Raw genomic sequence first — 113,759 nt, 5'->3', positions numbered from 1 at the left:
CCCGTACTATCCTTAACCCCGGACTATTTTTTGGCTTTTCACACTCGCTGTTTTTAGTCCCGTACTAGCGCCTATTCCGGAATAAGAAAATTCCCGCTGTTCTCACTGCATTTCGTTAACCCCGGATATCGTGTATGTTATGATTGGACATACCTCGCATCTGGCCAGCTGCGATACGCTCCATTGCGTAGTACCGGACTATTTTTCGTTTCTGTTCTCATTCATTTGCTTAGCACCGCAATTGCGGGGTTAGCAGGAGTTAGCACCACAATTGCGGAGTTAGCCCTGCTATTTTGCAGGGTTAGTTAACCCCGTACTATAGGTGGGGTTAGCCAACTTTAGCCCACTTTGGTAAAAACCAGTCTGAACAGAAAGTGGAATAGGCTTAACCCTACTATAGGTGGGGTTAAGACCCCCCCTTAACCCCACCTATAGTACGGGGTTAAGGAAAATATTGCCAGTGTGAAAAGCATATTAGAGGCTTATTTTTCTAGTGCTTATAATACATTCACAGGGGCATCCAAATATATCAAAATTGTAAAGAATCATTATCCACCCAATTTTCAAAATTTCCCAAAACTTTGTATTACCTAATCAATCAGAACTTTGTTATTCCTAGCTCATATTTTCTTCTGATTGAGGTGTCATAAGGGCGGCGGCAGAAACTCAACTTTCTAGAAATGTGATTTTCTCTTCGAAATTCAGATACCGTCCGCCAAATGACTTAAGAGTGACATTTATTCAAAATTGCTTTTGATGATTATCTACTCTGTTCACAATCACATTGATGTATATCTATTTCATGATGTATTGTAATTTGTAGGTTTATTTGCCTATAATTGCCTTTTTTCTTTTTTTTGTGGGGGGGGGGGGGGGTTAATATGTAATTGTTTATCATTGTATTTTGTTTGTTTCACAGGGGCGGCGATCCCGGGGGGGGGGGACACGTCCTCCCCCCGGAAAATTTGAAAAAGTGCAAACAAATAATTTACAGTAAATACTGACTAAAGACTGCTGCCCAAGAGTGCAGCGTTTAGACAAATAGAAATGCAAAAATCTTCTGGCTCGGGAGCTATGCTCCCTCGCATAATATCTTTCAAAATGTACGAGTGAAGTGTGAAAAAAGTACATTGTTTGGTTTTATACTATAGTTTTGCTAAGGAATATAATTTTGTAATACAACAAAACTTCAAAAACTGTGAGGGGGTAGTCACTTTCATCTCATTCACTATGCTCACTCACTCGGGCTTTGGGCAGTCCCCCCCCCCCCTCACGATAAAATTCAAACGGTTTATTTCGAATTCGATACCAGTGACTAATTTACAAATGCTGCTGAAATGGCATGATTTTCCCTGAGCTTCCGGTGGCTCTGCTCCAAGGTCCCTATAAGGCGGGCCCCTGGTTGCTCAGCTGACCATAATTAAATGCCTAAAACACCCGAGCTTCCGGGGGCTCCGCCCCCTGGACCCCCGGGGCCCTAAGCGGGCCACTCGGATGCTCATCTGACCATATTCAAAAGCCTGAAACAATGAGCTTCCGGGGGCTCTGCCCCTAGACCCACCAAGGACCCTAAGGTGGCCCCTGGATGCTCATCTGATCGTAATTTAATGCCTAAAACCGCTGAGCTTCTGGGGCTTCGCTCCCTGGTCCCACTCCGATTAGTGACCTGCATGCAAGTGTCACATCAAACATAATGCTCATCTGACCCTTATTAAATGCCTAAAAACTCTGAGCTTCACCTGACCCCCTGGACCCTGCGCCAATTTACGCCCCACTTGCTTTGCTCTATCTGATCGCAAATACTTTACCCCCCCCCGCCCCCCTCACTCCCACTTTGAAAAACGTTCCGCGGGGCCTGCATGTAACATGTAAAAGCGGTGATGATGCGGATTTTTTTTCTTCTCCCCCCCCCCCCCCAAAAAAAAAAAAACAGATTTTGCTCATTACGTCACTCAGCCTCCCTCGTTCCTCGCATTTCGTCCCCCCCCCCGGTCATGAAAAGAAATCGCCGCCGCTTAGAGACATCGGTGCTAACTGCTAAGCGCTTTATATCGTTTTTATTATTAGTATTATTATTACAGATATGACTGATGCTAGCTTAGTTTTGAGTTTTAAGTTTTGAGTTTTTGATCGATCGGGTGGGTGGTACATGCACAACATTACTTATTATAGGCTCTGTATAAGCTTGGCTTGTTAGAACTCTTGTGAGTAATGTGCCGCGGGATTCCATATCCTCAAACTGCTGGCGAACAGAGCAACAAGACCAAGCTCTGTAGGCCTAATTATTAGGATCTCTGCCCAGTAGTGCCGTGCATGGGTGTCGATCCTTACGTAATACCTATTGTTCAGGGGGGGGGGGATGAATGAATAGATCACCCCCCCCCTGATCACTTACAGATCGACACCCATGGTGCCGTGTTTGTGCCATCGAACTGGATCGACCAAATCAATTGATTCATAATATTTGTTCCCGTAATTACATGAGAGTAATTTTAATAGTTTCATACTATTAATTAATGCAATGTTAACTGTTATTGTATAATTGTTTTAAATGGGGGCACGCTACCCCGGGGCAACGTGTCTGACACGGCCGGTTGAAGCAACTACTCCGAAGATAAGGTAAAGACCAGCTATAGTATTGGAAACGCCCCAATTTCAAAAAATGAAATGGAAGCTCTCATTACCAATTATGTGAAAGAATATGTTTTGACTAATACATGATGATACAAAATTTGCCGGGAAACCGCCTACTAATTCATATATTTGGAAAATTTGTTTCTCTCATGGTCTGTGAGAGATATAGGGTAGTCCCATAGTGCTTGTAACTTAACGAAGAATGGGCCAATTTTCTTATCATTTTGATGATTCCAGAACCTTGAAATACACACAAATTCTTATACACTAGATGATCAACCTTTTCTGGTCGATTTCACACCGTTTCTTTCACAATGCAATCGCATGACCGTAACTGGTCTTTACCTTTAATCTTGATCTAAGGAGACACGAACGAACCAACGCTATAAACGGGCGAGTTATTATTGGCCGAACTAAAATATGCAGCTCCATCAGCCTCCAGGCCATGGCCTGGCGATTCGAGAAGTGCAACTTACGTTTTAATACATGAACTGAGATTTTGAAACCAAAAATGGCTTTTCCCGGGAAAGTGGGCAAACAGTAAGTTTTACATAGTTTATCATAAGGAATGAGATGGTTACTGATCAATTCAATCTGAATGGTGTTATTGTAATTTTGGAATTAATGCCTTCATGGTAGAAGTATAGCTTTTAATAGTTTTAGTGAGTATTAGCGTCTAAAATTAAAACTGGGCTTGGTCAGCGTGCTCTCTATAGCTCGCGCTCTGGTCGGCTAGCTCCCCGCTCACGGGGCGCAAGATACCGGCTCGATTAATTGCGTGCATACTGCATAGAGGTCTAGCCTAGCATTGTACATCATGTTGTATGGCACTGGCCTGGTTAACTGGCCATTAGATCATTAGTTGTTGAGAACACTCTAGTCTAGATCTAAAGAATTATACAGATATTTCTAACTGAAACTTGATGTTATTTTGTTTTTTACTAGTCTTATGTTTTTGTTTTTTGCAGTTATTGATTTTGTTTTCTTTTATTTATAAATTATTATTCAAGTTATTGCCTTGGGTCTATCTATGATGACATATGCACCACACCCATTTCCATCACACTCCACATATTTGCTTCAAACAATTATCCAGATATTACAGCAGTCTGTTGCATGGTTAAGACAACAGTAATGTAAAATCACTACCAAGGCTAATGAAATTGGAAAGGGTTGCTTGATGAAAAGTGTTCTAAAATGGTAGCTCCTGAAAAAAGTCAAGATGTTTATCTCGCATCTGTCATTTGAATTAACTAATATACTCAGTAAAGTATGGCAAGTTATTGTGACCATAATCAATCACATCATCTATATGGGTCTAGACTATAGCTCTATAATCTTGGAGATCTAGACTATATCAAAGTGTTAAATGTTACATTTCTTTCACTTTTAGGTATGGGCTTATCACCAAAGGCAAGAAATCATCTGCTCCTGTTCTTCAAAAACCTTCCATTTTCAATGAGTCAAGTGACGAGGAAGAGAATGTCACTACACTGGAGATGGCGAAGAAGAGACAAGCTGCCATGCAAACCAAAATAAAGAAACAAGTAAGTGACGACTAAAGACTTACATTATTTGATGTATTTATAGCTTGAATGAGGCCGACCCGGCCGAGTAATAACGTTGTCGTTGATTTTGCTATTATGACAGTCAGTCAATTTTAACATTTCCTTGATTATTAAAATCCTGGAGTAATTTTGATTAGGTAAAGTAGATGTATAATGTGAAATGTCAAATATGTTCCGTCGCCTATTTTAATATCATTGTGTTGTCTGACTTGACCTTTGACCTTTGACCTTTGTCTGTTGCAGACGCAGCTGGAGATCCAGAGGGCTCTCGAGGCTGACCCCACCGTGTATGAATATGACAGCATCTATGATGATATGGAGCGTAAGAAAGAAGAGAAGCTGATAGCGATCAAGAAACAAAAAGAAGGAAACAAGGTACATCTACGCTTCTTACAATCACATTAGTTGCATATTAAACTAGGACACTCCCTCAATCAAATAGCAAAAAGGGGGAAAAGGATTGAGAGAAAGAGAAAAAGAGAAAGAGAGTGATATTTCCCTCAGGAAATTGAAAAGAAAGAAAGAAAAAAACTAATTTGAATTAAAAAAATAGTTTCCACCCTGCTCTGTGATCAATTAAAAAGTGGTACCGGTAAGTTAATCTAAGGTAATAAGAACATTCATGTTTACTCACCCTACAGCCTAAATACATTGAAAATCTCTTGAAGTCTGCCGAGCTGAGGAAGAAAGAACAGGAAAAACGCAAGGAACGAAAGATACAGAAAGAGAGGGAGAAGGAAGGAGAGATGTACGGAGACAAGGAGGCCTTTGTAACGTCAGCTTACAAGAAAAAGATGCAGGAACTAGCTGAGGAGGAGGAAAGGGAGAAGAGGGAAGCAGAAGAAGAAGGTAAGATTTCCTGATTTTCATTATGACCCACTAGGAGTAGGAATAGGGATAATGACTTCTAAAGAGCTTTGGATGCAGGAGCTAGCAGAGTAGGAGCAAAAGAGGTAAGGATTCAACTTCATCATCCATCTCCCCTCCCCCCTGGAATTTTGAAATTATCACTGTTCAGGCAATTATCATTTGGACAAGCATCACTTTGAATTTTGGCAACAAGGTGATCTATTTGTAACGTATATATCTTTTCTGATATTTGACGGCAAAACATTTTCACTATGACAAAGCTGATTCTCTCCCCCTTCCCCCTCCCCCTATGGGCATATTTAGTTCACAAAGAGGTAGAATCCGAACCATCAACCACGTGACTATTATGTCATTATTAATTGTCTTTATTTCATGATTTGTTTCCATAGCTGCCAATGATGTGACGAAGCAGAGTGATCTATCTGTTTTCTATCGACACATCCTATCTCAGACCACGGGAGATGTGCAGGTCAAGCAGGAGAAGACATCCGATGATGAAGAGAGCAAGAAGAAAGTCAAAGAGGAGGTACTGGAGAAGAAGACTATCAAAACAGAGAGACATTCTGGTCTCAATTTCAATGAAAGGTTAGTAGCGACTTGAAGATTTAAGGATTAGAGTTGCTTTGTATTACTTGTGCCTTGTTCATGCTCGACATATTTGAGCAATCTGTTGGGTTGTGAAGGGCATTGTTCGTTTAAGAAGTGTGCATACATGAACATGGTTTGGAATATCTTTCAAACAAAAATGTGTGTGTGACAATTATAAATATTAATTCAATGAAGTTATGTATTCTTTATGCTTTACTACCTGAAAACTGTAACACATTGTAGGTTTACCTGGTATGTTGGATTGTATTATTCATTTTTTTGTTACTGTTTTGTTACCTTCACTTGATGATTTCATTCTTTTCAATAACAGAGACAAACCAGACTCATCAAGACACAGAAGTGACAGAGACCAAAATAAAAGGAGAGAATCAGGCAGCGAGGACGATGATAACAGACGGAGCAGGGATTACCATAGAAGAGACGGAAAGGAATCTGGACACAGGCACGACAAGAACGATAGAAGAAGCGAGAAATATAGAGAGAAAAAGGATGAGCCTCATAGCAGCAGTCGTCATCGGGATGATAGCAGAAGTCATCATCGGGATGATAGCAGAAGTCATCTTGACGATGGCAGAAGGCATGACAACCGCCACAGGAGCAGAGACGATGTAAGAGATAAGGATAGGCATAGAAATGAAGGCAGTGATTCACGTGATGACCGGCGTGAGAGGAGAGTTGACACAAGAAAGGACAGAGAAACCTCAAGTGGAAGAACTGAGAGCAAAGAAAAGGAAGACACAGTCAGAGATGGCAAGGGCAATGAGAAAGCAGAGTCCCTTCCGGAAAGTAGTCGACCGGAAGAGAGAGTGGAACCCGTTGCCAATCCAGACGCTGATAGCGATTTTGAGATAGACTCCGAGGATAGTGATGTTGAGGAGGAGAAAGTCAAACCAGCTTTGGATAAATCAGAAGTGATTTCCACATCAGACACGAAGAAGAGGAAAGAAAAAGAAGAGGTGGCAAAGTCTAAGTTTGTGAAGAGGACTGGTAGTGAGACAGTCATGTCAGCTAGAGATAGATATCTGGCTAGGAAAGCAGCTAGGGACACAACTAAAACCCATGTCAGTCGTGAGGATAATTGACATGAAGGAGATGTCAACAAACTGGGAGTCTACAGATTATTAAATCAGGATTATAAAAGTCAATCTATCAAGAACTTTTTTCAGTTTCATATGTAAGAGAAGGACTAATCATTTTCATACTTGGTGACATTGTAAAATTGACATATTGGCAATATATAAACTGATTCTGAAATTTACATCACAGCCAACTGTTATCAAAAGGCAATGTCAATTTGACAAACACTTCATGTCATTTCAATTTGTGGAGGAATAAAAATATAGGTAATTTGAGGTAAAAAAATATTATTTGTATTGGTCTTTTCTTTTGTCAATCACAATCGCAGTATTTCTCACAGTGCACTCTCTCAGCCATTTTATAGACCTGTGTAGACATGATAATCCAATCCAGAAGGACTAAGCCATTCTACCTAATATAATTATATCTTTTTTCTTTTCACCTAGTGCACGCTATTGAATTTCTTTTTTTAAAGATGAATATCCATACTTCTTTCTTTCAAAAAAATTTGGAAAATAAGTTTTTATGTTACATATGTAACGTATAGTATACTTCTTCCTTTTGAAAAATTTGTCTCGTGGGCTGAAGGGCCAAAATTTACCATTTTTTTTTTTTTTTTAGAGCTTTGGGGTTCTTAACTTAATGGATGTGGTTTGGCCTTTTTTTCAACGACCAGTCAAAAGTAACTTAGGGGTTGGAAGGGGCAACTGTTTTTGTGACGGGCTCCCAGATTCTGATCCACACCACATAAAACTTGTACAATCTGTGGTTTTTCCCATGCACTTTCTTCACCATCTACATCAATCTCTTTTCCTTTGCTCCCTCATTCACTTTCATCCTTCCTGAAGACAGGACTATGGTCATCGGGACCTAGTCATCACTATTTAGGGCTAGACTCTGTTTCTCTCCACATACGCTCTTTCACCCCATCATCTTCTAATCTTCTATACATATGAAGAGTTTAATTCCAAAAGGAGCTAAATCCATTTTGGAACTTCTGAGAAAAAGAAGGCGGAGTGAGGCGTTTTTCATGATTGCTCCCAAAATGTAGGTAAATCAATTTTGTTGAAAGACAGGTATATGTACAACTCAATTTTCATCAAAAGTGGATTTAGCTCCTTTTGGAATTAAGCTCTTCATATATATGGAAAACAGCTGAATTCAGTCACATAATCATACTAAGATCAGCACAAAATTTGACATTATTTTACTTCACATGTAGTCATTTTCATATTTTATTCTTTTTTTATACCTACTACATAAATACATGTATGTCTTACAACCACACAATTTGGAAGGGATTACATTGGCCACAGGTGCCAATGAACTTTTTATTCTGTTTCCTCTTTATGAACAGGGTAAATGTACATGTGGATATATTAAACTATATTTTGTCTATAAAGGATTTTTTTTTACAATAAACAATACAAAGAGGAAAAACAAACATTTCATGTTGTTAAAACAGTATTTTTTCTTTTTCAGTTGCTTCAAAAGCCTTAATCTAGGTGCACTGTGATCTGAAGCTATATGGTACAATTTAAAAGAGAATTAACCCTAAATAGAAAGCTAATGGGGCAAAGAAATTTAAAAGATAGGAAATTTTAAAATTGAGATACAGGAAATCACCCACATCATGATAACTTCCCGACCCATTAGAAACTCTCTTATTTGTTCCATGCATTTTTTTCTTTTCATTCCAAGTTGAGGACTGAACAGAAATTTTGTATGGAATAATTCCCCTTTTAATAACAATTATCGGATACTAAAGATCACAGATTTTTACTTTACTGAAACATTTTACTTATTAACAATATATGTTTTTTTAGGTCGGCTCAAACCAAAAAGTAAGAAATGATTTAATACTTTTATGATTTGCACTGTTCACAATGAAATTTACAGGCATTGTTAAAACATATCTTACAGTATTGGAACAATAATACAACTCGCACAAGATCAAACAAATACCGGTAATCAACTATTGCAACTTTCCAATAAATTAGTTCACTATCCATTCACCTACAATACTTAATGCCACAGTAAATGCGTTTATTGCAAACACATGTAGCTTTGCACATATATCTTTTCAAATAACAATATCATCACAATGATCGCACATGTACAGAAGTAATGTCATTAGCATTGCTTTTGCAGCAGCTTTGCACCATTACTCTACAAAATACACTAAAGAAAATAGATGTGTTAGCACGAAATCATACACTTTGCTTCATAATAATTTGTTTAGACCAAACTGCAAAACGTGTTATTTAAACTTCAAATAGTCCAATTTTGCATGACTTGAACTATTTTTTGTGGTCCACACAGATTCGACTCATGCAGAGCTGACTGTACTCTCATTCATAGCTGTCCACAACTATCGACTGAAATCTAATACTTTCTCAGTCATTACATTCAAGAGATACCTTTGCTACAAAGGGATACCATATGTCACATTTTCAGTTCGACATTATCTTTGGTATCAGTAAAGAAAGGGTGTTGATGCATTTACCCATTTGCCATACAAACCCCAAATTGGTAGAGCCAATAGATTATTTATACACCAAGAAATGCCATAAGATGGGACAAAGTTAAAATGTTCACATGCAATGTTACTGTCAACTCGTACTGTTTTCCATACAAGCATTGTAGAATATTAGATCTAGTCTTGCTTGGAACCTTACTGTTCAACTAGCCAGGTTTAATCAAGGACGTCAAGTCTAGTTATGGCCTATATGTGGCTTCTGCATTCATATCTTCATCATTTCAATACAAGAAGTCTAAGATTTCATGTGAAGTCTTGTTGAATACCTTACTTTTCAACTGGTCTAGTTATGTTTGGAACCTTACTCAGCTACAGGAACAGGACCAGGCTTCTGAATAAATCTAGTCCTCCTTTTAACACTGCTACATGTAGTCTATGAAATAAAGTCTAGTCTTGTTTAAAGTTTTAACATCTCTTCTCGACCAGTCTTGTTTGAAACTTTCTCTATTAATCTAGTCCTGCCTAACACATCAATGACTCTTGGGTCTTCAAGCCTGGTCTTGGTCTTGGTCAGGATGAGGCTTCTGCGATAAAGTGTTCATGCTTTCCATACAAGCGGTCCCAGGTATCACGTCAAGTCTTGTTGAAAACCTATCAACTAATCTAGTCTTCTGTAGAATCTGATTCCACTATGAACTTTGACCTAGACAAAGCTTCTGAATACGTCTATCTTTCCCTGGAACCTTCTGTATCGGTCTAGTCCTGCTTGCCATAAGAACAGTCAAGGACATCACTCTGCAGAGCAGCTAAGAATCCACTGGAAAAAAAAATATATAAAAAGAACAGCAAATTAATCAGTGCATCAAATGCTTTGTGAACACTTGATCATAATTCAGCACATCCATAATTCCATCAGTACAGTACGCAAAATGGATGCTAGGATACATACATGTACAGCATGTACAACATAGCTCGGAAGTCAACAAGCCCTTTCTATAAAAATGTGGGTATGTATCCTATCCCAAAATATCAAAGTACATGTATAATATTTTTGGACTTATGGTAATTTTTTGTTTGTAAAATAAAGTTGGCCCATACTGCCTACATTATACAGTCAAACCTGCTTTAGTGACCACCTGTCTACAACAAGCACATTTTTGTTTCCCTTGAAAATGGTTTCTCATTAAAACATGTACTAAAGGAACCTGTCTACAAAGACCACCTGTCTATAAAGACCACTTTTGGTGTTTCCCTTGGGCGTTCGCTGTAGACAGGTTTGACTGTATCACCATTCCCTTGATGTATATGGACACTAATAAAGCGAAAAGGAAAGAAAGATGAGGAATATTCTTACCCTAGCTGGGCTCTGTTTGGTCTATGTTCCGAGGCCGGTATGACATCGGGTGGAGGTCCCTTTGCTCCTGCTTCTCTTGACCCACCATCAAAGCCTGAAACACAATCAACACAAAATCAAAAGGAATCTTCATGATGATGATGATAATTGCATAAAAACTCTTGAAAATTAGGTTAGTGTTTTAACTATGTACATCCCATACTCATTCCTTCTCAATTAAAAGCAGCTTTTATTCTATGAACTCTCAATTCTAAGTACAATCGGCAAAAGCTAAGGGAAATATCTATGCTTACATGCCAATCCGCACATTTAGTGCAAAATAATGTCATGTCAATCCGATTGTACATGTATATCTCTTCCTCCCCCATCCTTTTTTCCTTTGTATATTTTTGAGTATATGTGTCTTTTGGATGACAAAAAGTGAAAAGAAAACTGTCAAAATACACACACATGGTTGAATATGTAATCATCCTACCAGTAATTTGTTCATAACATTAGTTGTGCATACTTTGCATTTTTACATGTATTTCGTACATTTTAGTTTCATTTATAGATCTGCAGGGTGTAACATGGCAAATACTGGTTAACGTCATCTACCACTTCTTTTGGACAACTGCACGTAAAGGAATGGATTTGATTAACGGTCAGTGTGCCCTAGCGTTCACGAAACAGACCGAAGTTCTCCTCACGCTTCGGTTTCGTGTATGTTGCACGTACGTGAATACTGCGGTCGTGTTGTCCGTAGTCGAATTATACCCTAGTCAGGCCACAGGAAAGACACAATCTTGTTATGCTACACCCCCTTCAATAAAAATGACTGAATACATCAATCCTACCTCCAAATATACTGGTTGGGCCTGATGAGATTGAAGAAGACTCCATCATCCTGCTGATGTTATCTAGCTGCATCTGAAGAGATTTCATCTGATATGTTGACTGCTGCTCCACAGATGAGGGCGCTACACTAGACGACTGATCAAAGATTCTCTGGGTAGGGGTGGAATCTCCGCTCGTGGTACTCACAGTGCCATAGGCAAATTTGGATGCTGCCATGAGCTCTTCAATGCTCATCTGAAACATTTCAAGAAAACATTGAAAAAAATGTTTTGCTCCTTTTTTAATAGTACCTTGCTTTATTGCCTCAACAGCTTGTTGCTATGAACATTTTCAGGGTACAAGAAATACACATAAGCGTTATGATTTTCTTTATATAACCTGTCAAAAGATGTTATAACAGCTTTATATACTGCAAATAACTTCTCTCACCCATCGAATCAAGTCTTTCCAAACATTCATCAGCACTACCCTAAAAGTCTTCTTAAAAAAAAGTAATCAACATCAAGATGGACATTGTGCACTATTTTCTTGATATCAAATCAAACATTCAGTAAAAGTGATTTTTGAAAGGCCTATCCTATATAAAATATTCCTTGATGCTGGAAAAAGCTGTCTTATTGATCCAATCAACAACAGAGTGGTCATTTAGTCATTTTTTTTGGCCAAAATATAACATTTTGTCCCTATGTCAATACAATATGCTACAAATTGTAATGGCAAGATAAAAAAATCAACAGCTCAAATTTTGGCGAGTTTCTCACCTCTTTCTTAATTTTGTTGTTGTTTGTCTTCATGTGTGAGAAGTCAGTGTTCTTGATATACTCCATTGCTGCGGTGAAAGTTACTAATGAATACCTGCAATATAATCAATGAGAGAAACAATAAGGTAAATAAATTAGCGAAAAAAAGAGCCCAATGCTGAACGTTATGCCCTTTTTAACACAGTTGTGGGTTCAAAATCTACCTTTGTGGTTATGTCCTAAGAAAAGGCATTCTATCATCAATAATGCCTCTAAATGATGTAAATACATGCTCTGGCAACAATTGCTGCGTGGTCAATTTCCTGCACTAGAAAAAAATTAAAAGATCATAAATTGAACCATGGATCCAACTTTATACCAAACCTTAACCCTAACCATAACCGTAAACTCAACGTAAACCCCAATCACAAACCTAACCCTAACCCTAAACATAACCGTAAACTCAACGTAAAACCCAATCACAACCCTAACCCTAATTCTATAACCTTGATATATAAAATCTGAAGCAATTGTAGCCACAGCAAACCGTTTATTAAGAAAGATAACCAACAGTCCTTTTCAGAACTACACACCCTCAAGAAAGATTACCGAGAGTCCTTTTCAGGACCCCTCAATTCTCCCTCTCTCTCTCACATGGTGCACCCGCAAGCCTACTGTATAAGAAGGGTACCGTATTAAAACTCATATAAATTATCATAGATTAAAGCTCTTCTGGTTCTGAACAGACAGAATTCCATAGTATTTTGTGTGTGGAGGCATGAGAAGTATCTCTATTGAAGCTTACCCTAAGTTGTCGTGCTTTGATGAAACCCAGTGGAAATTTTCCAGGTAGTACAGATTACTTGCTAGATGTCTGCACTTTGCTTGGCTGATTACAAGCACCTGACAGAAAGAAAAAACAACACAAACAAACGATGAATTCATACAAGTATGCTAACAATGATATAAACATGTTAAGGCATTAAAAAAATGTACATGTGTTCAAATCCTTGAGTATAAATAAACAATTGAATAGTAATGAACCAAGGAGCCCTGTGGAAGACCAGCTGTCTTAGAATTGCTTTGTACATTTACTTCATTAATCCTTGTATTAGGTATGCCTGTATTATAAGTATTTAGTATAAAGCTTTCTAGCTAAACAGGCCACTCTGAGTAAAAATACAAGATAACTCATTAACAGATTACAAACCCAACAACTAACTTCTGAGGTCCTTCTACCCCGCCAAACGTTACTTGGAGTAATTATCTACAAGGGTAGTTTGGGAGTTAGGGGCAGAGAGAATTTTGTAGGTATACCCAAGGGTTGTCATCTGAAAAAAAGCACTTCACATAGTTATATTGGCAGAATGATTGAGTTCACTTACCAGGAGCGGAAGGAGATCATCGGATGTGAGACATTGGGGACTGTGGCCTGGTGCTAGGTTTTCTCTTAAATGGATGTTCACCTCTTCTGTGATGTTATCCTGCAATGTAAACAAAAGAAAGGATTACCACTCTTCTTAAATTCTTCACATCTGTTGATGTTCCGTCCACAAACATAGATATAAAGATGGCGTAAAAGAAAAATAATTGATGCTTATTATCAATGAATGTATCTTTCAATTACACATGGGGACAAAATAAAACAGCAAACAAACCAATACAGTAAGCACATGGAATTAACAGAGTTCTGTGCAAATGGATTGTGATTTCAATTTTAAGCTTATACAAAGCATCCATATTCTCACCGAGTTGAACCTAAAACAAAATACAAATCAATTTAACATACACCTGAACTTAACAGAATATGTAAATATGCATGGAATATTTTTATATTGATTTTGATATCTCAAGGGTCCATGTTCTTACCAGAGTTGAATGAAGACAGGTGAGTTTCTCGTGAGGAGTGTTGATGCCGTCTAGCCTTGCCAACTCCACAACCTACAAATGAAATCAAACAAGAATTGCATGAGACAACTCTAAATTCAACAAACTAACTTAATCCTTCTCTTTCCCTCTGCAACTCATCAATTTTTTTCTTATCCCTCTTTCTTTTAATGAAAGGAGAAAAAATGTAAAAAGAGGACTACTTACAGAACTAAAAACTTCATAGAATTTTTGCAAGGATAAAAGATAGAGTAGAGCAAAGGGAAGCAAGAGAGAGAGAGAGAGAGAGAGAGAGAGAGAGAAAGAGAGAGAGAGGGAGAGGGAGAGGGAGAGAGAGAGAGAGAGAGAGTGAAAGAGAATGAAAGGAAAGAAAATGGGAAAGGACATGAGAGGAAAGTAAGCAATGTTTTTATTTTAGTCACACTGAAGAAAAGCAAAATCTTGAGAGAAACAATATACAGAACAGAATAGAAACGTTATAAGATAGCTTACCGCTGCTGGCAGAGGGCAGCAAAACTCCTCTGCAACTCCTAGCTGTTCCCCTGTGATGCCCTGGAGCTGCTGTAGCTTATCAGAGATGAGAGCGTCATCTGGATTCTTCTCAGCACTGATTGCTTTGAAGACTTTTGCATGGACACTGCCCATCACGTAGCTACAACAAAAAACATACACATAACATATTTCATGTGTGTGATATGGATGTCAAAGGCAAAGGCATCACTCAAAGAGAAAAAGAGAGAGAAAGGAAGTGAGAGATAGAGAGAGAGATACAACACACAAGGAAAAGAAGAGAGATGAAAGTGAGAGGAGAGAGATAGAAGAGATGGATAAGGAGAGAGATACATGATCATAACAAGAAAGATAAAGGACTCAATGGATACTGATGGAGAAAGAAGGAGTGAGGTTAAGAGAGAGAGAGAGAGAGAGAGAGAGAGAGAGAGAGAGAGAGAGCGAGAGAGAGAGAGAGAGAGAGAGAGAGAGAGAGACACACACACACAAACAGACAGAGGGGGTACCCACCTTTCTACTGCCACTGATAATACTTCTTCAAGCCTGCCATCTGATTGTAGCTTGATGTAGTGATTAGCTTCAGCAAACATCTGCATAGAAAACATTACATTGCTATCATAGTAAAACATGGCTAAGAATATGAAATTGACAAAACCTTTATACTGAAGACACAAACAAAAGAATATCACACAGTTATTAGTACATGGGCTCACACAAAACGTGACATCAGAAATTTTGTAAAAATTTGACTTTTCATAGCCATATCTGGAAAATGAGAACACTTCAGGAGCAAAAACTTCAATAATAATAATAATAATTCTGCTTTTATACAGCACTTTACATGATGTCTCTAAGCGCTTTACAGATCTATTACCCCTTTAATGCCACGTTGCTACAACGATAACCGTTGTCACAGGAATAAAATAAATGAAAACACACATGTTCTATATTATCAGTACTCAACATTTTCTTGAAACTTAAAACTGCACAAGAGATAGTACCTGTTTGTGCTCTTCACATATTCTTCTGAGTTTCTTGGCGATATCTTTCAGGTATCCTTGTACAATCATGTAATTCTGGTTGAACTGATGTATGCTTTCTTCAAGGCATTTTACAGTGTGACGATTCTCAGGGAACATACCCAAGAACTGTTTGTTCCTGGAAAAATGACATAAAAAGATGTTTATCCCATATGGATCAGGGCTGAAAGGAATTTCATAGACATTATTAGATAAATGCATTCTGGTTTTGATTTAAGAGTTATCATTTCTGTAGATTCTGAATGCACAGCTGCTTCCAATAACTAGCGCAAACACATTTGTACTGATATATTTAATGATCTTCAAGATAAAACTGAGTATTATTCGTGAAATTCATTGTGCAAGACACTGTCTAGATGTTTAATATGTTGATCACATGCTCGTAGTAAATAGGGACAACTGAGTATTTGGGAACAATAAAACTTTGATAAAAAAAATGTAAAAACTGGCTGAAAATCACAAATTATGAAACGCAGTGACATAGGATATGACTACATGGGACTACCGTACACAAATGTTGAACATCATGACTCCATATATTACAAGGGAAGAAAGAAGGTATGACTTTACAAAATATATAATCTCAAATACTTACTCTAGGAACCTTGTTCTTGGGGTAAGAAACTCGTCTGATAACCCTGCCGATCCTCTCCTTCCCTGGAATATGAAATACCAACACATTATGTATGGATTCCTGGCTTTCCATACTACCACTGGGACAAGCCTCAAACAAGAGTGAGTCCTGTACACATAAACCACCACCCCCCCCCCACCATTTCACCCTGGACCCTCCAATTCTCTAATTCTCAAAAAAGGTGCCTTGCCATCACCTGGGCCCTGTTACATAAAACATGTTACCAATAACAAGACATGATAACCGTTATAAGCTACTGAAATCCTTACATGTGGTTGGGTAAGAGTAGACTTGTCACATATCTGTGGCAGATGTTATCAATAACAAGTTTTATTTAAATAGGGCCCACGTAAACAGTGAAACTAGGCTTTCCAGGTACCCATACCACATCCCAAGAGATAGGCAAAGCGTGCTTAGTTCCCATCCATTGTTCCACCTTTATCCTCTCTCCATGAAATTGAGAATTTAGAGCACTTCAAATGATGCATCAAAACTGACCCAAATGTGAAAATACCGACTACATGCATTAGAGAAGCCTGCACCTTTTAATTTTTTTCCACAGAAAAATGGTGCCACATACATGTAGGTGATGTGAGTTATCATCAAAGAGGCAATGAATAGATCTCAAAATGATATCAATATCATATAACAATCTAATATCCTACGATAACTTGTAGGACTCTCAGAACTTACAAAATAAACTTACAACCTACAAAATACAGCATAACTGAAAAATACATCTTGAAAAATAAAAATATTTAAATTCACCTTGACTGCACCTTCCAAGGGTTTCTCAATAATCAACATCTTGAATGGCTTGTAATCCTGAAATAAAGATAAGTGAAGATAAACATGAGATTCAACTATATATAAACCAGAACTATCACTGCAAATCACACAGATAATCTGTGAAGATAGGTAGAATTAACCTAAGTGCTGTCACACAGAAAAATAAATCTACCGGTAAGCATCATTGGCTGACGACCCATTTTAAAAGAAAACAGCATCTAGAATTACAAGTTCACACAAAAGAAATAAATACTGGTACACAAACAAACAAACAAACAATAAAACCATTTTTTCACATAATCCTGTTAATTTCAGAGTCAATTCTTTTGAGAGTTAAAATCACTCCTCCACTATTTTTGTTTGTTTGTTCTTTTCTTCTATTTTTTTTAACGTACCTTGTTATAGCCTAACTCCTCTGACAGTATGCGTATACGACCTGGCTGGCTGAAGCCCTCTGTTGTCAAGATAAAGGCTTCGTCGACAATGATCGTCTTTGATCCATTCTTATCTGTGCTGATGTAGTGACTACAAAGAGAAAAGAAGAAAAGAATACTGTAAACACCCAGTTTTTGTGCTTCCAAATAGAATAAGTCTTAAAGGCTAAACCCACTCTAAAACAAGTTTGAGTAAAATCGGATAACTAATAAGGAAGTAATACATTTTTTTTAAAGTACGATAAGCTATATGGAACTAAGAAAAATCCCTACACAAATTGCCAATTTGGTTATCAGTTTGTGACTTCATTGCCTCGGATATGACTTGGATGCTGGTGTGAGGAAGATATTTATATAAAGAAAACAATTACCGGTAGTAGATAGTGAGGCAATTTGTCTTGTGATTTTCAACTTTTTTCATGTCATTAAACATTCATAACTTCCTTATTACCGGGGTAGTTATCCGATTTTGCTCAAACTTTTTTTGATTGGTTTGTCTGATTTTTCTGCTTCTAATGAAAGTAAGTTATTTTTGGAATGGACTTGCACTTTAAGGGTTAAGTGCATGGTATTCGGTCTCTCTGAGTCTCATATCTCACCAACAAGTATTATTTGTCAAAATCACTCTGAGCCCCATGTGCATTTTGGGCTTTTCACAAAACAGACAAACTTAAATTATCCTTGATCAATTGTCCTTTGAACTACACAACTGCATGCTTATCTACAAACATGCCACTAATTTTGTGCAGCAAATAAACACCAGCCCACCCCAATGAATACTGATAAAGTCTGTGTCAATAATACATGTTCACATATTTGTAATCCTTGCTAAACATTTTTGTTGAAAATCAACATTCACATTTTCATAATGATCAATGTTTACACCTTGTTTAATAATCAATGTTTACATTGTGACTCATAGCTATGGCTGACAAGACTGACAATCTGAAAACAATGAAGTAAAGAAAGAAAACAGAAATAGCATGAAGAGCCCCCCCCCCCCCCAACCCCCTTCCTTTCCACCCCTTCCCCTTCCTTTGAAAGAACATGCGATTGATTTCCTAATTAATATTACCACTGAGTATAATGATTATTTGTATTTTTTTAAAACATAGTACTATTCTATTTTCGTATGGAATTGTCTTTTGTGTTTGGTCAATCAAAGTAGAAAAAGAAAATCAAATCTCTTACTCTTGTAGCATAGGGGATGGCTTCAAAAGATGAGTGTCTATAAAAAGAGATACAAAGATAAGAGAACAAGACAAATAAACAAGTACAATAATAACACAGTTACTTGTATTTCAATGATTCAACCTTTGAACAAGGTTAGATTACAGATTACACTAGATTTGCGCAATACACAGGCTTAATATATACCAAAATATATTACAATCATGATTACTAGGTCATTCAAAAAGATATGGGATAGAAATTAGACACAGAGATACAAATAAAGAGACAGAGAGATAAAACAACAAAGGCAATGTCCTAATGAACTCTTTAAAAAATACGCTGCATAAATTAAGAGCTACCATAAAACAATTCTGTTAAATGGGTTTTCATGTATGACATTAGAAACCCTCAAAGGGACACAGTTTTGTAAGTAGCTCTAGTAAATTTGCTACTTTTTTAAAATAAAAACCTTACTATTGATATTAGGCCTGAGTCATGTCGGGATTTTCATAAACCGGGTCCCGACGGCCTTGTACCGATCGGGACCCGGTGTCCCGAAATCAGCTCGCAGGATTTGTCACTTGCCTCTATAAAAAGCGCATATCATCAGTATGTCCTTTAAAAGTGACCTTTTTTATCAATCAAATAAATCAACACATGCATACCTCGGCTCAGATCGGTATATTCTTCCATTTGACATTATTTTCATCCATGATTGGCGATGTTTAGTGCCATTTTCGTGCCTCTAAAAGTAAAAAAACTGGGGCAGAAATAGAAAGACAACATTCGAGCCGCCATTTTGATTTATGCAGGTTGAATAAATCTGGTCAAAAAATATGAATGTTAGAATAATAAAACGGCTTTCTAAAAATTTGTTCTGTGCAATATACCGATCATATAATATTTTAAAGACAAAATAAATATTTATCTCTTATTTTAAACATCGCATGCTTTTTTTTAAAAGCTGAAAATTACTTGTTAATCAAGAGTTTCGATACGGATAGCTGTTGCAAGGCAAGTTCAGACTAGTCTCGGAAAAATGCGCAGTGCTCCTCGTAATTAGCTGTAATGCGTGCTAGAACGAACCCAAACACAAACGTGATCGTAACGAGAAAAAAATCATTAAAAAAACTACGAGAGCACAATTGGAAAGACAACTACTGCTCAAAATTACCATAATCAGATAGATAACTTGGACAAAGAATTCAATAATCGCCCAAGAAATGCCACAGAAATTGTGATAATCGAGGAGTAACTGGGTACATTTTTAACGCAAGGGGCCTGCTGCAAATACTCGAATCCTTTGTTATACTGCTTTTTACCGTAGAGGGCGGTATTTGCCTCGTATAGCCTCGTGTTCAATTTAAACACGTGTAATTCGGATATTGCAGCAGGCCCTTCCGATAATGATTGTATCTATATAGTAACTCCTTAAATATCACTATTTATGTGGCTTTTCTTGGACAACTATTTTTTTTCTTCCTCCTAGTTATGTATCTGCTTACGATAATTTTGAGTAGTTGTCTTTCCAATTGTGCTCTCGTAGTTTTTAATGATTTTTTCTCGTTACGATCACGTCTTTGTTTGGGTTCGTTCTGGCACGCATTACAGCTAATTACGAGGAGCACTGCGCATTTTTCCGAGACTAGTCTGAACTTGCCTTGCAACAGCTATCCGTATCGAAACTCTTGATTACCTAGTAATGTTCAGCTTTTTAAAAAAAGCATGCGATGTTTAAAATAAGAGATAAATATTTATTTTGTCTTTAAAATATTATATGATCGGTATATTGTAAAGAAGTACTTTTTAGAAAGCCGTTTTATTATTCAAACATTAATGTTTCTTTCAACCTGATGTATTAATCCTGCCGAGAGACCCGGCCAGTACAGTAGCTAGCTAGCAGCTGGCAACAACAACCCCATGGGGCGAACTGCCTTGCAACCCATATTTATATCAGCAGTTCGGATTGATTCAGGATGAGCTAGAATATGATTGGTAACAATTAAATACTTAAGTTTTAAGGTGGATTGATTTTAGTGGTGTGCAAAACTGCAATTTCTTATATATTTCGTTATTTTTTTCGGAGCGTCGGTTCTCAAAAAACGAAACCGGGACCCGACGGCAACGGTCGGGTCCCGGTGTGATCGACTGTACCGACTCAAGCCTAATTGATATCAAGATTATAAATGCATCTTATCTATTCCAGAAGTCTTCTACATATCATGTCCTGACAAGAAACGGTTTTGAAACCCAACCTCAAATATTTCACAGCTTACCAAGAAAATTGTTGTCGATATTGACTCCTACTAACGAGGCTGTCTGTGGTATGCACACAAGGTATCTCTTAGCTTGAGCGTCTTCAAATCGGCTCCAGTATGTAGACTGTGAATTGTAAAATCAAAGCATTCATGAGTATATGAACTGTATTTCTACCGGAACTTGCTATAGGATCTGCTTATCAGATATTACTGAAGTAGGGCTATTAGGACAAATATAATCAAATTAAAAACTACATGGACCTTCGACTTCACGCAGTCGAAAATGATGCCATCGCAATGGAGCAATTTTACAAACCAAAACAGAAGCAATGTTTAAAGTTTGATTGTAATCCACTAAAAGATTCTCAGAATAATGTGATTACAAGCTATTTTTCATATTGTTTGACCCTTCGATCTTTGACCTCATGAACCTAAATTCTAATCACATCATTGGTTCTGCAAGATACATGTTTTGAGTTTGATAGTAATCCCTCCGTCGGTTCTATTGTTAATACGTTCACAAGCTATTTTTGCATACATAATGTCATAATGAGCCCCATATCCTTTGACATTTGACCTCCTGACCCCAAATTCTAATCAGTTCATTGGCTCTGCAAGATACATACATGACCCCAGTTTGGCGGGAATTAAAGCCTTCACTGAATAGGCACTCTGGCTATTTATTTGCACCAATCTTCGCTCCAATGATCTCGAGGCAGTAAACAGAAAGAAATTGTGTGGATAGTCAAAAGTCTACGAGAGTGGACGAAAGCTTGTAAACTAAATTGTTAAGGTTGGTAGAAGCTTAAACAACATGAAACACATGCTCTCTCCTAAGGGCAATTTTTTACACCAAAAAGTTGTCTTGGGAATCACTTATTCACTTCTATCTTTCGGGATGGGGTCCAGGGGCGGAGCCTTTGTCAGGAGTCTAGGGGGCGGAGCCCAAGGAAGTTCTTTAATTTTTAACAATTTATAAATAGCCATCATGAGCGATAGAAATTGTAATTTTTTTGAAATTTGTCACATTTATAGCCCCTTACAGGGTGTGTACATTTCATTTTAGTTATAATCTCGAATTAAAGCTTATCTGTACAGTAACTAGTTTATAGTAGGGATTAGACTAGTACCCTGCAAGGTCACTGGACAGGTAGTTATCTCATCAAATCAGCTCTCAATTAACAGAAGAAAAAGAGGATCATGGGGGATCAATGGTCACCGATTAGGCATTGTTTTCTATATAGAGGGAGCAAGTAGCTACAAGTAGGACAGTGTGGCTTTAATAGAACTTTTTTTCTTCTTTGTATTGTACTTTCCGTAATAAAGTCTCTATGAGTAAAAATAAAGTTTCATGTTCTTCCCTTTTTTTCCTTTTTCTAGCTCTTTCTTTTATTCTTCTCTTTTTCCTTTACCCTCACCATTATTTTTTGCTCCCCCCCCCCCAATTTTTCTTCTGTCTTTCTCTCTTTTCCCCATTTCTAATACACATACACAAAACTTGCAGTTGCCGACCCGATACTGGAGATTTTAAAGTTATTAGTATTCTTATTTTTTCCTTTCTCTTCTTCTCTGGCCTTCTATTTCATTTCTCCTTTTTCTTCCGTCCCTCTCTCTACCCCCTTTATTTATTTTGGCCACCAGAAAGGCCATTTAAACAAAAATTAATGTCTAGTGTCCTTATAGCTAGCATCCCTCTTTTTTTTAATGAAAAAAAACAATTAACATGAAAAACATAGAGTAAAGGAGGGGAAAAGAAAAGAATATACAACTGTATCAATTAATATCACACTATGAATGAATATGAATTATAAATATAGACTATCTGTATCTGTATCTGTCTGTGACGTACAATCACCAGCATCTGGTTGTCGCCTACGTACGGTTAGGGTCTGGTAAATGCTAACCGCCTAAATTGTTAAGTGTGCTTCGGCTACACGACTACGCGATGGTGAATCAGAAACTGAGAATATCTTTAATATAAACATAGATCTACATTAACAAAATATATCTAAATAAATGCATAGTCATAGATCTACACAATTATTGAGACACACACACACATAGGTCTACAATACAAAAACAGAAAAACACCCCCCCCCCATAACAAAAAAAAACAAACAATAAATATTAAAATAAACAAAACAATGTTCAGACACAACAACTGCCAATGGCAATGCCATAAATAAGTCATAACAAAACAGCAAATCCAAGAATTGTGCATGCCATTATCATCAGGCTAGCTTAGGAAGATTAACTACACCAATAACGATTCTACAATACAAAAACAGAAAAACACCCCCCCCCCCATAACAAAACAAAAAACAATAGGTCTAGATCTAGATCTAGATCTAAATATTGAAATAAACAAAACAATGTTCAGACGTCACAATAACTGCCAATGGCAATGCCATAAATAAGTCATAACAAAACAGCAAATCCAAGAATTGTGCATGCCATTATCATCAGCCTAGCTTAGGAAGATTAACTACACTAAAAAGGATTCATTAAAAATGACTTGATGGCATTGTCCCCCCCCCCCCCCCCCAATTAACCCAAGCCAAGAAAAACAAAATAACATTAACAAATAATTTTAATAATAAATAAATTCCAACAAGGTAAGAGTTCCTTTACTCACCTGAAGAGTTTTGTAGAATGGGTTGAATTCCAGATCTTCATGGTCTGCCATTGTGGAACGTTTTAGTATTCTGGAAATTATAACATTTATTGTTCTCCTTGTTGAGTACACTTTTCCTTCTGTCAGTTCTGTCTGAGTTCCCCTCAGGCCTCCTGTACAATATCGATGTGCGACCTATGCATTGTACGCGCGGCCTACCTATCTTCTAGTATGGAGCGGGACATTTCGCCCTAAATGAACCGTGTCTGGCAACGCTACAGTTTCGGACCCTGGACAAGCTCGGCTCGAAAGAAAAACCCAAAGGAGATTTTGAGGCTCTCTTTGATTTACAGACGTAACTCGGCGGAACACTTAGGTCTACATCCCCATTTTGTTTTTCTATCTCATGCTAATCTGCCTCCTTTTTTTCCCTTCTTTTTTGGGGGGTGAGGAGGGGGTTTACATAGTCTAGACAGATTTGGTTGGAGTGCAGCAGCCTGTGAAGCATGCATTTACAAGGGTCATTCATTTTGATAGAAAAATGCACGGTACCCATTAGATTTCCATTCACAACGCAATAGCGGCCCACGTTTAATGTTAATCTTTTTTTCTTCATTAGAAAAGCAACTCATGAAACAGCTGGCATGGATTCCCCTTTCCCCCTCCCTCACCTCCCTTGGTGACATGATTTAAAGTAAGGCGATCGAAGTAATTGCAGGAGAACATATTGAGGGCGAGTTTACTAGGTTTTTGCGCGCGCTGCAATACATCTTTTTTCTTGTAGGATGGTTGAGGATTTCCAAAGACATGATAGTCTCTCTCGGAATACCCATCACGTAATTTTATGTAAATTGTCAAATAAATTATTCCACAGAGGCGGTGAAGCGACTTCCAAAGTGGGGGGAGGGGGAGGGGGATGAGGAGGGGGATGGGGAGGGGGTATGGGGAGGGGGGAGCACCAACAAAAAAGTGCACTTTCTGGAAAAAAGGGCACCTTCAAATTAGAGAAATCTCAAAGCTAAAATATACCATTTTTTAGACATTGCATGGTATGTGCCCCTACATTTTCAAGATTGTGATTGGCAGGGATGATTTCAATATTGTTTCTCTTTATACATTGTATAAGATATTGCTTAAGCATCATACCTAGCAGTTGGGTGTGGTGGTCTGAAAATTAATTTGCGAGGGAAAAAAAAAAATCAGATTTGTGAAAAATTACATCTTATAAAGAGGAAAAAAACCAATCCTGGTATGATTATAAGCACCTTCTCATATATAACAGTAGACTGAAACGGCCTTTGATAAGTAACATAATTATAACATCTATAAATGCAAGCGAGCTTTAGGAGATATTACTCTTAGTCGCTTGAAATTAGGGACTCGTTTAATGATGAGAGGAAAAGGGGACTGAAAGGGAGTATTAGAAAAGAAAAGGAGCATGTACTGTCAAAGTACAACAGGTAATTATCAGAGGCGAAAATTGGGTACTTCTTACATCTAAAAAAGAGGCACTTCCCAGGGATGAAAAAGGCACTTATGAGAATGGGAAATGGGTATCCATCAGATTTTATCAGCCTTATACTGCTATTATGATCGTTCCATCCATGGACTCTCGAGATTACTCCCATACTTTTGGGGTCTGTAAACACAGACCACTTCCCTATGTTTTTACACTGTGTTTTTTGTCGTACTACAAAAGCAAAGATACCTCTCTCTCTGCGGACGACACCGACGCTGACCCCGCGGCCCGGAAGCAGTAAGTCCGAGAATCGCTTGATTATTTTTTCCTGAGTTTGTATGGAAAGGAGACAAGAAAAACAGGGCGTAATTCTACAGTCTTTTGATTAGAAGGTATAAGACCACTTATGGTTTAAACATAAGCTGGTAGAGGTTATAAAAATCAGGTTTCTTCAACTGAGATGATGATTATGAAATTATGCGTTTGACTGTGAAAATTGCGAGTGCGAATGAAAATTGAAATGAATGACGGTGATGAAGTTGTTCATTGTTGATGGCAATGGCAATGGAGCTGTGGAGTTAAATTTACTGACTGAAAGAAGTGAGCCTCAGTTCGCCTCTTTCATGATAACTAAAATGGAAAAAAATTCGTAAGATCTCTCTTAAGTCTTGGGAGATTATATAAACATTATCCTAGATTGAGAGTGATTGAATGTTTGACTTTGACCATCAAATAGCTCAGTAGCTGACTGAATATGTGTGGGTGTGGTTCAACAAATCAAATGTGTGATCAAAATTTTCAAGTGTTTCATTGAGTCTGAAGATGATGGTCATTGTTGAGTGTAGACTATATGAGTTTGACAGTTTTAACAAGTTTCTGAGATACAGCTAGTTGTGCCTGTGCCCCGTGGCTTTGAAAAAATGTGGGGGGGGGGGGGAAACTGAAGACAAGTTTCAAATTTTAAAAAAGATGACCATCGACACTGACTGACCACCGTGACTACCATCAGCAGACATAACCATGATGAAGACTACGTATAACATTTCCATTTAAAGTCTTGGTCTGGTGCTCGAGTTCAAAATGATGCAATTCAATTTGGTTTACGCCTAACTTCTGTTGAATTTGAAGTTGAACTTATTTGCCATCAGCATCAAACAGGAGTGCGAGTGTTACTCAAAAGTCAAAATCCTGTTCAGGCAACTTCTTATGTGTTGGGATAATTACTCCAAAAGTCTAATGGTGTGTGTCCATAATCTTGACAAGAACTGGGAGCTTGGGGTTTTGAATGAGAGCAGGATTAAAACGGGGTCTTTGATTCTTTTGAGGACTTTACTTTAGACTACTTGATATTTGTATTTCAAATTTTACAGATTTATGCTAAAGAAAATCTTACTAAAAGTAAAATGGCAATCACCAGTTTATTGTAACTGATTGCTAAGTTTTTCTTAGTAGTTACAGTTTTTCTTTTTTAAGCAAAAAAAAAGAGAAAGAAGTGAAAACACAATAGGTCTAAATTGACTTTAACTCTCTTTTGGATCCAAGAATGAAGGGGATTCAGGTCTTGGTTCCAAAAAATGCCGAAGCCAACAGACAGGACTCAATTGTATTACGGTGTGTGTACATCTTTATTGTTGATCTATTCCTTCACAATTTGTTTGCTTTTGCTGTTTGACAGGAGGCAACCATGACATCCAAGAGGTCTATCAGTGAGACTTCGTCGTCGCCTAATCAGGGAGCCTCCAGTAGCGCAGGGGAGCCTCCTTCCAAAAAGGTCTATGTAGAACCCTACAGCATAGGAGCCGTTTCCTCACAGGTAATAACCCAATTAATGATCTAAACTGAATCGGACTAGGCTGATAGTCGAGGTCGAAGGAGACAATATTTTTCTTAATTATGTATGCTCTACCCTCATGCTAATACGTGTACAAATTTAATGATGGGATACAAACTTTATGGCCCGAATTCTCAAAAGAGGTTTGTTGACAAACCTAGGTTTATGTGCATCATGTGACGCACAAAAACCTAGGTTTATCGACAAACCTCCTTGTGAATTCGGGCCTAATTCTCTGGAAATCCCCCCCCCCCCCCTCCTCCCTCCTCCGTCCTCCCTCCTCCCTCCAGAAATAGGAAGAATGCAGTAGATAGTTTTTCGGAATTAACATTGTTAATATGGTCTCGATTTTGAGCACAATTTGTTAATCTCTGACTCATAAATAGGTTGGATTAACAATCCCAGGTTATTAGTACTTTCAGTACAAGGCTAAATACCAAACACTCCATTAAAATGTATCTGTTAGATTGAGATGTGATGTCTTGCTTTGACCTAACACCGGCTTCTCTTAGTCTGACACATTGTAGATGTTCACCACTAGTTACTAAAGAAGTATCTCGGTAAGTGATGAATGTTTGACGATGTTTGAGGCTTTGAGCACAGAGTTAGAGATTCATTAAAAAAATCTCAAATTTTTACATTAAAATAGTTGTATACTCGGTGACATGTTGGCAATATATAGATGAAATATTAGGTGAAAAATTGAAGGAAAAACAGTTGACATTCTGCGAGCAGTCTGAAAAGTTTGAGAATCCACCTCATGCTCCCCCTCCCCCAATCCTCCTGTGGAGTGTACTCTGTAATAGAATGGGTGGATGTAAACTGTCCAGCCAACTCTTAACTTGACCTTGTCATCAAAACGGGTGTTCTTTTAATTATCGTTAAAAAATCCCCCCCCCCCCCATAACAAAGAAATCAAAGTGACTACAGTAGATAATTATTCAACTATTGTGTATCTATCATGCAACTATTCTCTAACCATTTGGTGTATTTGCAAACTATTTTATAATCATTCTTCAAATTTTCGTTAATTATTCATCACAATTTGGATGTGGATGAATACTTGAAAAATAATTGAGGGTCAAACGGAACGTTTGCAGACCAGTTGAAGAATAGTTGATGACTGTGGTGCATATTGCAGATTATTTTGCCAACAGTTATGTTCTCTAAAATATCTTGAAAAGCTGGAAGATGTAAACAAAATTCCCCTGGAAGGTTTGCAAGCATTTTAAGAATATTTACATAAGTTTTAAAGGAAACCTCACCCCAAAGAATAAGTTCAGGTATGTTGAAAGATGAGATGTATTTCTGTCATTTGATGTAAAATATTCCTTATGAAGGTGGACAAGACATATTTAAATGTAGATATTCTTGGCAAGGAAGCGGCCCTTTTCTTGATAATGTGACGTACCAGGTGAAGTTGTACATGTATCATGCAACAACATTTATTTGGAAATACTTTCTAATTCAACAACAAAACCTTCACTTTTCAATGAGGGAAAATCATAGCTGAGAAAGGTATGTTTGGTGAAAAATATGTAACAGGGGAACAAATGTAACTCATTTATTAAAAAATTCATAAGTATGCAGTTGACATATTTATGCGAAACCTTCACCCCAGAAGAACACCAGTTAACTTATGCAAACTTCTATTCTGACAATTGTAGTACAAAGGATAATAGTAGGTGAATGAAATATTGCACTACACACACCTGGGAAGGAAGCATTCATAAATTGAATACATTTACTTGATAAACTTTGCTTATTACGTCCCACTGTCAAGAAAATGGTGATGCCTATGTCGTGCTGAAAACTACAGTATGCCAAGAATATCTTGCTTTATACCTCTCTCATACACTTAAGTTGAGGATCTTGTAGATTAAGGGGCAAGAGTACAATGAATCTCTCAGAATAATCTCAGTCATTTCTTTGGGTGAGGTGTCCTAAAAGAGTAATTGATGATTCTGGTAAATGTCTGAAAGTGTCCATTTGCCACTTTTGCCAACTTATAGCAACCTTTCTAATGCTGAAATGCTAAATGTCATGCCCACTTATAGGAGGAAATGGACATCAAGGTGTTGAGGTTTCAGAACAAGAAATTGGTGGAGCGACTTGACATCAGGAGTGTTCTGGAGAATGACCTAAGAGGACAGATTGAACGTCTTCACTCAAGACAGAACACAGATGAATATGTACTGGGATTGATGAATCAGTACTGGACACAGGTAAGGAAGTTTAGTCTCTTCTGATATCTGTGTATTCTCGTCTGGAGAATTTCAAAATGTACCAATCTCCCAAAGATATTGTGCTCTTTTTAGTAGGGAGTCCATGTTGCTTTAGTCTGTTCTGATATCTGTGTGTTCTCATCTGGAGAATTTAAAAATGTACCAATCTCCCAAATATATTGTGCTCTTTTTGGTAGGGAGTCCATGTTGCTTTACTGTAGTCCTGGGGGTGTTTCACAAAGACTAAGATCTACTTTAAGTTGGACTTAATTATGGCAGGCCATTCATGTCACTAGTTGCTCTCATCATTGGTCTCTCAATTATGATCTTTAGATAATATTTTTTCCTACTATAATGAGCTATCAAAAAATGTAAATTCTGTAGATTTGTGACCACGATTGGTACGTTCCTTAAGAAACCAATGCCAGTAAATGATGAGAGAAAATAGTGGCATGAACGGCCTGCTATAGTTAAGTCCAACTTAAAGTCGACATTAATCTTTGTGAAACATCTCCCAGGTATGATATAATGAGATATTGGACCTAATTGGAAGTTTACACTCTCAGTTGAAATAAAAGCATGACTTGTTGATATACCTGTATGCGATGGCATAGAATATGGCTCGCATGGAACCCAAGTCTAACTTGGGTTCTGTGTTTGGTTTAGTGTTATTCGTTATTTCCTTTATACTTCTTAACATGCAGCTCATAGAGTGCCAAGTAAAAGTTTTGGGGTTCTAGATGTCCAGAAACTATTGTTTGTGGTCATTGGTACCCTACCCCTCGAAGCAAAATTACTTATTTTTATATCTCATATAAAGGTTACCAGATAAGTTCCGATTTATATTCACCAATATTTGCAATACTTAGCCTCTCATGCTGCATTTTGTATAATTGGAACCTGTGATACATTAAAGTAGGACATAGGTTTCATTTCTCTTTAAAATCTGACAATTTACTTTAAAAACTGACAATTTACTTTAAAAACTGACAATTCTTTTGTAATGTTTTATTACAGCTTGAAGAAGATCTAAGAATCTTGCTTGAGAGGTTCAGGGTCCCTGTCACCGAGACCAAGCCAGCCGTAGTAAGCTTTCCACCCATCGTCAGCTTCCCACCCATCAAACCAGACCCTGAACCATCACCAGAAATCAAGACAGAACCACCTAATATCAAGCAGGAGGTCAAACAAGAGCCTGGGTCAGAGGTCAAAGTTGAACCTGTGGAGGTCAAGGGTCATGGGTCAGATTATAGGATGGAAGGATCAGATGATTCCCAGGAGAGGCTATACATGGATTCAGATAGTAAAGATAGCATTAAGGATGAAAAGAAAGGTAAGGATTGATAGAGTGAGTGGGTGATTGTTCAAAGGGGTTACATCTTGTACATCTTGTTAAAAAAGATAATTGAAATATGATTCAATAAAGTATCTATCAAGTCTGTTACTTTCAAGGGAATACCCAAGTATAATTCCTATCCAAAAGATTAGGCAATGGAGGATCCATGACTAAGAATATAGAACCACTATTTTCTTCATCAAATCTCTTCGATTTTGCTTAGTGAAAGTGCAGTTCCATGTGGCATATTAATTTTGTGCTTTCTAAAGCTACATTGTCTACTGTGCCCTCCCCCCCCCCCCCCCCCTCATGGGCACTAGCCAACTCACTTGGTTTTGAACCAAGGTCACCCAATTGTCAAGAACCTTCCTCTGTCAAAAGAGCTATAATGCTTCACTAATTTCTGAGAAAATAATTTAGAGGTAATTTATTTGATGTTGTCACTAAAGATACAAAGTACTAAGTACGTCCTCATGATGTAAAGGAGTGACTTATAATAAGATTTGAATTGTAATTAATGCCATTACTCTGGAACAATCTGCTGTAATGATCCAGTAGTTTTATGCACGTTTTACACATTTAACAAAGTGTTATTTTGACATTGCAACAGATTGTACTTTTTATGCCTTTGTCATAAGTCTTACTTCATACAAATATTTCTTGGACAGTTCCCATTGTAAGGTCATATTGAACGTGGCGGAATATGAGGAAATGCAAGTGACTTCTCATTCTGAAATAGAGAAAGGAAACAACACTTCCGAAAGTTAAATTGAAAAAGAAACTTGGTATGTTGCAAATGTCATTCCATTGAAGATATATATTTAGAAAATGATTTTGTATGAGGCATTTATTTTTATGTTGTACCATAGTCTACGCAAGTGTTGAATATAAGTCTTGCAGAGTTGTAAATTATGGCTATTCTCAACTTAAGGGAAGGACTGAAAAAAAAGTGAATCTCGTTGATACATGAATGAAAAACCTGTACAGAGTGGGAAAACTGGAGTGTAAAGTAATCTGAGCTTTGTGTAAATTAAAATTGTTTTGATAATATGAGTTTCACTTTCATGTAGAAACAAATTGGCTTTGTATCAAATGGATGAGCTGTATCTTGGCTATCAGTCAATTAGCTCAAATCTATTTATGGTTGAGTTACACAATGCAGGAAAAGAATCTTATCAGGTTTGTTCATGTGGAAACCAACTTGATCTTGAATAGATCTTGTCCCACAATTGACCAGATATACTTTAACCAATTGACTATTAAATTCTCTTATTCCCTTAAGCTATGGTCACAAAGGTTTGTATGAACGATAGAATCTCCGTTTTTCCATTGTCTTCCCGAATTTCCATTGTCTGAAAATCGTTCGTACGGCGTTCGTAGCAGTTCGTAATGGCATTTGTGACTGAGGCTTTAGGCTTGATACAGGAGATCATGGTTTATGTGGTCAGTGGGTTCATACTCTGAATAATTAATGTCCATTAGTGCTCTGTATACGTCAGTAGAAATTCCTCAGCTAACAATGGTTGTGGCATATTTTTGGATGATTTGCAATTAATTCTAGTCATTCACAGACATGTGGTTCAGGTGTGTCATTAAATAAAATTACGCATTTTATTAATATTCTTTTGGAAATTTTCATGGTGAAAGTCTAAAGATCAATTTACAAAAAAAAAAAAAATCATAATCATAGACAGTTACAGGAATGATAAAATACATTATAGCAGAAGAGGTGTAATACTTGTAGATCAAATAGTCCAATTCCTGACATGTACAGCAGGGTGCGTCCGGAACAGTTGATGGGTGAATGAAATGGAAAACAACTTATCCTAGGAGGTAATTTTCTGGGGGATGATTATCCTTTGGGGAGGGGGGGGGGGGGTGTTCATGGGGGGTAATTGTCCTGCTGGTAATTGACGGGGGGGGGGGGGGATGGTTGATTGCCCAACACACAATATGACTAGGTATCGATCTGATTTTGAAATAATTGGCAATAGCAATTAGCATAAACATTCAAACATGTAAAATCTTAATAATCAAAGGTCTGAATACTTCTGTGAATAATGAAATACCATTGCCGGGGACTGCAAGCTTCTTTGAAGAAACAGAAGTTCATATAGGCTCAGAATCGTAGTAGTGTCATTTCAGATTGTCTACAATTTGAAGCCGATTTTGTTTTTATGCTGACTAGAATGGTTATGAAGATGATATTTATTTACATAACCATATCCAATGCAACTGCAACTTCTTTGAACATCAGATCTTTGAAGGATTGTACAGTATGCAATGGGCTTTAAAAAGACTTTCTTATTTGCTATACTATTGTAATTATTTTTATGGTTAATTTCTAAATCTAATTTGTTAAAATTTGAAATAGCCAATGAGGAGATGACATCATTCCTTGCCATGATGTCGAGCTGTGATCAGACTGAGATCGATCTCAGACTCAAGGAGCGCTGCAAGTTTTCCAAGGAAGCCGTCTCGAGGCTACTCAGGTCGTTTGATGACCTCAAGAGCAGGCAGGAAACATTTGTGAAAGACATGGCAGTAACAGGTTAGTATTCACCTTGTCATTCATAGAACGAGAAATCATTCTTTCGTTGTATTGTATTGCAGGTTTCTGGGCAGGAATCTGTATACCCTGGGTCCAAATTGAATTCACAATGGCATTGCAGCATCTAGGGGGTTGTTCTCTTTTTCTCTTCAAGATAATCTGCCTCCTTCAATACTGAAGATTCTTGCAGATGTTTGGAAATACCATAGTAATTTTGCAGGTTAAAGTATGCAGTGATATATTTATTACCTTTGTTCAAAAGTACCCTTTTCAGGGAGAACAAACCTTTGATATTTTCATTCTGAAGGCCTTCCTGCTTTGCAAGAGCTCATACTGTGTATTAAAAATATGCTGTCTTAGAAACATGTTTAAGTGCATTTTATGTAACTATTAATTAAGTATCAAATTTCATGTCCCTGTGATGAAAATTTGCTGTGCCTTGAGTAGGAAATCTTTCCCAAGATTTTTTACACCCACACCAAGTCTGGACTAAGATTAGTTATTTGGTATTTATTTTTGAAATAGAATAGGTACAAGCTTTTGTATTGAGTTTGTTCCCAGGGAAGATTCCTGGGTTTTACAGCCCTTCTTCCCTCCATATTACTTGAATTCTAGGAAAGAGAATTAATTCCAAAGATTCAAGGAACTACGTGTTTTGTTTTCCTAGCATTGAAAGCACTTTATATGTTATTCTCAATGTGTGATTCTCAATATGTGCATATTCTACATCATTAGCTCATCTTCAGTTGAATTTTACCTTATTTTACCTCATTATGTCATCTTCAATTTAAATTTAAATTTATTTTACCTCATTTTCTCATCTTCATTTGAATTTTTAGTTTATTTTACCTCATTCTGACATCTTCATTTGAATTTTACCTTATTTTACCTCTTTATCTCATCCTAATTTGAAATTGCACAGAGTCTGAGCAAGGACTGAAGGTAGTAAATGATCAGCTGTATGAAGAAAACAAGAGATTGACAGACATGATGGCATCTGTGCAGGAAAAACACAGAGAAACTACTTTGAAGGTATGTTGTTATGATGTATGTTCAGGTGTGATGGGTGTTGTGAAAGGATGTGTGTGCGCGTGTGATAGAATTGTTACAGTCATGTATCAGTCAGATCTGATTATTTACGTCTGGGCACCGACCTTTAACATCACCATCACCGTCACCAAGATGTGACTCGGGTTTTCTATCAAGGTCTGTCAGAGTGTGTCAATAGGCAATGACAGAGGGCTGACCACCAGAACAGCTTTATTTATCTCTCAAATTCTTGTTTTGAGATAGGTTAGCTTCCATTGCAAGCTATACCTAGTTTTTAAATTGTTTATTTCAACTGCCCCTCTTGTTCTTTACAATGTGACAAGCCTTGAGTGATCAATCATTACTTTAATAGCAAATAGATTCATGAATAAGCACATACTATTTGGTATGTATGTATAAGGATTTGTGAAATAATTGCTAAGTCCCCTTTTTATCTTCACCTATGTCAGTGGTGTGAGTAAGGATCTGTTTCTCCTCACAAAATATATGCATGAATTTTGTAAGCTGTACAGTAAACAATGGTTATAAATTTGAAAATTCCTATCACAAGATACATTATAAGACTTGGAGGGGTTAAAGTCATCAATGCTCAGCAAGTAAAATGTATTTTTGACATGTTTTAGTCAATGACTCGTATATCACACATTAGTCCTTAAATATTGATTGTCTCATCTGTAGAAATGATGATAGGAAGTGCAGTGATAATTAGCTCTGGTAAACTTGAATTGTAAGAAGTCATCTGTAGAAAAATTTATAATGATGTATCAAAAAAAGAAAAAAAAAGTCAAAAGACAACCAGGAAGTTCAATTTTGTTTTAAATGTAGAAATCCAAAGAGATGCTCTCATGAAATAAACCTAACATTGCATTGTTTTCCCTTTATCATAGTACACTGGATACAGTGACAAGCTGGTCTCGGTGGAAACCAAACTAGCTGAAGCTCACAACCAAGTGGATGACCTTCAGTATGATCTCAACCGAGCCAAGCAAAGAGTCTTCAAACTAGAACTTCTACTGGAAGAGAGCTACACCAAGCTCAAAACGGCAACATTCATCGGAGGGTCTGGCGACGGATCGGGTGGACTGGCTTCAAAACAGGTAAGATCAATCTCTCAGGCTGGTGTTCTGACAAGGGTGTTTGTTTTTGTCTTCCAATTCCGTAACTCTCTGGCTCTCAAATTCTATAGCTTGTCCCAGCTGTGCCTCGACGTGTTCCAGGTTAGCAACGAGAGATTCAATGGCTCTTTCAATCATCCTTGCAAAGTTTTTTGTTGCTGCGTATCTCGCTATTCCCGCTGTTGTTGTTACGTCATCGGTGCATTCTTGAGCCGATGACACCCCTGATAGGGAAGCGTATGCAGCTAGGCTACCACTGGCGTCTTCTTTGTGGGGAATGCCGGGGGCCGCAGCAAGTGCCCTTCTGATGGTATTCTCATCATTTCCCTTTTTACTTTCCTCTGAGGTCGTGAACGTGTTGTCTGTGCCCTTGGTTGGCTCATGGTGGTAGAGGCGAGAATCACAGCTGGGAAGTTGATAGTATAAGTCTATCCTTGAGATCAGGTGCAAAACTACTGACTTCCTTCCGCAGCCATCTCTATGTGCATTTCAGATCGATAATGATATGAAAATCGGAGTACATGTCCTGGCTTCAGGGGGGCAGAGGGATGCTTCCTTTTGGAATGGTGAACAAAAAACAAGAAGAGAGAGAGAGATGGGAAAGGGAACAAGAAAAGAAAACAACAGGAACCCCTCCCACACCCCATCCTTTGACTTGTTATCTAGTGTTTCAGCCCACCCAGTGAGACCGATACCCCTAGTGATGCCAATGCCCTTTCAACAACTGGACCCACATCCCATACTATGCAACTGATAGCTCTTAGAGAATAGCAGTTGAGAGATTTCATAGGCCCTTGATGCTGACTTCCATGTTAATTTATTTCTGATATGACGATAAATGGATGAGAGTGAAATATTTATTTGATTTATTTTTCCTCTTCGATACACCTTGTATAATTATTTCAATTTTTCAAATGACTTAGAGACATACTGTAGAACCAGAAGATTTAATCAGCTGAAATTGAAACTGGCAAATTTCGAAGAAAGAAAAACAATCACTTTTGTAATTTTTTCAGTTTTTCCATGCATTATAATTGAAAAATCTAGACCACTTGTGATACTTGCGAAAATCTTGTGCACTGTCATACATGTGTTCATGATTTGACTTTTAAAATCTGTTTCATACAAATTGTATTGCAGCTTCAGAGTATAGTGAACGATCTTGAGGAGAACAAGGACTTGGCTTCAAGTCGTCTGAATGACCTGGAGAAGCTCCAAGAAAAATATCAAGATGTCGTCAAAGAGTTAGAGCAGTCAAAGATGAATGTGAGTCTATTTTCATTTTTGTTTGTGTTTTATAATTTTTTCTTTCTGTGAGGGATACTTTGTGTAGGTGAAACATGAGACTTTTGGCACCTTACCAATAATTTCTTAGATTCTCCAGAAGAGCCTATTTCACAGCATTAGTATTGTGAAGTTTAATGTAATATAAAGACAATGCAAATATTGGTACTTTTGAAGAGTGTTACTTTACTTTATTCCTATCAGCTCTAAAGTATAAACGCTTCTTTTGTGAGAGTTTAAAAAAAAAAATTAATGGTTACCAAATGTTCTTAGTGACTTTACATATCATAGTCTTGCTGAGCCAGAGATAATCTTCACCTCTGGTAATGATCAAAAATATATTCTAATTGAACCCAACAGAACTATCACCACATATGTATACATGGATGTGTGAATAAATAGGAATGATTAATTACGTCTGAAGGAAGATGTGCAATTACTAAGTACTAAGCAAAGTAATCAAGGCATTCATATCCACATCATGTACGTTGTCTCCCTACAATGCTTTCCCATGTGTACATATCTGTGTTGGTGAAGTTAAGGGTGAGATTTTGAGCAAGTTTGCATTATTTTTTCTTATTTTTTAATTTTGTTCACCCATGGTTTGCTTAAACTTTACCATGACGTGTAATTATTCCATGGTAACAATTCAAATGGATTTGAAATATGTTTACTTCAAATGAATTTCACTGTGAGTTTTTATATTGGGTATAATTTTGATGCCCAAAATTCTTCACTACACAGGTTAAGCTGTTACCTGAGCATGTGATTAAGGATACAGCGACGTACAAATGTCTTCAGTCTCAGTTCTCAGTTCTATATAAGGAAGCCCAGGAGATGAAATCGCAGACGGAAGATGCTAGGGCGTTATTACAACAGACCAAGAAGACACATCTCAGACAGATTGAACAGATGGAGGTAAATACATTGAATTGCGTATTTATGACGTATGCTCCAAAGACAATTTACTTGCGCTTTCAATTTTGTTTGGCTCATGCTCGAGAGACAGTTATTCCACTGTCAATTTGTATTCATTCAGTTGATTAACTGAATTCCCTACTTCAATCCTAGACCAAACTCTACCCTAATCCTAATCCTAAGGAAAATCCTAATCTAAAACCTAACACTCATTTGCCACCCTCACCTTAGCCTATGTCTTTAGCCCAGAACATATGTCAGAGAAATGAATTTGTTAGATCATCTGAATTGCTATTAATCAAAATATCACATGCTAAGATCTTGAAGGGTATTGACTTTATAAAGAGATGCAAATTGAACATCCGCAATCAATGGTTATCAATAGACAGAAAATTTCTGATTTAAAATGCAAACAAATTCTATAATTTTAGTTCCGAGCTGAATGATCGTCATGAAATTGTGTATTGTTATTGACTTATTAGGAAGAATATTATCCAAGAACAAAATCTCTCGGAGAATCTTCATAACTTGCTATATAACTAACATTATTTTAAAATTAAGATTTAGATAACCAACATTTAGTCCTTGCCACATTAACACTTGATGCCAAGTACATGGTGCCCGTCTTGACCACTTGGGGAAATTACTATATTGAATGGACCTCTTTATATGTTGTATCAACAGAGTGATGAGCTTGCCTGTCAGAAGAAGTTGCGTACAGAGGTGATGCAGCTAGAAGATAACCTAGCCCAGGTCCAGAAGGAATATGAGATGCTGAGGATAGAGTTTGAGCAGAATCTAGCTGCTAATGAACAAGCAGGTATGAAGGTCATATTCACATTTAATGTATATGTTCAGAAGGAAGGTCAGCGGTCGCTACTATACACCGATTCGGTTTGGGGGTTTTATGTACCTGCCCGCCGGTGGCGGCGCTATAACTGGGGGGCTTCTCCGATCCAGCTGACAGTACAGAGAGCTCGAGAGCGGTTACTAGCTAGCGGAGCAGCGACCCTGGCCGGCCTGGGCGAGGTTCGGTATAGGTATAGCATACCCGTTGCAATGTAAGCTAGCTAGCTGCAGTCAGACGCCCCCCAGTTATGGCGTCACCTTATGAGGGCGCACTTCCACCAGAAGGCGCCCGAATCGGTGTATAAAGCTGTTTAGCTTGGTGAGAGTTTTGTGTTCAACCGTCATGAATCAAACAACATGTGAAAATGAGCTGGAAATGTGTGTAAAAATATATATTGTAAGTAGCCTGTGTTAATTATCAGGAATTCTGCAACTCATTAAAATATCTTTGTCCCTGTTATGTGGGGAGGTACCTATATGTATCGGCTTATACAGTTTTTTTTTTTTTTTTTTTTTTTTTTTTCCAACTTTTTATTGATTTTCGAAATTTTTTGTAACATTACAAAAACAACAATCATACAAGAATTAAATAATTGTATAACATTAAAAGAACAATAATCAAATACGAATCACTGTAACAATTACCCCAAAAAAACACAACAACAATCAAACAAACAAACAAACAGACCTGATGTAAAAACTAAAAAATCAGTCTCGGGTGGTTTGAACTATATCATTATCAAAATATAATTATGGATAATTAAAATAAATTCTCAATAGGGGACCATTTTCTATAGTGCATGTTTTCTTTGTGCTTTTGTTTAGCAATTACCAATTCTATATGTCTGATTTTGCAAATGAACGTTTCAAAACCTATGAAACTTACTACTAAATTCCTGCATTTCTGAATATAAATGTATCTCTTCAATAAGATAATTAAGTGATTTAATAATATTTTATGTGGTCCCTTCCAATCCTTTATGAATCCAAACATCATTCTTTTCCTAGATAGATCCTCATATCTGACAGATAGCTTTAGACCAATTTTATCAACAAAAGCTCGTCTTAAATCTTCAGCAACCTTACACTCATAAAAAAGGTGTAAAGGAGTTTCAACAGAGGTCTCGCACAATGTGCAAAGTTCTGTCTGAACTTGCTTCATTTTAAATAGTCTCTCATTGGTGTATAGAATATTATGCAAAATTTTAAACTGGAAGACTCTCATCTTAACTTCTATTGTGCATTTAAATGGGAGTAGATACATTTGTGGCCATTCCTCCTCTTCTATCCCATATTTAGTGGAAAATAGGGGTTCACAGACAGGTCTACATGTCAATTTACTAACTAAATCAACATAAATATTTCTAGTTTTTAGTTTTTGAATTTCTACTGTCAAAAGGTCAGACTGATCATGTTCAAAATCTATTTTCTCCAAGAACATTTTTATCAATAATTGATTAAATGAACTTCCCCATTTCTTCCTGACTAGCGATACTATTGCCAAATATATCATGTAGTATTTACCTGGTACTCCTCTTGCTTTCCAAAGATTAAATTGAACAATGTTTCCATGTAGATCAAAAAGTTGATATACATAACATAGACCTGCCTCATGAAAGGCCTTACAGTAAACTGATTTATTATCAATAAGAATATATTGATTGTTCCAAACAATTTGACTAAGTACACTTGCTTGGGCTCCTTGATCATCAACAAATTGATTATACTCCTTTGTCTTGGACCATGCTAACAACAAGTTATGATAAAATATGGGAATTCCAAGAGAATTCAACTGGTTCATAGAATAATTACTCATAAAAATCAATTTTCCACCAAATCGTTTACTATAGTGGTCAAAGAACAACTTCCAATGATGATCTGATTCTGTATAATATCTCTGAATCCACTTAACCAGCTGTGTCTCTATCATGCATTTTAGTTTCGGGAATTTAAGACCACCTTCAGTATAATCTGCAATCATTGTTGCCCGTGATATCTTATCTGGACCTTTCCATATAAACTGAAACATCAACTTTTCAACCTCCTTAACAAAATCATCGGGTATTTCAATATTGGAAACAATATACATAATCTTAGACATAACAAATGTTTTCAACAGTTGAATTTTTCCTATTAAAGTTAACCCCCGATTCTTCCATCTTAAGAAAGTACATTTTATTTCATCCAGTCTCTTATCAAAGTTCAGTTTCCTGACTACTTCCTGATCATATGAGAAATGAATGCCTAAAATTCTTATGCTTTTGTCTGCCCAATGTATATCATTTGTTTTTTCTCCATTGTGCCTATCTTTCCCAACCCATATACCTTCCGTTTTTGTTTTATTCAAATAAAGACCTGATATGATTGAGAATTCTTCAAAAACTTTGAAAACCATCTTCATTGATTGTATATTCCTACAAAAGCAAGTTATGTCATCAGCATATGCTGTATACTTTATTTGTTTTCCACTAAATTCAAAAGCCTGAATATTATCATTATTATTAAGTCTTGTAAGAACAACTTCCAAGCTCAGTATAAACAGTAAAGGAGCCAGAGGATCACCTTGTCTGACTCCTCTAGACACTGGAAAATATCCAGTGGTAAATCCATTCACCAATACACAACTACTTATATTAGTGTGCAATGTTCTAACCCATTGTATGAAAGATGGTCCAAAATTGAACGCTTCTAAACAATTTAGCATGTACCTGTGGCTTATTGAATCAAATGCTTTTGATAGATCAAGGGCTAGCATAATACCTCTCAAATTCTCCTCCTTAGTATATTGTAAGAGGTCTGATATTAATCTTATTCCTTCCCTATGTATCTGCCTTTAATAAAGGCAGTTTGTTGACTATCTACTAACTTTCCTATCACCTTAGCAACTCTCTTTGCCAAGCATTTAGAAAGTATTTTAACATCTACATTTAAAAGAGTTATGGGACGCCAATTGCTCAGTGTGTGTTTATCTCTATCAGGCTTAGGGATGAGTTTAATTGTACCTTGTCTTTGTGACACAGACATTACACTATTTTCATATGCAAAATTGAAAGAATCAATAACTTCTTTTGATATCAAAGGCCAAAACATCTCATAAAACTCCACAGTTAACCCATCGTTCCCAGGTGTTTTATTTCTAGCCATTTTTAACAATTCTGCCCTAGCTTCAGAGCAAGTGATATTTCCTTCACATGAATTTCTTTCTTCGTCTGTGAGTTGCTTGATGTTACTCTGACTTATGTAATCTTTGCTCACCTCATCTTCCACCTTATCTTTGTTCTCAAACAAAGTTTTATATGATTTCTTAATGAAATCCTGTATTTCAGACTGTTTATCAATACGTCCTACATCTGAAATCAAAACATCAATATTGGAATTTGCTGCTTGACCTTTTTCCAATGACAAAAAATATTTAGTACTCTTTTCCCCTTTCTCATACCATGTACACCTTGACCTCAAGATTGCCCCATCTGCAAAATAGTCATATATTTTAAACAACTCCTGTTCTATTTCCCTTTTCTTTTTCATTAATTCTTCATCTATATCTTCTGCTGCCATCCTGTCATCTAATTTTTTCAATTCTTTTTCAAGAGCCTTTCTTTTCTCTTCCCTTTCACATTTCTTCTTCTTAGAAAATGGTACAGTAAATTCTCTAATTTTAAACTTTAACCAATCCCATAGCCCTCCTTTATCATTACTATCTGTAAACTCACCAATCCATTCTGAGTATTTATTAGCTAAAGCATTAACATACTCCACATCATTCAATAGACTATTGTTAAATTTCCAGTAGGACGGACCAGAATTTTTTGTCTTAATTTTCATGTGCAAACTAACATGATCATGATCAGACAAAACACACGGTATGATATCATTTTCACTAATTGTATTCTGTAAGGATTCATGGATTAACCAAAAATCCAATCTAGATTGCACCAGTGGGTTATACCTTCTCCATGTAAATCCTTTTTTGCAGGGGTTTCTGATTCTCCAAACATCAACCAAACCAAAATATATTTTCAGATTTTCTATAAGATTCACAGAGTGCTTCCAAATGCTTTTCATTGAGCCACCTGCCCTGTCCAGATCAAGGTTTTGAATTAAATTAAAGTCCCCACCAATTATTAGAATTTCCTCATTTTCAACATTATCTTGTATGGTCAATTCTACCTTCTTAAAAAACTCAACCTGATCCTTCTCATTATTTGGTGCATATATGTTGCATATCACATAAACTTTCTTCTGAATTTCAACTTTTACCAATAAAAATCGTCCCATTATATCTTTAATGGAGTCTAACAATTTAAAATCGGGTGTCTTTCTTAATATAATGCATACTCCTCTGCTCTTAGAAGTTCCATGACTGAAAATAATATCAGATCTAACTTGATTTCTCCATAATGATTCTTCCTTTTCTACAGAATGAGTTTCCTGTAAAAGGATAATATCTTTGTTCTGTTTAAGCATATAATTAAAATAACGTTTCCTTGCTTTAAAGTCCCCCAATCCGTTAACATTATGTGTCATCAGCTTCAAATCCATAGTTGAGATATGAATTACTTAGAAATACCACCATTATAAGATCAGGTTTAACATATATTAAACATTCAGGTTCAACAAACAAACAACACAAAAAACAAATCATAACAAAGGCTAGTTCTTCTGTATGCCTTAGGGAGATCAAGGTGGCGCTCTACATCGTGGTCTTTCCTTTTATCCTTTGAGTGCTTTTTCCACATATTCACCTATAAAAGTTCACTCTCAGAGTTAAGTTCTTGTCATTAACCTAATCTAAGTATTCCTTTTTCACTTTTCTTCTTGTTTTTAAGTAGGCAAGGTAAGTCCAGCTCTATAACATTATTCATGTTTTTGTTTTTTTAGTGTTTCCAGCATTTCGATGTGGAATGATAATATTTTCTTTCCTTTGACGTTTTGAGTTATTTCATCTTGTATTCTTTCTCCTTCCCGTCTTTTCCTTCTTTGTAGAAGATGCGAGCAGGATACTTGAAGTACACTGCTCTCCTTGTATTTTCCTCTTTCAGCTTCTTCTTGATGTGAATCAGCTTCTTCCGTTGTTCACGAATTTCCTTGGGCAACATTTCATCCACGTAAATAGGATGCTTTCCATTGTGCTCAAAGGGTTTCTCCTTCAAGAAGCGACGTGCATTTACCAGGATCATACTTTTGGTCGTGTACCGATTAAAGGCTGCAATAATCGGCCTTGGTCGAGGTGATGAGGTGCTTCCGCTGCGATGTGCCCTTTCGATGATTACTTCAGCTTCAATCTGCAAATGCGACTTGGCAAATGACTGGATCAAATTTTCACAATTCTTGTTCTCAGCACCCTCTGGAAAGCCTTGGAACACAAGTGTGTTTCTCATTCCCCTGGCGGATAGGTCTGTCAGACGTTAGCGCAACTTCTCATTCTCCTTTTCTTGTGCGTGCAATTTCTCTTTGATTGAACCAATGTCAAACTCAATCCCTTCTTGCTTTTCCTTCACTTCTTCTATCGCTCTCTTATTGTTATCAATCTGAGTAAGGGATAAGTCTAATCTGGCCACTATGTCATTGAATTTTGAGTTCATTTGATCCATTCTGTCAAGAAGCTTTGCTAGTAAATCTTCAGTGGTTGTACTTGCCTGCTCCTTTTGATCTCCATTGATCTTTCGCTTCTTCTCTGCCCGCGGTTCGTCTTCGTCCTTTTCCTTCTCCTTTCCCCCGACAGCTTGGGGGTGCGACTCCTGCGAGTCCTGGCCTGCTTCGCTGGTTCCAGTAAGCACTGACTGCTGAGTGAGATTTTCAAATTGAATGTCCGAGTTTTCATCGATATCCATCTCTGTTCTGCCTGAAATTGAGCCAGAAGGGGTGAAGTATTGGGAAATCCTTGGTGAAACGTCCATTTTGTCCATCTGTCTTTTCTTTCCACTCATTTTTAAATTATCTTACAGAAATTTTCCACGATGAGAAAAAATACGGTTTGACTTTAGTAGGGCGCCATCTCTCTCGGCTTATACAGTTAATAGGGAGGCAGTGGTCTGAACCAGGAGGTATTGGGTTGAAAACCTTTTGGTAGGGCATCAATCACCAAATACAAATTTCACTGAACGGTGGTTTAAATTTAAATTTAAATGCTTGGATATTGATTGGGTTTGTACAAATTCCTGCAAGTATCTTTACTCAAGAAGAACATTGTGTGATGTCTTTTTGATGAGAATTATCTTGAAATAACGTTTAATTCCTGTATTCTGTCACTCACATAGGCATAGTGCAGGAACTACCCATTTCTTGTAGGTAATGGTTTTAAATGCACGAGTACTGGCTTGGTTGTCCCATTTTTCAAAAATATCTTTACTGAAGAACAGCATTTATATGTCAAGCCTACGTTACGATGTGTTTTGAAATGCGTGATGGTTTTGTTCCCTTTCCTAGGTCCAATCAACCGTGAGCTTCGTCACCTTGTGTCCAGTTATCAGAGTCATAATGCCCAACTCAAAGGAGAGATCAGCCGCTACAGGAGGAAACTCAAGGAGGCACAGGTGGAAATAGCAAAGGTAAGAACAGAGATTTAAATATGATATCAGAAAATTGAATAAAAGCAGAAATATGTAACATTCATCAATTGTATATCATCTTGTTTATGTACATACATAGAGCAAGACTCAAGATTCACAGGGGATACATGGACATGGTCCCTCTAATTTGAAATGTGAACCCCCATATTCTTTTATTTAATGATTGGAAAATCTTCAGTTTGGTCGCCTTGATATACCCTCAGGAGATATAGTGTAGATTGTATTTTCCTTAATTGATTGTATTGTAACCTTACATCTAGGAATGGTCAAATTCGATGGTTATGGATATTTGTTATGACTGTTCTCTGAGTTTGAATATGGACAGCATTTTGTAAGCCATTTGCTAATGAATTTTTTATTTGTTTTTGTTTTCCATGATATGTTTAGTTGAAAACAGAAGTAGAGAAACATGCTCAAATTAGCAACAGTAGCACACACCTAGGTGGATCGGCAAGTTCGTCGCTGGGATCTTCCTCGGGGAGTGGGAGCGGTAGTAATAACAGCAACAACAAAGATGCCAATTCAGAGCATAAGGAGGGTGCGCACGATCAGCCAAAGCGTGATGACCACTCCCACCACCACCATCACCACCATGTGGATGAGAGGAAGGATAAAGATAGAGGGAGGGAGGATAGAGGGAAGGATGGAATGAAGAATGAGACAGAACTGGTGAAAGAGCTAAGAGCATCTTTGAAGTAAGTACAATGCTTTCTTTGAATCTTCGTCAATGAGAGGAACAAATGCCCATGCATTTCTTGACAGTCTGTAATTATGTATCTGATCAATTTATTTCATGAAACAGAATGTTGGTGTAAACTTTGATTGACATATGCAAGATTGTATCTTTTCTGTTGAAAATGTTCTGATCTCATCCAAATGATTCTCAAACTTCTACCCCTGGAGTATCAACAACCTCCCTGGACAACTACCCTCTTTGTTAACTGCCCCCCTCTAGAAAATTGCCCCTTTGTACAACTACCCAATGGACAGTATCCCCCACACTATGACAGCCCTAGTCAACTACTCCCTAATTTAATGACTTCATAGATAGTTACCTGAGGGTAAATCTATGCTTTTTTTTATTTGACTTGGTAGTTTCAAGCACTCGAGACTAATATTGCACATACTTTTTTCTTCAAATGACAGGAAAGCCCAGGAGAGTCAGAAAGAACTCAAGTTGCTGCTAGATATGTACAAGGGCCTGGCAAAAGAGCAGAGAGAAAAGGCACAGGTAAGTAACTCACTGGTCATTGTTCAGTAGTTCTAAAGGCTGATTAAGTTAAACCAGGAGCCTGGTTTCATAATTTTTTTTTATCAATAACAAGTGTCACATTTCCATAACAAACTTGCTCTCAGCCAATTAAATGAAATGATTTCAGTAGCATAAATCAGTTATTGCAAACTGTTATTGATATCAATTTTTATAAAACAGGGCCTTGGTTTAACTTTATTCACAGGTTTATGGATGCTAAGTGTCAAGCTATTTATTTTTTACGAGAATTGAAAAAGAGATATCAGTCCAATAGTGATTTCTGTATATTTATGTAGTTTCATAATCATGTTAATCGTGGTAATAACATGTAATTATGAGGCTGACACTGATGCAATTGCAGTTCCAGAAAAGAATCTTTTATAAAAATGATCACATTGTATGTAGGTTTTGTAATTTAGTTGTTTGCTGCATGCAAAATATTCACATGATTTCAATGAATTCTCCCAGATAATGTCCAATGAGCGGAAGGCAAGAATGGAGATCGACGAGCTCCAGAAGAGAATACGCCACCTAGAGGAGAGGGAGAGACAGGAGAGTAGAAAGATGGCCGACGATGACGCCATGAGAAAGATACGAGCCCTTGAAGAAGGCATCCACCAGCTTCAAAAGAAACTTGCCGAAAAGAAACAGGTAGGTCATTATACCAGAATATTGTTCACTTTATAAGTGGGGGTAGAAAGATGACTGATGATGATGTTGTGAGAAAGATACAAGCTCAGCTTGAAAAGGAACCTGCTGAGAAGAAACAGGTAGATCCATATCTTTTGGCAAGAAAGTAATCTACATTTGTCCCTCTCCACTCTGGTAAGGGTAGCTTGTAGGAGTAGATCCTGTGAATGCTTCTACCATGATGAGATATTTATTTTCAGCAATATTTGCCCTGCGCTTTATTTGTCAAAGATATAGAGTTAGTGTAAATTTTCTTATTGTAGGATAAGTACCAAAGGAGCAATTTGCTGGTGCTTGGATTGCAGAACCTTTTTAACACCTCGACAGCTTAATGAAAGCCAGAACATTCCTAAGCTTGTGTAAGGCTTTAACAAACAAAAAAAATGTTGTATTGCCCTTTAGGTGACAAAACATGGGTCGGTCGGTCAGAATTTTTTTTTTTTTTTTTTTTTCTCCCTCTTTTGGCTGATTTTTCTCAGTTTTGAATGCTTTAATACATATTTTCTTATTCATTAAACATTTTTTTTCTAAAAAACTAACAAAATAAACAACTTTTTCTTAATAGCTCACTGTAGATTTCAAGATTTTGGGGTCAATCGCAAAGGGCAATACAGCATTTTTTTTTTTAACGTCTAAGGCAAAGCTGATATACAAACAACTCTCCATATTATTATTCAGTAGTCTCACAGTTTCTGTTTGTTTCTTTATTTTGTGTAAACAGGAAGAGGAGGCTCTATTATCTGAAATGGATGTAACGGGCCAAGCGTTTGAAGACATGCAGGAGATGAACACAAGACTCTTACAACAACTCAGAGAGAAGGATGATGCCAATTTCAAACTCATGTCAGAGGTGAGCTTGTGAAGGGTGTTCTAAAAAGTCATGATTTGTAAATATGACAACATGAAAGAAGTTTGACAGTCTGAGGGAGCTTAAGGGTTACATATACATTGCTAATACCAGAAGTTCTTGCAATAAATGTAAAAAATATGAATTACGCATTCACATTGATCAAAAAATGAAAAGTTACTACTTGCTATCATTTGACATACATGTGTTATACTGTGAGAGATTACCTATGCATATCTGTTTTTGTCAAACCACAGTGGTGAATGTTGAAAGTGTTTAAGTGCAGAAGTTTTGTGAAGCTTGTAGGTCAACATTAGCAACATTTACTGAGGAGATATGAGTAAATGTATACTATAAAACCAGAAACAATAGCGACATTAAACCAATCGTTAAGGATAGCCAATTGAATGGCAAGAAACTTCAGTAAATTTAGTGTTAGATGCTGCTTATAAGCATCGGCTTGCAGTATAGCTTGGAAATCCCAGTATAGCTTGGAAAAGCTGCTTCAGGGATTACCTCATCAAATGGTGATGTAGATATACAGTATGCTTGCGGTTGCACCATAAGAGAGAGGGGAATTTAGTGTCTCAAATGTGTCAAGTCTCACAATAGCAGACTGGTTTATTGTACCAACTATTAAATTTATATATATTCATCTATTTATCCTTCATTGTTGCACAGAGGATAAAATCGAATCAGATTCACAAGCTGTTGCGAGAGGAGAAGGATGTTCTAGCAGATCAGGTGGGGACGTTACAGACCCAGGTCGATGCCCAGAACCAGGTGGTGAGGAAGCTCGAGGAGAAGGAGAGGATTCTACAGACTACGCTGAGTACCGTGGAGAAAGAGCTTACCCTTAGACAGCAAGCTATGGATATGCATAAAAGAAAGGTATGTGACCATCTATTTCTTTCATCTCTATTTTTTTTCTTCTTTTTCTTCCTCTTTCACCGGCAATCCTTTGATTTGATTTTTTGATTTGATTGATTTATTTCTGTTTGATTTTCTTTTTCTTTTGCATTTTTGCAAATTTACACATGACAAAAGAATATATGTAGAATAAAGTAAGGCTGGGTGTAACTAATCGAGAACATCAAACAGGAGGGTTGACAAAATAAGCAAAGCTTGATAGTATGACTACCCTCAAAGGATACATAATAATACAAATATGGAGGAACAAAATATTGGCAAAAGGGGGAAAAGACAGAAAAAAGAAGAGAAAAGAAAGTGGGGATGCACATCAATATTCACAGATTTATGTGGTAGTTGGATTTCAAATTGATATATAAAGATTTTAAATAAGAAAAGAAATGCAAATTTGAATACTGAGTGGCCAACTTGGGATACAATAGAACGAGAAGACTCGCGAGGTTCGGACAGTAAGAATGTGAAAGTAAGATCAGCCAGCTGGTTTTAAACCTGGGCCTGCGAGTCGGAGCCTTGAAATGTTTGTATAGAAGACAGTGTTTTCCATCCATTCTTTCTCATCTTGTTTCTATTTTCTCTACTTCTTCATAACATTTGCTATATATTTACTAATTTCAGTTTTTTGTTGCTTTCTTTAAATTTTTTTCCCAGATATTATTCTATATTATTTTGTTTACTTTCTTTTCAATGTCTTTTGCATGTCCTTTTCTTGTTTTTTCCATCTCTCCTTGTATTCTGCCTTCTCTGTCTCCTTTTCAAAATCCTACCTTTGCTTCTTCATCTTTCTTTCATTTTGTTCACCTGTTCACTTTCTTTTTTCCTTTTTCTCTCTCTGTATAAGCCATCTTTTCTTTTTCTGAGGTAGTCCTCTTGTGGAATTTTTCCCAAGTTACATGTTGTTTATCACAAATTAAATGACATAAGATAAGAAAATCCAGATATCTTTTCAAAATGATTCAGGATCAAGGATTTAAAAAAATTAAATGAAAATCAATATTTGTATCACAATTTTACATCAGGTTTAATATACTAACTGTTGTTTCTTTTAGGCCATGGATATTGCTCAACAAGCAGCAGACTTAAAACTGAAGTTGGACAAGATAGATGGAACTACTGAAGAGCTTCAGAGGCTTGTCAAAGAGAAATCATCAGCAGTAGAGCAGGAGAATCATAAATTTAGGAGAGCACAGGTAAGTAAAAAAGAAAAATTAACAACAAAAATCAACAACAACAAAAAATCCATAAGGGAATGTATACAAATTCTGTGTACTTGCCTTGTATTCATTGGTTTGATTCTGATAAAGAAGTTAAGTCATTGAAATTTTGTCTTCATAAACAGATGGATTTAAGCAAGTCTAGAGTAGAATTCTCAATGAGAGTTAGGGAATGAAACTGTGTAATATATTCAGTCACATACACTTCATATTGTTAGTTGTGACTCGTCGCATGCAATGGAAGTTTTTAGCATCAAAGTAGTTACTGTCCATTATGTATTAATTATGATTGTTTGTATGTATTAGTTTGTACTGTTTGTTTGTCGGATACAATAAATAGCCCATCATCCACGTTTTCTCTTAAAAGCTTGGGAATGATAAAATGATTTGATTTGGAAAGAAATTTGTGGTTGTTATCTTTTCTCTGAATGATAGGTGTCTTAAACACATCAAGTACATGTGTCAACCAGGGTGCGTATTTTGTACTTGTACTTTTAAGATGTTTTACAAAGTTGATACCATTTATTCATGTTTGATAGTAAGTACTGTTATTAAAATGATGAATTGTTTCATTGAAATGCAGGAGGAATGCGTGAGCTTAAAACGAAAGGTTGAGAGGTACAAAAGAATGGAATTAGCGAGCAGCGCTGATGAGGTCTTAGCGGAAGAAGTCAGATCATTGAAGGTAAGATTCATTTTTGTATTTACATTTTCATTTTTCATTATCATGTTATTGTTATACATTGTTAAGTAATTCATCCAAATTAAGCGCAATATTCATTTCACGTTTCTTGTTTATCCTTATTACAAATAGTTTAACCGTACTTTTCATTTCATTTGTTTTGTAAAGCGCTAAGAAACTGTATTGTATACCAGAGCTATATAAATCTTAAATATTATTATTAGAGAGGAATAATGATTTGACATCATTGCAAAAAGTTCTTTTTTTCTATGAGTACATCTGTAATATGAAGAGTGGTGATGTTTGCTTCATTCAGTAATGACCAAGACGTTAACTTTTTTTGATAATTTGGGATTCAGGATAATTTGAGATTCAGGTTGTTTATTTTTGTCAGCATCAGTGCAATATACATTCATAACATTTTAGCTTTATCATAATCATTCTTAGCTCATCTAAAAAAAGTGGCTGCAGTGTTTTTAGCTTCTCCAAAACTGTTCAAAATCAGACAATCTTGGGATCTGAAACTTTCGCGGTTTGTAAATGATGGCTATTTCCACTATGAAAAATTTCTGTGAGTTGCAAAAATTTGGTGTGCCAGTTGTAATTCATCTTGCAGCATTAAACTTTTGTGTAATGTGCACAAAGTTTCTGGGTTTACAGTAACTATCAAGTGTAGATTTTATCCAGACATTATTTGTAAAATTTTGTATTGTCCTTTTCTCATCAAAGTTGATCGATCGTCTTCTCCCTTTTTTCTCAGGAACAACTGACATGTCCATGCTGTAAGAAAGGTCGCAAAGACGTGGTCCTCACAAAGTGCTTTCATGTCTTCTGCTTCAACTGTATCAAGACGAGATACGAGACCAGACAGAGAAAGTGTCCAAAGTGCAATGCTGGATTTGGAGCCAACGACTACCATCGAATATGGTTGGACTGAGGACCTTCCAAAGTGGTTGAACTTTGCGCGCAGAATGGTGATGTAGTCCAGAGACAGAGAGCGTGAGGCAAACTTCGTTTAAGTTACAGTCTTGTAGCATTTTGTCTCGGGGGGTCGAGTTTGAGGTTCGACGGCAACACCGCACGTGGACATTCATTCAAACAGTAACGGCAATTGAAAGATTGGAATATATTAGTTTTGTACGAGGTGTTAGCTGAAATATGGAGTTTGATTATGTTGATTCGATGACCTGATGTTCTTCACGGCTGTGATTGTATGGAGAAAGGAAAGTAACCTGGTGAGCCTCATATCCGAATGTCTCCTGTTATGTTGAGAACATAACGCCTGATTTGTCTCTGTTTATGATGCTGTGATGTCAAGCTGCTTGTATAATACAATACGCTTCTTGATTAAGAGAGACATTGACCTTTCACCCCGATGTATCTAATGACCATGCCATGCTCCATTGTCGTCTTGCATGCTTGTATCCAATACATAGTCACCACATCATGTCCATTTCGTAATAGCTCAATTACTCTCTCTATGCTAGTAATGACAAATCGACTCTTTGCAAAGGTAATTAGTACATTCCATCGGTTGAGGTGATATCATTTTACTCTTTATGGGAAGAATTGGCACTGTCTAGTATTTAGTTCACTCGATTTGATATTCCCTGGTATTCCCAATTATCGAATTTGGTTATATTTTTTCACTGTCATCTAAAATATAGTCGAGTTAGCTGATGGCAAAGCCAAGATTCCTTTGTACATACACACCAAAGACGAGTATTAATCATGACTCCTGTACATCATTAAGTGGTACTGTATTGTATTCTATAGCAGGTCATGTTTAATACAGAACCCTACCTGTTTCAGACCATGTATCTTTTAAGTGTACTGTGCACTAACTCTTGTAAGTTCAACCATTCCATCATCTCATGAAGAAGAAAAAAATCTGAGTCATTGAAATTGTCCTCATCATTACCATGCACCTAGTATAACTTTTATCTGCTGTAAACTCTGGATTTTCATTAGCTTTACTTTTTCATTTTTCAATGTGGAGAACATTTTTGATATTCACACTTTTATTTTAGTTTGGAATACTGTGGCTTCAAAATCATTTTAATTTTTTTAATGTTCTTAACTGATTTTATTTATGTAGATTTGCAGCAAAGCGTATAGTTATCAGGGTGCTCCAATTAATCAGCCACGTTTGTGTCGTATCTTTACAAAGGAATACATATTATCATTCATTATGATACTTATTCATTCTCCAGTCCGTAACATACATGTATTTCCTCAAAAATATATTTCTCCTAGTAATGATGTACCTTTTTGTTGTATTATATTCTTACTGCCTTTTCAAAACAGGAAGTTAGGTCTGTATGTTTTTAGAGAACAAAACAAAATGGCTATTTGTTTGAAAAGAAAAAAAAATATCGCTTTCAGTTTTAGAAATTGTTTTCAAGTTTCCACAAGAAGTTTCTATTTGTGTATGGATATTTTGGTGAGCCTGATCACCTTGTCACTCCAAGTGGCTTCTACATAACGAAAAATTGCATTCAAGTTATGTTTAAAAAAACTGTATGATATGATGTAATATGAAATCTTGTTATCTGAAAATAGTGTTTGTAAATAGAGTTGTATATGTATATATGATTAGGGAATGGGAGGAGAGTGATTGGCATATGTTAGTGGTGTTACATAAATCAGCTTTACTGAATGAAATAAGGGACAACAACAAAAAGGGAGAAAATAAACAAGGACTCTGAGAAATTAAGCTCTGCAAAGCTGGCGAGGATCAATGACCACAAAAAAGCAATCTAAATAATATCATGTAAGTAGAAAAGTCCCAAACAATTTTTTTCTTCTTCCTCTATAAAATTTGATTGACCTTAATCGGTCTAGCACAACTTCTGACAACTGAGTACATGCAAATACTTGGAAAACAATGAATAATGCACAGTGAAGATAGTGCACTCATCGTTCATTGCGTGGTAGTGTGTACAAAAGTATTAGAAAAATCCTAGGCCAACCTGCCGTTGATATATATTTTTGTAACAATGCTTTGGATGTATTAATTTCATATGTTTGCCATTTGGAAGGATCTTTTAATTACATGACTGATGATTCATGGATTATGAAGATAATTGAACCAATAGCATATTTTACCCCCCCCCCCCCCCAAAAAAAAAAAAAAATAAATAAATAAAAATAAATAAAAAATGATGATAATAATCTATGGACACCAGTAAAAAGAGGCTTTGTGAAATCCTTTCACAAAGCCTTTTTTCATTGACAAATGACAAAAATCAGTGACAAATCTGCTGATAACCAATCAGAAGCAAGTATTTCAGAAGCTTATAATAAAAACTTGCATTTGTCACTGATGCCAAGTTTTGTGAAATGCCCCCAGGTTGACCTCAAAGGATCCTCTCCATGCCTTTCGTAGGCGCTGCTTGGCAGTGAACATTGAGGGTGCTATATTCATCCAGCGTTATTTGCTGTTTTCAGAGTATGTGCCTGTACTTGGTTTTCTGTAATTTGTGTCCAACTATTAATGACAATCCCAACACAAAGCTGTAAAAGTTAATGAATTTATCAAACCCCAATTAAATAATATTGTTTGTTTGAGCATTAGCAATGTATATCCCCTTTCAAAGTATAAAGAGTTATAAAGAGCGTGTATATATTTCCCCATTTAAATTCTTCAAGGTTATCCCCAAAGTATATTTTACATTACCATTGAACCATTTAACTCTTGTCATGAGGGGATATATTATGTATTATCAGTACACTTTTATTTCTACCTTAGTGGTTCTCTCCAAAAGTATGTAGGAGGAAACAAAATAATCATTTGTTTTATTCTTCTAATGATACATTTATGACTTCATACACTTTGAATTATCTAAGATAACAGGCCTTCAATGGATAGGTTTTCAAGCATTACCATTTAATGATTTTTCCTTTAGCCAATGCTGAGGCATCATTATTTATGAGTGATCTGACATTTTGCTCCAGGTTTTAAACTCGTCAAAGGTTAGGGATTATGGTCATGACTGGGTCTTACATGTAGGTTAGGTTTAGGTTTACAGTTAGGTATTAAGGAGTTGGTTTCAGGTTTGAAGTTAGGAATTTGATTAGAATAAGATATTGACTGACGAGCAATTAAATCTGGAGCATGTATCATTCAACCATGTTATATCCTTTGTGTTAGAAGTCATTGCATGAAAACCTGCAATGATATTGTGGGTATCACTGCATCTGGTTGGTTTCAAGGTGCCTGTAAGATTATAAATTTAATAATTTCTAGGCAAGAATTGAAGATCTGCAATGTGCGGCTATAGAATTATGAGAGAATCGTAACTATATGACAGTAATACATGTTATTTCTCATTGGTAAAACCTGGTTTAGTATTAGAATTGAAAGTACTTCTTTTGAGCATGAATTATTTCATTTGTCCATAGAAAATGGGTATTTGTCTTGGTAAAGGTAGAACTATGAATGTTCCTCATGCAAAAATGTTACATTCAGATTGATACTCAACAAGTCAAAGATATTGACTTTAACCGAGGAACTTCTGTCTGATAAACTTAAAATTGGACTGCACTGTCCCTACTGTTTTGTACACCATCTTAGTTAATGAACCAATATGTTGTCCAATTGTATCTGTCCAAATTGGAGAGCTCTATTTAAGTGATGTTATTGGAAGCAAGATTGTATTTAATACTGCCAAAAGAGCTACTATTTCCTATACATGGGGATCATGTTCAATGTTGAAAGAATTGATCCGATATTGATTACTTTACCATGCTGTTCCACTTGTGTTTTTACCCCTATGTGTGTATCAGTCTGTTCTGCTTCCAGTATTTGTAGGAGTATACACAATTCAATAGTTAGGTATTGTTGATATGAAAACATGTCGTAAACACAAAAAAACAAACTGCTCTTTGATGTTGGTAAATATTGGAAAATAAGGGATAACTGATGTTTCATCAGATACAAAATTTAAAGCTTAAATTATCAAATGATTATGTTTTTTACAGTTATGTGAATTGTATTCTATCAAATAACAATATTTTACACAGTCATATTTTCTCCCTTTTTCAAAGGATGATTTAGAAGTGGATTACTTGTAAATTACTTGGAAGAGAAATTACTTGTAGCAAGTATGCTTTCCTTGTAATTGGCTATTTGTAAAATACATTGCCTGCAAGGTACCCTAATTTGCATTGTTGAATAAAAGCTGATGTATTGTGGCATAACATGAACTTAGTTGTGGCGATTGTCCTTCGATTTATTTGTGTATGTCATGGCATTGACCTTTGGAGACAGTCCATTACAAAACAAGAAATATACACTTGCACATTTCAAATTCCGTAAAAAAACTGCATAGTTTAATTATCCAACCAACCTCAAACTTGATAGAAGTCAAGTTGGATAAACGGTTTTTTCCTGATATTTACAGTGTCACTATTCACAAGGGTATAATTCCTCTTTCCAAGGCTTCCATCCAATTGAGTAGATAATGGTCGGTATCACCTTTCAATATTAAAAATATCTGAGTTTCATATTCACTCTGGTATTTCGAGCCTTCTTCCTCACTGACAGTGTATGATTCCAGAAAGGCTTGGTAGGGTAATTCAACATCAGTAGATGGCAGACGAACTTTACATCAGATCACTTTGATACTTGTGGCTTTTTATTCCTTAAAAAACAAGCAGATCATTCTCATCTCACCAGTCACTTTTTGACAATTACAATGTCTCTGAATGTCATATTCACTCTGATATTCAAAGCCTTCTTCCTGACTGGCAGTGAGTGATACCAGTAAACATTGGTGGGGTAATTCATCATCAGCAAACTCCCGTGCTCCAGCTCCAACTTGACCGGTGGTACCTTGCGCTTGGCCTGAGCACCGCGGGCCTCGCAGTGTCTGAAGATGAAGTCCCTATGTTGCCCAAGAGACAAGGAGGCGATGGGGCTGCTTGCAACCAGGTCCTTCTCATCATCCCGATGCTCGCCCATGTAGTTGTTACCATCGGCATACCTACATATAGAAAGATATGGAAATGTGTCAGTTTGTTGAATGTGTGAGATGACTAAAATATGGCGAGACAAGTTTCTTGACATCAATTTTGTTTACTAGTATAAGAGAGAGAGAGAGAGAGAGAGAGAGAGAGAGAGAGAGAGAGAGAGAGAGAGAGAGAGAGCAGACTACTTTTACAAATATATATGTATATTGCAGTTGCTAGACACAAGTTGAAATATTTAGTTATACCTGTTAATGAGCACAAAGTTGAACTTGTACCCTGTGACTTCTTGGATCCGATCCCTAATCTCTAATAGTGCTGGTGTCCATGGTTTGGCTGGCACTGTCACTCCTGAGTACTTATAAGTTAGACCTGTGTCACCATGTGCCACCTGGAAGAAGGGCGAATGACATAATTTGATCAACTTTTGATTTTGGTTTTGATACATGTGCACCAGAATTAACATTGATTTACAAATATTTAACTAAAAGTCATTTAAATATCGAATTCAGAAATAACATTGGCTGAACATTAGAATTGGGCACATTCATTTGGACTCAAGAGTGCAAATCAGGAATATCACCCAACTAAAAATATTCCTTTTCCCTTGTACCTATAAGTGTCAAGTTTGATTATCAACAAGTTAGGGGAATAAAATTATTATGGTAATAAATTACTTGTAATTTTAGATAAAAATCAAAAGGTATAGTTTTGAATATATTGTCAAATTTGACAAAACTCACTCCTCCTTTAATTGAATTCAAATCAAACATTTAAAGTTAATATTTCTTAACAGTTCTATCTTCTGAGCACTTTCAAGGACAACAAAATTAGATCATAAGTTATAAAAATTACATTTCTATCGGCACTGATACAAAACAAAATTGAAGAAGAAGTTCCTGCTATTTATTAAAATAAATCTGCAGGACCAGCTATTTCTCAATGGAACTTGCCTGTTTTCTTGGAATATCATGCCACTTCCCATACACTTTGATTCTAGCCAGATCACCCATGAAGTACTCCAGAGACTCCTCACATCGTTGAAACAAGTCATCTGCCTGCTTCTTTGGATAGAGCCTCATGTAATCGCAGTCTAAATTTTCTCCATGTATCTTTTTTTTCTCAGGAATATGATGTGGTATTCTTTGATCCAATGCTGTGGTTTCAGTCACATCAGTTCTTGATCTTTTGGTCAGAGGTTGATCCTCTCCATCCCTTTCCTCTTGAAATTGGCCACTACATGTGGATCCTGTCTCTGCTTCAGGATGTTTTGATTTCTTCTTTCTGATTATGAACTTATCCATGATAGACACTCAATATCTGCAGTAGACAGAAATAACCGTCTGATTTGGTCATTTCTTTTGTAAAACTGACATTTGTTACAATCGGAGATCTAGTGAAGCCAAACGTAGTCTCAGTGGAACAACCGACGATTAGAGAGACTGAAGTTTTCGGTCTATCTCTGCAGCCAATTAAGTGCCATTAATTATTGGGTTCAACTCCGGGCATTTTCTGCCTTTTGCCATCCTGTAGATAGAAAGAAGTAAAACACAAATGACAAAGCCTACAAGACGCTACCATATATATGCTATTTCATTATCTTTTCTATTCTGGGTGGCACATCCCGGGTGCTTACATATCTGCCACTTTCAGTTTGTTTATCATCTTGACTGCATATATGACTGCGATATTGTGGTCATGTAATTATGTAGACCGATTTTTTCTGTCTCTTTCGTTCGTATATATAAGCCTCTGATTTGGGTAAAATTCGGTCTAGTAATTATGTTACTCTTCATTTTAGATTTGAATCCACTAATTCAAGCTCCTACCTAGTATTGTGATATTTTTTTTATAGATATTAGAAGCTTACAAATACAAATAAGTCGGGCCAAAAACTTTTACAAGGATTTACTCACCAGCACAACAACTGCTGCTCAGCTGCAGCTCTGCTGATATGACTCGAGCAAAACAGTGATTATGCAATCAAGACTTTTTTATCTGAAATTATCGACAAATTATTTTAACAAGAACAATTTAAAGTTTACCACTGTGTGATCCATGACAATCATATTTGTGTATAAAAATGTATTATGAAACAATAAATAACCTAATATATATATTCAATTATATATTTAAAATTTTAAATCTGAGTAAATACTATTCAAAATAATATTTTACGATTTAAAAATATTACCTTATTCTTTAATTATAAGATTGGCAACGCGAATATAATGGTAAATGGTGTGAACCCGAGGAGCACTCTCTTTATCCGATCCGTGCTAAGCTTCCACGTAGTTAGCTGAATAGTGTACGTATCGCGTACCGGTATGTGGTAGACAAACGATAATCGACGATCCTGATCCTGCTGTTAATGCTATTGAAACTGCGAGTATTACTACGTGTAATCATCTTTCCCTCTGAACTGAGTCCAAGGAAAATGCGAAACAACATGGCACAGGGGAATCAGTGGGAAGGTGAGAAATTATTTATTTTGTTATTGACCGAGAAACCGATTTACTGTTAGTGACATGACACTGACACTGTTGATTGTGATGTTGAACCGGGCCGAAGCCGAGGCCTTGGGCTTAGTACAGTGAGTAAGTAGTGACTCATTTATGTGTTCAGAAACTAGTTTTGTATAGGCCTAGATAGACCGAATTTTCCGTCTCTTTCGTTCGTTAGCCTCTTATTGGGGTAGGGTCTGCTCTTTCTTTAGAGACGGAAACCATCTAGACTATACACATTCCCTTGATAACGCCACGGCCATTTCAGGTCGTAGCGTTTTGCCCCCAAAATCCCCCAAAATGTCATTTTACCTCATGCATTGATTATTTAAAATTAAGAGAAGGTTATACTACATCGGTTCCACTTACCAACTTGACTGAAATAATCCGTTTAATGGTCCCTTTTAAGGAAATTATGGGTCAAAATCGACATCCATGTTGAAATCTTGCAAGCCGTGTAAACTCTCGCTGCGCACGGAGTCATCTAAATCAATCTCATCCCTTCTAGTCTACGCCGAAGGCAAAACGATTATGAAGGAAAAACTGTGATAACGCCATTACGAACGTGTAGATGGCGCACAGTTTTTCCTTCATAATCGTTTTGCCTTCGGCGTAGACTAGAAGGGATGAGATTGATTTAGATGACTCCGTGCGAAGCGGCTTGCAAGATTTCAACATGGATGTCGATTTTGACCCATAATTTCCTTAAAAGGGACCATTAAACGGATTATTTCAGAGTGTACATGATCTGCGACTGTATGTGTCACTATAATGTAGTCTCTGCTCTGACTACCTGTGCCTCTGTGTGGATAAATGAGACAATTTTTACTTTTTTATTCTTTGCATGATGAATGATGCATGACATAAGTTCATGCACGTCGCACAGTTCCATATATCTATACAAAATTGGCAAGAATTCGAAAATTTATGCCACCAGTTGAAAGAGGAAACAAGAATTTTCTTTGAAATATGTAGAAGAATTGTTTAAATATGAACAAAAGATCAGCAACTTCTGCAGCGTTTGTTGTTGTTGCAACAAACCACGAACCTTGGGCTTGACTTTTGCTCGGTCAGTGTTAACTCCCACATTAGTGAACACCAGAGTGGTAGAATTCATGGTGTTTCCCAGAGCTGTAGTAGTAATTAAAGGGGGAGTTCAACCTGATATTGTTCAACAACAAATAAAAAAGAAGAAAAGAAATGATTGAGTGACAGTGTGAGGAAAATTTGATTTAAAAAAGTGACCGGTATTGTCGTCAGTCAGACATAAATTGGTAATTCCATGATGTACCTTTCATTTCAAATGCATTTATTGAGTTGAGGCTGATAATCACTTAATTGTATTATCTTCTTTTGTTGTTGCTATTCTGAAATGCAGATTTGAGGAAGAGAGCAAGGCAGCTAGAGAATGAGATAGATCTTAAGCTGGTTTCCTTCAGCAAACTTGGGACCAGCTTCAGTGCTATCAGATCCAGTGACATAGACAGGTATGTGCCCTTTTCATTAAGAGGTATTTTGGGTATTTGAATTGTTTATTCTATTTTTCATTACATTTAATCTTTGTTAACATCATCAATGGAGAGTAGGAAAACTGAAGAAAAAGGTCAATATGCAAGTGGAAACTACCATCAGTTTTGTAACTTTAAGCCACCTATTGTAGACTCTACATGTATATAATTCTAATTTTCTCGTGTAAAGGTAAATACTAAGAATGAGATATCCAGTGGAAACTATGCATCTTGAATCAAAATTTGCCATTTCCTAAGGGTAAATGAAAAACTGAAATAGTATAATTTTTTTTTTTTTTTAGTAGATTCATAAGACTTTCAAATCCTTGTGTTTTTTTCTCCACAGCAGCTCAGATACTGCACCTCTTCTAAATGCTTCCAACAGTGAACACATGTTTCATACAATGGCCATGGAGATAGAACAATTATTAAATAAGGTAAGAATGCATAAGTTCATACAATTTTTGTAATGATAAATAACCAAAGATACAACAAACAGTCCAAGTCAAATGAAGATTCTGAAATTCATGAATGGAAAACCTTCCTGAAGTATAAAAGTGAGATAGAATATTGAAGAAAATTATGTTTGATAGCTCATTATGTTTATTACAGTAAATTAAGCATCAATCAATTATCTCAGAGAAAAAAATGAAGTGTAGCAGTGGCAGACTTAATGACCCGTGTCACCTTTTATAACCATGGTGGCACACCTTAAGTATACTGCGCCCCTCCCGGTTGCCTTCTTGTGCCTTCTTTCAAATGTTTGACCCAACTCTCAGAATCCTACCCCCCCCCCCCATATTATCATATCCCTGATGAAGAGAATATCTATTCAGTTTGACTTCTTAATCTAATTTCATACCCAAACTTTATCTATTTCCTTTCCCCAGTTATCAGACGTAAACGACAGAATGGCAGATTACGCCGGCAGCGTGTCAGTGGCATCTCCCAGTGCCGCCCTACTCCACACCCTTCAGAGGCACAGAGACATCCTCAAAGACTATACCCACGAGTTCCACAAGACTAAGGCCAACATCGAGGCATGCAGGGAGCGGGAGGAGCTCATGGGGTCCGTTCAGAGGGAGATTGACAGCTACAAGAGCTCTTCAGGACTCAATAGGAGAACGGATCTCTATCTCAAGGAGAATGAACATATACGAAAGTAAGGCAAATCTTGTTCTTTAATAGGTGTCTCTTGATTTAAATGGACTACAGGAAATATGGCAGAAACATAAACTCAGACTATAGTTTGAGTTTTGAAGGGAGTTATTGAGTCTATAGAAAAGCGTAATAAACCATATACTCTGGGAATGAGATCTCACTTTCCTGAATGAAATTCAAGTCTTGATAGACACAAAGGGCACAAACAATTCATAACATGCAATTTACTATTACTATTGTTTCTGTTATTTGTTGATTGCAGTAAAAACTTAAATAAAGAAATGATGGAATCATGTGTATATATGTTTAGTCAGCCATTTATTCTGGAGAAGAAGTATCGTTTCAGTATCGATATTAGACATATCGTAACAGTTTTCAACAATTATAATCATAGCGTGACTCATTTTTCTTTTTAAAAATCTGTATCTACCCACAGTTCAGAAAGAATTGCAGATGAAACGATAAGGTAAGCCATTAATCTATCCATTTACTCAACAGAGGAAGTCAGTGGTTATTACATCTATTCATCGTTGGTGCTCTGAATAATGGGACATTTTATCATTCTGCAAATTTAAAGAGCTAGTGAGTTATGGTATTGCAAACTATTTTAAAAGGCTTCAGGAGGAAGAATAAGAGAAGTAATCAGACATGTCTCTATTTCAACAGTTTACCCCCTCAAAATCTAAGCTTGCTTGCATCAATGAATTTTGTTCTATTAGTAACTTGAAATGTCTTTAAGATGGTATAGTTATGAGTCAATGCATAGCTTTTTAATTCTTTGATAACCATATTCTCTAATTCTCTCTTCCTGATAGTGTCGCCATGGCAACCAAAGAAAATCTGAGTGGTCAGAAATCAGCGCTGAAGAAGATCTCTTCTAGCATGAATTCCATGGCCAGTATCCTTTGCAGAAATTGAACTTTGACATGCAATATTTTAATGTACATGTATTTCAGTGGCAGATTCAGGATTAATTGATGAGGGATCTGGGGAGGGATGGGCACAGCTTAATAAATTACTGACATTAGTCAAGGGGGGGGGGGGGACTGTAAGGGTTCTCAAATTTTTCTGAGATTGTATTGTCTTTTATTATACTTTTGGGCAGGGGTCCAGTTTTCTTATACTATGTAAACAAAAAACAAGAAATGGCAGGTTGTTGGGTTTGGGAAGGGGGGGGGGGGATGGGTGCGTATCATTTCTCTACCATTTACCCTATAATCTATGTACTTTAGCAGAATCTTGGGAATGTTCTTCCTTAACTCTACTGTCTTCACAGATCGGTTTCCTGTATTAAATAGCTTGATCCAGAGGATAAACCTTCGAAAGAGGAGAGATTCCCTGATACTGGGAGGGGTCATTGCTGTATGTATTGTGCTCTTACTCTGGTATGCCTTCCGGTAGAATCCAAACATTGTTTTTGAAGAACTCTATGGAACAGATGCTTGTGATCAGTCGTAAGAGAAGGATGGGGAAAGCATCGTGTGGGACTCCTCAGTTTGGAGGTTCCCTGTTTCTGTCGAGACCCTGAATGACCTTTGACATGTAACTGAGAAGACAAACGGATGGAAACATGCATATGATGTTTAATTTCAGCAGAGCATGAGGTTCAGTGGGAGCATTGTCACCATTGGGGATTTCATCGTGCAACAGATTCAAGCATTCCGCTGGAGCGTATATCCAGTTTTATGGCTAACGTCTATTATGATTCAGAGACAATCTGACAGCTTCAAGATATTGTCCCTAGGAGGAACATTTCTCAAAAGTAAACTTCTTCCTGATCAAAGATTATAGTGTTTACCCTAAACTTTACCTATAACTGTCAAACAGAACTGTGGCCTGACAAATGCTTGAAAGTATTTGATGTCATTATATAATATCTGAGATTTGTATTTGCTGGAAGAATCTTGTATAGATAAGCTACGACACAAGTTACATTGGCACTCATGTCTCTCAAGGCTTTAACTTTTTGTGATATTTCACTTTTATGAGCACCATGTATTGTGGTTCTGTTGATATTGATGGAAATGTATTTCACTATTCATGTTGTGCTTATTCAATATTATTCATGTAAGATAAGGTGATGTTAAATTCCTCTTATTTGGGACGACCACTAAAAAATTGCTTGATATCTGACTCTTCTTTCTGTACATGCTTGGTATATATGGTAGGGCTCAACACTAACAGGCAACTGGGACATGTGAGACCCTCATTCCAAGTCCGGAATCTAAAAATCTCAAGATTTTTGCATGGCCTTGTGCATACAGATTTAAAAATTTTAAATCGGGATCCCCTCCCAAAAAAAGTTATTGTGAAGCACTGCAATGATATGGTATGCTACTGGGTACTTGAATTACTGGAGAGGCATCAATGTTGAAAGGGGCATCTCATGAAGTAAATTTGATGAATTATTCGTAAGGTGGCTTGCATTTTAGGTGGCGCTGATGAAATGTCCAAGCTGTATGAAATGTGCAAGATGAAGGATAATCATTCCAGTGAGAAAATTAGAAAATGAAGTACATGTATGAGGATTAAGCTGCAGCCAGGCAGCAACTTTTGTAATGTTAGAACATGATAAATAACACGCTCTATACACAGCACTGTGGAATCATTTTTGACTACTTTCAATGAAAGTTTGTTGTACTGAGTCTGGAGTCGGTAGCCTAAAAGGCTAGAAACACAGCACAGGTTGGGGATAAGTTGATCTATTCAAGACTCATTACATTACTGTTTGAGTGAAAGTAGGGCATTTTGTTTTTTATTATCATAGGGAAACCTTCTCTACCTTAAGTTACACAGTCATATGACGATTTTAACTCTTTATTATGTACAGGACCGGCCTTTAACATCACCATCCAGGAGATATCATGTGGCTCAAATTAAAGCCTGGGTTCTTTTATTACCACTACAAAACCAGAGAATCAACCACTAAACCCACTTTGTGACTGGACCCATTCACTGTAGGTTAGGACTACAGAGCTATTTATATGACATGTTAACATTGCAAATATTGGTGTCTGTCTGGCAGAATGAGTTTAATTACTTATTTTGATACATTATGATATTATGATCACTATTATGAAAGATGAGGGTTGGTAATTATGTACATATATTTCTGAACATAAAATGAAGTGCTGTGCCTGTTACATTTCATGTACTGTTTTGCAGTACATGTACATGTAACAAACCCAAAAAGGCTTTCAAAGGTTTGGCAGATGTGACGAAAATAGCAATATGAATGAATTGGTTTTAGGATTATGATTAGCTACTGGTATATTTGTTTTGCTTTGATAGCAACATTAATGTTTCTAGAGAGTAAAGACCCTACCAAATAGCTGTTTTATTTCTATATTTTGTCTTTTGCCACTTGTTAGTTTTGTTGTTGCTCTGTTTATTGTAAAAATCCACCTTACCTGGTACTCTGAAATATCCAGTTTAGATTAGTCATGGTAATTGCTTTTTCAAAGCTAGGCAAAATTCTGACAAATCGAACAATGAGTATGAAGATCAGAATAAGAGTATTGAATCGTTACATCTACCCAGTACTTATGTATGGTAGTGAAACATGGACTTTAGCCTCTGATACTAAAAAGCGTTTGGAAAGTTGCGAAATGTGGTTTTTAAGAAGAATGATGAAAATCCCCTGGACCGACAAAGTTAGTAATGAGGAAGTTCTCACACGAGCTGGAGTGCAAAGGAAAATGATACGTGAGATGTTGATTAGGCAGTTGAAATTCATGGGTCACATTACACGTAAAGAAGGCCTAGAGAATCTTGCTTTGACAGGGAAAATTGTGGGAAGAAGGAGTAGGGGAAGAAGGAGGATACTTTGGATGGACAGTCTGCAGAAATTGTTGGAGGAGAGAGGAGTGAAAGAACTGGGAGTGGTACTAATACAGAAGGCTAGGAGCCGAGGGTTGTGGAACAGCATGATCGCCAAAGTCAACGATATGGCACTTAGAGAGAGAGAATTGCTAACATAAGCAGTTCGAGAAGTTTTTTTTTTTTTTGGGGGGGGGGGGGGGGAAGGGGTCTATTGGGGTTATTGCAATAATTTTTACAATTTTGCCTTGCATAAAATTCACTTATAATCAAGAACAACAAAATTAGGGAGGGAGCTTGAACCCCGCAAGCCCCCCATCTACAAGGCATCTATAACCACTACTGATTGAAAATCACCTCTTTTTCAGTTGTGCATGGAAGTGATACTATTTGAAATTTTCAGCCATAGCTTTAGCTCATCCAATTTTTGTTGTTGTTGTTATTGATAGTGGTACGAGTTTCTTAAATTGTCCCAGTCCCAGATCTAGATGTTGATAAAGTGATAATTTGACTCTAAGGCCACAATTCAATAATTTGCAACTAATATTCTGCAAGTATCAGTTAGCATGCATGAATGTCTGCATTTATACAGATTATCAGATATATATTTTTATTTCCTTTATGTACTGTGAATTGAAGATTATTAATATGTCACATGTAGTGAATATTTTCTATGTTAATATATTTTAATGCAGTAAGAAAGAGCACTTCAAGCATGAATATTGTTGAAGTATGAAATTGAAACAAAATCAATATTAACAAACTTGAAAATGAGCTTGGAACGCGTGGGCAAACATTGTATTGTAAGTAGCTTGCCTTAATTATTGCAGAAACAACTTACGAAATGTCTTTTTTCTCGTCATCTATTAAAATATCAGCTTATACTGTAGTCTAAATACAGAAAAAAATTGACAGTTTTATAAATTTTTGAGGAACATGCACCTGATAAGTTTGACCTCTATGGAGATGTTCATACCTTGCTTTTTATTATTTAAAATATTTTTTTAAATGTTTTACTGTATTCAAATGTCTTCTTTAAAACAAAAAGTAAAGATTACCCAAGATTGTTCTTGTAAATCAAGAAATAGCTATGTGTTTTGACACTGTTCTCCCCAAGGAAATTAGATGAAAAATGTATCCTAAGTCCTGAACCAATACTTACATTGGACATTTCTGTTATATGATATATGGTAGCTATATTTTTCACATTTCTGCATATTGTATATTCGCTACTTTTTAAATAAGAATTTATTTAATTGTATGTATACGTGGAAATCGTTGAATTGAGATGGAAATTATAAATGTGATATTAAAATATGAATGTAAGATATACCGGTATTTAGCATCCTATATCATTTTTGAATGCCAATTTTCCCTCATAAATGTTGATGTTTTGTGTACAATTCATGAAAATATATTTCTTTGGTAAGAGAATACAGAGAGAGAGAATACAGAGAGAGAGAGAGAGAGGGGGGGGGGGGGGGGGGGGGAGAGAGAGAGAGAGAGAGAGAGGGAAGATTGAAAATGATTATGACAGCGAGGAGTGGATAAGGGAAATAAAATGTAAGTAAAACATCATTTTTTTTTTCCTCCAAAACCGCAATAATTACTAAACAGAAACAACAAGGCCAACTTGAAAGTTTTTGGATGGGGGATGCAGAAAGAAAGACTATAAAGGATGTCAAAGAATGGTAAAATTAAAAAAAGAATTGCTTATCATTCTTTTCAAATACCCCAAGATTCACACTATCTAACATTTATTGTTTTTGTCTCTGAGATATATAGAAATCGTGAAAAGGGTCCATCCTGGGCCACATGCACACCTGCCCCTCCCCTTTCTCAAGCTCGTCCAACACGCCATACACACGTCGTACGTACGCTGATAACGTATTACGCCGATTCGCTGATTACGTAATAAGCAAGAAAGCAATGGCTGGGCTCCATGCTGCGAAATGTTGCGTCCTAAACAGTAGGAATGCATTGCTGAAAAGTAAATACAGTCAAAGGGTGAGAGTGCTAGACAGATGGCTAAGCTGTTCTCGTTCATTAGGTAAGATATTATGAACTTTCCATCATTCTGAAACGACTTTTCTTAGCAACCGATCTCATTACAGTCCCATGTTATGATAATTTTGTTGGTAAAACAAAATCGAACTGCTTTATTGCGTTGATCTGGATGATTATTTTGATGGTGGGGGTGATGATGGTGATGATGATGATGGTGGTGGTGGTGGTGGTGGTGGTGGTGGTGGTGGTGGTGGTGGTGGTGGTGGTGATGATGATGATGATGATTATGATGATGATGATGATTATGATGATGATGATGATGATGATGATGATGATGATGATGATGATGAAGGTTTGATGATGAGGTTAATGGTGGTGATTATTTGGTGTTAATATCAAAGGTTCGGCTTTTCAACTAAATGCAAGCTAGCAAAAACTACTAAGTGAAAGAATGTTATTTGATATTGCTATTGAATAATGAGTAAATGAAAATAAATCTTCATTTCACAAGAGCTTGGACGATCGATCGATCCTCTCTTTTTATGGTAGACCCTACACTGCTACATTACAAAATTACTTGCAAGTAATTTTAAAATCATTGGTTGAACACTTGAATAAACCTACTTGGTCTGACATAATTCAGGATTAAAAAGAAAGATAATTAGATTAAGAAGTATCAACGGAAATGGATGTGGAATTCCAGATTTGCTCAAAACTGAAAGAAAATTTGGTGATGAAAGTTCAGAGAATAAAATCCTGTGATTTGTTGCAAAAGATGAATGTAAAGAATAGGTAACAATTGTTTTAAGATTTCTATTTTTCCCCCTTTTCTTGTCTGCAGGTTCATCTTATGATTATGATCTGGCAGTCATTGGTGGAGGATCTGGTGGCTTAGCCTGTGCAAAAGAGGGTATGAGAGTCGCTTGACATTTCATCCAAATTATCTTTTGTAACATCACACTTTAGCCAGCAGAATTCCTCATTACATTGCTAGTTTTCAGTGAGGGTTTATAGTGTAAAGATACTGGATTCATTGTTTCTTTACATTTGAAATGAAATGACTGCTTTATCCAAAAGGATTAATATTGTTGAAACTTTTTTTCTTCAATTATAAATTCTTATTACTGGAAATAAGATGATATGATCTTTTCTGTTTCTAATTTTAAATGTGCATTGCTGTTGTATTTTGGAAAAAGAATATTGCAATCTAAAAATAAATATCAAGAAAAAATAAAATCTTTAATGATGATCGATGATCAAGTAAACTTGCACATTGTGGATAAAATTCCAAACTTCATTCTTTAGTGTGAATAATTGTTATAAGTGATCCCCTCATATGTTTAAACTATTCCATGAATATTTATGACAATGTAGAGAATGCCAAGATCAATTCAGCTTTAATGTATCAAGGATCCACACTAATGTAACCTGGAATGAAAATAAGGCTTGTGTGCATTGGTCCCCAGTTTAGGTTTTATATTTTGGGGATCTGGTGTAAAACAAATTGCGCCCATGGGATTTGATCTCCCAGTGTACAGGACATTAAGAAATACAGAAGATTTATTTGCGAAACACAGCCAAAACTATTTTTTCTTTATTTCTTCTTTCACAGCTGCTGGTTTTGATAAGAAAGTCATCGTTTTGGACTATGTGGATCCATCACCCCAAGGTGAGTATTCCTTAAAGAATTTTTCAGTCTCGACTTCCTGAAATTTATTAATGATATCGGGTACGGTATCTGTATAGTTCTCGCATCCACCTCACAAGATGATCAAGGTGTTCTCCAGCTAGCTTTAGCCAGGCAACCAATTATGTCACTCACAACATTCAAGGCATTTATTACCTACAAGGTACTAATTTTCTTCACCTGGGTAGAGGGTGGCAAATGTAGATGTAGATCTTGCAAAAGGACAGTTGTGGTACTATGCTCTAACCATTATGCTCACGATCGTCACATCTGCCAAGGTGTTTAAACCAGATAAATCATTTCATGTTTGCAAGTGAACACAATTAAGTCTGCTTTGTCATTTGAATACAATTCATCAAAACAAATGTTATTACATTTCCAAACTCTTTTTCCACTACAGGAACCAAATGGGGCCTCGGAGGAACATGCGTTAACGTTGGCTGTATTCCAAAGAAATTACTCCACCACGCCTCACTTCTCAGAGAATCTATGCATGACGCTAAACATTATGGATGGCAGGTTCCAGATGATATTGGTCTATCATGGTGAGACACTTCAGCTTATTTTATGACCAAGTGATTTTAATGTTATTTCTTGCTGAACAGGCACAACAGACCCTGTTCGTTACCAACACAAATAGTTTGTTAGAACACTGGTGTTATTATAGCTATTAGCCTATTATTACAGCACAGTAACATGGACTAGCTAGCACTCCATCAAGTCTGACAGCCAATCAGAGCTCTTAAATTTGTATGTGCTTTGTTCCTGTAGTTTAATTTAGTTTTTCTGTTCAGTTTACATATTACTCTGTTGATTGGGAGACAAAAACAATGACAGAATGACTTCGTTCGAGGCAATTTTTCAACAGCAAAAATCTTTGTGAATAGGTGTTTTCTGAAGCAACCGCATATAATCTTCACAATATATACTGTCAGTTTACTTTAAGTGACACCATTTTGTATTGTTTGTACTAACTTGACATCTTTTTCATCTGCTTTGTACAGGTCCACTTTGATTGGTGGGATACAAGGTCATGTGAAGTCATTGAACTGGGGTCACAGAGTTCAACTCCAAGACAAGTAAGATATATCTTCTGCTTTTTAACATTGATGCTCACTTTCTAGAGGAAATATAAAGTCTGTTTATGAAACTGTTCTGATTTAAGCAGGACTGTTTCTAATTTGAAGGTTCAGTGACTGTACAGTAAGAATGGGCACTTAATAAACAAAGGCTAGATATGTTGAGATTTTGGAGTTTGAAGTATGTTTGTTTAGATGCTTGTATTTACCTTGGATCTTTTACAGATAAATGTCAATCAAGTGCGATAGAATTTGAAAGGTACTGCAATTTTCAGTACTGTTTCTAATTTTTCTGATGTGCATACAGGTTTGAGCTACTCTAATCACAGTGGTGTAACCATGGGGTTTATACACCTCACAAGACCTGTGCTCCCCCTCCCTCCCTTCCCCTCTCACCTGACACAAATTCTTCTTCACTCTTCTCCAATGGCTGGACTCATGCCATACCACTATAATATCTATTCATGCATTTATGTAGGACATTTATTGCTTTGTATTTCACCATGGTAGATAACATTTTACGGAATCACAGGTACACAGATTATATATTGTGTCTTTGTGTTTGCTTCCACCAGGAATGTTGAATACGTGAATGGAAAAGGTTCTTTCATTGATGAACATACGGTGAAAGTCAAGATGAAAGATGGAAAAGAGGTAGGTTACCACTCTACATGAATGAAGCTTACTTCCATTTAATGAAAAAAATAAAGTACCAAAATACAAAATGATTTTGATAATGCTTATATTTGTATAGATAATTTGCTCTTTCTTACATGTATATTTAGAGTACTGACTCCACAAACTTTAGAGTTATTGTCCATATAAAATTGATGTTCATTCTCTGAGATACCCCGGTAATTTTGATTGATGTGTTTTATGTCATTTGATCCAGACCCAGTTCTCTGCTGCCAACATAGTCCTCGCCACAGGAGGAAGACCCAAGTACCCTGATAAGGTAACACTGCCATCACTTCAAATTTGTAACAAACCATTGTTTTGTTCTCTCAAATGAACAGTGCCCTGGGAAAAAAAAAGAAAAAAAAAAGAAAAAAAATTGTAAGTAACTAAAAGTATGACAATAGAAGTGATTAACATTGCATTTTCATTTGCATATTGGTATGGCCTGTCTGAAATAAAACTATAAATGTCATCAAACAGAAATAAATAAATGTGATGTACCTTTATTCTTTCTACAGCGGATGAATCAACTTCAGGTTGTAAAATATATTTACAAATTGTAATCAAATTTGGTACAAGTTGCTTGCACATTTTCTCATGATGTATTTCAATGTAGTGTTTACATAATATCAAATATCATTGTTTGATCACTGTATACTGATCATATCTCTTTGTACTTGATTTGAAAGGTACCCGGTGCTATGGAGTATGGGATTACCAGCGATGACATCTTCTCTCTGAAAACTCCACCAGGAAGGAGGTATGATTTAATAGCAACTAATCAATTAAAACAAATAATGTCTGTTGCAGTTTATGTATCCAGCTCATATGAAAAGTTGTGTATGACTTACTCTAATGTATTTATTTTTGGTATGGGAGGGATTTTGCCATTCAAGTTTCGGCATTCCCAACATATAGCCAAGTCTGTAAAGGAACTTTTCAAAGTTACTTGTCATGCTACAGTAATGATTGCTATGAAGTGTGCCTTCAGTGATGCATTTTCATTTTGTAATCTCATATATTATGTACATTTTTGTGTGTGTTGTAAAGGTTGAGCACACTTATAAGTAAGTGTTGAACTAACAGTTACATATTAAAGCATTTATGTTAAAATTGTTTATTCATATTTATTCTTAAAATTGGACTTTATCTCCTGATATGAACCATATTTCACTTTCTTCTTTTTTTTCTTCTTTCTAGCTTGGTTATAGGTGGCAGCTGTATCCTTTGAACAAATAAAGATATTATAAATTATTCCTGGTCGAAAGGTGAGATTAAGGTGATAGTATGAGTGGGTGAGAAGGAGGGAGAGACATACAGAGAGACAGAGAAAGAAAAAGACAGAGTGGGAGAGAGAGAGAGAGAGAGAGAGACAGACAGAGAGAGACAGAGACAGAGACAGAGACAGAGAGAGAGAAAGAAACAGACAGAAACAGAGAGAGAGAGAGAGAGAGAAAGAAACAGAAAGAGAGAGAGAGAGAGAGAGTTTGTATTGAATCAAATTATTGATTGTGAACTAAAACTAGGTCCAGATCAAATAAATTTCATAAATATCTTTTGTTGCTCACAAAGTATCATGGAGGTGCTACACTGCTTAACATCTATCTTAGACATTTTCCTTGACAGCTACCACCTGATCAGATGTTGCTTTAGAATGTGCCGGTTTCCTGCATGGTCTTGGCTTCCCCACAACTGTAATGGTACGGTCCATCTGCCTCAGAGGGTTCGATCAGGTATTGAAATTAATAATGACTATTTGAGTATGATCGCATGTATACTACATGTGACTGCATTTTAGGGGATCTCAAAGCTGCATATAAGTGGGATGTTCATAATGTTCTCTCCATCAATATGATTGAATGCTGTTTTGTGTTATAAATTCTTTTCTTTGCGAGAGCATTTGTAAATTTTTGGTAGAAATGCAATTGTGAATGGCTTGACATTATGGATTTTAGGAGTTAGCTAGCATAGTCGGATTTGCAGTTACTTTTCATAATTTATTAGTGTTTGAACCTATAATCTTACAGAGTCTTATATTGGTATATTTCTGATTTTCAGCAAATGTCCAGGCTTGTAGCAGACCACATGGAAGCCAGTGGTATCCAGTTTCTATGGCAACAGGTCCCTGAGAGTGTAGCTAAGAATCAAAATGGCAGCCTGAATGTGAGGTGGAGGTCAGATCAAGGTCAGGAAGGTCATGGAGAGTTTGACACTGTCATGTTTGCTGTAGGTGAGTGCATACTGTATGTTGTTTTGAATTAAGGGAGTGAGCACCATGTATATAGGGGATCCAGTTACCAAAAGACTTTGACCCCCATCCTCCCGTCCTCCCTTTCCTGAAAATCCTGAATTCACCCCCCTGAAACAACATACTTATTCACCCTTTTTACTAAAGTCTGGATGTTTGATTGTTTCTTTCATTTGTAACGATTCACCTACTCCATTATTATTGAATGGAATAACACTAACATATTACTATGCCACTGTCATCACTTTAGGTGGACTATTCCATTTGTTCCAACACATGGTTTACGTATAGATAGAGTCGACTTCTTATAGATTAAGAATGAAATAAATCCTGCTTCTATCTTCACAGGTAGAGAACCAGAGACCGCTCAACTTGGCTTGGACAACACCGGTGTTCAACTCTCTGAAGGAGGAAAGGTCATGGGGTCAAATGAACAGTCTTCCGTCCCTCATATACATGCCATTGGAGACATACTTGAGGTAATGTTACATGCACTGAATGAGAAGAAAACTCCTTGACCTAAACTTATGAAAATTGTAAGTGCTTTCATGGCAAGAAATTCATAGAATTTGTTATCAAATTTTGAAAATTCAGTCCCATGATTTATATTCAGTGCTCTACTACATGACTACTACTATGACTGTATAGGAACCTACTCTTAGTGATAAGAATGGTTCATATATCTTGAACACTTGCAAAACTTCAGCCAAACTCCCTTGCATACAAATGTAACCGGAGTTGGAAAACGTTGAGAAAGCAAATTAGTAATTCATTTTAGGAGGTAGCTAGTCTTCTGAGGAGCACCAATTGGTTAAGTGATTCCTAATTGTCATTTTTTATGGGTCATGAAGGAGAAAAAAAGTATTTTGACTGCAGATGTTAAAAGATGATGAACAATACTATTTTTTTCTGTACAAGTTACATACTTATCTCACTCTATTGTTCTGGATACAGAGTGGAATAGAGCTTACTCCTGTAGCTATCAGAACTGGCAAGCTTTTAGCCCAACGATTGTTTGGTCAAGGCACAGAACATATGAACTATGAACAGGTGAGTACCAATGTGACATCTGTTATGTTTTTATTATATTATATATTTACTGTCCACAACAAATAATTGTGCTAATGATCTGTTTGTCAATCTGGCAGCATTAATTAATTGCTCAGGCATAAAAGATTCTTTAGTGTATAGTTATATGAACAAAAAACCCAGGATAAATAGATTTAGATGCAAAGAGATAATGATTTGAAGGCTGAGAGATTAGGAGAGGAGATGAAAAGAAATAGAGAGGAAAGAAAGGGAGAGAGAGAGAGGGTAGTAGGGGCAGAGCGCAGGAAGAGCTAAAAATGATTTCAAGAAGGGTAAAGGGATCAACAACAACAAAAAAGTAAGAAGAATAATATTATAAATATTTTAATATATTAAAGAAACAAACAGTTTTTCAAATTGTATAAAGAAGAATTTATGAACCTTACCTTTTCTCTACAGGTAGCCACTACAGTGTTCACTCCTCTAGAATACAGCTGTGTAGGTCTCTCTGAAGAGACTGCTACAGAGAGATACGGGGAAGATCACATAGAAGTAAGTTGTTACCAAATCATATATTCTACGTTCAATCAGTCCAATTCAGTTGAAAACCCAATAAGTCGGTCCTGTCTGTCCATTTCAGTGTTGTTCTAACCTGTCCAGTTCATGTTATTCCTATCCATTCAAAATAAATCGGATTTAATTTGATTAAATTCAGTCCAAACTAGTACTTCAAATTACCAATTCCATCCTAATCCTAATAATAATCATAGCTCACATTTATAATGCGCCTAATACTTCGTTTCTAGGCGCAGCACATATTATTACCCCTGTCGTTGGATTTAGGCTTACCCGGCGCAACACAATGTATGCACATTTTCCCACTCCCTGGGGAGCATTACCTAATCCATTACAATCCGCTAATTTGCTGGAGAGCCTTACAATTCTATGTTTGTATTTTTTTTGATAGGTTTACCATGCCTTCTACAAGCCTCTTGAGTATGTAGTGCCAAACAAACCAGCCGAGCAGTGCTATATTAAGGTGAGTAGTTCCCAAATATTGATGTTTATAATGGATTGTACAGTAGCACAATATGTACAAATTGTCATGTATAGCTGTAAACACTGAAATATTTGCGGTACAATAATTTTCGCGGATTTCGAGCAAAGATCGGCAAGCGTTAATTTTACAACTCGCGAAAGTATAAGCATGGCTTCTTGTGCATGTTTAGAACTGGCTGAATTGCGTGCTACGCGAATTTAAGAACCAGTGAATATGTTTTGGGGTCGCTCAGCGCGAAAAAATTAATCAAGCAATAATAACAGCGTTTACAGTATCTCTTTGACTATGTGGGGAAAACGTAATTGAAGGTCTTGTAAGGGAGTTTTGGTCCAGCGGATGTTTTATTCATCAAGAGGCTTGATATGTTCCGCAAACTGCAAATCAACCCAATATTTACGTGATCTCACTAATCCCCATATTTAGTAAATACTATCAAACCAGTCAGAGAGGTCATATACAAAGGCCACATTTTTGTGGTCACATTTTGGTGGTCACATATATAATCCCGCTTAGAACCTTTCTAAAAAGGCCACTTGTAAAAAGTGGTCTCTCTTTTTCTGAATGGGCATTTATAATCAGGGCCCTGTTTCATATAAGTAGTGTTATCAATAACAAGTACCACAGGACTATAACAAAATTTGCTCACAGCCACTTAAAACAAATGCAAGGACGGTAGCTTATAACAATTATCGTAACTTGTTATTGATAACAAGTTTATGAAACACGGCCCTGGTATTACCATGAGATCTTGGATGAAAGAACCTTACCCATGTTGTGTACTTCTGTATATCTCCTTTCCCCAGGCTATCTGTCTACGAGATGGTGATCAGAGAATCCTTGGTCTTCACATTACAGGCCCGGGCGCAGGGGAGATTATGCAAGGTTTGCATTAGCTGTCAAGTAAGTCATTTCTTGCTCGTTAACCTTTTTTTTTAAAGAGGACAAAACACCCCTTTAAAAAAATGTATATATAATATATAACTTTACTCTATCATAATGTTATGAGCAAGTCATATGATTGAAGGATTTAGAACGATTAAAGAGCAAATATTCTGTATCTTTGAAATGTGCATTTTACCACAAATTACCTTTATGGAGTTGAATTTCACTAGAAACTATAAAAAAGAAAGAAAATAGATCAAGGCAACTGATTGATAGTTTTGCCAGTGATTCACATTTGTGTTTATCTATCTCTGATCATTACTAGAATGGGGGCCACATACCAGCACCTGTCCTCTACCATCGGTATCCATCCCACCTGTGCTGAGGAAGTAGTCAAGATTCACATCACCAAGAGGTCAGGTCTTGACCCCATGGTCACAGGTTGCTGAGGTTAAAGGTCATTTCCCTATCACACGGTATGTAGGCCATAAATGAGAGTCTGATCAAAGGATCACTCAGCATCAGGAATGCGATTAAATGGACCATTAAAGCCCCTCTGCACTAGTTTGGCCAGGAGGGATTACACCTTCCTGCATGGTCACTGACAGGTGCTTCTCTCATCAACTCAGCTCTCAATTAACATAAGAAAAAGGGGACCAATGGTCACCGATTAGGCATTGTTTGCTATATAGAGGGCACTAGTAGCTATAATTAGTGCAGTGGGGCTTTATAGTGTATGGGCTAAGACCCACATGGCCAAAAAAGACAATATTTTGTATGAAACGGCATATTTTGTTGCTGTTGTAGAGAACTCTCATGTATGGCTCATGCCTGGGGAAATGACATTTTAAACATCTTATTCAGTTTATAGAATCTTTTGCTAATGCTTTTATGACGGATCATCTGAAAACCATTCTGTGGTGGGTTGATCTTGATGTGTTGCATAGTTCTTTATCTTCTGGTATCCCTTGTATATATATATATATATATATATATATATATATCATATAAATAATGACGCGATAATTAAATCTAACGTTCTGATATTTCATAATAATAATAATAATAATCTGGTTTTTTATATAGCGCTCAATACACCGATCCAACGATGTACCTAAGCGCTTTACAGATATATTATTACCCCGGTCATCGGGTTCAGGCTTACCCGCACACAATGTGTGCACATTTTCCACTCCCTGGGGAGCATTCCAGCCAGTCATCTAATATGTTTTGAAATGTTCCATTCAAAGTGCAGGTATATAGTGGAAACTCATTATAAAGAGGACAGGAATCTTGTTAGATATATACCAGGGTTAAAATACAAATAATAAGAAGACCTGGGACCAGCAATATTACTTAATTGTTATATCAAGCATCTTTTTATATCAGAGCTCTTTGATTCGAGTTTCCACCGTACATTGTTACGAACTTAGGACAGAGTCTTGGGTATTGAAATCCCTCTGATATTAGTATGATGTAATTTCACAATATTTTGGTGAAATATACCTATTCTGAAAGCTTTTGCATCGTTCTACAACTATTATGTACTTAGAATGGTATCTTTGTCAAACACTTAAAGCTCAAGACCAGCTATGGTAATGCAATTGCATAGTGAAAGAAACGTTGTGAAATCGATCAGAAAAGGTTGATCATCTAGCATAGATGTACTGCAAGGTTCTGGAATCATCAAAATTATGAGAAATTTGGCCAAGTCTTCATAAAGTTAGAAGTACTGTACACAGAAAGATGTATATGGGACTACACAAACATGCGCGACACATGCATTTGTATCTCTCAACAGAATATAGATATACTAATTTACCAAATATATCAATTAGTAGGCGGTTTCCTGTCAAAATTTTATCGTCATGTAATATTCAAAACATTCTTTCACATGATTGGTAATAAGAGCTTCCATTTCATTTTTTGAAATTGGGGTGCTTCCAATACTGGTATTTACCTTTAACTTTTCTACTACATCATGTATAACGTAAGTGCAATATAACTGTGATCTAATTGATAAATGACAATATTGTCATTGTCATATTTCTTTGATTTATGTTTTGATGAATGCCACCTATATAGGATTCATGTGTATAATATGACTACATAATATGAAAGTTATGTTTCTCCCTTTGTTTATCTTGTTGATAAATACATATTTGACAATAATGATTAAATCAATTGTTTATGATATGGTTCCATTGTGCATGTATTTTTGTATTGAACGAGTTGAGAATTTAAATACTGACAAAGAAGAAAATGTCTTCTTTTTATACAGACATATCTTTGAAAATCATCTTATTGAAGAAACATGTTAAACAAGATCTCTCTGTAGAAAAATGTCAATGTGATGAAGACTTCACAATAAAAAATGCAGAGAAATAAGATTGTCTATGTATTCTGTTTTTCAATGTCACTGTATTTTCTTTAAGACTACTGCAAACTTTCTTTTATTTTTGATCACACCAAATGACGTCTTGACTTTTGTCAACATATCAGACACACAAAACCTTAAAGAAGAAAGAGAGATAAGGAGGGAGACTGGGGGAAGGCTGCGGAGAGAAAATATACTGTATTTGCTAATTATACCAGAGAGAGAGAGAAACATTGAGGATCTTTGTTCAGCCTTTGCATTTATTCTGTTGTTCCTTCACTTCAGGACCATTCCTGTAGTTTTATTTATACCAAAAATATCCACACAGGCATAATAGCTCTCACTGTAGAGATGCTTTAATTATTAGTTTTTACTAAATACAACAAAAGCTAACAACACTATCTTCTGTAAACAAACAGTTTCTAGATGTACATGATAGTATGGCAAGATTTAAAATTCACTATACAGAATCTATAGCACTGCTAGAGCATCAGCACATTTATTATTATTTACTCCTAGAGCACCAATATCATTTGAAAAGGAACAGACACCACTTTAGCTAGATTTAAAGATCTCCAGACCAATATAGACTATCATTACAGCAAGGGCCTCTATAGGTGAGGTACGAGGGAGAGGGTGAGGGCATATCACTGCCTCTGCCCCCCCACCCTCCTTTCCTACACACATACACACACACACACACACACATTGGGAGATTTTTAATCTACAATGTATTTAAATTTTAATGTTGAACACCCTTGCTATGGGAGGAGACTCAGGAGGGTCAGCCCCTCTTCCAAATCCTCCTCTCCTCCTCGGTCGCTTCTCTCCACCCCAAGTTCACCGTTCAATCTTGAGAACCTGGTGGCACCCCTTTTCATGTTAAGATGGCAAGATCTGCATTTTGTTTAAATTGGGGGTGACGGTGACAAAGATTCTGAAGTTTACGAATCAACATGAAGATTGAAATTTCTTGAATAAATATTGTGTTGTAAAACTATATTCGATCAAACTTAAACAGAGATTTTGGCAAGTATAGTGCAGAAATAAATCAGTACTACAGGTTTAGTACATTGCATGATTGCACCCGCCATTTCTTCTTTCTTGTGATACAACAATTAAAAATTTGAATCCATTTCTACTTAAATTCATGCTATGGAAATATTGGTTTTCTTAATTCAATTTGGCTTTTCATAAATTAATATCAGTTTGTCTATTTGCAAAGATAGTTCCAACTCAATCAATTTGTAATTGCTCTTATGATGCCATGATTCAATATTGTATGATAAGTACATTTACATAATCAATGATTTAGTTTTCAATAAGAACTTCAGAAAATTCCATACAAGTCTTGCAATGTATTTGACATCATATAACGTATCGGTATACATTTCATGATAATGCCTATCTTGAGTTTTCCAATGTGATATCTTTCTATTGCACATTTCTTTTCTGATGAGCAGATTTAAATAGGAAAATTACTTTTCTTTAAAATCTGGTCTTTTTAAAGCTTGGTAATAACCTTAATCAAAATCATCGCATAAGACTCATTAACCTTATCACCATAATAAATGTACTTGACATTTAATTATATTTTTGATGGAGAGAACACAAAGTCAAGTCGTAGCTGACTCATTTATTAATGCTAAAGTGTAGTTGGTTGTTTTGGTTACTGGAAAGTGATCACCCAAAGCTCAGTACTCATCCAATGAACTGGTTGCCTTATCAGGAAACCAAATATGGTTGTCTATAGTCTAATTTATCTCTCCATGTAAGGTATGTTAAAATTACGATAAATAAGGTACTTGAGGAAGCTGAAGTTTTTACCTACATGTATAAAGTGTTTACAGCGCAAAGCTAGTTGGGGCTTTGCCTCCAAGAACCCAGCCAGGGCTTGTAAAACGAGCCCTTGCTCCCTAAGAAAAGTACTCTTGTTACACGCTCATAACACTAGCCCATCCCCCCTCACAATACCTTCCATTTTGTTGTTGCCAAATTTGACATCCCCAATATTTTTACGATCCCGATGGCGACACTTCTTCCACATGGGTTCTTTTATGCCTTTCAAAATTGCCCCTAGTTGAAAATATTTTGTCACAACAAGAACAAGGGAAATGCTTTTCTCTTGTGTGGGTTTTCATATGTCTTGTCAGATTGCTATGCTGTGAGAATTTTTTGTCACATACACAACACTCAAAAGGCTTTTTTCCAGAGTGGGCTCTGTACATGTGCCTCGAAAGCCAACTCTGATGTAGAAATCTTTTCTCACAAATGGCACAAGGGAAGGGTTTCTCCCCAGTGTGATTTTTCATATGCTGCACAAGATTACCCTTGATGGCAAATAATTTGTCACAAAGCGAACATTTGAAAGGCTTCTCTCCTGTATGAGTTCTGATATGTCGGGTAAGACCACAGCTGTCTGTAAATCCTTTGTTGCAATAAGGACACTCAAAAGATCTACCTGCCGTGTGGACACGTTCATGTGCTAAGCGTCTCCCCTCAGATGAAAATTCTTTACCACATAATGAACACTTGTGGGGTTTCACAGGTATATGGGCTTCCTTATGTCGCATAAGACTTCTCTTTTCAGTGAACCTTTTATGACATTCTGGACACTCAAACCGCTTTTCTCGTGCAAAGTTCATGGGACTGCTTTCATCTGGGAATCCTGTGTCACACATTGAATACTCTTGGATCTCTTCACCACAATCAATTGCTCCTGCAGAATTCAACTGTCCATGCTCATGATGTAAATCTTGGTCTATGGTATCGACCTCTGCAACACACAGTACTTGGAGGTGGTCATCCTGATTTTGTCTGTGAGTAGAGCTTACTGAACCTTTACTTAGAGACATATCAGATCTTGAAGAGACAATTGCTTCTGACACTGTCAAGGTTGTTTCTGACTCATTACATGGTGAACCATCCTTCCGTTTTCTTGTGATCTGCGGGGTCGATCTTGGAATTTCATTGCAGTCCTCCTTGCTTGAGCTTCCATCTAAGGAGAAAAGGAGGATTTGAAGAAATATAATTTTGATAAAAACAGAGAAATTACATTATGCTTTAATGAAAAAAAAAATTGTAACACATTCACACAAGCTGCTAAGAGCTGGATGCTTCAATTTGTTGTCTCTTTTTAAACTTCAAAAGATTAGTAAATAAAATACAATCCTAACACTGAAAAAATGCCACAAAAATGATAGTATATCATATTGTATGATTATGATATTGGCCTCAAACAAAACCATCTGCAAAATTAGAGAGTGCATGTGTCATATGAGTTGGCCTTATTCTAAGCGAGTCACCCTTTGGGAGTTGAAAGAAATTATTGGGGGGGGGGGGTCTCACATCTCTAAATTGTTTGCTGAGGTTTTCCTGTTTTAATTTAAACATTTTAAACAAATATATTCTTAGATTCAACACTTCACACTGTCTCGTAAGCTATGGATGTCATAATCCTTTTCCTGATGATCCATGCAAACTATTTCACTACCTTGTTCGGATGAAGAGTGTGCCGTAATCTGCACGTTCCTTGTTTCATCACCTTCTCCATCTCCTTGATAATCGTTTTCAAGATAGTCATCGTCCGACACCTCTTCTTTTATGAGCACATGGTAAGGTAGCCCTTCTTCATCTGCCAGTTGATGTCCTTCAGATTTATCATCTTCTATCCATTCATCTTCAAGACCATTTTCTTTTGCATTAGAGGCGTCATCTTCTACATCCCCTGCTGGTAGAAGATCTGCCAGTTTCTCTTTGGGTTTATCCCCTTCCCCATAGTAACCATCTAAATCCTCTTCTTTGATAAAGAAGATCTCGTAATCATGTTTTTCTCTAGTCTGCTGCTCTCCAGCTATCTCTTCAGCTTCACTGTCTTCTCTGTAATCATCTTGCATGTTTTCTCCACTTCCAGATGTGCAGTCAGTCTGGCAGCATACTCTTTCTGCCGGCTGTAGCTCTTCATATATCCCCTTCTTGGATTTCCCCATGGTGTTCAGATTGTTTACACTCTCTCCTAAAAAATAAAAAAGGACACGGTAGAGTCTACATGGAAAAACTGCAAAGTTTACACAAAAAAGCCTGTATATGATTATATACTGCACTGAGTTCAATGGTTGCAGAACACTAGATAATACGTTTTTGCACATTTGATATGCACACATTGCCCCCTACCTCACTACAATCCTACCTCTACTACTCTCCTACTACTACCACCCTACCTCTGCTGCCATCCTTGATCCTACCTCATTACCCTACCTCTACTTTGTCTAATACCATGTACCCTAAATCTATACTATCATCCTACTTTATGACCCTATTTATAGAATCACCCTACCTCTATTACTTCCCTATATCTACTCTATTATTGTCGTTTTGGAGCCACATGGGTGTTAAATAATACAGAGCTACGGTACATGTAAGTTAATCCTGTTAATTTGTAGCGAAATTCCAACTCTATTAATATGCTCAAGTTAAGTGGGCACAATTCATATATATGTTTATATATATTGTTTTCTAAAGAACATACCAGAGCATGTGGTTGGGCTGCTAGGAAGACAAGGAGTGTTGGGCTTCGTGTCCTGAAATGAAGATGTACTTGGGCTCTTTGAAGACTCTTGTGGCTTGCTTGATGTGGGGGTTGGTGTGCTTTGGAGATGACTGTAACAAAAATTATTATTTTGTACAACATTTAATATGTCCTCTTATTATCATTGTATCTTTCTATTCAATCCCTGTAATCTGTATGGAAATGTTTAAATTTCATCATCAATAATAAGAAAATTAAAATTTATGAAATTTTATGTACAGAGCAAATAGAGAGGAAGTCACAAGGCATGTCAGTGTTACACTTAAAATTTGTGTTCAATTGATCACAACTTTCAAAAATTCACAACTTTCTTGTTTTAATCAGAATTTGGCATTTGTTCAAATTTTCACTGACATAGACCCTACATGTATTCTGTGCATTTTCTGGTTCTATTAAAACCAACTTAATACCAGGGTGGACTTCTTGTTCAACCTGTTTCAGATTGAGCAAAGCTAGATTTTTATGCAATCAAAACTGAGCTGACCAGATTTAAACGTATTGTTTAAAAAGGCAGGAATATTAACATGATGAAGTTGTAAACCATCTAGAGACTCCAAATAAATTGTGATTCTTTACCGATAACTGATTTTCTTATGATTATATTTTATAACTGAAGTTAATTTATGGCATTTTTATATATCTATAGTCTACAAGCGCGTAGCCAGGATTTTATTTTAGGGGGTGGAAGTGAGCACGCAAAGCGTGCGAATCACTTACAGAGCGCGCACTCCCTGGGGGGGGGGGGGGGGGGGGAGAGGGGGGAAGTTGCGGAAGCTTTGACGTTTCATTAAATTATTAGAGAAAAAAGACGATTCGTTGTACCGTTCTCGACTCTTAATCCTTGTCTGAATTCAGTTCCCCCCTCCCACGCTTTGCGCGGAATCTTTGACGTTTCATTAAATTATTAGAGAAAGAAGACGATTCGTTGTACCATTCTCCACTCTTAATCCTTGTCTGAATTCAGTTCCCCCCCCCCCCCCCCCCCCCCCCCCCGCGCGGAATCTTTGATGTTTCATTAAATTATTAGAGAAAGAAGACGATTTGTTGTACCGTTTTCGACTCTTAATCCTTTTTCTTCCTACGTCCTCTTCCTTTCTTCCTTCTCTTTTTTTTTTTTGGGGGGGGGGGGGCAATTTCCCCCACCACCCCCCCTGGCTACTCGCCTGAGAGTCTAGATGTAGTAGTAGACTCTAGTACTGAATGAAGCTAGTGTCAGTGAACGCCATAAAACTACCAACATTGCAACAACAACACCCATTCTTTCAAGAGGAGTCGGGCCAACTCGGAACTCGGCCTCGCTGTAAAAACTGTCAGTTTTTGCAATTAAGTTTAGTGTTAGGATTAGGTTTAGGCAATTAAGGTTAGGGTTAGGCCTAGCCCTAGGGTGAGGGTAAAATGACCCAAAAGGAAAGTTTTTACAGCGACGGGGGCCGAGGCCGGGTTAGCCCGGATTCTTTCAACACCCTCTGGACACCCCCACCCCCCCCCCTCCCTCCATCATCATTACCTTCGCTTAATAATTGGCGCCAAAGGAGGCATGGGCCGCATGGCCATGGCAGGTGGCCTTGGTGGATTGAGAGGAGGAACTGCAACTGGAGACTTGATGGGTGGTGGCAGGCCGTAATTACCAGGGATCACCTCAGCTGCGCACCAGGGGCTGGCGACGGTAGCGCATGGTGGAACATTGCACAGTTTGCAACTGGAGTGAATCTCAAGCAGATGCATCGCGAACTTTTCATTCAAACTTTCCCTGGATGGGACTACCATTCCACGTCCAAATATATTCTTGTGTTCCACCCATATATCGTACGCGCTGTGGATACGTATTCTCGTCTGATTGTATCCCCTCGAGCTCGACCTCCCGTCTGCCATTTCAATCGAAAAGCACATCGGCAGGCTAGGCGCAGCTCAGGCAAGCTGGCTAGGCCATGCCAGGCGCTAGCGCGCTAGCGTATAGCCTGGCGCATGTAGATATACGTACGTGATCCTAGCCAGCCGCCCCACCTGACAGCCCGACCCTGGACAAGCCGACCCAATACCCTGGACAACTCGACCAGGTCCAGGGTGGGGGTGCTTCGGTGGACAGCTCAACCCACTCCCCCCCTCAAAAAAATCTATATACATGCAGTGGCGGATCCAGGGGGGGGGGGGGGGGCGACCGAAACCCCCCCTTATTGGCGGGGGTGTGTGTGTATGTGTTTGAAAGAAATTTACAAAGAGAGGAACTGCACAAAGGAAAATAAGAGGGAGAGGGATCGAGGGAGAGAGAGAGAGTGCAGTGTGTGTGTGGAAGAGAGCTATAACTGCAAAGGAAAATGAAAGGGAGAGGGGGAGAGAGAGAGAGATATTTGGAAAGAAATATACAGAGAGAAAAACTGCAAAGGAAAATATAAAGAGGAATTGAGAAAAAAGATACAATGTTCTGTAATTAAATTTAAAAAATACTAGCTTAATGGCGAACTAGCAGTGCATGCTCAACAGTTTTTTTTATGTGTGTATTTTGGAGCAAAATCCCCCCCCCCCTTTGTGATTTTTTGTTTCTTCTTTTTTTTGTAATTAAAAAAAAAAAAGTTATGCCAATGGCTGACCTTAAAAAGGTGACCTTACCCCCCCCCCCTAACGGAACAAAATGTCGGATTTTCAAATTTCGAGACCCCCCCCCCCAAAAAAAAAGTGTCCCCCCCCCCCCCACGCCCCGCTTTTTCAGCGGCTAGCTGAGTCGTTGCGAAATTTTCGGCCCAATTTAAAAATGTTAAACCCCCCCTTGAAAAAATCCTGCGTACGCGCGTTACTGCCGACATGTGGAGTGGAACCTAAGCTGCAGCTGCAGCTGCGCTGTATCGGTCTGGTAAGATATTGCTATTATTTAGTTATTTTAACTCCGAATTAGCATTGTCGACGACAATTAGGAGAAGAAGTGGCATAAAATTCATTAAGGCCACTGTCCAATATTCGTCGGATGTGGGAAGGTGTGATTTTGGACACATTTTAGGGTTTGTTTACATGGCTCTCTCTCCGGATGGCTCTCAGCTCCGCACGGGTTCGTTGGTGTCTGGTCAGGTCGCCCCCCAGCCGGTCGCGACATTTTTAAACCTAACCTAGCCATCCTGCGCTGCATATTAATATTTGAATATATGAATATTTGCGTTGGTATAAATCTACGGTGTGGTGAACATCAAAATTAAATCGGCCAGATTGTGTACTTTAATAACCAGTATGTCGCAATGATTATGGACAATGTATGACCTGGGGAGTCATAATGCAGCAATAGGATGGCTAGGTTAGGTTAAAAAAAGACGTCAGCCGGTCGCCACATATACACAGTCGCCTCCTTTGGCGTAGTCGATCCCCGGCCCCCCCACTCAGAGGTCGGAATGACCGCATGCGTGTTGCCAAAATGTCCGGTAAAGGGGTACTTTTCGTGCGACAAAGTCCGGCCCGAGAATTGTAAAAAAAGGGGTGTATTTGACTTTTCACCCGGAGATTTCTTTAAAAAGGGGGTGTTTTTCTTTTTTTCTCTCATCTCTTTGCCTTTGGACTCCTGAGAAATTATTCCGAATTAAGGGGGGTAAATTTAGCATTTTTCCTGATTTAGGGGGGTCTCCAGGGCAGGAAAAGCCCGCGAAAAGCCCGCGAAAGGGGGGTTCGGAAATGTTGGCAGTCCTCAGATAGGGGGTGCTTTCAAAAAGAGGGTACGAGCATATGCGTACCCTAAATAACACTGAGTGGGGGGCCGGGAGTCGATCGCCCCCAAATTGTGTGGTCGGATCGCCTACTATACACAGTCGCCCCTCTCTGTAAATATAATGCATTTAATCGGAATTTTTTTCTCCATCTGGACCAATAAATTTAAATTGAAATGACTTATGATTGGGGATTGGTTGGATGTTGGGCAAACCCGGACTTTAGTGCCCAGCTGAAAATCTCAGTTTATTATGGATTTAATATCAATAATATTAATTATGCTAATATATGCAAATATAAACATACCAAAACTTGATGATTTTTAATCATTTGACGTCATAAAAAGCAATTTTAAGCCAAAAATAGCAGCGAAGTAGGGGATCTCCTCTTTGCTTGATGCGAGATACTAGCGAACTGAAATAACCGAATAAAAACTATGGTGAACTAAAAAAAGAAAAGAAAAAATCAAACCACCTCTGAAATTACCTTTGAAATGTTTATTAATTTTTTCTTCCGATATGCGCACATGATAGGGGCAGGTTGGGATGGGATGGGGGGGGGGGGGGGGTGCTCAATAGTCGCCAAATTTGGGGTAAAAGGGCAACTGGCCTTGGGGGGGGGGGGCTAAATTTATTATTTACTTATTTTTCTTTGTAATCATTTTTCTAATTTTTTTCCGGGGTGGCTCTTTTCTTTATTCTGCTTCTTCTTTCTTTCTCACCAGATATGCACGAAACATTGGGGGTTTGAAGAGATGACACCCCCCCCCCCTTCCTGATGGGGGCGCCAAATTTAAGGGTTATTTTAATCTTTCTTTCTTTTTCTCTGCCCCCCCCCCGTCCCTTTCTCCCTTTCTCTTTAATAGGCATGCACGCATCGAGGGGGCGAGTGGGATGGGATGGGGGTGCTGAAAACTCGCCAAATTTGGGGTAAAAGGGCAACTGGCCTCGATGCGTGCATGCCTATTAAAGAGAAAGGGAGAAAGGGACGGGGGGGGGGGGGGGGGGGGGCAGAGAAAAAGAAAGAAAGATTAAAATAACCCTTAAATTTGGCGCCCCCATCAGGAAGGGGGGGGGGGTGTCATCTCTTCAAACCCCCAATGTTTCGTGCATATCTGGTGAGAAAGAAAGAAGAAGCAGAATAAAGAAAAGAGCCACCCCGGAAAAAAATTAGAAAAATGATTACAAAGAAAAATAAGTAAATAATAAATTTAGCCCCCCCCCCCAAGGCCAGTTGCCCTTTTACCCCAAATTTGGCGACTATTGAGCACCCCCCCATCCCATCCCAACCTGCCCCTATCATGTGCGCATATCGGAAGAAAAAATTAATAAACATTTCAAAGGTAATTTCAGAGGTGGTTTGATTTTTTCTTTTCTTTTTTTAGTTCACCATAGTTTTTATTCGGTTTCAAGTTTCAAGTTTCAAGTTTCAAGTTTATTTGTCTTCCAGAAAACACATGTGACAAAATATAATAGAGTATAATCATAACAGTACAATGTAGAACAAAGGAAGACGAGGAGACCTTGGTTGAAGCACAGCTTGTTAAGTTAAGGCCCCTCATATGATGTGACAAAGATAACTTATTTATGAATACAACAACAAATATGGAATATATAAAACTATTTACAAAATACTCTCAGAGAACAACTACCCAACGTTGCATCTAATATGATCTAATATGGACAAACCCAAGCCGACACCAAGTCGAGACATCAATGAGTTATTGCTCTCTGAGTGCAGAGGTCAAGTAGGAATATATGGTATATGTAGTATGTACAGATGAGAAAGAAGAAGAAAAAAGAAAAGGGATAAAGGGGGTTATATGTCAAAGTCAAGAATTAACGAAAAAAAATCAAGAGTAGAGTTAAATATGCTACAGTACACTAACAATAAAGCTTGATAACACATTCATGTGTCATCGACATACTTGTCAAGAAAATATGACTTAAGTCTACGTTTAAAAACTGAGATACTTGAAGCATTTGTTATGGTAGTATCAAGTGAATTCCAGAACCTGGGGCCAGTGGACATTAGTGTATTCAAAGTGAAGGTTGTCCTTGCATATGGTAAATGGAGAGCAGAAGCCTGTCTAGTATTATAGCTGTGAATTTGGTTATTCTTCTAAAGATTTGAGCAAGGGCAGGAGGGAGGTCTCCAGAGTGAATGCTAAACATGAGCATTCCAAGTTGCATTGAATATAGATCTTCTAGTTTTAGAATACTGTTTTCATAATAAAGTAGATTTGTATGTGCACGATAATTTGCTTTACAAATTATTCTAATAACCCGCTTCTGCACAACAAAAAGCCTGTGGATTTGAGTTTTGGATGATTTGCCCCATGCCAACATACCATAATTGATATATGATAAAATAAGAGTAGAGTACAAAATGAACAATACCTCTCGAGGTAAACATGATCTCAACTTATAAATAACACCAGTATTTTTTGACACCACTTTACTTAATTTGTCCACATGAGTTTTCCAATTCAGTTTCTCGTCTATGTATATTCCAAGAAATTTCGTTGAAGTTACTCTCTCAATTGGGTTATTATTGAATGCCACTTCGCCTGGCAAAATATTAACTGAATTACTGAACAGTATATAATTAGTTTTCTGAAGATTCAAGGATAACTTATTAGCATTAATCCACTTCATTACTTTTCGAAACTCTTCATTAACAGTTTTCAACAATGTTTGTGGACATCTATGAGAAAAAAATACAATTGAGTCATCAGCAAAAAATATGAATGATAATACACTTGATGAGCGTTGAAAATCATTAATATACAAAATGAATAAAAGTGGTCCCAAAATGGATCCCTGGGGAACACCACATGTTACTTTTTGGGGACTAGAGTCAATTCCATTTAAGGACACATATTGCTTTCTTTCAGTTAGATAACTTCTAAACCAATCTAAGGCGACTCCCCTGACACCATAATGACATAATTTACTTAAGAGAATTTCATGGTCTACAGTATCAAAGGCCTTGGAAAAGTCTAAAAATGTACCAATGGTGTGTAAGCGACTATCTAAGGCAGAAGCAAGTTTATCTATAAGGTGTAAGATTGCATGTGTTGTTGTATGCTTCTCCCGAAAACCAAACTGATAATTACTGAAGACACATGTTTTGTTTAAAAATGTTATAGTTCTTACATAAATAATTTTTTCCAGAATTTTTGAAAAACAGGTTAACAAAGAAATCGGACGATAATTTGTCAGTAATTGAGAGTCACCTTTTTTAAAAATTGGTACAACTTTTGCGATCTTCATGTTTATCGGTACAACTCCGCTTGACATAGACAAATTAAAAATATGAACTAGTGGTTGAAGGATACCGACAATAACTTGCTTAATAAGTTCGTTCCCAATATGATCATACCCAGGACTTTTCTTGTTCTTGAGGGCTCTAACAATACCAAGCAATTCTTCTTCATTTGTGGGCACCAGAAATAAACTTTGCATGTTAGGTTCTACTAAGTAATCATGAAAATCAGTTTGACTGTTAGGAATATTTTTTTCAGATTCGGACCAATATTACAAAAATATTCATTAAACTTTTCCACTATAATATTTTTATCTTCAACCATTTGGTCATCTATATTCATTTGTATTATACTTGTTACTTTAGATGCTTTTTGAAATACATTTCTTATCACCTTCCACGTGCCCTTGATATTATTGTAAGTTGCTTTAAACTGTGCTAAATAGTATTGTTTTTTGGCTGCACGCAGCACAGAAGTCAGAGTATTTCTGTAAACGGAATATTTCCTTTTTAGAGCTACCGTCCCTGCTTTCTTATACTTATAAAACAGCTCATTTTTCTTATTTATTGATTTCAGCATAGCATTGGTGACCCACGGCATACGTGGAGTTCTTCTACGGTTGTTTTTACTCTTTACTACTGGAATATTAGCATCATACAACAATAAAAACCTATTCATGAAAATATCGAAGGCACTCTCATCACACTGATTCAAAAGAACATCACTCCAGTTTGTCGCCAATAACGCCTCTCTAAACTGATTAATATTTTCTGGGGTGTTTCTTCTAACATAAATGTTCTTATGGGTGACTACAAGTTTTTTTCCCAAAGGAATTACAGTATACACAGGAAAATGGTCAGACAAGTCCGACACAACAATAGTAGATAAGGGAAAAGGTTGTAAGTTACTAAAGATATTGTCAATTAGAGTAGCAGAGGATTCAGTTACTCTTGTTGGTTTTGTTATCAAGGGCAACAAAGAAAACGACAACATCAAATTCAGGAAATCATCAACATGAGCATCAACATTGTGCTGTAAAAGGTTTATATTATAATCTCCAACCAAAAATAAGGATTTACCGTTAAGTGACTGGCTTTCCAAAACTCTCTGCATTTCGTCCAAAAAAATGTTCAAAATACCATTGGGAGGTCTGTACACGACTCCAATTACGATATTATTTTTACCAGAAATAAAGACTTCAACAAATAAAGCTTCTAGATTTTCAGTCATAACATTAAGCTCGTGACATACTCGATAATCGAGCCCAGACGGAACATAAAGGGCAACACCACCACCACGTCTGTCTACTCTACTATTGCTTAACAAGTTATAACCTGGAATAACAAACAAATTTGCATCATTTTCATTGGTGAACCAAGTTATTTCAGTTCGCTAGTATCTCGCATCAAGCAAAGAGGAGATCCCCTACTTCGCTGCTATTTTTGGCTTAAAATTGCTTTTTATGACGTCAAATGATTAAAAATCATCAAGTTTTGGTATGTTTATATTTGCACATATTAGCATAATTAATATTATTGATATTAAATCCATAATAAACTGAGATTTTCAGCTGGGCACTAAAGTCCGGGTTTGCCGGATGTTGGGATATTTGACAAACGTAAACTTAAAGTTATTGGGTGGTATTCTGATCGTAATTAACAATGTTAGATCTGAGATGCATGGCCCTTCATGTTATCAGTGTCTGATAAGGTGTAATATTGAAGCCCTAAAAAAATTGCGCTTCAAAATGATCATGAGCGATGAAGTGCCTCAAAAAAGTAAAAATCTGTGAGTGACCGGTCACAAAGAACTTTGGGCATTGAGCGCTGTATCATGAGTTAACGCGCTCTCATTGGCCGATCCACTCGAGTGGCTTTGAATGTAAGTGAGAGAGGGCCACTTAAGTTCATTGGCAAAGTCAATACGTAATACCAGTATTACGTCACACCACAGAGATTTTGACACGTCCTGCTTTAAACAGGTGACGCACTTCACACATAACTGACGCACACACGGCATTGCAAACACATAAAATAGAAAAATCAACGAACATCTCAGACTAAATTTCCAGTTTGTATCTTAAATATGACGAAAATGAGAATTGTTCAAACTTAAAAAATAGTAAAACTTAAACTTAAAGGGACCGTTTAACAATGTTAAATCTGAGATACACGGCCCTACGTGTTATCAGTGTCTGTGATATGGTGTAATATTGAAGCCCTAAAAAAATTGCGCTTCAAAATGATCAAGAAGTGCCTCAAAAAAAGTAAAAATCTTTGAGTGACCGGTTTTACCATACTCGTTTTCCCCAATAGACTGTAGTGTTATGAAAACCGTCAGGCGAACGGTTTTCAAAATTTGTAATTTCAATCATAAATATCTTGATAATCAGACAGACGATCGGCTTGTAAAAGTCATGGGGTTCCTGACTGACCTAAAGGTTTATAATTATCATTGCATCATGAGCTAAATCCAGAATTTTGTTTCAGAATCTGAGACAAAGTTACCGGATCCCTTTAAAGCTAAAGACCAGTTATGGTCATGCGATTGCATTGTGAAAGAAACGTTGTGGAGTCGATTAGAAAAGGTTGATCATCTAGCATATAAGTATTGGTGTGTACTGCAACGTTCTGGAATCCCCAAAATGATAAGAAATTTGGCCCAGTCTTGGTAAAGTTACAAGCACTGTACACAGAAAGATGTATATGGAACTACGCGACACGTGTGCGATATCTATCCGGTCCGGATAGATATAATGATTCACCAAATATATCAATTAGTAGGCGGTTTCTCGGCAAAATGTGTATGATCACGTATTTGTCAAAACATATTCTTTCACATGATTTGTAATAAGAGCTTCCATTTCATTTTTTGAGAGGGGGGGGGGGGGGGGGAGGGCGTTTCCAAAACTGGTCTTTACCTTTAAAGGTAAAGACCAGTTTTGGAAACTTCTTTTGCTATAATCATGAAATTTAGTGAAAATTAATATTCTTGCCCCTTTTTCCTTTTTTCAGAGTACTTTGAAAGCAACAAGGGGAAAGAGAGCAAAGATTGACACCAGTCAAAGAAGTAGGTCTATGCCTGGCCTGCTACATGAAAGAAGAAAGCTCAATGGAATTCTACATAAAAGAGGAAGAACTTTTGTTTTATGAAGCTGAGACGGGTAAGAGTGATAGAGATCAAGAATCACTACAGGAAGATGTAAAACAGTCCTGCGTTGATGAGAAAGGTTGGATTGACATGTTTGCTGAACCTGAGATTGCCAGTTCAGCTCTTTCATCAGATCCACAGGCGAGTGAAACAGTGTTGATTGCTGTTGGTCAGGAGTCTGTATTGGAAGATGATGAGAGAATTGGAGACACCTCGCAAGAGAGTAGTGAAAGGGAGTCTGTGCCACCTACACAAGAGAGGAACTCTGTTAGTTTTCATGTTCTTATCAAAGAAGGTAAAGTTTGTTACTGTAAGATGGGAAAACTAATGACATGTGAGTGGTTCTGGGCCCTGTTTCGTAAAACTTGTTATCAATAAAAAATGCAAAATTTCTATGACATATTTGCCCTCAGCCAATCAAATGCCAGTAGCTTATATAACAGTTATTGTAACTTGTTAATGATAACAAGTTTTATGAGACAGGGCCTAGATTTGCGAAAGTGTTATGCTGTAAAATAATCAAAACTGATGCCATGTTGAATTTGGCAATTCTTGAATATTGTTTGCATAAATGCTTGTTCATGATGTTCAAAAGTTTCATGTGATAGTTACACTATAGCCTAATTATGGTTCTTTGGAACCATACTCTCTGCATTGCCTTTCTAGATACATGTATATTATTCTCTAATGATCACAGTGATAAAAAATGTACATGTGCTACTAAAACATCTTTACAGTAACGTGTATTAAAAGCTGCACAAAAAGTGTAAGTCAGACCAATCTTCAATTTCAACATAATTTCAATGTTCAATTTTTCAACCACCCGAAAAAAAAATCATATTAAATTTAAAAGGATTGTCATACAACGAGTTTAATGTGTGTTGTCTGACTTTGAAATATGTTGCGTTTGCCAAATCCATCTTACAGTCATACACAAGTTTCTGTTAGAAAATTTGAACAATAGTCATAACTTTGAAATATTTTGCAATTTCGATCATTTACAGAAATTGATTTTTGGCAGAATGAGGAAGACGGAAGATGCTTCGATGGAGAAACAAGAGAAAGTGGAGATGATGATCATGGTGGAAACAATAAATCTTGTGAATGTAAGGTGACAGAGCCTAGTACAGGGTCTGTATGTTCTTATTGTCAGAAGAAGCATGAGAGGACCGACTCTGGTGGAAAACCCTCTCTTCAATGTTTTTTCTGTGATTGCTCATTTTCTATAGAGTGTCACCTTACCAGACATCTCCAATTTCATGTTGGTATGAAGACCTATGACACTTTCCATTGTTCCCTTTGTAAGAAGTCATTTTTGTCCAAGTCTGACCTTGTAAAACACAAGACTAAATGCACAGGGGAGAAGCCTTATGAATGTATTCATTGTACAAGTACATTTGCTAAACAGACTGACCTTAAGGTACATATCAGAACACATAACCAAGTAAAGAACATTCTAACTGTACAAACACAAGATCAAACAGAACATTCTTATGGCCAAAGCCAATCTCAATGTCCATATTGTAAAAGAGCTTTCAAAACAAAGTCCACCCTTGACTCACACATAGGAACAATGACCTTTGAAAATTCTTATTCATGTTCTCATTGTAGCAGTACATTTCGATCCAAGTGTAGTCTAACTCTTCACAACAGGACACATAAATATCAATGTTTTCTATGTAACAAGAGGTTTGCATCATTGGATGGGAGAAATACACATGTGAAATGGCATACAGGAGTAAAGCCTCATCATGAATGTTCGTATTGTAGCAAGAAATTCTCTAAGAAATGTCATCTAGACGAGCATGTTAGGATACACACAGGGGAGAAACCTTATCGGTGCTCGTACTGTGAAAAGGGATTTCGTACTAAGGGTAATTTTACAAAACATTTGAAAATTCACAATGGAGGCAACAATGAGGAAGGTTAGTGCTTTCTCTCTTGCAAGAAAACCAAGAACGTTCTTTTGAAAAGGTTTCTTGGTGATCAGGTACATGTTCAAAAGAGAAAAACTGTAACCAGTGCTTTTTTATAAGTTAAGTTCTAACTTCTATAGGTTTCCTTTTTGGTGTTATCATGTCTGATATTTAAATTGTGCATGCCGAATATCATGCCACATTAATGTTTGTGTAATGTCAGTCATGTGATTTTAGTGTTGGAGGAGTGAAATTCAAAGTTTGAGTAGTCTTAAAGCCCCACTGTCCTACTTGTAGCTACTTGCTCCCTCTATATAGAAAACTTCCCCAATCGGTGCCTGTTGGTCCCCAATGATCCTCTTTTTCTTATGTTAGTTGAGAGCTGAGTTAATGAGATAGCCACCTGTCAGTGACCTCGCTGTGTGGTCTAATCCCTTCTGTCCCAGTAGTGTTGACGGTCTTTAACTGACGTTTGTTTTAAAGGGTTAAATTGAATCATATCTGTACGCAAAACTTATATTTTATACTCGGAGAGCTTTACTTTGTTTCCCATTATCAAAATGCTATGTCATAGGTAATAAATCAAGGTGAGCTTTTGTGAGATGTACGTTGGCTGAGAGGGAGAGGGAGTGAGAGAGAGAGAGAGAGGGAGCGAGAGAGCCTAGCACACTTATCCCTCCAAGGTCTTGGACATAATGACAGAGCTACCCATTTTGGAGGAATGATTCCAATTTTTAATCCCTTAAAGTCAAGTTAGAACCCCTAGATTTCTCCTTTTTCTGAAAACTTTTTCAGTATAAAATCATACAAAATATATTGGATTGTGTTTCTGTGGCCTTATCGAGATTTAAAATGTTTGCTTTGGAAGGTTGGCAGCTATCTAATTAGATCTGTAATAATACATTTTTCTATAATATGTTTATTATCCGTTATAACAGAATTCCATCTTTGTGTCAAGGCATCATGCAAAGTTCAACACAATGATCTATCAATTTGCTTTTCATTGTTGCTTCCTCAAACTGCACTATCATTTATCTGATACAAATAACTCTAATAGTTAAAGTGTATATAAGTAGAGTATACTTTTTGTGAAAGTAGGTCTTTTTTGTAAAATATGTAAGTTATGAAGTAACTTTGCATGAATTTATTTCAAATGGTGAGATTCAGCTCATGAGATTACTGTGTACTGTCTATTAGTGGTTTGAAGAATAATTTGACACTTTTTATTCATGTGTTTTTCTGAATCCATTTCTCAAGTACACAGGGTGGGGAAAGGGGAAGGTTGAATCAAAATTACCAGCAAAACAAATCTAATTGTTTAATTGTACCTCATCACTAGGTGTTTTTAGAAGGATAATATTACACAGACTCTTTGGTATCTTATAAGACAATGGTACGTGTACACTCTAAATTGATGTATTGCAGTCAAATTCATATGGGGGTTAACCATAGAGATATATACTACTAACACAAATTTCATGTTTTTCCTTATTTCTTGTGATTGAGAAAATCTACTCCCCTGAAAGCAAGATATAGAATGCAAAATGATATTCTACTTCACATGTTATGAAGTCGGATCAAGAACACAAATAAATACGAAGAAAACGAAAAAATCGTGAAATTTTATGTACAAAAGGCATGGAGAGTTGACCACAGATGATGTCATCAAATTGAATACCGCTCTCTAGTGACTAGTCATTTAAAAAAGCTCTAACTTCCTTATTCCTTGCCCGATTTTGTTCAAATTTTCACTGATTTTATTCAAATCTTTTAAACTTTACAATAAAAGTAACTTAGTATGAAGGTTTTGGTTCCCTTTCATGAATTTATTAAGATGACAGCAACTTCATCATTTTAATTATTTTAAGCATAATTTTCCATTAATGCATGACCCATATACAATGTACATGTACGTGTATCACATGAATCAGGCAACATGATATTTTTTATAATTGGTTTTCTATTATTTCAATCAGAAGAAGGATATGAAGTTATCAGTCATATTTTATAAAGATTTTTCAGTAATTCTTCTGCGTTTCCTACATGTTATTAAACTAGAAATATGTTGCAGCTTCACATTTCAGTTTATCAGCTTTATTTTTTAGCATGTGTCAAGTTTTACAGAATTTAAACATGACATAAAGTTGAATTGAGTAAAAACAAAAAGAGAGATGGCGGAGAAATAGGGGAGAGAAAGAGAGACGGTTAGAGAGAGAGAGAGAGGGGGGGGGGGGGGTAAGAGAAAGAGGGAGAGAGCAATATCCACTGCAAATCTGTCAAGACAGGGTCAAGACAGAAATCATGTATGATTTTTCGACAAGAATTATAATGTTATTTCATAAAGTTTTCTTGCTCCTTGCAAAAAGAATTGGCAGATTAATCATTTTGACTTCATAACAAATATTGAAATATTGAACAAAATTACTGAACTTCACAAATTATGAACACCTTGCAAATTTTCGAGAGAAAGACAAGCTTTCTATCATCAAAATAACAATATCATAAACCTAGGCAGACGAAACTGCCTATGACAGAGAAAGGGTTCAAGAAGATAATGGAAAATGATTGATACCCTAGTAACCCTGTGCATGTTTTTTTTTAACCCCCCCCCCCCCCCCCCTTTTGAGGTTTATTATTATTTTTTTATTATAAATTAATTAAATATTTAAAAAATCCAAATGGACGACCTAAAAAGAAGACCTTACCCCCCCCCCCCCCCCCCCCCCCACTAACGAAACGGAATGTCGATCGGTCAATTTTTCAGGGAGATTGGGGGTCATTCTAGAAGGCTTGGGAGACGTTATTGAATAGAGGGAGCCGGTCGCATAAAATCCCGAGCAGCGGATTCGAAATTAAACGTTGAAAATAGCCCCTGCGCTACAAAGGTCATCACTCTTGCGTGAGAAATTTGAAAAGGGCACGTCATTGTGGATGTCTTTAGAAGCTATATACTCAACAGTCAAATTTTAAATTAATGTTAAAGGGGCCGCTTCGGAACTCTAATTTTGCCTTTCTGCATCAGCTCGTGCCGACTCTCGCTTGTGCCATTTGAAAAAATCTTGGTAGTAGCCTAATCATGGACAGGGGCGGTGATCCATGGCCCGATTGGGGGACACGTCCCCCTGCAGCTCTCTTAAAAAAAAGAGTGAATTTTCAAAATCACGGACGTCACTCCTCTGGATAGTGAAAATAGAGTGAAAATAGAGTGAACATTCACTCTTTTTCTTTTAGAGAGCACTCTAAAATCAATCGATTTTCACTCCTAAACAAGTGATCACGGACGTCACTCCCAAGAAAGTGAAAATAGATTGAAAATTCACTCTTTTTTTTTTTAAGAGAGTCGGACATTTAGAAATATGGCTAGAAGAAATATAGCGGGAAGCTAGACGTAGACCTACATATTTGCTTTGGCGTTTTCTATATAGAATCCATAATTTCAGCATTCAAAATGGAAAAATCTCGCTTGGTCGCTACGCCCCCTCGCCTAATAACACAAAACTTTGATTACTCTTGCAACCCCTGTCCAGAATTGCCTAGTTTGTTTCAGTAAAAGCAAATACAAACGGTCGCTGAAAATGAATCGGTTTAAAATCTAATATACGTCTGCTACATGTCATCACGGATAGCTTTCAGCCGAGCAAAACTGCATTATTTACTATATACTCTATTATAAGATAACTGGAAGGTTATTGAAATAGATGTTTGTATTTATTTAAGATTCCTGCATATTATATTAACATGCAGATACTTCGAAGTGAAAATGTACTATGGGAATTAATCTTGTATTGTTCTCAACTTTTCATAATTGTGTGCTCTCACATAGTGATTGTTTTATATATACTATTATTCGAATCTTAAATAATAGTATAGGGCCTCAACCAGTACTTGCGCAGTAGCCTCTGATAATATCTGGGCTGTGTATCCTATGAAGCGTTTTTAACTAAGATAATTCATCCCCGACAATGAAAAAGAATCGACGGCTTTGCTTCTTATATTAGTGGTTTGTAAAAAATAGACTTATATTTGTAATGTATTCATAATGGAATACGGAGTGATATGAGCACGTTGGTATTTTTGTAAGCGAACGAGAGTGATAAAGTCATTCATAAATATAAATATGTAAAGATATAAAGAAAGTGTTTAATATACGACAGTCATGAAACACAAAATACCACAGGATGATGTTCTGGATTTTCCAAATAAATGGCATTGCTATAATGGTTGTAGCGAATAACTCGAGCACGTTGTTATTTTTTTAAGCGAACGAGAGTGATGATATAAATATGTAAAGATATAAAGAAAGTGTTAAATATTGACAGTCATGAAACAATACCACAAGAGTTTAATTGTTCTGGAATTCCAAATAAATGGACATTTTCATTGCAATCATGGTTGTAGCACAAACCTTTCTATATACTCCACAAGGATTCAAATTTCATTTCATAACATCTGCAGTTAATGCGGGTTGGGGTTGCAGCCTCTCTTTCCCCGAAAATTGAAAAATTACCAATAATCGGGCCCGGCCCCCCCCCCCCCCCCACTCAGTGTTATTTAGGGTACGCATATGCTCGTACCCTCTTTTTGAAAGCACCCCCTATCTGAGGACTGCCAACATTTCCGAACCCCCCTTTCGCGGGCTTTTCGCGGGCTTTTCCTGCCTTGGAGACCCCCCTAACTCAATGTACCCCCCTAAATTCGGAATAATTTCTCAGGAGTCAAAAGAGATGAGAGAAAAAAAGAAAAACAACCCCTTTTTAAAGAAATCTCCGGGTGAAAAGTCAAATACACCCCTTTTTTTACAATTCTCGGGCCGGACTTTGTCGCACGAAAAGTACCCCTTTACCGGACATTTTGGCAACACGCATGCGGTCATTCCGACCTCTGAGTGGGGGGGGGGGGGGGGGGGGGCTTTCATCGAAAGGGTGCGGTGCGGTGCGGCGCGGTGTGGTGTGCTCAACGCACCCATTCGATAAAAGAGGGGGGCCTTTTCTCGAAAGGGTGCGTTGAGAGCGGAGTACCGTTTTAACACACCCTTTCGATGAAAGCGGGGGGGGCTTTTCTCGAAAGGGTGCGTCGACTAGTCTTTCGCATCAGTCGTTTAAAATGAGGATCTCGGACAGAAGGTAATAGTTGCCAATTTAAGTATATCGAAAATGTATTAAATAAAATGGAATGGTCTTGATTACAGAGTGGTCTCTTTGATGGGGGAGACAGAGAAAAGGAAAAAAGGGAAAGGGAAAGGGAAGATAAAAGGAAGGAAAGAAGAATAAGAAGAGAAGAGGCAAACGGGGGGGGGGGGCAAAGGACTCTTGCCCCCCCCCCCGCCAAAAAATAAATCAGAGAGAGAGAGAAGGGAAAGGGAAAGAGAAGATAAAAGGAAAGAAAGAAGAGGAAGAAGAAGAAAAGAGGGAAACGGGGGCAAAGGGCTTTTGCCTCCTCCCCCCCCCCCGCCAACAAATAAATAGTAGAGAGAGAGAGAGAGAAATAGAGAGAGAAGGGAAAGGGAAAGGGAAAGAAAATATAAAAGGAAAGAAAGAAGAAGAAGAAGGAAAGAGGGAAACGGGGGAAGGGCGAAAGGGAGAGAGAGAGAGAGAGAAGGGAAAGGGAAAGAGAATATAAAAGGAAAGAAAGAAGAGGAAGAAGAATAAAAAGAAAAGAGGGAAACGGGGGCGAAGGGCTCTTGCCTCCTCCCCCCCCCCCGCCAACAAATAAATAGGAGAGAGAGAGAGAGAGAGAAGGGAAAGGGAAAGAAAATATAAAAGGAAAGAAAGAAGAAGAAGAAGGAAAGATGGATACGGAGGAAGGGCGAAAGGTTCTTACCTCTCCCCCACCCCCTCCCGCCAAAAAAATAAATAACAGAGAGTGAGAGAGAAGGGAGAGGGAAACAAAATCTAAAAGGAAAGAAAGAAGAGGAAAAAGAATAAGAAAAGAGGGAAAGGGGGCGAAGGGCTCTTGCCTCCCCCTGCCAACAAATAAATAAGAGAGAGAGAGAGAAGGGAAAGGGAAAGAAAATATAAAAGGAAAGAAAGAAGAAGAAGAAGGAAAGATGGATAGGGGGAAGGGTGAAAGATTCTTACCTCCCCACCCCCCCCCCCCCTCCCGCCAAAAAAATAAATAAGAGAGAGAGAGAGAGAGAGAGAGAGAAGGGAGAGGGAAAGAAAATCTAAAAGGAAAGAAAGAAGAGGAAAAAGAATAAGAAAACAGGGAAAGGGGGCGAAGGGTTCTTGCCAACAAAATAAATAAGAGAGAGAGAGAGAGAAGGGAAAGGGAAAGAAAAGATAAAAGGAAAGAAAGAAGAGGAAGAAGAAGAAGAAAAGAGGGAAACGGGGGCGAAAGGCTCTTGCCTCCCTCCCCCCGCCAAAAAATAAATAAGAGAGAAAGAGAGAAGGGAAAGGGAAAGGGAAAGAGAATAAAAAAGGAAAGGAAGAAGAATAAGAAGAAAAGAGGGGCTCTTGCCTCCTCCTCCTCCCCCCCCCCCCCGCCGCCGAAAGATAAGTAAGAGAGAGAAGGGAAAGGGAAAGGGAAAGAGAATAAAAAAGGAAAGGAAGAAGAATAAGAAGAAAAGAGGGGCTCTTGCCTCCTCCTCCTCCCCCCCCCCCGCCGAAAGATAAGTAAGAGAGAGAAGGGAAAGGAAAGGGAAAGAGAAGATAAAAGGAAAGAAAGAAGAGAAAAAAGAAGGAAACGGGGGCGAAGGGCTCTTGCCTCCTAGCCCTCCTTCCCCTCCCCCCCCGCCAAAAAATAAATAAGAGAGAGAGAGAAGGGAAAGGAAAGAGAAGATAAAAGGAAAGAAAGAAAAGAATAAGAAGAGAAGAGGGAAACGGGGGCGAAGGGCTGTTGCCTCCTCCCCCCCCGGCAAAAAATAAATAAGAGAGAGAGAGAGAATTTTCTTTCCCTTTCCCTTTCCCTTCTCTCTCTATTTCTCTCTCTCTCTCTCTACTATTTATTTGTTGGCGGGGGGGGGGGGGGGGGGAGGAGGCAAAAGCCCTTTGCCCCCGTTTCCCTCTTCTTCTTCCTCTTCTTTCTTTCCTTTTATCTTCTCTTTCCCTTTCCCTTCTCTCTCTCTCTCATTTATTTTTTGGCGGGGGGGGGGGGGGGGCAAGAGTCCTTTGCCCCCCCCCCGTTTGCCTCTTCTCTTCTTATTCTTCTTTCTTTCCTTTTATTTTCCCTTTCCCTTTCCCTTTTTTCCTTCTCTCTGTCTCCCCCATCAAAGAGACCACTCTGTAATCAAGACCATTCCATTTTATTTAATACATTTTCGATATACTTAAATTGGCAACTATTACCTTCTGTCCGAGATCCTCATTTTAAACGACTGATGCGAAAGACTAGTCGACGCACCCTTTCGAGAAAAGCCCCCCCGCTTTCATCGAAAGGGTGTGTTAAAACGGTACTCCGCTCTCAACGCACCCTTTAGAGAAAAGGCCCCCCTCTTTTATCGAATGGGTGCGTTGAGCACACCACACCGCGCCGCACCGCACCGCACCCTTTCGATGAAAGCCGGGGGGGGGGGGGGGCCGGGTAATCGGGCAGCGAGCTGCCCGAATAGTTTGTTTGAATAATTCTTATCACGTATATTTTGGTGATAATTTTCACAACATACATAAGTATGCTCAAATTTTCGCTCGCTCGCCAAATTGTAAAACCAGCAAATTGATATTTGGGCAAAAGACTTAGTTTTGTAATCTCATCTCGTATATTTTGGTGATAAATGAAACTTTTCACAACATACCAGACAAGAGACGTGATATGTGAGCCTGCACCCTTTCCAAAATTGTGTCTGCTTGTAGGTATACCTACTGGTATATACGGTGCTTCTGAGTCGACCTTGTCAGTATTATGTTGAGTTTAAATGTCTGCGTGATTTTCAAATTTCCGGCCCCCTATTGGAAAATCCTGGATCCGCGCCGACATATAATAATGATATATAAAACATTATAAAATAGGGTTAGAATTAGGCTTAGGGATAGGGTTAGGGTTAGAGATAGGGTTAGGGTTAGGTTTAGGTAGCTGTCGCAAAATGAAGTCTTTCCAAAAGTGGCCCGAGCTGTCCACCGAAGCACCCCACCCTGGACAACTCGAGTTGGTCGAGTTGTCCAGGGTATACGGTCGGTTTATCCAGGGTCGGGTGTCTGGTGGTCGGGCTGTCTAGGATTCTTATAGAAGAAGAACAACAATAACACTTTTGTGCGGTTTTCGAATGAAATGGCGGACGGGAGGGGATTCTACGATATACGTCTCTACAGTGCGTACAATATGTGGATGGAACACAAGAATATATTTGGACGTGGATTGACACTAGTTCCATCCAAGGAAAGTTTGAATGAAACGTTTGCGTTACATCTGCTTGAAATTCACTCCAGTTGCAAACTGTGCAATGTACCACCATGCGCTACCGTCACCAGCGCCCTGTGCGCAGCGGAGGCGATCCCTGGCAAAGGTCTGCCACCTAGGCCCATCGAGTCTCCAGTTACTCCGCTCAATCCACCAAGCATACCGGCCATAGCCATAGGCCTACCTCCGTTGGCTTTGGCTCCAATTATTAAACGAAGGTAATGATGATGGAGGGAGGGGGGGGGGGGGGGGGTTGTGTCAAGACGGCCTTGAAGCCCACGCCCACCTGCCGGCCGTGCCACGTTTGAATCCATAGGTCTACTAAGGGTGTCTGAACGATTTTTCAATTTTCAATTTGGGATCGTTTTTCACCATTGTTGTTGGATAGACCTATTTGAATAAAATATGTAATCAGAATAAAACATTTCAAATTTCAAGACTCACCGATTTTTCTATCAAAAGATACAGCCCCTCAAAAACTCTGCAATATTCATAACATTTTGGTCAGAATGGAAAAAAAAGTGGTTCGTGCCGAGTTATCATTTTTTGCTAAACAGCTGCGTTTTAATGGCATTAGAATGCAGCTGTTTAGCATTAGGCGATATGATGCAAAAAGTGGGGGAAGGGTATTTTCAAAGTTCAAACTTAAATCGTATGTGATCCCTTGGGGCTAGCGGGAAAAAAAGAACATCAACATATTCCTTGCGACTTGAACTAACTATCCCTCGGGGGGGTCGATTCTCAAAGGTGGGAAATCTGTGTCTGGACACGTAAAAATATCAAACATAAAGACTCGAGCTCAAAGCCTTATCTCATGGTGTTTTTGCATTTGGATATAATGAAAAATATATAGATCAAATAACACTAACCGCCATGAATATTTTTCCTTTATGATATTCACAAATTTATGAAATTAATTTGCATTCAGTTTTGAGGTTTTTTGTGTATTTAGATTAATGGAGCAAATAGAAATATGTTGATGTTAAATTATACAATTTTTTTTGTTTTGTTACAGTCATCTCCAAAGCACACCAGCCCCCTCATCAAGCAAGCCACAAGAGTCTTCCAAGAGCCCAAGTACATCTTCATTTCAGGACACGAAACCCAACACTCCTTGTCTTCCTAGCAGCCCAACCACATGCTCTGGTATGTTCTTTAGAAAACAATATGAATTGTGCCGAGGTAACTTGTGCATGATTGAATGTGAATGTTGCTACAAACAGACAGGATTAACTTAAAGCTCTGTATAATTTTAACACCAACTTGGCTCCAAGAGGACAACAAGTAGCGGTAGGGAAGTAATACTATAGGTAGAGTGATAATATAGTATTAATAGGGTCTTACTCGTAATGTGTGATGATAATATATAGAGGAAGGGTAGAAGTAGAGGTAGGGTGGGTCATAATCAATGTAGGACGGTAGTTAAGGTAGTATACAGAGGTAGGGTACGTGGTAGTAGACATAGTAGAGGTAGGGTGATGAGGTAGTATTTCCATGTAGACTCTACCATGTCCTTTTTCTTTTAGGAGAGAAAGTCAACAATCTGAACACCATGGGGAAATCCAAGAAGGGGATATATGAAGAGCCACAGCCGGCAGAAAGAGTAGGCTGCCAGACCGACTGCTCACCTGGAAGAGGAGAAAACATGCAAGGTGATTACAGAGAGGACAGCGAAGCTGAAGAGAAAGCTGGAGAGCAGCCAGCAGAAAGAGTAGGCTGCCCGACCGACTGTTCACCTGGAAGAGGAGAAAACATGCAAGGTGATTACAGAGAGGACAGCGAAGCTGAAGAGCAGCAGACAAGTGAAAAACATGATAACAAGACCATCTCCATCAAAGAAGAGGATTTAGATGATTACGAGACTCTCTTCTTCAAAGAAGAGGATTTAGATGGTTACTATGGGGAAGGGGATAAACCCAAAGAGAAACTTGCAGATCTTCTACCACCTGGGGATGTAGAATATGACACCACCTATGCAAAAGAAGATGGTCTTGAAGATGAATGGATAGAAGATGATAAATCTGAAGGACATCAACTGGCAGATGAAGACGGGCTACCTTACCATGTGCTCATAAAAGAAGAGTTGTCGGACGATGACTATCTTGAAAACGATTATCAAGGAGATGGAGAAGGAGATGAAACAAGGAATGTGGACATTACAGCACACTCTTCATCCAAACAAGGTAGTGAAATAGTTGGCATGGATCATAAGGGAAAGGATCCTGACATCCATAGTTTTTGTTTAAAATCAAAATAAGAAAACAATAGTAAACCATTTAGAAATATGAGAGCCCCCCGCCCCCAAATAATTTCTTGCAAATGTCCGCAGAGTGACATACTTCACTTACTTTTATGCCAACTCAAACAACACATGCACTCTCTATATTTTGCAAATGGATACAAGATAATTTCAGTATTTGTTCATAGTGTTGGTATTGTATGTTAGTTAGGTATTTAGTATTCTTCATGGTTGAAATGGAAAAAAAATAGAAAAATATGAAACTTACAGCTCTTTGAAGTTTGTGTGAATTGATAACTATGATGTACCTGTATGCCATGACTGATTTGTTTAAAGTGATGAAAAGTTTTCAATAAAGGTTATTTTCTCTGTTTTTATCAAAATTATATTTCTTCAAATCCTCCTTTTCTCCTTAGATGGAAGCTCAAGCAAGGAGGACTGCAATGAAATTCCAAGATTATCCCCGCAGATCACAAGAAAACGGAAGGATGGTTCACCATGTAATGAGTCAGAAACAACCTTGACAGTGTCAGAAGCAACTGTCTGTTCAAGATCTGATATGTCTCTTAGTAAAGGGTCAGTAAGCTCTACTAACAGACAAAATCAGGATGACCACCTCCAAGTACTGTGTGTTGCAGAGGTCGATACCATGGACCAAGATTTACATCATGAGCATGAACGGTTGAATTCTGCAGGAGCAATTGATTGTGGTGAAGAGATTCAAGAGTATTCAATGTGTAACACAGGATTGACAAATGAAAGCAGACCCCAGAAACATAAAGGTACCGATGCACAAGAAAAGCGGTTTGCATGTCCTGAGTGTCATAAAAGGTTTACCCGAAATGAGGGTCTCATGCGACATATGGAAGTCCATATACCTGTGAAACCCCACAAGTGTTCATTGTGTGGTAAGAAATTTTCATCTGAGGGTAGGCTCTCGACCCATGTCAGAGGCCACACGGCAGGTAGATTTGAGTGTTCTTATTGCAATAAAGGATTTAAAGACAGCGTTAGTCTTGCCCGACATATCAGAACTCATACAGGAGAGAAGCCTTTCAAATGTTCGGTTTGTGACAAATCATTTTCGGTGAAGGGCAATCTTGGGCAGCATTTGAAAAATCACAGAGGAGAGAAACCATTCACTTGTACCATTTGTGACAAAAGATTTTTACATCAGAGTGGGCTTTCAAGACATATGTACAGAACCCACTCAGGAACTCGTATAAAGCCTTTCCAGTGCTGTGTATGTGACAAAAGTTTTTCACAGAATAGTGATCTGACAAGACATATGCAGACCCACACAAGAAAAAAATTCCCATGTTCTTATTGTAACAAAATATTGTCAACGAGGAGCGATTTTGAAAGTCATGAAAGAACCCATGTGGAAGAAGTGTTACTGCCGAAGGAATTTTCATCTGAGGGTAGGCTCTCGACCCATGTCAGAGGCCACACAGCAGGTAGATCTTTTGAGTGTCCTTATTGCGATAAAGGATTTAAAGACAGTTGTAGTCTTACCCGACATATCAGAACTCATACAGGAGAGAAGCCTTTCAAATGTTCAGTTTGTGACAAATTATTTTCCGTGAAAGGCAATCTTGTGCAGCATTTGAAAACTCACGGAGGAGATAAACCATTCACTTGTGCCATTTGTGACAAAAGTTTTTCACAGAATAGTGATCTGACAAGACATATGCAGACCCACACAAAAGGAGAACAATTCCCATGTTTCTATTGTAACAAAATTTTGTCAACGAGGAGCAATTTTGAAAGTCATGAAAGAACCCATGTGGCAGAAGTGTCACCATCAGGATCGTAAAAATATAGGGGATGCAAGCTTAGCAAGGGGAAAATAATGGAAGGTATTTTTAGGGGAATAGGCTAGTTATATGAGCATGTAACAAGAGTACTTATCTTATGGATCAAGGGCTAGTTGTACAAGCCCTGGCTGGGTTCTTGGAGGTTTAGCCCCTACTAGCTATTAGCTATTAGCTTCCTCAAGTTCCTTTTTTATTGTAATATTAAGGGTAAAGACCGGTTCTGGTCATGCAATTGCATTGTGAAAGACACGTTGTGGAGTCGATTAGAAAAGGTTGATCATCTAGCATATAAGTATTGGTGTGTACTGCAAGGTTCTGGAATCCTCAAAATGATAAGAAATTTGGCCCAGTCTTGGTAAAGTTACAAGCACTGTACACAGAAAGATGTATATGGAACTATGCAACGAGTGCGCAATATCTATCCGGTCCGGATAGATATAATAATTTACCAAATATATCAATTAGTAGGCGGTTTCCCTGCAAAATTTGTATCATCACGTATTAGTCAAAACACATTCTTTCACATGATTGGTAATAAGAGCTTCCATTTCATTTTGTTGAGAGTTGAAAAAAGTGCAATAGAAAGATCTTAAATTGGAAAGCTCAAGACAGACAGTATCGGATAAATCTTGTATGGAATTTGTGAAGATATTGTTGAAAAACTAATCATTGTTTATGTATTAATTAAAACAAATGGCTTTAGTTAGAATTATATTTTTGATCAATGAAATCCTGTTCAGTGATTGGTCAACATAGCATCATGTGACCAAACTTTACATTGCTATGTTGTATCCGTGACGTCATCCATGGTATAGTCAACAAATATACCATGCACTGAGAGGCTCTAGTTGAAATTATGGATCGAGGTGGCAGGAATAGCACTATTTTTTGAGGGGCATAGCCCGAAAGAAAATAGTGCCATTTCTGTCGCCGAGGAATCCATAATTTTAAGTAGTGGCTTGAAATAGTGCATGATATATTTGTTTTATATTTTTCAAACTAACTTTCATAAAAATAATAATAATAATAATAATAATTAAATTAACTGTCACTGAAGAAGTGTAGAGTGCAGTGAGAGCAGCGCAGACGACAGTACGGCGACCGCGAACGATAGCACATTGATCTTGATCGATCGCGTATATATGACGTCATCCATGGTATAGTGCCATGGTATAGTTTCCACTATACCATGGGTGACGTCACGGTTACATCATATCAATGTTATGTTTGGTCACGTGATGCTATGTTGACCAATCACTGAACAGGATTTCATTGATCAAAAATATAATGCAAACTAGAGCCTCTCAGTGCATGGTATATTTGTTTACTATGTATGCAAGTGGATTGATATTAGTTTTTGGAAAACAAATAGATTTTTTCAAATTTTGAATATTTGCATAAAAAGTGATTCAAATTTGTGTACCACAAGAAAGAAGAAATGGCAGGTACAGTATACCTAACTTTTAGTTTGAGGCATCTTTGTTCTTTCCAAATCTTTTTTTAAAAATTTAATTTTAAACATTTTATTTCTGCACAATGCTTCTAGATAGGTCTTCAACACAATATTTAGTGAGCAAATATCAATCTAAATTTTGGTTCATAAACTTCAGAATTGTATATTGTCATTCCCAATTTTTAAAAAGCAGATCTTGCCTCTTAACATGAAAGGAGTGTCACCAGGCTCTCAAGATTAGAGGGTTTGGGTAGAGGGAAGTGACTAAGATTCAACTTCATTAAAATAAGCTTTAATATCCTACTATTCCTGTGTCTTTCTTTATTCCATTTGTATTTATTTATTTTTTGTATAGAGAGAGGATTTCTATGAGTGTTTAATATGAGAGGTGTGTATGTTGTGTAAGATAATACTAATAGAGAGAGAGAGAGAGAGAGAGGAAAGAGTGGCAGAGCAAGAGAGAGGAACAGAAATAATAAAGAAGAAGGAGAAGAAGATAGAGAGATTAACAGAGTGGGAGAGAAAGAGATGAACAGTGGTAGAGAGAGGGAGAAAGAGAGAGAGAAGAAACAAAAGAGGGGGAGGGTGAGAAAGAGAGAGAGAGTTGTCGAAATTCTATTGACCAATTTCACGAATTGGCAGCCTACACAGAATTTCAATCACTAAATAGTGAACGAGGAACGACATGCGCTTCCTCGCTGGCATGAGTAGAATGTCGTGAATTAAAAGATTCACGTATCTATCTTGTTTTATGAATTTAAAAAAATGAGTGAGTAGGGGAGAAACTGAGAAAGGACCCCATATATTGGGGGAGAAAACGAGTGCATCAGACTGTTAAAGGTGATTGTACTTTCAGTTGCCGTGGTTTTCTTCGAAATTTCTACTTCCCCGATGTTTTGATTTGTCACTTATCTAATCATTCTGATGATAGAACACTGTTTTCTTGATAAATTTGGGGCATCGTCTAAACATTTTCTTCCCGTCGAAGACTTCGGCTCCAAGTCGGCAGTAACTCTATAATTGCTTGTTTATTTTCTGATTATCAGTTGCATCTCGGCCAAAATTTTGTCAGACGTCCAGAAAAAACAGGAAGGAAGATACTCTTCCCCTCTTGAACTCTCCCTCCATCCCTCCCATCTCTCTCTGATTTCCTCGTCCTCTTCTGACTCCAGCGTTCCTGTTTGCGCCATATTGCGCGACCCCTTCACCCTCTTTCCCTCCCTCTCCCCCTCTCTCTGTGTCGCCACCTCTATCTCTCTCTTTCTGTTTTCCCTCTTGTTACTGTTTCTTGTTTTTCCTTCTCCTTCTCTCTACCAATGCCAGCTATTTTTTCTTGTCTTTTCTCTCAGTGATGAGGAAGTCCTGCTTCCAAGTTTCTTCAAAGTTTCTTAACTCAATATCGTAATTGGGTGATAAACTAAAAATGGTGATAAAGTTGTAAGAGTTGTTTTAGTGCGATTCTTTACAGGTGAGTTTTCCCGTCCGACCAGCAGAGGGATGATAAAGTTTCTTTCTGGGACACTATTTTTACCTTTTTCCAGTCCAGCTCAATCCCTAAGAAAGTTCTTTTGGGTAGAAATTGTCAAGTGCCCCCAATCGAATAGTATGCTGCATAATCACGAAAGGCGTTGTTAAAAACCGTCATGACGTAGTTCTTTAGTTCCGTGTTACGCACTTGGTCGTTGAACTTTTTTAGACCCCTCCCCAGGAAGTCGATCAATTACATGTATGTGCCCCCCCCCCCAAAAAAAAACAAACAAACAAAACAAAACAAAACAACATCAAACTCTGGCTACGGCCCTGACCATCTTCGAAGCGCCAGGAGAAAATATGCCAGGCATGTGCTTATATATAATAACTGGATCTTCCTTGGAGATACGTAGACAAAAGGCTCCTGCGTATAGCTGTAAACTAACGGGCCACTTTCAAAGGGAAATATATATGCTTTTGTAATGATAATTACTTTTCGCTACCACTCGTCTAATAATATGAGCAGTACACAGTGCTTACCTTTACAGGAAGCAGGAGGTATATATGTCCTAAAATCATGGGATATATACAAATTAAAAATCAACATTTTCTAAAGAGTGGGGGGGGGGGGACCCCTCCATTTCATTTTAAAAAGCAGAAACACGAAGTTGCAAACCATCCAGAGACTCTGAATAAATTGCATTACTTATTAATTAATTATTTCAGTACAAATCTTTATTCTCAGTTTTCTTATGAAGACTATAACTGATTTTCTTATAAAATTGAAGATATTTATGGCGTATATATTCAATACTGAATGAACGCCATCAAACATTTACCAACAACAACAACAACCTCCATTTCATTATCAATCGAGCTTGTTGTATAATACGTAGCGTCATGTCAATCGATTTTATTTCAAATGTGAGAACATCAGAAACATCTTCACATTTCAAATATCAAACTTCGTGCATTGATAAGAGTTTTCCCTGTATAGCATTTGAAAATAATGATAAGAGAGCACTTAATTTATTTGATTTAATGTTCTATTATAATCTTGAGTTATTTATTTTATTTATTGATTTGTTTGTTTATTCAGACCTTCTCAGGTCTAACAAGAAAACTGCCAGACAAATTGGAAAGGAGAATTCATAATGCAGCTGCGGATGAGCCTGCATGTCTGAATTGGAGGGGAGGGGGCAAAATTTACTTTAATTTCTCCAAACAAGAATTGAACAGAGTTGAGGTAAAGGTTGAAAAATGAGTTAGTGAGAGGTGGTAGAAAGGAGAATGGAAGTAAACGAGATGAAGGAAAGGAAAAAAGAAGTGGGATGCAGGCGCGGATCCAGGATTTTCCAATAGGGGGGGGGGCCGGAAATTTGAAAATTGCGCAGACCGTTTTTCAACTCAACATACCAAAACTGACAATGTCATATTAGAAGCACCATATGTAAATTTTTTTGACATTTTCATCGGGGGAGGGGGGGGGGGGGCTGAAGCCTCTCGCCCGAAAAGTAATTTTCTGGTTTTACAATTCGGCTAGTGAGCGAAGCGAGCGAGCAAAAATTTGAGGATAATATGTATTTTGTGAAAGTGTTATTTATTAGCAAAATATACGAGAAAAGATATAACAAATTCATATTCGGGCAGCTCGCTGTTCCCCTCCCCCCCCCCCCCCCCATTACGCGCGAAGCGCGAAAGTTTTGACCTTTCATTAATTGATATTAGAGAAAGAAGACGATTTGTTGTACCATTCTCGACTCTTATTCCTTGTCTGAATTCAGTTTTCCCCCTCCCGCGCGAAGCATTGACCTTTCATAGTTTAATGAAATTATTAGAGAACGAAGATAATTCGTAGTTCCATTCTCGACCCTCAATCCTTCTCTGAATTCAGATTCCCCCCTCCAGCGCAAAGCGCAGAAGCTTAACGTTTCATTAGATTATTAGAGAAAGAAGACGATTCGTTGTACCGTTCTCGATTCTTAATCATTGTCTGAATTCAGTTTCCATACCCCCTCCCGCGCGAAGCGCGGAAGCTTTGACGTTTCATTAAATCATTAGAGAAAAAGTACCGTTCTCGACTCTTGATCCTTGTCTGAATTGAGTTCCCCCCCCCCTCCCAGCGCGAAGCGCGGAAGCTTTGACGTTTCATTAAATTATTAGAGAAAGAAGAAGATTTGTTGTACCGTTCTCGATTCTTAATCATTGTCTGAATTCGGTTTCCATACCCCCTCCCGCGCGAAGCGCGGAAGCTTTGACGTTTCATTAAATCATTAGAGAAAGAGTACCGTTCTCGACTCTTAATCCTTGTCTGAATTGAGTTTCCCCCCCTCTCCCTCGCGAAGCGCGGAAGCTTTTACATTTCATTAAATTATTAGAGAAAGAAGACGATTCGTTGTACCGTTCTCGGTTGTTAATCATTTTCTGAATTCAGTTTCCCCCCCCCCCCTTCCGCGCGAAGCGCGGAAGCTGACGTTTCATTGAATTATTAGAGAAAGAAGATGATTCGTTGTTCCATTCTCGACTCTAAATCCTTGTCTGAATTCAGTTTTCCTCCTCCCGCGCGTAGCGTGTAAGCTTCTGACGCTTCATTAAATTATTAGAGAAAGAAGATGATTCGTTGTCCCATTCTCGATTCTTAATCCTTGTTCGAACTCATTTTCCCCCTCCGCGCGAGGAGCGGAAGCTTTGACCTTTCATATAGTTTAATGAAATTATTAGAGAAAGAAAATAATTCGTTGTTCCATTCCCGACTCTTAATCCTTCTCTGAATTCAGTTTCCCCCTCCAGCGCAAAGCGCAGAAGCTAAATGTTTCATTAAATTATTAGAGAAAGAAGATGATTTGTTGTACCGTTTTAGACTTGTCAAAAATGTTTCTTTGTCTGCCCCTTTTTTTCGTCCTATGTCCTCTTACTGCCCCTACCGCCCCTAGCTACGCATGCTTTAAAGGGAAAATGAAACAAACATGATTGTGATAGCATACAATTAGGTCAGTAGAAATGAAAGGGGAAAAAAAGATTTATTTATACACCAACCATGAAATAATCGCAACCGGGAGCGTCATATCTTAGTTTTGTGTTATCGGGCGAGGGCCGGAACGTAGGGAATAAGCAAGATTTTGCAATGTAGAATGCTGAAATTATGCATTCTAGAAAATCCTTTAGTCCAATATGTACGTTCTTTCCGCTACATGTATATTTCTTTCTAGCTAAATATCTAAATTTCCGGGGGGACGTGTCCCTCTATCGGGCCCAGGATCGCCGCCGCTGCATCCATTATCACTACCAACATAAGTTCAAATATAAGCATAAGCGAGTTGGTATGAGCTGAATCCAAATGAAGGGCAAAATAAGAGTTGTGAAGCGGCCCTACCGTTAATTTAAAATGTGACTGTTTAGTATATAGCTTCTATTTGAAAGACATCCAAAATATTGTGCCCTTTTCAAATTTTTTCAAAAAGCAGGGGCTGTTTGTAACGTTTAACTTTGAATCCGTGGCTCGAGATTTTATGCGGCGGCCGGCCC

At 37.5% G+C, this 113,759-nt stretch overlaps 9 protein-coding genes across 13 annotated transcripts; 6 read left to right on the top strand and 3 right to left on the bottom strand.

Annotated features, from left to right (window-relative positions):
* Positions 1-3,058: 3,058 nt before the first annotated feature.
* Positions 3,059-7,043, top strand: LOC594218 (nuclear speckle splicing regulatory protein 1). Its single transcript, XM_030991540.1, has 6 exons — positions 3,059-3,174; positions 4,028-4,181; positions 4,446-4,577; positions 4,844-5,051; positions 5,462-5,657; positions 5,992-7,043. Exons 1-6 carry the CDS (start codon positions 3,146-3,148, stop codon positions 6,761-6,763), a joined length of 1,491 nt encoding a protein of 496 aa, XP_030847400.1. The 5' UTR covers positions 3,059-3,145; the 3' UTR covers positions 6,764-7,043.
* A 1,005-nt stretch (positions 7,044-8,048) lies between these two features.
* On the bottom strand, positions 8,049-23,702 carry LOC590633 (ankyrin repeat domain-containing protein 27). Its single transcript, XM_030991539.1, has 16 exons — positions 23,529-23,702; positions 20,912-21,017; positions 18,654-18,690; positions 17,424-17,553; positions 17,008-17,064; positions 16,201-16,262; positions 15,567-15,723; positions 15,076-15,155; positions 14,548-14,707; positions 14,038-14,109; positions 13,554-13,652; positions 12,974-13,071; positions 12,190-12,283; positions 11,428-11,662; positions 10,592-10,685; positions 8,049-10,054 (listed from the first exon to the last, which is right to left on the bottom strand). The coding sequence occupies exons 1-16, from the start codon at positions 23,577-23,579 to the stop codon at positions 9,994-9,996; spliced, it is 1,593 nt and encodes a 530-aa protein (XP_030847399.1). The 5' UTR covers positions 23,580-23,702; the 3' UTR covers positions 8,049-9,993.
* A 1,532-nt stretch (positions 23,703-25,234) lies between these two features.
* LOC593104 (E3 ubiquitin-protein ligase BRE1A) lies at positions 25,235-53,427 on the top strand. Its single transcript, XM_030991537.1, has 19 exons — positions 25,235-25,358; positions 26,642-26,779; positions 28,855-29,022; positions 30,040-30,355; positions 32,733-32,909; positions 33,832-33,941; positions 34,847-35,056; positions 36,215-36,340; positions 37,103-37,276; positions 37,961-38,096; positions 44,555-44,676; positions 45,085-45,392; positions 45,844-45,928; positions 46,418-46,600; positions 47,361-47,489; positions 48,168-48,377; positions 49,463-49,603; positions 50,211-50,312; positions 51,070-53,427. Exons 2-19 carry the CDS (start codon positions 26,651-26,653, stop codon positions 51,244-51,246), a joined length of 3,003 nt encoding a protein of 1,000 aa, XP_030847397.1. The 5' UTR covers positions 25,235-25,358; positions 26,642-26,650; the 3' UTR covers positions 51,247-53,427.
* Positions 53,428-53,534: 107 nt separating this feature from the next.
* On the bottom strand, positions 53,535-57,706 carry LOC593121 (DNA oxidative demethylase ALKBH2). Its single transcript, XM_030991538.1, has 3 exons — positions 57,233-57,706; positions 56,528-56,670; positions 53,535-56,296 (listed from the first exon to the last, which is right to left on the bottom strand). The coding sequence occupies exons 1-3, from the start codon at positions 57,581-57,583 to the stop codon at positions 55,990-55,992; spliced, it is 801 nt and encodes a 266-aa protein (XP_030847398.1). The 5' UTR covers positions 57,584-57,706; the 3' UTR covers positions 53,535-55,989.
* A 904-nt stretch (positions 57,707-58,610) lies between these two features.
* On the top strand, positions 58,611-63,255 carry LOC593134 (Golgi SNAP receptor complex member 1). Of its 2 annotated transcripts, none has more exons than XM_030991536.1 (7): positions 58,611-58,753; positions 60,162-60,270; positions 60,641-60,728; positions 61,182-61,453; positions 61,889-61,918; positions 62,268-62,350; positions 62,729-63,255. In XM_030991536.1, exons 1-7 carry the CDS (start codon positions 58,651-58,653, stop codon positions 62,851-62,853), a joined length of 810 nt encoding a protein of 269 aa, XP_030847396.1. In that variant the 5' UTR covers positions 58,611-58,650; the 3' UTR covers positions 62,854-63,255. The 2 variants fall into 2 exon arrangements, with proteins under 2 accessions (XP_030847396.1, XP_030847395.1); XM_030991535.1 differs by having other exon boundaries at positions 60,638-60,728.
* A 3,915-nt stretch (positions 63,256-67,170) lies between these two features.
* LOC593150 (thioredoxin reductase 2, mitochondrial) lies at positions 67,171-76,563 on the top strand. The gene is made up of 17 exons (XM_011672881.2): positions 67,171-67,321; positions 68,120-68,188; positions 68,891-68,947; positions 69,366-69,510; positions 69,970-70,044; positions 70,620-70,698; positions 70,937-70,999; positions 71,412-71,482; positions 71,923-71,942; positions 72,364-72,455; positions 72,781-72,952; positions 73,319-73,449; positions 73,925-74,020; positions 74,459-74,551; positions 74,967-75,038; positions 75,863-75,959; positions 76,267-76,563. The coding sequence occupies exons 1-16, from the start codon at positions 67,201-67,203 to the stop codon at positions 75,950-75,952; spliced, it is 1,446 nt and encodes a 481-aa protein (XP_011671183.2). The 5' UTR covers positions 67,171-67,200; the 3' UTR covers positions 75,953-75,959; positions 76,267-76,563.
* A 1,988-nt stretch (positions 76,564-78,551) lies between these two features.
* Positions 78,552-84,798, bottom strand: LOC100890678 (zinc finger protein 37). Its single transcript, XM_003725511.3, has 4 exons — positions 84,414-84,798; positions 82,847-82,977; positions 81,812-82,333; positions 78,552-81,316 (listed from the first exon to the last, which is right to left on the bottom strand). The coding sequence occupies exons 1-4, from the start codon at positions 84,794-84,796 to the stop codon at positions 80,334-80,336; spliced, it is 2,019 nt and encodes a 672-aa protein (XP_003725559.1). The 5' UTR covers positions 84,797-84,798; the 3' UTR covers positions 78,552-80,333.
* An 867-nt stretch (positions 84,799-85,665) lies between these two features.
* Positions 85,666-95,291, top strand: LOC105441606 (zinc finger protein 252-like). Of its 3 annotated transcripts, none has more exons than XM_011672887.2 (3): positions 85,666-85,754; positions 92,873-93,303; positions 94,013-95,291. In XM_011672887.2, the coding sequence occupies exons 2-3, from the start codon at positions 92,952-92,954 to the stop codon at positions 94,936-94,938; spliced, it is 1,278 nt and encodes a 425-aa protein (XP_011671189.2). In that variant the 5' UTR covers positions 85,666-85,754; positions 92,873-92,951; the 3' UTR covers positions 94,939-95,291. The 3 variants fall into 3 exon arrangements, with proteins under 3 accessions (XP_011671189.2, XP_030847393.1, XP_011671190.2); XM_030991533.1 differs by lacking the exon at positions 85,666-85,754 and adding an exon at positions 86,683-86,703; XM_011672888.2 differs by lacking the exon at positions 85,666-85,754 and adding an exon at positions 91,596-91,739.
* Positions 95,292-102,945: 7,654 nt separating this feature from the next.
* LOC100890594 (oocyte zinc finger protein XlCOF6) lies at positions 102,946-107,589 on the top strand. Of its 2 annotated transcripts, XM_030991532.1 has the most exons (5): positions 102,946-103,473; positions 104,271-104,401; positions 104,782-104,907; positions 105,016-105,438; positions 105,911-107,589. In XM_030991532.1, the coding sequence occupies exons 1-5, from the start codon at positions 103,127-103,129 to the stop codon at positions 107,308-107,310; spliced, it is 2,427 nt and encodes an 808-aa protein (XP_030847392.1). In that variant the 5' UTR covers positions 102,946-103,126; the 3' UTR covers positions 107,311-107,589. The 2 variants fall into 2 exon arrangements, with proteins under 2 accessions (XP_030847392.1, XP_030847391.1); XM_030991531.1 differs by having other exon boundaries at positions 102,947-103,473; positions 104,782-105,438.
* The last annotated feature ends 6,170 nt before the right edge of the window (positions 107,590-113,759 follow it).

The sequence above is a fragment of the Strongylocentrotus purpuratus genome, unplaced genomic scaffold, assembly GCF_000002235.5.
Source record: "Strongylocentrotus purpuratus isolate Spur 01 unplaced genomic scaffold, Spur_5.0 spur5_scaffold_2, whole genome shotgun sequence".
NCBI classification, from domain to species: Eukaryota; Metazoa; Echinodermata; class Echinoidea; order Camarodonta; family Strongylocentrotidae; genus Strongylocentrotus; species Strongylocentrotus purpuratus.
Note: the sequence above shows the minus strand (reverse complement) of the source record. Positions and strands in the feature narration are given on the sequence as shown.

Bases quoted from the DNA above. Each gene is read 5' to 3' on its own strand.
- LOC594218 (XM_030991540.1), top strand. From the start codon at position 3,146: ATGGCTTTTCCCGGGAAAGTGGGCAAACA. The intron at 4,182-4,445 runs GTAAGTGACGAC...TGTCTGTTGCAG, and splicing joins AAACCAAAATAAAGAAACAA to ACGCAGCTGGAGATCCAGAG. The intron at 5,658-5,991 runs GTTAGTAGCGAC...TTTCAATAACAG, and splicing joins GGTCTCAATTTCAATGAAAG to AGACAAACCAGACTCATCAA.
- LOC105441606 (XM_011672887.2), top strand. From the start codon at position 92,952: ATGAAAGAAGAAAGCTCAATGGAATTCTACATAAAAGAGGAAGAACTT. The intron at 93,304-94,012 runs GTAAAGTTTGTT...GATCATTTACAG, and splicing joins TCATGTTCTTATCAAAGAAG to AAATTGATTTTTGGCAGAAT.
- LOC593134 (XM_030991535.1), top strand. From the start codon at position 58,651: ATGCTATTGAAACTGCGAGTATTACTACGTGTAATCATCTTTCCCTCT. The intron at 60,271-60,637 runs GTATGTGCCCTT...TTTTCTCCACAG, and splicing joins AGATCCAGTGACATAGACAG to CAGCTCAGATACTGCACCTC. The intron at 62,351-62,728 runs GTATCCTTTGCA...CTGTCTTCACAG, and splicing joins TAGCATGAATTCCATGGCCA to ATCGGTTTCCTGTATTAAAT.
- LOC593104 (XM_030991537.1), top strand. From the start codon at position 26,651: ATGACATCCAAGAGGTCTATCAGTGAGACTTCGTCGTCGCCTAATCAG. The intron at 47,490-48,167 runs GTGAGCTTGTGA...ATTGTTGCACAG, and splicing joins ATTTCAAACTCATGTCAGAG to AGGATAAAATCGAATCAGAT. The intron at 48,378-49,462 runs GTATGTGACCAT...TGTTTCTTTTAG, and splicing joins TGGATATGCATAAAAGAAAG to GCCATGGATATTGCTCAACA.
- LOC100890594 (XM_030991531.1), top strand. From the start codon at position 103,127: ATGGCGGACGGGAGGGGATTCTACGATATACGTCTCTACAGTGCGTAC. The intron at 104,402-104,781 runs GTATGTTCTTTA...TTTTTCTTTTAG, and splicing joins CAGCCCAACCACATGCTCTG to GAGAGAAAGTCAACAATCTG. The intron at 105,439-105,910 runs GTAGTGAAATAG...TTTTCTCCTTAG, and splicing joins ACACTCTTCATCCAAACAAG to ATGGAAGCTCAAGCAAGGAG.
- LOC593121 (XM_030991538.1), bottom strand. From the start codon at position 57,583: ATGGATAAGTTCATAATCAGAAAGAAGAAATCAAAACATCCTGAAGCA. The intron at 56,671-57,232 runs GCAAGTTCCATT...CCCTTCTTCCAG, and splicing joins ATGATATTCCAAGAAAACAG to GTGGCACATGGTGACACAGG. The intron at 56,297-56,527 runs GTATAACTAAAT...TTCTATATGTAG, and splicing joins AACTTTGTGCTCATTAACAG to GTATGCCGATGGTAACAACT.
- LOC590633 (XM_030991539.1), bottom strand. From the start codon at position 23,579: ATGGCAGACCATGAAGATCTGGAATTCAACCCATTCTACAAAACTCTT. The intron at 17,554-18,653 runs GTAAGAGATTTG...TTCTCTTTGTAG, and splicing joins CCATCCCCTATGCTACAAGA to TCACTACATCAGCACAGATA. The intron at 10,686-11,427 runs GTAGGATTGATG...ATTGTGTTTCAG, and splicing joins CCCAACCAGTATATTTGGAG to GCTTTGATGGTGGGTCAAGA.
- LOC593150 (XM_011672881.2), top strand. From the start codon at position 67,201: ATGGCTGGGCTCCATGCTGCGAAATGTTGCGTCCTAAACAGTAGGAAT. The intron at 68,189-68,890 runs GTATGAGAGTCG...CTTCTTTCACAG, and splicing joins CTTAGCCTGTGCAAAAGAGG to CTGCTGGTTTTGATAAGAAA. The intron at 72,456-72,780 runs GTATTGAAATTA...TCTGATTTTCAG, and splicing joins GCCTCAGAGGGTTCGATCAG to CAAATGTCCAGGCTTGTAGC.
- LOC100890678 (XM_003725511.3), bottom strand. From the start codon at position 84,796: ATGTGCTTTTCGATTGAAATGGCAGACGGGAGGTCGAGCTCGAGGGGA. The intron at 82,334-82,846 runs GTATGTTCTTTA...TTTATTTTTTAG, and splicing joins CAGCCCAACCACATGCTCTG to GAGAGAGTGTAAACAATCTG. The intron at 81,317-81,811 runs GTAGTGAAATAG...TTTTCTCCTTAG, and splicing joins ACACTCTTCATCCGAACAAG to ATGGAAGCTCAAGCAAGGAG.